Source organism: Lepisma saccharinum, chromosome 30, assembly GCF_977018435.1.
Source record: "Lepisma saccharinum chromosome 30, izLepSacc3.1, whole genome shotgun sequence".
NCBI lineage: Eukaryota > Metazoa > Arthropoda > Insecta > Zygentoma > Lepismatidae > Lepisma > Lepisma saccharinum.
The window spans coordinates 21,366,480-21,494,565 of record NC_139258.1 but is presented as its reverse complement, the minus strand read 5'-3'; the positions used below and the strand labels follow the sequence as shown (position 1 = coordinate 21,494,565).

Below are 128,086 nucleotides of genomic sequence, written 5' to 3'. Positions count from 1 at the left end.
CAGGCTTATGGACAACAATCTCACAGATGTAGCTTTTGTAAGTGTAGGCAAATCAATCTGAGGGGGGTCATACTTTCACGGGAAATTCCCGAGGGCATTTTTACAAAAATCTTGGGTTAGACAGAGTACCACACTTGAGCAATAAGCTCATATGCACATCTTGAGCTAGTTTTAAGTGTAGCCAAATCTGCCTGAGGGGGGCTCATACTTTATCGAGATAGTAATAGGTACTTTTATACTACTAACAAAGGGTAATTTTTTTGTGAACATATTGTTAGGTAAATTATTCATAAGGAAAAATATGAATTTCAATATAAATACCATTTATTATGAACATGTATGGTATATTGTTGTAGTATACCGATGTGGAAAAATCAATCTAGCACATCAAATACTTTGAACAAGGCTTAAATACTTTTGCCTGAGTGTAAATCATGTTTACAGGGTTACATATGATCTACATAAAGACAACTTCGTATGTCTTCTGGAGGATCTTCACTGTCGATTGTTTCTGTGGATTTTAGTTTTTGGTAAACACCATGAAAAACTGGAGGAATATAAGGCATTATTGCCATGAGATCTTTTAACTTCAAGGCTGATATTAAATCTAGCACCGGTTACTGCAACACAACCTCTGCCACTCCTATTGCAGGCACCATCAGTAAGTGGCATAGCTCCTTCTCTCACTCAAAATGCTGATGAGGACGTATTCAAGAACTCAGAAACTCTGCTGCAGAACAAGCGGGAGCTATGCCACATGGTTGTAGTTCACATGATAGATGACAGATGGTAGGAGAAGACTGAAAATGGCAAAAAATAAAATTTTCAAGATTTGTGGTATAGCTCCCTCTCTCACTAGACCCCTTAATTGGCTGTTCACATGATGCAAAAAAAAAAAGTGAAACTATAGTGACAGTGTTTGCGTAGATGACATTTGATTTTTCTTCTTTATTTTACTTCGCTTTTTGTGCCACTTTTGGCTAATTTGCGAAGAAGGGAATGGGTGAAAATGTGATGAAATTGATGAATGGACACTCACAAACATCCAGGCCAAGTTTCGAACCCGGGACCCCTGGCGTCGTAGCGCGATGTGTTAACCACTCCGTCACTAGATGACATTTGAAAGCCAGTCTTCAATTATCAATTTTGAGGGAGCAAGTAGGTTTAAGTCAATAACACACACACACACACACAGGGTGTCATTTCAATGGTGCCCATGGACCACAGAAGCGTATAGAGAGGACAACAAAACAAACAACTTTTCTCAGTAACATTTTTCTCGTTGGTGCGTACAGTGCTTACATGACACAATAAAACAAAATTATGAAAAAATAAAAATTTAGTATTTCTCATTATTATGTTCTCACATATTGAAAACTTACGCCATGATCTTAATAGCTAATAGAATGAACCTTTTGCTGAGTATTAAGTTTGTCTATGCGAATATTATTTAAGCATTAAACAAGAAAATCATGCTCTACATGAACATTCGCTGTGCGGAAAAAGTTACTAAGGTGTAAAAACTTTTTGTACGAAGTAAAAACAAATATGGATAAAATACAGCTGTGGAGTCACTTGTAATAATTTTCGATGTGCATCGATTGTTTTTGTGGGTATTAATCGAGTTGAAAAAGAACGATATGCCCATTTTATGCATTAGAGACGATTTATACGGTTAATTATGGCATATTCATAAAATAGGTATGTTTTTCGAAATTACGAGGTTCACTGGCAACATTGGTCGTGTCAGAGGGCAGTATCAAGTGTCCCTGACATCTGGATATGCTATTCAATGATTTCCCATATGAAACAAAAGAGTTGAAATTTATCGTACAAAAAAAATAGGTAGGTTAGACCTGTGAGGCAACAAGCCATTGAAAAATTACTATGCATTATCTGTGGAAACGAGATTTTATAAAATTATTTTTGTCATTGTCTTCAATTGTTTTTTCTGGGTAACAGTATGGTATAGTGAAAACACATTTCACTCCTTTATTTCCTAATTATTTACATTTGTACTTACCTCTTATGCATAGCGGAACATTTTTGAACATGGGATTATGCTTTTTTTCACTGAAAAAAGCGTAATTTTTCACATTACAAGTATTTATTGTTCGTTGCTAATTCGCTTTCGTTACACACAATATGGCGGGCAAATCTTGACTCACGTTGTCTATCGTCAGCTGATATGCAGTGTTTCCAAACTTATGAACCGAAAAATGCTGCACTAACTATTCACAGAAGGTTTTTAAGCGAAAGTTGATTCACAAACCATTCACGGAAGGTTAGGTTAGGTTCAGTTAGGTTAGGCAAACATAGAAAATTAAATTTGAAAAAAAAAAAAAACGCTCACATCTTGTAAAACTACCGAGTGGTTGCTACACTAATAGGTGGTTACATAATTGAACGCACGGAACATTTGATTCACGTAGTCGACGGTAATGGTGGCAATAGCTATCGTGCATCGGAGATACATTAATGTCGAAAAATACATGATTTACCGGCCGAATAAGTTGAACGAAGGGAGAAAACACTTCCACGAGCTTCCAAAAGTCTACAGAAACTCAGTTCCGTAAGTAATTTCTCCTGTAAATTTGAAGAAATGTGTTTTCACTATACCATACTGTTACCCTTTTCTGTTGTCTCAGATTACATTTAGACTATAATACAGAGAAAACACATCAATATCAGACTTCTTTCAAGTTTCTAATATACAGTATATCTTCCGTTGGAAAGAAAATCATTATCTTCGTTACAGCTAATCGCTCGTCTATTATTTCTTATGCCGTACACACTGCCACCTCTTGGTAAAAGGTGAACTTGTTAAATTTTTATTTGGTCGTGAACCGGGTGCAATTTCAGACCTTTCAAGATCTCCAATATGAACTCTGTTCAACGACTTTCAATTGTCGATTTTGTTGAGTCGTGAATGCTCTCGTTCAATGACAATTTGATCGTGTACAGAGTGCTTGAAACATGTCCTTTTGTACTTCATTAAAAGACTGTTTAAAACAAAACTGGTTTCTTTGTTTATTTTTGTTTTGAATTGCCAACCCTGCTTTAGAAACATCAAGAAAATAATATCAATCTAATCTAATTGATCTAATCAAACTCTAAAAGGTCAAATTCTTTTCCTCTCAGTATCTGACATACCTGCTTCCTGTGTCTGTTGCCTTTCCCTCCCGTGAATGCGGCAAACAATTGTTCGTATTCCCTTCTCAAACGGAAGTGGGAGAGCTATGGCTGGTAGAGCCCGCGTGGCTGAGTGGCTTGCACAGCGCGCTACGACGCCAGTGGTCCAGGGTTCGAATCCCGGCCTGGGCATGGATGTTTGTGAGTGTCCATTCACCAATTTCAGCATATCTTCGCAAATTTGCCAAAACTGGCACAAAAAGCGAAGTAAAATAAAGGAAGTTAATCAATCAATCTGGCTGGTATAGAACAAAGAACATGCTGTCTCCAGCTGTCTCTTGTCAGTGGTTGAAAGCACTCACGTGATGGTTGACAAGATCTTCAAGCAGACGACACGCCACCGAGTGGCGGGAGCGGTACCACGATAAACCATCTGAGGTATAGTTGAAGTCCTGATTCGAACGCCAGTTCGGTATCTTTGACATAGCTCGAGATGAAGACGACCGGACGCGTATGTGGTTTCGAGCCAGCACCTGTTTTTCTGAGAAGTGCTGTTACCACTTTTACCTGCAGTGTCTAGACACCCAACACGAACTGCGACGGCCTAACACTACCAAGGTCTTCACATTATACAGGGTGGGGCAAAATAATGTTACCACTTATATGGCGTTTCCTGTTTCCACTCATATGGTGTTTTCCTGTTTCTTTTCAGATAAAATATGGCCACACGATTAGGTATGGAGGAACGAAGGAAGATCGCAGCATGGATGGAAGTGTATCAATCACCCACAGTAGTGAGAAACAAGTTTAGAATGTGGTATAACAAAGACCCCCCCAGTAGATTAACCATTCGGCGAGTGTATGAAAAATTTGAGCAAACTGGTTCGGTGGCAAATAATTACAAAGGGAACAGTGGACGACCCAGAAGTGTGAGAAGTGAGCACAACGTCATAAATGTGCAAGAAGCCATGTTGAATAGCCCAAAAAAGTAACTTTCTCGGTTAAAATGTGAAACAGGAATTCCTCAACGATCTCTTCGACGAATCATGCACCATGAGTTGGGATTATAACCATATCACATGACGCCGATAACATCGCTCGTGTAAAAATGGCAGAACTGTTAGTGGAAATGACAAGAATCGATGCATCTGTGCTGTTTTTCTTCTCCGACGAGGCAACATTTCATGTGAGTGGTCGCGTTAACAAACACAACTGTGTGATTTGGGCTACCAAACATTCACATGTAATGAGGGAACACATACGGGACTCCCCGAAGATAAACGTATGGTGTGGTGTTTCAAAGTTGGGAATAGTGGGCCCCTATTTTTTTAACACTGCAACTGTCACTGGCGCCTCCTACTTGGCTATGTTAACTCATTACGTGGTAAAGAACCTTCCATTAGCCATACTTGCACGTGGCTACTTTCAACAAGACGGTGCGCCTGCACACTATCACGCGGATGTTCGTGGTTACCTCGACAGGACATTCGGTTAACGATGGATTGGTCGGCGTGGACCACTACCATGGGCGGCAAGATCACCAGACCTCAGCCCGTGCGATTTCTGGTTATGGGGGATGGTAAAGGAGCGTGTTTACGCAACAAAGACATACAAGACCTTAAACAAAGAATTTCGGCAGTGATACGCTCTATACCGCAAGACATGTGTTCAAGGGTCATAGACTCAATGATTGACACAATGCTCAAATGTATTCACATTTCTGGTTCGCAGGTTGAAGGGGTATATTAAATGTGTATGTTTCCCTTTCGGTGGTAACATTTTTTTGCCCCACCCTGTATAATAAAAATAGCACAACACAATAACACAACATAGCAAAGACAACAGCAATATCACGTTGCGAAATCTGTAAAGACACTGAATTGGCAATATCTCATTTAGTCCACGTGGACTTCCAAAAAACGCGCGCTATTGGTGGAAAAGGTTTGAGGGGAGGATATACTGGATTCCACGTGAACTGGCATACTGTTGTTAGAGTGAAACTGATTTTTCGAAACTTTCTTTGGAGTATAGTGGCGTTAGAATCAGGACTTGAACTATATAGGTTAGGCATTTACGTTCTGAGCCTCTCTAGAAATCATCTGTTGGTAAAATTACTCGAAATTTACCATACATAACTTACAATTCCGTTTTGGGAAAATTTTTCTTCTTCGTAAAACATTCTAACTCATATCTCCGTCAATAGTATACGTTTCTTCCCTCCAAAATAAATCTGATATCGTCCTTAAAACAGTTAATCTTTATGTGCATGCAACATTGCCAAGTTCTCAGCTTGTCAAAAATCTTACACTTGAGTGTACATCATCTTTACACCCACACTGATATTTGATTTGATTTGATTGCTTTAGTTTATTTTACTTCGCGTTTTGTGCCTCTTGGCTAATTTGTTAAGATGGGGATGAGTGATGAAATGATTAAATTGATGAATGGACATTCACAAACAACCAAGCCCGAGCGGGAACCCAGACAGAGACGTACGCACAAACACACACAAAGAGCGTGGTGTATTGAAGGTATATTTATCGAGCATGATCCTTAGGGTGAACTACACTATCGACCTCGCAAATTGCTATCAGAAAACAGAACCTCCCCGATGGCGTAGTGATAACGTTCGTGCCTTGTATCCAAGGGATCCCGGGTTCGATACCTGTTTGAGGCACATAGTGGTTCGGATCATACTTTAAACTGTACATTCATTTCGCATTAGCCTATGTGTGCAAAAAGTGGACTATTTTAAAAAAATTAAAACTTTAAGCTATCAGGAAGCAAATAACTTGAATTGTGAAGTATGTTCGATATATTTTGAGGATTATGTGCTATATTACTGATTGTTACAATTTTTGTTATGTGCAAAACGACAATTGTTTCCTAGTTTTAAAGTTTTTTTAGGTTCAAAGAATTCCATTATTGGCGTTTCTTGAAGTTGGTGGTAATTTTGGATTCTCATTCACAATACTACGACGGCAGGGTTCGAATCCTGGTTGGAGCATGGGTGTCCTTTGTGATTGTCCCTTCATCAATTGAATCATATTATCACCCATCATCATCTTCGTTATCAGCAAAAGTGGCAGAAGAGCAACGTAAAATAAACCAAATCAATCATTCACAATACAAGAATAGATATTGCCATATCACTGCTAATTCCATTATTGCGAAACCCTGGGGAAGACTGGGGGAATTCCCTCCACCAACAATCTTGGCCTCAAAAATCCTCACCACCGAAATTCTCCAGAGGAGAGTTTATGTAATAACAACAAAAGATTAACAATTTGTTTTTACTTCAAATATGCTTTACTAAGGATAAAATTGAAATAACACACTTCAAGAGATCTACACGAATAAAATATATGCACAGCAAAAGTTAAACAAGAATGCAAGACAAATAGAAGTAAGAAATCGAATTGCTTTATATTATTAGAAAGCAAAAACTAAACAAAAACTATTTCCAACAATTCAAACAAATTAATAGTTTTTGTATAGTTTTGCTGTCTATTTGTCTTGCATTCTTCTTTTACTTTTCTTGTGCATACCTACATAATAGATACAACTGTTTCAACCACTTTGTAATTTATTGACATCTTTAGTAATTTATTTTATATTTAATAACTATATATGTATGTAGATTATGATATTTCTCCCCCTCACCAGTCTTCAATGATTTCGCATACGTGAACGGTATGAAATTACCGTACACGTACGGTCAGGAGCTTACAGTTGGCAACGCTGTGTGTATGGGAGTTTTGGGGCTAAATTCAAGGGAATCACATAATATACTGGAACCGCTTGGAATTTGAGTTTTCGAATTAGAAAGGAAAATAATAAACATCTAGTTTGAATAAAATGTGTCTGCTGGTCTTGTCCGAAGAGGGCACTGCCACACTATTCAGCCAATTTCATTTGCTAACTAATTTCATTTACTAGCTAATCTATAGCTGCGAAAGTACAGCTTTAGATATATACACTACATAGCAAAAAGTCACCGGACACCCAAGTGAACGTGGCGGTAGTGACATGGTCTGCGGCTGTTTCTTTCCTGGTTTGGGTTCACGCAATTAGTTTTGTTCAATGGCAACATGTACAGTGATGTTTATGAGGACATTTTAGCCAATAGCTGACTACACTGTGACAACAGTTTGGAATGGGCCCTTTTATCTATCAGCACGATAATGCCCCTGTCCATTAATCAGCGTCCATTGCATCGTGGTTTGAGGACGATCAGCTGGATGTGATTAGCTGGCCTGCTCAAAGGCCCGACTTAAACCCCATAGAACATCTTTCGGGCGAACTGGAACGTTGGTTGCATGCCAGACCCACTCGACCGAAAACCACGCATGAACTATTCACGAGGCTACAGGACGAATGGAAAATAAATCCACCAGCAATATACCATAACCTAGTGGTAAGCTTGCCCCGAAGATTAAATGCTGTAATAATAGCGAAGGGAGGTCCGACATCTTATTAGTTACCTGGATGGTGTCATTGGAATAAACATCAATGGGTCAGGTGACTTTTGGCTATATACTGTACATAGAGGCAATATGGTCATTAAAATATTAACAATGAGGTCACAGGTAGACAGAACCTGCAACGACTTCAGTGAAAGAAACTTTAACGAGTCCTCATTTATCAAATACAGCTTGTTATCTATCTCCCTTCCCCTCTCTGCCTTGCTACAGAGATAAGGAGAAATATGCAAGCGTCATTGCGCATATAATGGCCGTGTTTAATCACATTTCGTCACCAAGGAAGTAGATAAGATAAGGTGAGTACATCGTATCATCAGTATCGACCTGCACATATGGAACCTAATGGAAAGCTTGTCGGCATAACAAGATTAGAAGAAAGTTCTAAGACCCAATTCAACGGAATTTGCAACTACAGTGGGTAGACATGGACTTCACAGGAGCTTGGCTAAGAAGTTGTGAGTAGTCGTTAAAATGTCCAACTAGTATTGTGTGCTAAGTAGTCGTTCAGAGTTAAGTTTTAGCACTGTATCTGAGTTATTGTATGAGTCAACTTTCTATGTACTTGATTCATACACACATAAACTCTTGCAACAACTTAGAACAAAGTGTGCGAAGTAAATATGTTTTTCTTGTGTAGACCAGATTCAACAGTATCGTCAGCTATTATTTGCATGTTTTGACAAATAGAAGATTGGTTTATAAGCGTGAGTAGCTGAGTAGTTGTGAGAAGTGTAAATGTATTTATTTATTGAAATTCTCAGTACAGCGGAAGCGATTTTAAACCGGAAAGGAATGATGGTAAAACAGTAGACTAGTGTTAAAAAGACAATACAAAAAAACAAAGGTAAACCGAGATCAGCTTCACAATAATATTACCCAGGGGCATCAAGCCTAGAAGGTGAAATACAGAAGGAAAAAATCGATTATTTTTATTCACAATTGGGAATAAACTTACTTATTTCAATAAGACGATACGGCGATTCTGAAGTTGGGAATCTGAATTGTTAGGAGTTGGCAACCTGAATTCTTAGGAGTTGGCTGCCTTGAAGACGTCAAGAGGGAGCACATTTGATGTGTCTAACCAATTATATCGGTGAGTTTAGGCGACCTTGTTCTCCCTTCCTCCATAGCATAGGACCGCGTGTCATAGTGAGGTAGTCCAGGTGTTGGATTTACTATACGCCACTGTTACCTATGTACAATTCTTCCTACGTTGGCGATAAAACACGAATTTGAACTGAATATATCCACTTTGTTTGAGATGTTGTTGACCTGATTCGGTAGTCTAAGGAGTAAAGAACGTTGAACGGTTGAGAGACTAGGGGTTGCAGGGTGTTGCAATGTCCAACTAATTGCATGCTAAGACTTGTTTACACTAGATATGACTTATTTTATGAGCCAACTATGCGCTTAATCTAGAGATTCACAAACACTTGCAATAGCTTAAATCAAAGCGTGCGAGATAAAAATGTACTTCTGTATAGACCATGAGTCAACAGTACTTCGTTAGTTAGTATTTTTATGATTAGTTAAATAGAAGATTGGCTTATAAGTGTCCGAGTACTTTTGGATCACCCTCGCATACTGACATACACGAAATGAAAATTTAGTGTAAAAATCTTAGTTATTGAAATTAGGGTTTTATAAATCAACTGCAATACATTGTGTGGAGTCAAAAATCCTGGCCTGAGATTGCGTTAAGAACTGGAAGAAAATTCTGGAGCGCCAAGTTTGATTAAGTCCACGTTATGCTCAAATAGGTTGATCGGGACTGGACCTACAGTTTAAAGCAAAGGTAACACCACAACTATGTAATGCGTATCCACTAGAACGAGTCCCCCTTGCCCATCGCGCTTGTACAGTCACGGACACTTCTGGGTTGTAACAACCTAATTGACTTTTAATGGGGTCATTACAACCCAGAAGTGTCCGTGACTGTAGTAGCATTACCAGTTGCTCAATATTATTGTAGGTAAATTGTGAGTTCACAAAAATGAAAATGATAAGAATATGAATTGTTAGTGCAATCAATTTTGATATTTAGTGGAATTGGGCTGCCATATTGAATTGCATGTTGAATACTTCATTTTCTCTTCTCCGATTTTTATGGCTTAATCAAAAATATTATATCTTGTAAATCCGTTACACAAGAAATAAAACTTCTATTAAGGTTAATATTTTACTTTAACTTTTAGTACAATGTGAGAAAGCTCATTGCAGTGTATCCAAGTTTCTTGATGACTGTTAGAGTAGCAAAGGATAATTCCTTTCAGTGGTGTGGAGGTAATGTATGGTTGGTTGGTTGATTTGGTGTTTTAAGTCCACTTTATGCACAGTAAAGCTAATCGGGACTGGACCTACAGTTTAAAGTGGGATCCGAACCACTATGTGCCTCCACCGGGTATCGAATCCGGGTCCCGTTCATTACAATGTGACGACGCTATGGAGATAATATATACAGGGTGTATCATAAGTAATAACGCAAACTGACACAGCTGAAAGTACACGATAATAGAAGCAAAAAAGTCTGAGTAAAGGGTCCGCAAACGAACCGTTTTCGAGATAATTGCGAATGTGTGATTACAAGGCGCCACTGACTTCATATATTATATATACACACACACACACACACACACACACACACACACACACACACATATATATATATATATATATATATATATATATATATATATATATACACATACATATATATACACATACATATATATACACATACATACATATATAGTCCGTCACAAGAAATAGCACCACTGCGTTTGTGCTCCGCTATGAATTATGTAATCTTCTGGCAACAGGACGATATAGAAAATAATTTCTTTTGTTCCGAGTCTCTGAACCGGACATAAGCAAGGGTGGGCCATGGTCGCATACAGGATGGATAAAAATCACGAATTCAATCAAGCTAAACATGCAAGTTTTAAGTGGGTCAATTTTCTTGTGACTGACTGTATGTATGTATGTGTGTGTGTGTGTGTGTGTGTGTGTGTATATATATATATGTATGTATATATATATATATATATATATATATATATATATATATATATATATATAAGTAGTTTGTCATTCTTGCTCCTCTAAAGATATATGAAGTCGTCACTATTGCCATAAACAATATATATCTTTTAAGAAACAAAAAAAAAGGCTGTAAACTAAAGCCTTTTTGGTTGTTTTTTCTTTACAAATATAGCCTCATTTGCAACTCGGTAAAGTGCAGCTTTAGACTTCTTAGAAGCAGAGGAGTGGGTATGAAAAACACAAACAATATACACACGTGAGAGATTATGCAGAATATAAATTGAACTTGTTTCGTGTCTGTCTTTCAGGGTGACAAATAATGAATATCCACGCTGTCATCTGCCTTGCTTACGTTATCAACGGTAAGTAGTGACTTAATTCTTGTTTCATGATTTGGCTTTGTCTATATTCTTGGACAAGGTGCAGCAAATGCCGGTCTTCCACTTAACCCCATCAAAGAAAAAAATATATAGGACAGTGCATGATTGTGCAGAAAACTATAAAACACTACATGAATGAAAATAACAAAAACGTTTATAAAATAACTGTTAAACAAAGAAATAACAAAAGAAAATGGATAAAATATATTCAGTGTGTGTGGGGGGGGATGTACAAATGAATGACAAAAATAATAATTATTAATCCTTAATCCCAGTACAGTTGAAGTTAAGATAGTTACACAAAAGCTTCCAGCTTTCGTCGAATGTAGTCTCTGATCATCAATCAGAGAGTCATACAGGGTGATTCAGAATTCCTATTACACACTTCTAGGGGTTGTAGAGGGGACTTAGTAGAACAAGTTTTGATAAGGAACCCATGTCCGAAAACGTACAGTTTTTGTACTACACAGATGACAAGATCACATAATTTCACATCTCCCGCTTTATCCGCGTCAGTACAAGAGCGGCTCGATGTGGCGACGCTGAAGTTCGTTGCACACAGTGTACCTCCGAAGGATGTTTGCGTACACACGCTCAAAAACACCTGGTGTGTGCTGAATCGTGTCTGCTGCAGCCAGAACTCTTGCAACAAGGTCTTTCTCCGACACTACAGGAGTCTCATAAACAAGACTCTTCATGTGGCCCCATACGAAAAAGTCAAGAGGAGTTAGATCCGGCGATTGTGGCGGCCAACGAGTTGGTCCACCGAGACCTATCCACCTGTCCCCGTATGTTTGATTGAGATGTTGTCGGACGTCATGGGAAAAGTGTGCTGGTGCACCATCATGTTGGAACCACATGTGATTGCGAATGTTCAGCGGCACATCTTCCAAGAATTGCGAATACTTCTTGCAGGAAGGTCAAGTACCTCGGACCCGTTAGGCGGCCCGGAAGAACGTACGGCCCAATCAGACGACCATCGATGATACCAGTCCATACATTGATCCCAAACCGTTGCTGAAATCCATGAGAATGTATGGCACAAGGATTTTCGTCATCCCAAATGTGGCTGTTACGACTGTTGAAAACACTTTCCCTGGTGAAATGCGCTTCATCCGTAAATAGAACAAGCCGAGGAAACTCGGGAACTTTCACAGAACAGTGTAGAAACCATGCACAGTAATTGACACATGGTACAAAATCTGCCTGTACCCTCTGGAGGTGGTATGGCTGAAGCTGCTGGTCATGAAGAATACGCCAGACGCTGCTCTGAGACACATTCATGTGACATGCAATGGTGCGAGTACTTGTCGACGGCTTCTCGTCAGTTCGATGAAGGACCTCCTCTTCAATGTCGAGAGCGCGGCATGTCCGTGGAGCACCACAGTCGCCCCTGTTAACTTTGAAGTTACCTGTTTCTCGCAGCTGTTGCTCTAATCGGGCAAAAATGGTATGTGATGTAGTGACATGATGCGGAAAACTCTCTGCAAACAGACGTTGCGCAGCTCTACCATTACGTCCAGCTTCGCCGTAAATTAACAACATGTCGGTGTTCTCTGCAAACGTGTATTCAACCACACTGTACTGTCTTCCGCAACGACTGAATAGCAACTGACGCGAAGGTCCAAGCACACCGGATTGTAAACAGAGGACGTTGGAAGGAGCACACATGGCATCAGGTGACTGAAGACTTTGCCATCCGTCAATGTGGGTTGCCTACCGTGAAGCGGGAGATGTTAAATTATATGATCTTGTCATCTGTGTAGTACCAAAACGGTACGTTTCCGGACATGGGTTCCTTATAAAAACTTGATCTACTAAGTCCCCTCTACAACGCCTAGAAGTGTGTAATAGGAATTCTGAATCACCCTGTATAATGCTAAAGCGTTGTACAGTCACCGGCAATAAAATAGGACACCTAGACCCTGAAATGCTCACTTCTCTGCTAGGCGTTGTGTGTGTTGCCTAACTCTAAGGCGATGAGTGGATCTTGGGGTGTAAAGAGTGACCTTCCACGTAGTACACCCAATTGTCAACCTCACTTCCACGTAGTACACCCTGGACTGCATTTTGCAGACGAGCGAGGCTCTAGCGACTGGTACTATGGCCAGTTTAATTGTGTGTGTTGTCCTGTGTTTTGTCCTTATGTGTGCTGAGTGCCTCTTAACAGCCTCAGCTTTTAACCGGTCATATTTAATATTTTAGTTACGACACGACATTACAGTTATGTTACTTTAGTTCTGATAAGGGGCTGGACCCCGTATAAAGTGATGGGTGTAAAATAGCCTACGTACTGACGCACCCAAAATTTTAAATTCAAATAATAAGTGGATCTTAATAGCATGTTTTTCATTGGCAACTTCTATCACTGCCTTAGACTTAGGCAACAAACATAACAGAGAAGTGAGCCTTTCAGTATCAAGGTGTCTCACTTTTATTGCCCGTGACTGTACTTCTGTAATTCTACTTCATTTGTAAATCCATTCCAAGTTTTGGGTTCCATGCAAATAAACGAAGATTGGCGAGCAGAGGTTCTGCAATGAAGTAGCTTTTTAATATTAGCACCATTTCTGGTGCAGTACAGGTGCGCTTCACACATAGCTTTAAGCTTAGCAGTGAAATACTACGGTTGTTTTTATTTATTACATTATAGACAGTGCAGGTGCTGTGCAGTTACCTCCATCTTACCATGTTAAGAATTTATCGTAACATAGTACTTTTTCATCGCATTTCCGTAAAATGGATGAAAAGCCCAATCATCTCGCCATGTGGGATCGAACCGGGTGATGTAGCTCACTGATCATTCATCCTTGAGTATGGAGCGACTCGCTACTCATGGTGAGCTTGATGGTAAGGTGAGAGAGGTAACATTCATACACTTAAATGGCAAAACACAACACTTGAGTTTAAACCCCTACAGACTGGATCAGCATGGTGACTGAAAATACCTTTTTTTCACTGTGTGGAAAGGTTCCCTCGAGGTGTCGAACCACGGAGTAGTTAATAAACAAGGTGTCTTTTGTAGTGCAAGCCCAGACTTCACTCCCCTTCTCCTAGACTTCTAGCTCGTACTTCTGCACCCTCCGACTTCTCGTTTAGAACTGACCACTGACCTCTCTCTCTCCTCAGATATTTATTCAGATCGATTTTACTAAAGAACTGCAGGAGTTAGACCTGTAGTCTCTTCCATGATTGGAGGGCTTCCCTGGTGGAGCAATGCCTTGTAATCAAGGGGTCCCGGGTTCGATACTTGGTGGAGGCACATAGTGGTTCGGATCCCACTTTAAACTGTAGTTCCAGTCCCGATTAGCCTTACTGTGCATAAAGTGGGCTTAAGACACCAAATCAATCCAATCCAATCTTCCATGATTGCGATTTCTTTACGCCTGTTTACAACAATGGCGATCAAAGAAGCCTGGCAATGTCCGACAAGACATTCCTTAAATGTTTCCTGTCTGGAAAGGTGGTGGAGAAATGTTTGGGATTTGGAGTTCGTTGTATTTTACATTTCAAAGATTCTACAGATTGTTACGTTATGATGATTAAGTACAGGTAGAACGTGTTTCATGTGGGTATTACAGTGACGTCTTGTCCGGCTGCTTTTCCATATGACTTTCCTCATGGGGAAAATTACTGAACCTTGCTTTCATTACACATCACGCCACTATATCTTTCTTAAGGACACAGGGTTTCGATTTTCACTCTCCGCCCCTCGATAAACTTTTCTATTGGAGACTACACTCTGTCTTGCTTATCTCTGGAGCAAAGGAAAGAAAACAAGTCTCTGCGCAAGTAGTGACGCGAGACGGCTCCACCAATGAAAGGGGGAAGGAGATTGCGTGGAGGGGAAAAGCTACTGGAGCCTATCCAGCAGCGTGTACTGCCTCGCTCCAGAGATATGTGGGACAGGGTATATTATTGTATTCCTCGTCCTCATTGGCAGGTATCCTGGCTGTGTCGCCCTCTGAAGAGGATGAGCTGGCCAAGCTGTCGACGCACTTACCAGAACACCTGGAGGAATGCTACAAGGAGCAAATGCTCTTCCTGGGGCAAGAACCCAGGCTACCGATCTCCATGGCAACGCTCGTAGAACTCCTGAGGAAAGTGGAAGACTACGATCAGAGGAACCTGGACATCTCTACCTTCACAACAATGATTCTTCAAAGGTAGGAAGGTGACTTTTGTTTTACATCCTTAAAAAGGCTTATCTGTAAATAATTCGGTCCAACCCAAGACGCTATAGACTAATCTACATCCACTGTAGAAACGAAGTTAATGTAAACAAAACCACGTGACTTTGAGAAATGTGTAGATTCTGGTGTTATGAATATATTGGCTGCACAGACCTCGGATTTTTAGGTTCTAAAATGTGTGCTTTCAAGTTCCTAAAATGGGCTCTAAAAAGTGTGCTTTCAAGTTCCTAAAATGGGCTCTAAAAAAGTGTGCTTTCAAGTTCCTAAAATGGGCTCTAAAAAGTGTGCTTTCAAGTTCCTAAAATGGGCTCTAAAAAGTGTGCTTTCAAGTTCCTAAAATGGGCTCTAAAAAGTGTGCTTTCAAGTTCCTAAAACGGGTTCTAAAAAGTGTGCTTTCAAGTTCCTAAAACGGGCTCTAAAAAGTGTGCTTTCAAGTTCCTAAAATGGGTTCTAAAAAGTGTGCTTTCAAGTTCCTAAAACGGGTTCTAAAAAGTGTGCTTTCAAGTTCCTAAAATGGGTTCTAAAAAGTGTGCTTTCAAGTTCCTAAAATGGGCTCTAAAAAGTGTGCTTTCAAGTTCCTAAAATGGGCTCTAAAAAGTGTGCTTTCAAGTTCCTAAAATGGGCTCTAAAAAGTGTGCTTTCAAGTTCCTAAAATGGGCTCTAAAAAGTGTGCTTTCAAGTTCCTAAAATGGGCTCTAAAAATCCTAAAATAGGTTCTAGAAATCTCAAATTAGGCTGAAGAATTCCTGAAGTAAAATATGTTCCAAAAATCTTTAAAATGGTTCAAAATACCTGAAAAATGTTGATTAGGTACAATCGGTAAAAACAAAATTTCAATGGAAACGTAAGGAATTTTAAAACATCTGCTGGCACCCTTGAATTTTTGGAAAGTTCCTTTTGAAAACCGGGAATTATACTTGAATTTTATCACGTTTCTAAAGTGGTCACCCTGAATACATAGCAATCTTTTTCATGTTATCCACAAACTCCGCCTTTTGTCTCTGAGGATCATCTTATATGCAGAAAATGATCTTTCAACAGAAACATAATCAGTGGTGCAAATTTGAATGCTGAAACGTTACTTCGCAAGGCGTGAATGCCACAAAGCACCGAACTGACGCAAGTGAGCGAGACCACACGGATCAGAAGTTTGTACTTTTGACCGTGCAGGTAAAAGTGGCGCTAAACATTTTTGCTTAGTTTAGAGCTTTGAAAGAGCATCATGGACTTGAAGGGAGGGAAATAGACAGAAAGTATGCTTCAAACACGTTAGTCATTGAATTTTTTCGGTACTAAACCGAGCAAGTACTTCTGTGTGATATAAAAATCCTGAAAAACCTTAATCTATATATATAAAATGGATGTATGTGTGTGTGAGGGTGTGGGTGTGTATATTTGTTTGTGCCTGCATAACTCTCGAACGCCTGGAGCAATTTTAACCAAACTTGGTACGCGTATCACTTGCAATCTGGAAATAAATACTGTGGGAGTAAGACACCCCTGGCACCTATAGGAGTGGGGTGGGAAGGGTTGACATGTAAAAATAATCGAGAACCACCGATATTAAATTCCGCACAAACAGACATCCGTGACTCTATGCAATCCGCACAACGATAGTGTTTATCGGGTTGTCTAACATTCAGGCTGTGTTGCGAATGGAATCCATAGTTATCGTGACACTCCTAATGCGGTTCAACTCCAAGTTCATCACCTATCGGCATGGGGGGGGGAGGGGGGGTGAAAGGGGGTGAAAAATAAAAATACCACAAATGACCTAGATTAGTGTCGAATCCATAGCTAATTGGTGAAATTCGCAATCACATTTAAAATTAGTTACATTTTACACTATAGTTAGAATTCATTATTTCCCTGTCTAATACAAGATTGGGATAAATAAATACCCGGGCAACGGCGGGTAATCAGCAAGTTTATATATATAAGATCTAAAAAAGGCACATAAACCTAAAATATGTTCTAACAAGCAGAATAGGTTATTTTAGGTACTATAAATCTCCATTAGTTGCATTTTTAATGAAACTCTGACGTAACATGTTATTTCTTATTTACCTACAAAAGAAAAATAGGTTAAAAAACTAAAATCCGAGGCCTACTTATAACATATGATCCCACAACCTGAATATAGCAGACACGTTGAGTGGTTATCATATGCACTATATTCTTATGCACAGCTGCCATTGGAACAACCAATAGGATTTCTTACAAGCCACGTGTAGTTGTTTACATTTACTACATGCTTGCAGCTGACAGAGAATAGATAATTTGTTTAATCGTTATGTTGATTCTTGTGGTTGAGGTCGAGGTCGAATAATTTTTTTGTCGCTTTCGGGACCTAGATAATTATAGATTCAGATCCGATTAGCCTATTTGCATATTTATTAGCCTTGCTTAATTGTGTTGTGTTTTTATTATATGATAGAATTAATTATTTTTATTATATTATATTTTCTTGGTCACGATAAAATGATGGACAGTGAGACATATTCACAGCCATGCCCTACCCAGGATTCAAACCCAGGGCCTCTGGCTTCAAGGGCGCCGACTTTCCAAAATTTCTGTGGGTGCATATCAATGGCGGATAGATCTGTAATTATCAAGTATTGTATACTTTAAACAACTTACATGCACAATGATTGCAAGAGGCAATGATATTATCAACACGTTCCTAAAAGAAAATACCACATTCATACAAATTAAAATGAAGAAATCTGCATAAATGCAAATAATTTTAATTGTATTGCAGAATGAACTATGCAAGGATTTTGTTGTGAACAGAAACTACAAAATGACTAACTTTATGTACCAAATAATAATAATAATAATAATAATAATAATAATCATGGCATGTTAACTTTCAATATAAAACACATTCCTTCTTACGTCATTTGCACTTCTGAATTTGTTTGCAATTTTGGTAATGTCAATATTTTTAGTCATTTCTTTATGAACATGCAAAATTGCCAAATCATTCAATCTTTTTTGGGTCATTGTTGACGCAAAAAAGTTTTCAATCGTCTAAGTGCTGAAAATGACCGCTCAGAGGTACAAGAAGTAACAGGTATAGTTAAAATCACCCGTACAAACTTCACAAATTCTGTGATCATTTCACGCATGGGACCACTGTTTTCTCTACTTGAAATATTTGTAATGTCTGACAAGTTGGCCACTTTTTCTTTGTTCGTTCTGCACACATCTAGAAACATGTCCCTGTCCAATGTTAGCTTGTCTTTATCAAAGTCTGTCCCATCTCAATGTTTTAATTGCTTATTATTTTTTGATAATGGCAAGTGAGAAATATTTATTTTATTTTGTTTTTATCAAACTAAAAATCTTGTGGGTGCGCCGCACCCACAAGATTATTTATGTGGGTGCTTGAGCCCCGGAGCACCCACGTAGTCGGCGCGCATGTCTGGCTTCATAAGTTAAATTTACGGGTCTTGAAAGAGTCACTTAACTGCTGTTTACAGCTTTGTGACGAACAAAACTTAATTCTTTGTCGAGCAGCACTCATTCCCGGCAAGCCCAGACACTTATCACCCTTTCGATCAGAATGAGAAAGTTTCTCCTTTCCCCATTTTCCTCTAGTTGCGCGGGACAGTTCTAACCATTGAACTATATATAAAACATAGTTTAATGGTTATAACTAATCGATTCTCTATCCTAGCTATAGGCTACAATAATAAACAAAATAAATATGCATCGACAATATTCAAACTAAACAAAGTATTTCAGTTTAAGTTACTGGTTCATAAATAACATTAGAATATAACTATGTACGTCCACTTTTTTACCTTTACAATAAATTTTCAGATTTCGATTCGACGGCATTCGAAAAGACCCTAATATTGTCCCATCAGAAGGCACGCTTCCGTATCTGCCATCTGGTGAGCAGTACGCGAAATACAGTGTCATAGCCGACATGCTACTTCCGGAGGAACCTATCCCATTTCCGGAAGACAGCTTAACTCTACAAGAAAGGGTGAGTACTTTAACCCTTAGTGTCTCCTAAAAATTATGGGGAAAACGAAGCAAAACCATTCTAAATATTAGTGGATAATGCAAGATGTGTTTGTTTTCTTGTAAGATTTGTTTAATTAAATGTAAATAAAATCGCATTAATATTCTTTCGTGAATACTTCCTATGAGGATATTCACGTATAAATCCGATTCCAGCACATTTTTTACGAGTAGCTACATATGGTTTTGGACATACGGTAAGCTATATATAATTTTATACTGAGTTAATACCACTAGAAGTAGAGTAATGTTAGTACATTACCAGTGGCGGCGATTGGGTTCCAAAACCGGGGGCGGGCAAGGTGCCAAAAATGGGGGCAAAGACAGAATATTTTCCTTTGTAGATAAGGTTTATCATAGTTCGGGGGCAAGAGTGGCGAAAAGTGGGGGGGGGGGGGAACTGACCCCCTCGCCCCCCTAATCGCCGTCACTGTACATTACACTTTTGTTGTTCTTTAGACATATCTGCCAATCCTCCTACCCCAAAATCTCACCTATCTCTACGTATACTGTAAATAAAGCAAAGTCCAGATAATGTATTTATGCGCACATTAATATTAGTAAACTCAGGAGGAGAGTTTAATTAGAGGGTAATGACGCCAAGAAAATTTCAGAAAAGCAGTATCAAAAGTGGATTGAATGGCAGAAGCACAAATTATTTCTCAGAATTCCAAAGTTAATACATAATTGTAAGTAATTTTTTAAAAAGAAAAAAATAGGAGAGCGAGGGTAAGGACAGCCGTTTTTATGAACTGGGTGTAGCAAACCTGGGCCCCTCTTGGTGCCGACATTACTTAGTTGAAAGTGTTTCTTCCACAATTGTTCACAGTATCTACCAAAACATCATTGTACAGCCAACGGTAGGCAAAATGTCCATCATGATACTCAATCAATCTGTTTTCCGAAATTTAAGATTGAAGAAGTGAAACAAAAGTTAAAATAAGTAGAGAGTTTGAGATTCAGGAGTCGAAACAAAATCACCAATTGGCAGAGAATTAGAGATTCAGGAGTCGAAACAAAAGCACCAATTGGCAGAGAATTAGAGATTCAGGAGTCGAAACAAAATCACCAATTGGCAGAGAATTAGAGATTCAGGAGTCGAAACAAAAGCACCAATTGGCAGAGAATTAGAGATTCAGGAGTCGAAACAAAAGCACCAATTGGCAGAGAATTAGAGATTCAGGAGTCGAAACAAAAGCACCAATTGGCAGGGAATTAGAGATTCAGGAGTCGAAACAAAAGCACCAATTGGCAGGGAATTAGAGATTCAAGAAGCAAAACAAAAGCACCCATTGGCAGAGAATTAGAGATTCAGGAGTCGAAACAAAAGCACCAATTGGCAGGGAATTAGAGATTCAAGAAGCAAAACAAAAGCACCAATTGGCAGAGAATTAGATATTCAGGAGTCGAAACAAAAGCACCAATTGGCAGGGAATTAGAGATTCAAGAAGCAAAACAAAAGCACCAATTGGCAGAGAATTAGAGATTCAGGAGTCGAAACAAAAGCACCAATTGGCAGGGAATTAGAGATTCAAGAAGCAAAACAAAAGCACCAATTGGCAGAGAATTAGAGATTCAGGAGTCGAAACAAAAGCACCAATTGGTAGGGAATTAGAGATTCAGGAGTCGAAACAAAAGCACCAATTGGCAGAGAATTAGAGATTCAAGAAGCAAAACAAAAGCACCAATTGGCAGAGAATTAGAGATTCAGGAGTCGAAACAAAAGCACCAATTGGCAGGGAATTAGAGATTCAGGAGTCGAAACAAAAGCACCAATTGGCAGAAAATTAGAGATTCAGGAGTCGAAACAAAAGCACCAATTGGCAGGGAATTAGAGATTCAGGAGTCGAAACAAAAGCACCAATTGGCAGGGAATTAGAGATTCAAGAAGCAAAACAAAAGCACCAATTGGCAGAGGATTAGAGATTCAGGAGTCGAAACAAAAGCACCAATTGGCAGGGAATTAGAGATTCAAGAAGCAAAACAAAAGCACCAATTGGCAGAGAATTAGAGATTCAGGAGTCGAAACAAAAGCACCAATTGGCAGAGAATTAGAGATTCAGGAGTCGAAACAAAAGCACCAATTGGCAGAGAATTAGAGATTCAGGAGTCGAAACAAAAGCACCAATTGGCAGGGAATTAGAGATTCAGGAGTCGAAACAATAGCACCAATTGGCAGGGAATTAGAGATTCAAGAAGCAAAACAAAAGCCCCAATTGGCAGAGAATTAGATATTCAGGAGTCGAAACAAAAGCACCAATTGGCAGGGAATTAGAGATTCAAGAAGCAAAACAAAAGCACCAATTGGCAGAGAATTAGAGATTCAGGAGTCGAAACAAAAGCACCAATTGGCAGGGAATTAGAGATTCAAGAAGCAAAACAAAAGCACCAATTGGCAGGGAATTAGAGATTCAGGAGTCGAAACAAAAGCAGCAATTGGCAGGGAATTAGAGATTCAAGAATCAAAACAAAAGCACCAATTGGCAGAGAATTAGAGATTCAGGAGTCGAAACAAAAGCAGCAATTGGCAGAGAATTAGAGATTCAGGAGTCGAAACAAAAGCACCAATTGGCAGAGAATTAGAGATTCAGGAGTCGAGACAAAAGCACCAATTGGCAGGGAATTAGAGATTCAAGAAGCAAAACAAAAGCACCAATTGGCAGAGAATTAGAGATTCATGAGTCGAAACAAAAGCACCAATTGGCAGAGAATTAGAGATTCAGGAGTCGAGACAAAAGCACCAATTGGCAGAGAATTAGAGATTCAGGAGTCGAAACAAAAGCACCAATTGGCAGGGAATTAGAGATTCAAGAAGCAAAACAAAAGCACCAATTGGCAGAGAATTAGATATTCAGGAGTCGAAACAAAAGCACCAATTGGCAGGGAATTAGAGATTCAAGAAGCAAAACAAAAGCACCAATTGGCAGAGAATTAGAGATTCAGGAGTCGAAACAAAAGCACCAATTGGCAGAGAATTAGAGATTCAGGAGTCGAAACAAAAGCACCAATTGGCAGGGAATTAGAGATTCAGGAGTCGAAACAAAAGCACCAATTGGCAGAGAATTAGAGATTCAGGAGTCGAAACAAAAGCACCAATTGGCAGGGAATTAGAGATTCAGGAGTCGAAACAAAAGCACCAATTGGCAGAGAATTATAGATTCAAGAAGTATAAGAAAAAAACACCAATGGGTAATGAATTGGAGATTCAAGAAGTAAGACATAAGCACCAATAAACAGACAGATTCAAGAAGTATAACAAAAGCATCAATAAGCAGACATATTCAAGTGGTGAAACAAAAGCACCGATAAGCAAATTATTTGAGATTCGAGAGGTGAAGGAAATGCACCAACAAGAAGAGAATTTAAAAATTCAAGAAGTGATACAAAGCACCGATAAGCAGAGCATTTGAGGTTCAAGGGGTGAAATCAAAGCACCCTGGTGGGAATCACATGAATTATAACAGCATGTACTTTTCGACTTACATTCAATCAATATTCTTATAGCACTTTACATTACATTTGTAAAATGTACATTAAGAATGCCCATTAGCACGGCTAATATATAGTATTACCTAGTTTAGAAACCTATTAGAAAATCATATTTTAACAATAATTTCCCTTTCTTGTACAGTGTACCATGCACTTCATGTTATCAAGCTCTATATACGAGGCCAGTCTCCATGATGTGGAAATCATTTGCAACGCAAACAACTCAACAGGAGAAAGCAAGCAAGTATAATAAACATTCCTCCACAATCAATCCTAATAAATGACTAAAATTGATATAAATATTTATGGTTTTCAGATTTGTCATGGCATGTTATGTTAGCATTAAAAGTGACTATATTGTTTTATTCTATCCACGATTAGATGACATTTGTTGTTTCAGTTTTTAGAACAAAATCATTATCATTCAATATACGCAGTTAAATAACCAAATATATAGTGTAGAATCTGGACATATTGCATAAAATTGTTGATGTTTAAATTAAAATCGTTGTTATGGAAAAAAATATGATTATATTTTCGTGTTAATTCTCTATTTGGTCCGTAAATGCAGAATAGTTATATATATTTCATCTTTCTCTTACTCTCTCTCATATATCTTTTTTCACTATCTCTTTCTTTTGCTATCTCTCTGTCAATGAAAATATACTATGTGGGCGTCCCCAATGGCATTGCGGTAGCGTCCTAACCTTGTAATCAAAGGGTCCCGGGTTCGATACCCGGTGGAATGTGGTTCGGATCCCACTTTGAACTGTAGGTTCAGTCCCGATTAACTTTAATTTGCATCAAGTGGACTTAAAACACTAATTCTATCAATCAATGAAAAAATATGCGGCCAAAATCTATCATTAAGCCATCACTAAAAAGGTGACTACTAGATGGTGCAGTACTCGTATACCTAATAAAAGAAGCAACATGTCTCCATACTTGATGAAGCTTGAGTACAACTTATGTGTCGCATTAATAGCAAATGCAGTGTGGAACTATACCATATTACAATAAAAGTAATTCTATATTTATGTTACACCACAGCTTTACAACATACTTGACATTCCGTACATGTTTTCTCTCTGTATGTTCTTATCTGAATATCCATCCTACACCCGGTTGGGTGTAATTCCTCGAGAGGTCTAGGCAAGTACGAGGGACGTTCATAAAGTAATAATTATTGCCAAGAAAGAATACGATAAAGCACAGGAGTGTTTGTCAACGAATCAGTCTTTCTTCACACAAACTCCACCAAGAATAACAAAGTTCTCTTATGGATGTACCAACTTCGGGATGCCGTTCTTGTAGAAGTCCTGTGTCTGACTGTCCAGGAAGTCAATCACCGCAGAAATGACGTCACCATCATCATGGAAATGCCTCGGTCACAGGGGCTTCTTCATTTCTGAGAAGAGAAAGAAATCGCTGGGTGTGAGGTCCGGGAATTAAAGAGGGTGAAGGAGAATATCGAAACACAAAATGTCTGCATGAGTCACCGTCTCCTGAGCAGAATGGGCGCGGCCATTGTGTGCACTCCTTCTGTCCTTATCATGTTATGTATTATGTTAAATACTGACTCCTATCTAATGTTCGCCTCCATTACGATGGCTGCAATGGTAATATGACGTCTGCGAGCACGAGGGACTCCACTTTCTTCACAATTTCGGCTTCCTCCGAGAGATAAGGCCGCCCGCTGCATTCGTCATCTTGCAGACTTGTCGCACCACACTGAAACCCTCTACGCCACCTTACCACTGTGTCATATGATGGAGCATTCCCTGCGTACACCGCAACAAGTTCATTGTAGATTTCTTTTGCAATTCTTCCTTTCAAAAACAAAAAGCGAATCACACCTCGAACTTCAGTTGGCTCCACGGGCTGCGCCATCTTGGTTTTCTGGTCCTCTAGCGGTGTTACGCAGAATTACTACGTGCGGAATGTGTACCAATCCGATAGCTTAAGGACCAAATGCTTCCCCACAGAGCAAATTCATGAAACAAGCTTGCAAGTAAAAGGCAAAAATTATCACTTTATGAACGTCCCTCGTAGATCGTAGGATGCTATTGACAAGGGGGGTAGGGCCGGACCCTGTGGCCGAGTGGTTAGCACATCGCGCTGCGACGCCAGGGGTCCCGGGTTCGAATCCCGCTTGGGCTTGGTTGTTTGTGAATGTCCAGTCATCAATTTCATCATTTCATCACTCATCCCCATCCTCGCAAATTAGCCAAGAGGCACAAAACGCGAAGTAAAATAAACTAAATCAATCAACAAGGGGGTAGGGGGCGAGGGATGTTGTGGCCTCCCGGCAGGGTGCTCCTTCAGGGTTGCCTATCTGAGGGAAGTAGACGAGCTTCTGATTTGACAAAAACACAGTTGAAAAAGTGCCAATCTAAAGATAAATACTTGAAGAAAGAAATAGGAATAATATACTGATACATTTTCTCTCTGCAGAAGTGACGGCTGCCTCGTAGAAACCGGGGTCGTTTCGAGCAGCTGGGGCCCCATCGCCGCAGGGACCCTTCTGGCAGGGATTCTCGCCGGGTCCCAATCAGACAGAGTCCCATTGGATGAGGCCAGCCCGCTCTTCGGCTACGTCTCGAACAGCTCCCATCAAGAAATCATCAACTTGTGGGCAGCCACTATTGCAGGTACCAGATCTCTTCATTTTTGTCGGTCTCCGTGGCTAACAAAGTTAATGAACTATTCATCTTAAGAGGAAGGCTGCAAACGAACTACGCCTACATAAATATGTGTAATAATCAACACGGATAGTGGAAAATAATTAATTTCTGTCATTTGTATTTTTACGCATAAAAAACTGTTTACAAAGCAGGAAATGTTGGGGCTTATTTTATGCTTTTGCTTAAATAACAGGATCATCACGCACAAGAGTAAAAATATCCTCCTTTACATGCAACATTTGTAAAAGAAATTAATAAAGTTGCACAGATATCCGCAACTAGGGGTGCAGTCCACTAGCGCACAAAAATGTGAAATTGTGCGCTCGTGGTATATGAAAGGTGACATGAGCGCACAACATCCAATGCTGCGTTGCCACATTTTGTTTGTAAGTACTTAAGTACTCGTGAAACGATGGAAATTCTGGGATGTGGCGAATAAAACTGGTTAGGTTAGGTTAGGCAAAAACAGTTGACACAACGTAGCAACATCAACATGGATTTTGTGTGCTTGTGGTATACATTTTTAACCACAAGCGCACGCAGCCTTTTGTTTGTGTGCTCCCGGCCTACGGCCACAAGTGGCCTTATACAGTCAAAATATTATTGTTGAAGACACTGTACCACAGGATTTACAAATCCATTAAATCTTGGCCCAAACCCAAAGGACCGATTTCGTACTGTAATATTCTTATATACAAGGGATATACCTGGTCAGAAAGTACAGTAGTAATATTCTACAGACCCAAAAGACGCCTGGTTTTTTCAACTTTGATTTTGGACGCCATTGTGGATAAATTGTTCTATTCTGAATCAGTGGTGGCAAGGGGGGCCGTTGCCCCCTAAATTTTCGCCACTTTTGCCCCCGCACTATTCTAAACCTTACATACAAAGGGAAATATACTGTCTTTGACCCCCCCCCCCAGTTTTGAACTTTGCCCCCCGGTTTTGGAACCCAATCGTCGCCACTGTTCTGAATTTTAAAAATAGTCGCCAGAAATTCGAAGAATGAACTGATACCTTTCTGCGACAGGAAAGGACTCCGAATTTTGAAAACGATGCGCTTATGTCATGGCAGGAGATCGAAGCTGTTCACGGTGGAATCGTGACCATGGCAGACGGCGAGAAGTTATGTGTGACAATCAGGGTTGGCATGTTTAAAACAACTTGTTTTAAACGTTTATAACACATGTCCGTGTGTTTTTTACAAATGTTTAAAACGTTTCAAACAAAGTGTTTAAAACATGTTTTTTTTAGACTTCTTTAAAACAAATTTTGATACTTGATGTTTGATAGTCTGTGGTTATTTGCGGGTTTATTTGTCTTAAAATTCATTCCGTTTACTGTGCACAGAAATCTGTTCAGTGGCTGAAAATATATATTCAATTAACAAAGAAACATATAGTGATGAATACCCGTGGTCCGCTATAAAACGCCTGGCTATGTTTTTTATACAAGTGTTTCAAACATTTTTAAAATGGAATACTGTATGGATGAAACCGTTTTTGTTCCTTACTTAATACACTACACATAGTTGTTAATCTCAATATTTGAGGACTAAAAGTGGAAAACTTTGTAAGTGCCAAAAGCGAAAGTGCTGGGAAATCGCATCGTTCTGCACATCAGCTTGTAAGAACGTGCACACTAGTGACCTCTTTACACGCCTTTGAACTACTTAGAGGGCTACCAGCCACATTTCACGTTTACCACATTATAAAGCAGTTTAACGTGGAAAACGGTGTTTGAATTATTGTGGCACTTACAGCGTTTACCAATTTTAGTCTTCATTTTGTTGCATTCACGAGAAAATGTCGTATTTCGAAAAACACAGTAGCCATGTGAGAGTAGCTACCACGTGGACTGAGTGGGGACTGGCAACTGTGCATTTGTTGACGCTTCTTGAACAGCCTACTTGCCACAGACAAGAGGATGCGGGATTTAGAATTAAGAAATACAAGTATTTTAAGAAGTTAGTTAAGCTTTAACTTCATAACTAGGAACATAGTTTTTCCTTGGATTTAACAGATTCCTTATTAATCATTATTCTTAGAAAATAGTCTTCTCGGCATTATGTTTTAAACATTTTATTTGTTTAAAACATGTTTCTTTAAGTTGTTGTTTAAAACACTATTTAAAACATTTAAAGCACGTTTAAAACAAAAAAAATGTTTTGTTTTTTCGAAAGAAAAACAAATTTTGCCAACCCTGGTGACAATAATAGTGTATGTAAATTTGTTTGTGAACCACAAGAAATTATTCTGGATACCAAAGATATTAAATGTAATGCTTATATGCTCAGAGTAGACTTGTCGTTAAATAACTGTAGCATCAGTACCAACCACATCGCCGTATCTTATTCATTGTTGTATCACTTTTCTCTTCAATCCTTCGGGATTACAAATTTTTAATTATCGTCCATCCGCAGCAAGCATGAAGTGGATGTAAACAGATCCACATAGCTCGAGAAAAATTCTGTTATTTATTTTCGATGGCATGTTCCAAAGCATAAGAATGTGGAGCGCTTGAGAAAGGAATGCCATTTCCATAAGCTTTTATACTGAAGGAGGGTGGTGGTCATTTCATGCGCCTTATCTAAAAATGTGTCGGCGTCGGAATGATGGAAATATATGCAAAATATATTCACATTAAGCTCAGATATGCACTAACGCCTGAACTCGTATGTATTTATATGTACGTACTATAAAACTTTGCCAGTGTTTTCCCAATCAAGTGAAATGAATGAATCCGTTGAAAGCATATGAATTTTCCCCAAGGGGAAAAACATGCAAATATTCAAAAATCCGCCCCCTAGTGATTAAACAGAACTAAAAATTGAGATATAGGAAGAGATGCTAAATTTATGGAACAAACTTTTAAAAGAAATCGTTGTATTGACAATGTGTTCATGTTGTATATGCAGGGTGGCTACTCTGGGATCTTGATAATATTTAAGTATAATTCCCGGTTTTCAAGGGGAACATTACAAAAATTCAACGGTACAAGAAGATGTTTTCTCTATTTCAATATTACGTATTACCGCCTCTCACCACCCATACATAGATATACATAAATATATTAACAATATAAAAGGTCTGCGTGATTCCAATTTATCCAAAAATTCTAATTTAAATAAATTAAACGGGATATATACATTTGCCTTTTCCAATACTCAGACTCGAAATAAATCTGCAAACACAAGTCACAAATGTTGAGGGAAAAATACTAATCTACGACTGTATAAGAATTTCAAACTGGAAATTTACCTAATCAACTTTCAAGATATCTTGCACTAATCTTCTGTCTGTCATAGATTGTTCTGAAAAGAACACTAACAAAGCAAATGGATTGACAGAATTCTGTTTCATTTTCCACGAAGCTTTCTTTTCCTTTCCTTTCTCAATAAAATAAAAGCTAAACTGTCAAAGCCTTGGCTCAGGGCATTAATAAATATGTATAAATTCAATGGGATTTGGATTAATAAAATTTGCCATTTTTCACGTCTACGGAGAAAAATTGACGTAAATTTCACGCATAATTCCCGGAGCCAATCATTCACGCATAATTCCCGGAATTCAAGGAATTCCCGTTGAGTAGCCATCCTGATATGACAATAGTAACATTGTATTGCTCTGAGTGTTCATAAGGCTTTAATAAACTTTGAGCATTAGGTAGACATTACGATTACTTTTTCATTACTTCCTGAGGAGACTCAGTGCAACCATAACTTTAGGAGAGTCTAATACTATAACTAGGGATGTGCCGAAGCCGATTACAGATGTATGAAAATCGGCCGAAATTGACATATCGGCATCGGTATCGGAATCGGCAAAGATCCGATATTTAAACCGGTACAGATTATACTAGAGTTTTTACCTTCTAATAAGTTTTATATTCTAGTTTTGTAAGATTTATTGAAAATTTGGTTATGATTCGTCATTATTGTAGAGTTTTTGTAATAAAATTATTGCAAACTCATTCAGAGGATCAACTTAACTATAAATCGGAAATAAAACAGTACATTGCTGAAACAGGATCTGCTGTTGTATTGGAGATTCAAAAATGAATATTCAAACCTGAAGCAAGTGCTGAGAAGATACTTGGGCATACCTGCTGCATCAGTATTCAGTGATTGAGTGTTCAGTGTTGCTGAACAGATTTGAGATAAGAGAAGAAGTAGGTTACTTCCTGAAGTGTTTCCAAATCTCGTGTTTCTGAAGTTGAATCTGGCAGAACAGGAATTCATTTTGCATTTCAAAGAACTGCTTGTGTACTAATGTTTAATCTCTTGAGAATCCATGTTCTTCTTAAAGGTTCACATAACATTTTGTAGATGCAAATGTACATTCGCATCTCTTGATAATATATATCTATATACATATGAAATGCAATAGAAATGTACATAGCAAATTTATTTTTGTCTTGCAAAAAATAACATCCTATTTCTCTTTAATAATCTTATGTATCGGAATGGGTTAAATATCGGCATCGGTATCGGTTCCAAAAATTATCGGTGAGTACATCGGCATCGGTAAATTTTCAGCTTCGTCACATCCCTAACTATAACCTACCGAGAGAAAGGCAAGTTATCGTCACGCAGTAATCTTCATTCAGAAAGGAACGTGACAAGTTAGAGTATAGGTATAAAATGTAAAATGCTTCAGTTGACGGGTTTCTTTTTCCTTCTATTTGCAGGTGACCTGGCGGAGGTGGTTTTGAAACAAGCGCCAATCAAGCCTCCACCTCTGCAGGTTGGCACCAGAGGGCACTGGAGTGGCGGACATGTTCCCCGCGTGTACGTCATCAACGAGAGTCGGAGAACGGAAATGACCGAAGGAGAATTGCTAGGAGGGCTCGATGGTAAGGCCTTCTACAAACGTAAGAATTGGCTATTTCGCTTCATATGCTTTTCCCCTTTGCGGTTTTAACTCCACTTTATGCTCAGTTAAGCTGAATGCGGGAGTGTGATCAGCGGTGAGATTAGGCACTTTTCTTGATAGACTTATGAAAGGTTATTCTCTTTATATTTCACTACTTACACAAATATATACACAGTGTCTATTAAGTTTTAGGACTGCAATCAAAACTTTTATTGTTTATTCTTCAGTATACATCCCTCCTAAGTGGGCACACGTGTTTGCAAGGTGGTACAATCTCTGGATGCCGTGGTATAAGTCACTTTCGGGAATCGAGTGTAAAACACGCGTCACGCCCTTCTGAATTTCACAGAGTCGAAAACAAGACCTTTCAATGGGGATTTTAATTTCAGGAACAGCAAATAGTCCGCAGGCGCTAAGTCCGGCGAGTAAGGGGTGTGTGGTCCAACAAAGTCACATTTGTTTTGGCCAAATACTGCCTGACAGTAATGGCGTTGTGCGCGGGGGCATTGTCGTGCAGCAGGAACCAGTCATTGGAGGCAGACTTGGCCGGTGGGACACGGCGAATACTTTGAAGAATCCTTTCCATTACGCCTTTGTAGGACTGTTGATTCACAATTTGACCTTCCGGGACAAATTCCTTGAGGATAACGCCCTTCCAGTCAAAGAAACCGACGAGATCGTCTGGGATCGTCTGCAATGCCGTCTCGTCAGTCACGAAAGCGTCCATACCATCGGACACATTCGACCGGGATAATACTTGATCCCCGTAAGCTGCATTTATCATCTGAAGGGTTTCTGTCGCCGTCTTACCGGCTTTGAAACAGAATTTAATCGCTATTCGTTGCTCCTCACTCGCATTCGTGACGGAACAAACACTGCCTGCAATGACTTGACACCTATTGCTAACTGCTTCCGTAGTTGGCCGGTAGATAGCTCGCATGACAGTTGCACAGCGCCAACTGTCTTAAAACTTAGTAGACGCACTGTGTATAAACTAGCTGATTACCCGGCGTTGCCCAGGTATTTATTTATCCCAATCTTGTATTAGGCAGAAAAATAATGAATTCTAATTATAGTGTAAAATGTAACTAATTTTAAATGTGATCGTGAATGTCACCAATTAGCTTAGCGACTCCGAAAAATATGGATTCGACACTAATCTAGGTCATTTGTGGCATTTTATTTTTCACCCTCTCTCACCCCCCATGCCGATAGGTGATGAAGTTGAACCGCATTGGGAGTGTCACGAAAACTATGGATTCCATTCGCAACACAGCCTGAATGTTAGACAACCCGAGAAACACTATCGTTGTGCGGGTTGCATAGAGTCACGGATGTCTGTCTGTGCGGAATTTAATATCGGTCGTTTTCGATTATTGTTACATGTCACCCCTTCCCACCCCACCCCTAGGGGTGCCAGGGGTGTCTTACCCCCAAAGTATTCTTTCCAGATTGCAAGTGATACGTGTACCAAGTTTGGTTGAAATTGCTCCAGGCGTTCGAGAGTTATGCCGGAACAAACACCCACACACACACACCCACACACATACATACATTTTATATACGTATATAGAAGATAGATTCCGTGTGTCTTTTGCGAAAAATTACTTTATTCGTTTGAGAATTTGGACTCATTGTCACTATTCACACAAGACTGTAATCAACATCCTAATATATCCAATCCAAGTATAAGAAAATATAGACCATAGTTGTGTTTCTTGATTTCAGGCTGGTTCACTAGATGTCACTTCTGTTATATGTTGATATTCTTTGTTATTTGTTTACATAATGGCGTTGACACTAATACTCTGCAAGGTCTAAGCCTCCCCGATGGCGCAGGTGTAGCTTCGTCGGCTTGTAATCAAAGTGTCCCGGGTTCGATACCCGGTGGAGGCACATAGTGGTTCGGATCCCATTTTAAACGTAGGTCCAGTCCCGATTAGCCTTACTGTGCATAAACTGGACTTAAAACACAAACTCAATCAATCAAAAACTCTGCAAGGTCTAGAAGTAAGATTTGATATTTCTTTCATTATAAAGCATGGCGTGAAATCCTTTGAGTGCAACAATTTTGTCCTAAAAATCGCTCCACCAAACACTTTCAGCGGAGGAGAGTTTTTGTCATAATGACAAATTTTAACAATTAGTTTTGACTTCAAATATACTCTACTACGGATAATGTCGAAAACAAAGGATAATATCCAATAACAATATATACACAATGAGTGTAACAATAGTGCAATACAAATTTAAGTATGAAATTTAATTTGATTTAAGAGAAAGCAAAAACTTGGAGGCCTACATATTAAAAACAATGCAACTATTTGTGATTTATTGACATATTTAACCAGTCGGTAAAGGAATTACTTTGATACTTTATAAATATCTGATAAAAGTAACAAATGAATTCCTTTATATGTATACGTAATAACATAATAAATATGTATATCACGCAATACACACGCACATACACAAACACATATATTTGCGTGTGTGTATGTGTGTAAATTCAGATCTTCCTTCCCTACCAGTCTTCAATGATTTTACATTTATTGGGTTTCTGTTATATACGTATCGTAACATGCATTATTACGCATGGTGAACTGGCAGATATGCCCAATTGTAATAGTCTGTGCATAGCAACTATTATGGACTTTGTTTTTACCTTTATGTGTTAAAAATGGAAATTGTATATTTTACGAAGTTGCACTCTTGGCATGTGCATTTCTGTTTATGTCATGGAGATTAAGGCAACAGTTTCTCCTTTCCCAGGACTGTTCATTGGTAGCAATATCGTTCTGTGGACCACTCAGTTCCCCAATCTCCGGTTGTCGCAGTTGCTGGACATGTACTATTCACAGAAGGGAGTGGCCTCACACATGAACTTCAGGGCCTGCGAGAGAAGCGGGAAGATCCCTTGGATAGCGCCATTCAACAGGACTCTACAACAGGTGAGTAATTGACCGCAATGATGGGTGTTCAGTGGCAGTGACATCAGCAGAGAACTTGGTGTGGTAGCCCCGTCTAGTTCGCTTCACCTTTTGACTCTGGTTACACGATGACACACCGACTCGTCTACTTCGTTGATTTGGTGTCTGTACCGTTTGCAGTAAGTTCTGGAGTGGTGTATGATCACATGGGGCGTGTTGTTTAATCAAATTAACGTTTAAAGCAGCAGACAGGCATTTGTTCAATCTTCTGAACTTGAACACCGCTATTCGTATACTTGGTTGAACGTCATTTTCTTGCACAGCCTGACATCGGAATACATCTGCACTACACCTGGTGTCAAAATGTGCATCGAACTGGACGGGGCTAATAAAATATTTCGTAAAACCTTCGTTTTAAAAGTTTCTCGAAGAAAAAAGTGGTATTCGTGAGATCATTTTAAGGGAGCAGTGCATTTACCACTGCTATTTTTCAAGTTCCTTATTGCTTTCATTTAAAAATTTGAATTATTTTCAGAATTTTGGAGGGGGCTGTAGCCCCTTCAGCACCCTACCTACGCCAGTGGTTTCGGAGGCCATGGCTTCTAAGATTATAAAGTTTTTACCAGGGTTGTTAAAGATACAAGAACTCATAAATTCTAATGGGTTCTATTGGGTTCCGAAACAGGACCGGAACCTTTTTTCTTGCACAATTGAAATTCGGTCCAAGTTTCGTATGGTTTCATTGCAAAGAGGTTCGTGGACCGAATTTAAATTGATCCTGAAAAAAGGTTCCGGACCGAATTGAAATACTTTAAACTTAAAATGTTCTTTACGGTCTTTAAGCGGCCCAAATACTAATGTGCAAATACGTGACTTAAATCCGCTGCGTATTTAAGCAAGTACATTACGCCAGATAGCCGAGACGCACACTGCGACGTACATTCTCGTCCGTACAGCCTTCCCTCGGAGCCCAGACCTTCCAAGTACAAGCTCAGGTAGTCCCGTACTACCTGCTTTCTACAAAGTGGGTCCCCAGGGAACGACCTTTCAGCGGTGGTACCTCACGGATTATCGTTGTTCACAATGGAGACCATTAGTGGTGACGTCACAAGCAGACGACAAGCTGGAACTGAGTCTACACAACGAGAGAACATGTTTTCTTCCTATGCAATTCAATGCTCTTTTCCTTCGGAAGGGGTAGATTTAATTATTGCGACAGCAGTTATGAAACAAAATTATGATACGTATCGTACATCAGTGTAAATATGAGATTTCGGAGAATACGACTATATATCACACATAAAGAATAACCGCAGTAAGAAAATCATGCATTTTCATAACATTCCAGTTCCGAGCACAACCGAAGGCGACCGGAAGCTAATCCGATCTGAAGTCGACCACGCTGCCGCTATGGATGATGGGAAACCAGCAGCCTCAGGCGATTGAACCGACGACGCCCATTGGCTGAGATTTCTTTTGGAGCATTCACTTTACTAGATTTCCTACTCCATTTATTCTTTACATTCTCATGTGTAAGGTATATGCTATATATAGACGTATTCTCCGAAATCTTATCTTTACATTGATGTACGATGCACATCACAATTTTGTTTCGTAACTGCTGCCACAATAATTAAAGCTATCCCTTCTGAAGGAAAATAGCATTGAGCTGGATAGGAAGAAAAGCACGCGTTTATTTGTTTAGACTCAGTCCCAGCTCGTCGTCTGCTATAACGTCACGCTATTGGACTCCATAGTAAGGTCTTGGCGAGGGAATATCAGGGCAATTATCTCCGCTGGTTTCTTCCAGTCCAAACCTGCCCTTTCATCCCCAGCCGTCTTTACGTATACATATACGCAGAAAAGTTAAGACCTCCTGAACTTTTGGGCCGTATGGAAATTACGGTGCGTACCATCCGCAGGTCCCCAAATACTGTCGGATTTCTACGTTGCGTGCAAAATTTAATGACTACGACGTGTTTTTACGGCTGATGCCCGCTTGCTGATTTTCTCTCCCGTACGGGAATTGAATTTATTTACAATTCCTGAAACTCGAACGCAACCTGGGATTGTTAGAGATCCAGGAACTAACGGGTTCTACTGGGTTCCACAACAGGACTGGAACATTTTTCCACGCACAATTTAAATTCATTTCAAGTTGCGTATTGTTTCATCTCAATACGGAACTTGGACCCTATATAAACTGATCCAGAAAAAAGGTTCCTGTACCGTATTTCAATTTAGCCGGAAAAAGGTTTGAAGACCTTATTTAAATTCAGCCGGAAAAAAAGGTTCTTGGACAGAATTGAAATACTTTACAGATAAAAAAGGTTGTTTACGGTCCAGAACCCTTACGCTTGCTGATGTTCTCTCCTGGACCGGAATTGAATTTATTTAAAATACCTGGACTTTTAACAACACTGGTTTTTACCCTCTACATATCCTTTTCTTTATATCTATTTTGTCTTCCTCTATTTGTATCTCTTTCCTTGCTGTTTCGCTTTCTTTTTCAGATCATCTCTTTTTTATTCCACTACTTCTGTTTTTCTATCTTGGTTGCTATATAACTTTCTTCCGTTGCTCCTCCATCTCTTTATGTCTTTCATTCATCCTCTGCTCTCTAGTCCTTTCTATCCTCCTTTCATTCCCTGTTTCTCTGTTTCTATTATTCTCCCTCTATCCCTCTAACCGTATCTTGGAGTGGCAACTCGCCCTAGGCCCCGCGATAGAGTTACGAGTTTATAAGACACTGATCCTTTCAATTAAGTAACTAATGTGATATAGCATTAATTATTTTCGCGTTACTAAACATATCCAAAATTACTGAAAATCATATTCTGAACAAAGTACATGAAAATCGTGTTCAAATATTTGTATAAAAATATTTAATATGTATTGTTAGTTTATTTTTAGAATGACATCGTGATGTGAAAATATTAGTTTACATGAAACAATATAAATTCACTACAGCGTTAAATTCCCATGAAAAGTAAAGAAAACACTATTATGTTATTACGTATGATTAAATATTGCAACTTTTATTGTTATAGTAACAGTTTGATATTGAACTCACCCAGTTTTGTAATTAAATATAATAAACGTCGCACCAGGAGTGCACCAGAATTGAAACGAAACAATAATTTTGAAACTCTTATTAGCCTCACATAAGTCTGTTTTAACCCTCAACATGTTCTGCTTATTGATCTTATATTTTAACTAGCTGATTGCCCGGGTATTTATCTATCCCAATCTTCTATTAGACAGGAATATAATGAATTGTAACTATAGTGTAAAATGAACTTGGAGTTGAATGGCATTGGGAGTGTCACTATTCATCTTAGCGACCCCGAAAACTATGGATTCCACACTAATATAGATCGTTTTACTTGCCACCCACCCCCAACCTAGGGGTGCCAGGGGTGTCTTACCCCCACAGTATTTCTTTCCAGATTGCAAGTCATACGCGTACCAAGTTTGGTTGAAATCGCTCCAGGCGTTCGAGAGTTATGCCGGAACACACACACAAATCCATTTTTATATATATAGAAGATACAAAATATATAAATTAAATATAATAATGTTTATATTATGATCATAAAGGACACCTGTACTTAAGACTGGCAAAATTAGGATTAATTTTGATTATAAGCCCCCCGAATATTGTATGCCCCAGGCACCCACATAGGGCCGGCCCTGATAGATGCGTTTTAGTGCAAATGTCTTATGTATTTACACCTCTGCTTCAGTCACGGTTTTCTTTTCACTTTTTTGTAGTAATTAGTGCATTTATCTTTTCCTAGGTTGAAGTTTTCGCCCATATTCTCTACGACAGCATAATGTCTCCTGTAATGAACAGCTCAGCTTTTGCAAGTTACGCAGAGAGGGCGGTAGAGGCCATGGATATGTATATCGGTATGTAGTTTCAACAATTCTCAACCTCTGAACTCAAAATTTCAACATTTATTAGTTTTTATACAAAGTTGGCTTCTAACTTTGAATATACATAATTATGTGCAATACTTCATTCTGTTCTTTCATTTGCGTGAATATTTTATCTTGGTAACTAACATTGATTTTGTTTCCTTCCTCTTTTATTAGTGTGCGAGACGCTAAGAAACTAATTACTTAAACGCTCACGCCGATTTTTACCTCTACTGGCGCCAGCAGCGAGCTGTTTAAAGCGGGAAATTTAAAATTCTGCAAGGTTTTCAATTAAATGTTAGTTCTCGGCAAATGATAGTTACAAATTTTACTTTGTCTTCTTCAGTACAGGTTAGACTCAAGGACTCATTTAAGGGGGGTCCAGGGGATCCGGATCTCCCTCCCGAAAGATTTACCAAGTACTAAACTTAAATAATCAACATCCATATAATTGTTTAGCATTTACTATGTAATCGATGGTAATTTACTTCCGCTAAAGTTATTGGAAGGCACATTGGCTCATACGGCTTTTAAGGAGAATTTCAATGATTTATCCACACTACTACTTATGATAAATATGTATAAAATATTAATCAGCAACTTTGCTTTTCGTCAATTGTAATAGGCAAATTGAAAGTGATCACTGTACAATTATTTTTGCCTATTACAATTGGATATAACTCCCTTTTGGAATTCAATAAATATTCAATTCTTTATCTATTTGGCAATAATTTCCTTGCCAGGGCAGTTGTTCTTGCAAAAATGTTGGCGATCTGAACTACACGTAAGCTAGATAAGGAATACATACTGTTATATATCTGTTCTTTTACCTCTTTTGACTTACTCATGTAATAATATCAATACAATATTAACTAATTTACATATTTAATTAATATTATTTTAATTATATTTAATATAATTATTCTATTTATAATATTATTATTATTAGACACTTGGTTAGACTCCAGCAGGAAATGTATTTCTACATACGTGCCTGGCTAGACTATAAGCCTATGGGCGAAAGACTATTTTCATAAGAAGCCGAAAGAAAAAAAAGTTTTTATATTATAACGAAATTTGAACTTCACCGGCCCCCCACGTAGGCAGCGCCGGGACGTGAGGATTCAAAACAGTACCTGCATATTGCCTAATGTGTGTTTCATTCTCGTGGCAAGAATTACGCACTTGCTGCTAATACTTTTGGAGAAAAAATATATTTTCTAAAGTAAAAGGAGTGCTAGTTTTCGGCGGGAAATTTAAAATTCCGAAAGTTTTCAATAAAATTTCAAATCTCTGAAACTACGAATGCTGGAGTTATAAATGTTACCTATTTTGTTCAGTACAGATTAGACTAAAAGCTTATGGTCGAAAGAATTCAATTTTCATTTATCAAGTATAAGAAAATAAGTAAAAAAATCTTATTTTTTGTACGAAATGTGAACTTCGTCGAGCCCCCATGTAGGCAACGCTGGAACGCGAGGTTCAAAACAATACCTACATATTGTCTGATGCGTATTATATTTTCGTGATTAAGATTGCGCTCTTGCTGCGGATACTTTTGGAGATAAAACTTATTTTTCTTCTAAAGTCAGGTCCTTGTATTATAATAAATTTTATCACAAGAAAGTTTTGTAATATACTGCATCTCTCTAAAATAAAGGTAATCTTATTGGAATAACTTCTTACATTTTGAGTGTTCAAAATCACATTCTGTTACTTCAGTTGCATTATGGGCCTCTGATGGGTAACAGCCTACGGGAACTTACTTTTTGTACACCCCTCGTATAAATCTAAGGACATGAAATATAAAATACTTTAGAGAAGTTCTAGAACAAATTTCAATTCTTGAAGTTGAAACACTGCAATTTTGCTGAATAAGCAATACAGCAATTATTCAGTTTCTCCGAGAAAGTATATTGGGTCCCTAGCACTTAATTTTTATTTACAGGGTTGTCCAAAAGTATGTAAACACCCGAATAAAAGTTTAATGACATACTTTTCCGCAAGGAAAACACAGTAGGCTTGTAATAGGGGTGGGGGAAATGTTGTGGGGCGTATGACGATGACGGGCGCCATCTTCAAACCCGCCATCTTGAATTCAACTTCAATATTTTAAATTCAACTTTTACTCAGGTGTCTCCATACTTTTGGACCACTCGTGTACTTTTATACGGAAGGTATAAATTCTTTATTTCTGTGTCGCTTTGCAACAAACGATCCTATTTTAAAATTTCTTCCACGTTCCTGATTCTTCTGCAGCCTACAACCTGAATCGTTACGAATGCATCTACGTTGCTCGTCGCTACCCTCCGAAAGTTGAGCTCTTTGTTGTCGTAGACGGAAGTTGGAGCCCTACGGAAGCCATCAACTTAGTCACGTAAGTTTGCACATAAGTGTTTTAAAGTCCTGATATGTACAGGGTGTCTCACTTTAAAATTCCTGTTTTCATTCATAACTACTACTGTACATGTGATTTTCTTTAAATAATGAATCATTAAATGAGAGTGGCTCACACACACACAATCTGGAATGCTGGCGTGCTAGATTAAAACACATAATGAGCAAAATAAATAAGCAAAATATGAAATATCACTATGTACTGAATAGTATGTTTGTAATCAGATTTCATGATTAACCGTTTTATTGAGTTGTGTTTGTAGTTGCTCATTTTGAAGAATAACTATTAATGTTACGACGCGTATGGTTGTAAAACAAACCAGGCTGTCACGATATCAGCAGGGCGTCGCCACCGCCAAATAGTTCCAACCCCTCCAACCTGCGCACTCAAATGTCCCACATGTGAACTATCCAGAATTATTTATAGTAGACTTAGAATCACGCACAACAACAATAATAATAATAATAATAATAATAATAATAGATAGAGAGAGAGAGAGAGAGAGAGAGAGAGAGAGAGACAGAGGGAAGTAGAAAGCACGATATAGGGGAGCGGAGGAAGAAAGAAAGGGATTAAAAATTGAGAAAAGTACTAAAGATAGAAAGAGGTGAAACAAAATTGAAAGACAACGAATCATGCACAGAGAGAGAGAGAGAGAGAGAAAGAAAGGGAGAGGGAAATGGAGAGAAAACTAGGGATACAGTTTGAGGAAGAGAGAAGGACAAGGAAACACAGAGGGAGGGGAGAACAGAGAAAGAAACGAATATAGAAAGACAGAAAAGAAAGAAAGGTTGAACAAGATACATGGAAAAGATAGGAAAGAAGAACGAAAAAGAGTATAATAGAGAGAATCTTAATAGCATAACCCTCAAAGCACAGCCTACGTCCGCCCTTGAACCTACCGCCCCCAAAAACCCACTATCTATCAGCCTTGCTTATAATAGTTGCAAATACTCAAAAACAACAGCAGCCACAACGCTATTCATGGGTAAGTAAACATGTCTTGCCTTTTTCTCAGGGACTTGTCAACAGAGGTGGACATATCGCAGTTCGGAAGTTCCTTTGCCGTCATAAATGGCGACGATGGCTCCTGGGTGGTAGAAGAGGCCAGCAGCTGGGCGGAATCAGTACAGAATCTCACATTCGGCCGGTTTATTAATTGTAAGTAAATAAAAAGGTGAATAGGTCAATGCTAAAGCTATGAAATTCCTACTGGATTGTTAATTATTTCGAACTGAAATTCCTAGAGGTTCCAATAGGTTCACATGATATCTGCAGGTCCGGATTCATACATGTGGAGTCCCAGATTAACATCATGAGGCTTCACTACACACAATTTCGGTAAAAAATATATCCAACCCAGCACCCTTTGCTTACAAGGCGACAGGCCATATGTTTCTGCAGTGTCATCCAGAGAGAACAACGTTTTGAACGTACGCAATTCTTGGTCAAAGACGTATGAACAAATAGTTGAGATATTTTTTGGTAATGTCGACTACTGCATTCACTGCATCACTATGAAATATGGTGCTTAACTCTGATAAAATTGTTCAGAGGTATGGATGCACTTAATGATAATTTGGATCAAGTATGTAATTATGGGTACTTCCAGAACACCCAACAGTTGGAATGTATTTGAGTAACGAATGTACTGAATGCAATGTTATCCAGTCATTGAAAGCAAAGCGAATCTTTCTTAACTATATTGACAAGCTCCCACTTGGTAAGGAATTCAACTGTTTCTAAAATTATGCTGCAGACGATATGCAGAATAAACGATACCAAATTAAAACACAAAATATCAATATATCATAGGAACAGAAAAATCTATAATTCTGAAAAGTGACAATGGAGAATATAATAATAATAAATAAAAATATCTTGAGAAAAGTTGTGCCGCTGTAGCTCAGTCGTTAGGGCGTCTGATTACCATGCGAGCAACCGGGTTCGATCCCCGGCGGGGGAGAACCGGCATTTTTCCACCTTTTCAAGCGGCTCCGGTGCCCCCCCAGCGTCGTTTCCTGGAGGAAACTCTGGGGGTACAGGCGGTCAGGGGCGCTGATCACCCCCACCTTCGGCCGTGATCAAGAAAGTGTAAGGACCTAACTCTACAAAGCACAGGGGAACACATTACTTTCTTGAGAAAAGTTAATAGCAATATGAAAGACAATAAAACAGTACTAGACAACTTTGGCTAGAAATCGCTAGAAGGCGGTGTGAGCCAATAAAAGAAGAAGCAGCAGGAGCTCCGCTTATTCGTGAAAGTTGTCAGGAATTTCGAATCAAGAGTTGCCTAATTCTGGATGCAGCTAAGGTATAAGTATGATAAGTTGTACATATTTTGGAAAGCAAAAAGCTTTGCAATACTTATGTTCACCGCGAAAATAGGAAATGACGAAATGTAACCCTACCCGGAAGAGAATCTGTGATCTCTTGATTATAATCATTGTATCATACCATAGTTTCCTTTATATTTTGCGCTGGCTTGTGAGCATAATTTACAAAGAATTTCGTTCTTTCATGCTTTTTTATTCATATGAACTAACACCAAGTATGAAATTAAATCAAACAAAGAAGTAACAATTTAGTTGAATGTGATTCTAGTGTCTTGTGGTTTCCAGGGCCGACAAAACTCAACTTGCCCGCAGTCCTTGACACCCTGAAGGCATTCTTTGACGAGCGACAGTACAAGGAGCGCGTGGACTCCACTGCTGGTGGAAGCGGCATTGTCGTGTTGCTGCTTGTCGCTGACGTCAACATTGTTGGGGAGACGCTACTGAACGCGGAGCAACAAACTGCTATCATCAGGAAGGAGAATCCAGGTAAGTATCGAGGTACATAAGAATAAGACTACAAGATTTATCCTCGTACATTTCCCGCCACTGAGCGGCCTGCTGTTGCTAAACTAATTTATCGCGCAAACATGACGACTGACCGTGTTATTGCACGAATCCTTCAAAGAACTAGCAAAAAATATAAATAAGAGCAGGCACGAATCTAGAAATATATTTCGGACGATGGAGTCCGACCAAGAGTCTCAATAATAATAATAATAATAATAATAGAAAAAATATATTAAATTAAATTAAAATATAAATGAATTAATATTGTATTATTATTACATGAATAGGAAAAAAATGGTAAAAGAATAGAGACACAACAGCACGTGTTCATTATTTACCTTATGTGTAGTTAAGATCGACAAAATTTGTGTAAAAACAACGGCCCTGCAAGGAACTTAATGTCAAATAGATAAATAATTGAACATGTATTGATCCAATTGACGAAAAGTAAAGTTCCTGATTAATATTTTGCGCATACTTATTGTGCATAAGTCTGAAACTGTCCTTTAAAGCCATTTGATCCAAATTCCTTGCCTCCCAATAAGTTCGACGGAAATATTAGGTTTTTCAAGAGGAGAGCAAAATTTGAGAATAGCTCTCCTGGTGCAGGTCCAACCGAGTCTTAAGTTCCAGTCCTGCTCACTTTTTCATCTATTTATCATCTATTCTTACTGAAGAAATACCGTAGAAGTGAGAGTGGAAATGCGCAACTAAGTATTGTCCTTTAATCCATTTTCAGATGTGAAATTTGTATACCTCGTTGAAGGAGTGGCGTTTGATTTCAAGAACTTGGTCGAGAACCCAAACAGAGACCTCATCATCTACTCAATTGAAGAGAATCGAATCCAGACTGCGGTGGTGGATGTCACAAAAAGGCTCCTGGACAGTAAGTACAAACATGAAGGTAGTAGGTAATGATGGAGATTGCACTGCCTAAAATCATCTTGAATCTATTTCTGTACCAGTTGTCACATTTTCAGTGTTGCCTTATCCATTACCACGGCCGTTACAAAACTCCCATTTGGAATGGGCAAATATTGTCACCTGCTTCCCCGCGCCCGCTTTTTTGGCACACAAAAAAAGAGTCTGATTATTTTCTGAACATCTCCAGCTGACTGAGCGAGCCTGCATATAGCATTGATCGTGAGCAATAGGATTAGCCATTGGTGTTGGATTGAGATGACGTCAGTGACTCGCTGTGGATTGGATGCTTCGGGAGTGATGACTCGCTTCCAAGCTGCTAATGCATAACGGTTACGTCAATAACCTCGCTGTGACCCTATTCCGTCTTCCTTTATGCATCTTTTCTAGTTTTCGATCTTCTGTTCTTAGTTTTAGAATTTCTCCTCTTGATCGTTTCTTTATTTATGTTTCCCTCACGTTTTCTGTTTCATGCTCGTCTTTATTTTTCTTTCTCATTAGTTTTTGTTCCGTCTTTCTCTCTCTCTTTCTCTCTATTGAACGTCTATACTTATTTTTCCTTCCTTTTCTCTGTCTCACTTCTATATTTCTCATCTCTTGCCTCCCCATCGCCTTTTATATTTCTCTTTCTTTCTTCGTTTAACTCTCTTCTTCTCTGTCTCTCCCCCATTTTCATTCTCTTTATCTCCCTCGAATCTTTATTTTTCTTTTGTTTCCACCCTCTTTCCCTTTCTGTCGCACTTGCATGTTTCTCTTCCTTTCCTTCTTTATCTCTCTCTCTCTGTCTTTGTCTATCTCGTTTCTCAGTTTGTCCTTTCTCGCCATCACTTATTTTCTTCTCTTTTCCCCTTCTCTCTCTATATATCTCTGTCGTGCTTCTATATTTCTCTTCCTCTTTCCCTGTTTCGGTTCTTTCTCTTATCTTACCTTTATCTCTCACTCTGTACCTGTGCCTTCCTGTCTGCCGCATCTTTCACACGATATGCCTTCTATCAAGCGTTTCTTTCTTACGATGACACGTCATGACGTCATTTCATTATATATTCAACAATTTTTACCCTCTCCTCTCCGATATTTTCCCTTTCATACTTTTAAATACGTATTGAAAGTCTTGTAACTAATTTAACCTAACCTACTCGACAAATCATTCTAATAGGTCTCTTCCCCAAGTTCCAGGGAGGATAATCAACCCTAACTGCGGCAACGTAACGAAGCGAACCCCCTTCCAGAGCAGGTTCGAAGGGTTTACCAACCTTGGGCAGCCGTCGTACTACAGAATACACCCGTTTTACTTTTTCCTCAGTAAAAGGGTAAGAATTAAGGTGAGTTTGAATCAAATTTTCCTTTTCTCCTGAAAACTTTATATTTTGCACTGTAATTCGGAGATAGTTTCACGGAAAAATAATTGTTGTTTCAATGTAAATTCTAGACATAGTTCTTGGAGAAATTTCAAGTATGTAGTCAGGGGCTTCAAGACAAACAACTCCACACAATGTATCAAAAAAGCCAAGCTGCCTTACGTTGTTAACAATATCGGTATCCCTGCAGATTACACTGCCATCTATGTTGTCAGCTGATTCGGAAACCACAAACCTGCCTAGACCGCCAAAATATCTAGCCACAGGGCTGGTTACAGTAGTTCTAACATTGTATTCATTATGCATTTTCGGCTTAGTTCTTTCGTCAGGGTATGAATTCGTTAATCGCCAAGATATTGTAACACGTTAACTCACGCCCGGGGCCTCGTGAAGCGTATTTAACTCACACGTCTCTCTACCTTGGGAGCCTCGTGGTGCACAGGCAACTCATTCTATAGTGGAACCACAAGGAAAAAGAAACTGCGCAGAACCTCAAAGCGCTGGCGGGTGGGGGAAAGGACAGGGGGAAGGAACCTTCAACGCAGCTAACGTCAGTGTTGCCACACCTATTGATTTCTCGGGAGAATTCCTTAATAAACTATTGCTATGGAACCTCCAACGGCCTGCTCAAAAATACGTTTCCTGCGCATCTTACTTGAACATGGAGGGGAGATGTAGAGTGGAACTCCACTCAGCCATGAAAAGTGCTGTTTGAACTGTGAAATTATGCCAAATGATACTCAATTGTGCTAGGATATTATTATTATTTTGTTACTATTACTACATTACTATTTTTAGATGGTTGTATTTTATCCCACCCGAAAATATATTTCTATTTTAGTTATTTACGTCGCTTTTGTGCCTCAACGGGTAAGTACGACAATATGGATGAATGAAAAACTGATGAAATGGATGAAGTGACACAAACACAGTGAAACGTCCTTGCCTTACTAGGTAGGAACACTGACTTCATAGCGTGGGCAAATTATTTTATACATGTATGTATATATGTGTGTGTGTGTGTCTGGGTGTTGTGTGTGTGTGTGTGTATTTCTAGCAGATGGGGAAGATAGGTGGCACCCTAGCATAAGCGTTGCTATCTTGAATTATTGAGGAAGACATGCTGTCTAATTCACAAAATATATTTCACATACGTACTGCATTATGGTTCTCATTATGGTGCAGGACGCGTGCCCACCCCTAACGATAGCTGTACGCCGAACACCAGCAGAAGGCAAATTAATTTCTTTTTGTTACCATTCGACTTGAAATATTGTGGAAAATGAATGTTGACATAAAGGTACCTATTATTTCAGACGTATGAGTTGATTTCAGTCACAGTAATTTACATCCATTATTATAATAGGGATGTAGGAACGTGATAATTTCAAACTCAAGTGGTGTTTTCTGAGAGGGCAACATTATTACGGGGTAATATGCCTCGTTTACCCGCCTGATAAAAATACATTGTTTCCCCCTCGCTGGAAAAAATCTGTGGACGTCCCCTTGCCCCCCAGTGCGCACGCCTATGCCACCACCGAGAACGTCGTTCATCCGCTACTATTATATCATCGGATTTTGTAGCAGATCTTCTGGATTACCAAGGAACAATCTCCCGATTTTTTCAGGTATGACCTGGCAACACTGGCCCGAGCACCGATCGGCAGGGAAGATGCGCGAACGCTTTTGACGGAAGGTTTGTTTCCTTGTGGTCGAGCTATACCATGCTATAGCATAGATGTTACGACAATACTGACCCCGTGGACAAAATTTGGAAGATGGTTTGTGAAAATGTTATTTAATGATGCTATTATTGGGCCTGTCCATGGAAAGTGGTCCCCAGTGAGCTTATTTTTAACTAATGCAAAGTATAACATATCATATATCATTTTAAAGGTGGAAGTCTAATCTTTAAGAATATAACAACTTTTTATAGGTTTACTCTATGAGGAAATGCCCAAAGTAATGTAAAATTCGTAGATTTGAATAACAAATTAAAAAATAAAATTGTGCAATTGGCAACATTGCATTATTTCATTAGTCTCTTGTTCTCCACGCGTGCAACTACTGTAATTGCTTCCTGTAACCCAACTGTGCATGTATAAGTGAAGATACCAAGAATTTGAAGTTTCAGTAGGTGAGTACAACAAATTATATCTTTTAAGTTCTTACTGTAGCATCCGGCACCGAATAATTATTAAAGTTTTAACAACTCTTAGCATAATTTTTCAATGATGATGAATTCTTGTATGCAAAGCAGATTCATGATGGTTAAGTCCATGGTGAAGTTAGATGTAGTCTGCTAATTATTTCTTGTGGTAGTTCTGGTAGTGCTGGATGCTACATTCCAAAGGTGCCGGATGCTACAAATGTAACCCGTAGCATCCGGCACCTTGCTACAAATACAACTAATAAGCTTCTGCACCTTTTTTGTAAATTGATAGGCCTACTTTGCAATGTTTCTGTTTCAAGTAGTCCTATTGAATTGTTTTTTTTTAATTTAGGTAGGCCTACATTGTTTGAAAATTATTTCCATGAAAAATATAAAACGTTTCACTTGCATTACTTATGTAGGGCTAGATCTTTATTTGAACATGGGTAAGCTAGTTTTGAAATATAACAGTAGGCCTAATGAATACTTTAAAATTTAACAAATCTTGGCCTACACAAAATAAAATGAACTCTCTTAAGTAACCTAACATAATACACTCAAAACTTGGAAGTGATTTCATATAAATATGACATAGGCTAAATTACTCTGGTGCCAGAATTGACTTTGTAAATCAGTTTTTCATTTCAGATTGCTATATTACATCATTTGTTTAGGCCTAAGTATCAATTTGTGCAATTTTGGGTAAATTACACTTCTTTCACTACTTCTAAATGACATGCCACAGTTTCTGAGACGTGTATTCATTAAGAGAACACAAAGCAAAGCATTTGAACGTTTTAAAAAAGAAAGTGGCCATGGTTTAGTTGTTCAGGTACAGTTCTCTGAAAACTATACTGCACAATATCAAAATGAGATTTAAAGTGCACATTGGAATCAAACCCAGATCACACTTTTTATTGTTGTGACCTGGTGTGGAAGCAAATCATCATCTTACTGCATTGTCAGTGACAATTTATACGTTCTTGTGCTACATATGTGAAGAAGTGATTAAATCTGTGCCAGATGTAGAAAACATAATATTTTTTTCAGATGGACCAGGATCACAGTAAATTTAACTTTCTCAATATATATATATATATATATATATATATATATATATATATATAACACTTTTGAAACAAAAAATTTCCCTCAATTTTTCATGGTATTTTTTTGCAACAAGCCCCGGTAAAGAACCTGTAGATGGGGTAGTGGTTTGATGAAAAGACAATTGTGGAATGCTGTTAAGGGTGGTATGGGTGAAGTAGATGTCAACTCAGCAGAAAAATTTGCACTTTTGGCATCAAAAGTTTGCCCTAATATTTCTTCCACTTTAGTAACTGAAAAAAACTATTGCGGGCAATAAAGTGCAGTTAGATGAATGTTACAGGGACATTTATACAGTACCAGTAAAACAATCTTATCATGTAATTGAAGCATTATCCAACAGCACTATCCTTCTGAAAACACATGATCAGATAAGTAATGGGGATAAGTGGTCACTCACACAGGGGAAAGCCATAGAAGCAGTTAGACATACATCACCAGAACTTAGTACACATTCTGAAGTGGAAAATTTACAAAATGGTGTGTTGCTGTAAAATATAAATTTAAAAATGCTGACAAGGTATTTATGGGCCATGTTATACAAGTGCTTGCAAATGGGAATGTGAAAGTAGAATTTCTGAGGAAAAAAAGTGGAAGAAATATCTACTTTGTGTTTCCTAGAACATATGACAGTGACATTGTTTCTAAACATATGATAATTCAAACACCCACTGAAATTAGAGGACAGTATTTTTTTGAAGACTTGCCTGAATGTTTGAATTTTCAGTAGCCTAAAACATTAGAAAGTGAGGCACCAAAATAATTAACATGTACATGTCACAAGAACACGGGTTTCTGTTTAAGTGTATATCTAACGCAAAATATGTAACCAAAATTAATTATTTGTTTTTCTATTTCTCAAGTATAGCTTGTATATTTTTATTTTACACTGTAGTCTATGCATATATGTGTACACACATTTAGTAACGTTTGAATTAATAAAGGTATTGCACAATGTAGCGTCCGGCACTTTTATGTTATTCCGGCACCGACATATAAGTGACAATATATAAAAAACAGAAATGCTTTAAAGCACAAAAACAGGTTGAAGAACTTGTATACCACTATGTTCATATTTCTGTACAGCAATTATGTTTCTTGCATAAAAAGATTCACAGAAAAACTGCTCAAAGTTTAAAAGTAAGAAAAAACAGAATTCTCTGTGTAGCATCCGGCACTAAAATAAAATGATCTGTTTTACGTTGTATATTTGCTCAAATTTTAAATTCTAATATTCCAAAATGTTGCATATTTTACCCTCTATTCAACCATATTACAATAAGGACAACTTTCAATATGGGTACTGATAATATACAAAAAAAACGAGACATACACACATGCAAATGTAGCGTCCAGCACCATGGACAGGCCCTATTGTTACAATTAATACGAACTATTTAAAAACTGTGGTTCAAATAAACAGATGTACATTAACTGTTATTCTATTTATTTTTGCCGTTAAGTTTCATTTATATCTGACAAGTAAAAAAAAAATCCCTCATGAACTGTTTTCAAGTTTTTCCGATTATGGCCAGCTCCTCGAACGATATCGATACAATACAAGCTGAGGAAAAAGTCCAGCATCATCCTTTTAATTTGAAAACGGCTTTATGGAGGACGATGAAACTTTTGATATGGGTAATGTGGATGGGGATGGGGCACACCAGTATGCATCATGGCAACCATCTGGAAAGCCGCCAATTTGGAATTACCACCGGATATTCAAATGGGAAGGGGGTCATGTGGCACATCATTTAAGATGTGCGTTTTCTCAGTTATGTTTCCCCTAACATTATTTGGTGCGGATATTTTTACCTGTAGCCTCACCCTGTAGTATACGGCAGTCATGTTGCAAATAACAAAAGACTCAATGCTCATAAAAAAACATCACAATGCTCAGAGAAAAAACAATAATAATGCTCAGAAGAAAAACAGTAACAATACTTAGAAAAGAATTAGATAATTTGAATGTGAATCAAACCAGAAAAGTCCAGTTTCGACCAAATCGACTTTTATAGAGTTGCTGCATTAATCCTAATGTCCCTTTATTTCCCATCTCTTCCCAGTTTGCCGGAATGGGGTACGGAGACTTCGTCGTCTGTTTCTCAAGGGTGATCGAGCAGCCCTTCAACTCCACGTGGGCCCCCACATCCTGCCAGCTGATCAGAGGGGTCGACGAGGTGGTCTTCGAGGAATACAGGCCCTGCCAGGACAAAAGCACGCCATCGGACTGCAATCCTTTCTACTTTTCTGTCGCCGCCAGCGAAAACAGAAGATCCTGCACAGGTAACTAGTTGGGTCACAAACCGAAAGTTTCGGTGTCATTATTTTGAAATTCAAATTCATTTGTTAATCTGCGTGGGCGAGATTAAATCTGAGGCTGTTCTGCCACCTACCCCGTATCATTGTATACATTTCTGATATGCGGTTACAATATTAATGCAGCATAATTAATGACCTTGATTTTCTGCAGACGTGATAACATCGATAAATTTTGTTATAGAAAAAAGTGTTTATGTATGTGTAGTGACATCTTGTGAACACGTTTTTCATGCATTTGAAATCGCAAAATAAAATGTGACCTTACCGCGAAATTCAACACATTTTGTGCTTGATAAACTAAAAATACCGTGAAAATCCAACATTTTTCTGTTTTAGGCTTTAAAAAAATAGAATGGACAATATTTGCGCATGTATAACGCGCACATCTTCCAAACTTTTATCCCACAAAACTGTGATGTGTGTTATAAATGGAATAATTCTGATAGCTGCAAGAAACCACGTGTAAATTGATGTTTACCACGATTCTTCAACTTTTATCGGAACGTTTTGCACGACCGAGGAAAGTGGTGTGGATCTGGCGGGAGATCGAACGCTCACCTACCGTCACAAGGGAACCGTAACATCGGTCTTTGTTTCGCGAGAAACTTTGAGGGGGGGGCTTACCAAACGAATTGGCGGGATTCTGACACAAGTCTTAGATGTGCACACTGCACACCTACCTACATGCACACCAAAATAAACCAATCAAGGTTTAATTTCAGGAATACAGTTGAACCTGAGTTATACGTTTGTCAAGGTGAAGAGAAAATAATACGTGTATAAATTAGATTTAAATACCATGTCATATCATTATTAAAATACTGTAATAGTATCTATTATGAGGAACAAGATAAATATAATACAGGTTATTTCTGTCATAAAGTGATAAATTAACGAATCTAAAAGTTTGATTCTTAAATGCATTACATTTGTCACTATTAGTGAACATTTTGATACTGAAATAAGTACTACTATAGTTTTTGTGAGCTAGAATTTTTCATACTGAACTTAAGCATCTTTTCACTTTTAATGTTAATATGGAATCTCACATATTATTATTGTCACTAAGAAAATTCTCAAATTTTTCATGTTCAAACGCAACTCAAGAAATGATTCAGTAGGCCTACATAGGTAAAGGAAACTTTCAAGAGAAAGACACATTTTGAACTAGACACGGGTTTAAAGAAATTAGACATTTTTGTTTGTTTTCTGGCAACTCTAGATATCGCCATGCCCACCTATCCTGTTTCGTATTTGATTGATTGATTGATTACTTTATTTTACATCACTTTTGTGCCACTCATGCCTAATTGGGATGATGGGGATGAGTGATGATGTGATAAAATTGATGAATCGACATTCACAAACATCCATACCCAGGCCGGGATTCGAACCCGCATTTTGTGTTTGTAAGTACAAGAAATGTATTCTTCTGTGACATTCTTGTAGCTTTATTCCGAAGAAATCAACTGTATTTTATGAAAATTAGTATAAATGCATTACGTACAAATAAGGTTTATACAGTAATTTACGTATAAAACAGAATTACGCAGAACTGAGTTACGTATAAAGCATGCCTTGCTCTATTTCTCTTCTAGGGAGAGTAACCTGTCTTGGCTCGACCTGTTACTTGTCTTCGTTACTTCCACAGGCAAAATAATTAGCACAACACTTCAAAAAGTAACAAAAACGATTCAATCGAATTATAAGACATAGAATAACTACCAAATTCTTAACCATGGATATTAGGAAAAAACTCAGTTCTGTGATTTCAATAATACGCAGACGTTCAGTTTAAAAATACAGAGCATTCCCTGACATTCGCTAAGAGACTCGGCGGCAAGCGGCCCGGCATCATCGCTTGTCTTTCCCGGTGAACGGGGTCCGCGACAGTCGCACGCTACAGTCTGTTTTATTCGCTCTCCCTGCCTTCGCTCTCTTTCCCTTTCTGTTGACGTTGCAGACTGACGCCAGTATAATCTTCCCTCGGAAGTTGTGTTGTGTCGTGTCCGTGTGTTGAAGATTGTGGCTTAATATGGCACCAAAAAACATTACAACAAAGGATTTATCTTGTCGAGTGTTACTTCGGGAAGAGGAATTGTGGAGAAGTGCGACGATGTTTTGCAACGAAATTTCCTGGTGTTCCTGTTCCACATAGGACCACTATATTAAACCTCGTAAAAAGTTTAGAGTAACAGGGTCAGTTCTGAATAAAAGTGGAAAGAAAAATGGGGAAATCTAAAAAATAAAGTATACAAAGAAAATCCGCACTTATCGGGGTCCGAATTAACAGGGTTTTACTGTATATGGATAAAATCATGAAAACAAAAATGGTGTAGAGACAAACACAAAAAAAGTAAAATAAATACAAGTTACGTCATAGTGTTTGAACACCAATCTCTTATTTGATTTTTGATTTTGGTGTTTTAAGTCCACGTTATGCACAGTAAGGCTAATTGGGACTGGACTTACAGTTTAAAGTGGGATCCAAACATCAATCTCTGCTCTGCTCAAATAAAATTATTTACTTCATTTTGAAAGTACAGTATTCTACGAGTATTTTAGATATATTTAACGAGGACTGAGAGGCCTGTGTATTGCAGTATGGGAGATAAAATTTGAAATTGGTTCTTGTGTGGTGGTTGTGCACTCTCGTGCGAGGGATCAACATATTAGCCAAATACGACGGCTTGCTAGATTTAATAATTTTTACATATAAGGTAAATATGTATGCAGTAATAACCTACGGTAAATGTTCAGGATATTCTTATTATTTACGAAAGGTAAAATATATTCACCTCTTGGGATGTAACATTTGTATCGCATTCACATGTTTTGGCATTTTTGAATTTGGTACTTGCAAAGTTGTATTTATTTATTAATGTATTTCTTCTTTTGGATGTAGAAGATAAGGCACAAGCCTTTTCTTCCACTTAACCATCTCTACTTCATATTTTACAAATTGAATATCCCCTACTGTAGTTAACAATTTGCGAAATACATGGCTCAGTACTGACAACCATGCTAAAGGTCCCGGGTTCGATCCCCGGCCGGTTCATCCGGGAACTTTTCTAACGTTGGAAGCGACCTCGGCGCCCACCCAGCGTCGAACGACATGGGTACCTGGGGGATAAAGGCGGTCAGGGGCGTGATGCTGATCACATCACCCCCACTCACGACCGGATCAAGAAAGTGTGGGGCGTTACCCCCACACCCTCTATACGCCTTCATGGCGTGGTGCTAAGCACAGGGGTACACTTTATCTTTTTTAAATAAAAAATTTAAAAATAAAACACCATAGGAAAGAAAAACACAGATACACTGTAAGGAAAGTAAAAAAAGTACACGTATAACAAACACACCCAACAAAAATAACGTCATTGCCTTGTAATCAAAGGGTCCCGGGTTCGATACCCGGAGGAGGCACAAGTTGTTCGGATCCCACTTTAAACTGTAGGTCCAGTCCCGATTAGCCTTACTGTGCATAAAGTGGACTTAAAACAGCAACTCAAAAACCAACAAAAATACTTAAATTACAGAAAAGTCAGTGGGTGTTGGTCCTACAAGTTTACAAGAAGGATTTCATTTTATTGTATTTCCCTGTTTTCAGTACTGGTAACTTGACTCTAGAAGATGATTTCTTAATTTTGATTTGAATTGGCCGAGAGAAGAAGAGTTTCTTATGTCATTAGGGAGGTCGTTCCACGCTCTGGTAGCAGTGACCATGAAGAAATTTCCGTAAAACGTTGTCTCGTGGGAGGGGATGGTCAGCAGAGAGTTGTCTCGCAAACGGGTGACAAAGGTGTGTGATGCGCTTAGGGTTCGAAATCGAGAAAGTAGGTAGAAAGGCTCTCGTGAGTTTATTATTTTACTTATTCTACCAGAGTACACTACGTCAGAATAGTCTAGAAATGGATAGATGAGTGTTTCAACAAATCGCTGCTTGATTTCTGATAGCAACGTTCTCCTAATATGATCTGCAGTTTCTTTCCTTTTTGGCTTAAAATTCCCTGCAAAAGGGAAATTTCCCTTCATATGGCAACACTGCCTAACGGATTTCTACTTGAATTTCAGAATTTCATATGGCAACTCTGTCTGAAACGGATTTCTACTTGTATTTCAGAAGAGCAGTGTCGTTACCCAGACCAAGTGAAGTTCTTCGTCTCCCAGGAAGGGACCACGTGCTACAGTGACGCGAAAGTGAACAGGGGAACCCCCAACACACAAGAACTCTCTAGCACGCTCGTGTCCACATCCATACTCATCATCATCACAAGGCTCATCATCTGAAGGATGCATCGTGACTGAAGTAATTGTGTCTTGCACTAGACGTTCTCTCTAGCAGTGTTTGTTAAAACGATTCATGTGAAATCGAAAACTCTTAACTGTGATAAATGTATATAAAGAAGACGCATGTAATTAAAATTTCATCTCACTTCAAGTTTTCTCTATTTAGTGATGCAGTGTTCGGAGTTACAGTAACCGAGTTAAAGCTACTTTGTTCAAAATATAACTGCGTTACAGTTATACATTTTAACCAGTAATTCAGTTACAATTACTGGTGCCCACAGGGGAGATTCATGACGAGCCCGCGTCATGGAAATTTTTTGGGGGGAAAAATGTTATAGTTTAGCTACCAATTCTATATATCTTCACTCAAAAATGGGGAGATCGTTTCGTTTGATGGACTAGTTATTGATTTTTAGATATGGTTATTATGTATAGTTTTTCTATCTGCCTGTGGGTGATTGCGGCGATGGGGATGAAATGAACTACCACCTCAGTATCGGTTTGGAAGAAGGGGGCGTGATGTTCGCATTAATACAAAGTTAGTGAAGCAGACAAGCTGTTAAGGGTCCCGTGTTCGATACCCGGTAGAGGCACATAGTGGTTCGGAAACCACTTTAAACTGTAGGTCCAGTCCCGATTAGCCTTACTGTGCATAAAGTGGACTTAAAACACAAACTCAATCAATCAGAAACTGTTAAGAAAAAGGTTCAGCACACTAACAACTTTAAAAGTGGTGCAAAATGAGGAAATTAATATACGCATATCAATAAGTTTGCAACGTTAAAAGTTATCATTTATGTAAAATGCTATTTCAATCAATGTCAAAGTAATATACATGTAAATGTCTATATTGTAAACAATACCTAAAGTAAACATATATTGCTTAAATATGTCTGTATTATATTGTTCCGCAAATTTTGGCTGACCGAAATAATTTGAGTAAATAATGCAGCATGGGGGGGGGGGATGTTCTACCTTTCGGGAAAATGCGTCATAGGCATTGGAGGGGGGGGGGATGGGCACCCCTGCTTTAAAAGTAACTCGAAGTGTGATACCCGGCTGAGGCACATAGTGGTTCGGATCCCACTTTAAACTGCTTGTTCAGTCCTCACTACCATAATTGTGCACAAAGTAAATTTAAGTTTTAAAAAATTCGTAACTGTAAATTACCTTTACAGTTAATTTCTTCTGCAAATTTTTGTAAAGAAATTACACACAATCAGTAATGTTAATATAATAAATACATGAAGACTTTCTTCTGGTGCATAATATAAGTCTTCGTATATTTATATTATTACTCAACATAATAAAATGAGGGGTGTACTCGTATTGTTGGATGTTCTAAATGTAGCACACCTTAGGAGATTCCACGAAAGTGCTTTAACTTTAGCATCCAGAGAAGACACATATACCTATCGTTTATGTCAATTTTGTCCACCCACTACAAAATCCTTTGAAGTTGGCGCTACTGCAAAGTCGACGTCACTTTGCATCGTATATTTTAAAAGGTGCACAATTGTCCTTAATTTTGCAAAATATCTGCTACAAAAACAACCTGCATCTCTCCTTTGTTCGTGACTCCCGCTGATTTTAAAGAAATGAATTTCCTTACCACAACCCGAACCCGGATATTTCGCTATATTTCTACTACATAATGTTAGGACGTTTTTTTAATCAGTAATTATTGTGAAAGAAATAGAAAGCTGCGTGTAAATATTTATTATTATTTGTTCTTAAATTGTGGGCTCGGCACCACACTGATATTTCGCTCCCGTGAAATAATACAGGGAAAGTCCCTTAATAAACACAAAAAGATGGATGAATCAAGGGTGTGCCTAGAGAGCGGGTTCGAACCCCTTATATCCCTCACTCGGCACGCCATTGATTCATGCACCATTTTTGTGTTTATTAAGGGACTTTCCTTGTATTATTTGATGGGATTAATTTAGCAATGGGGTGACGAGCTCATAATTTTAAAAAATACATACTAAGATAGACTTAGCTTTTCTTCCACTTTTGGCTAATGTAGAAGATAAGAATTAATGATGATGAATGAAATGGACGAAGGGACAATCATAAACATATAGGGACGACACAATACAAGTACCACAGACGATTGTAGGGCCTCTAAGAGTACGCAGCTTGATATTTGAAGGTTGGCAACATTGCAGGACGCTGTCATTTAGTCATCACCATCAGAAAGCTCCACAAGTTGACTGTGTACACGTCGTATCTGGTGGATATTGTGGTGTTTGCCGTGAAGTTATTGTAAATTTCTGTTTTTTCGTCTGTTCACTGTAATATTGAACTCTCACATTTTAAGGGTTATGATCTAATGGTAATAACTTGTATGGTAATAAGTAGGGAACGGAACTTTATGTGCTAAAAAAACTCAGAAATATTTTTTTTTATGTGTCATAAATGTTGAAAATATGTGATAAAAACAGGAAAATATGTGTCAAAAATAAAAACCATTTGGTAAAGAAAACAAAATATTACATACATTTTTAACACCTGAAATCAGTTTCTAAATGCTTACCTCTTAGTGAGCTATTTTTTAGAAAAGTTGCAGTGGATCACCATAGTTTCTTTCCCCAAATTCTCCATTGTAAATCTGTGACGATTACTCTAAAAAGCATCTTATATTGTGAGAAAGATCGCTCCACGTCACAAGAAACAATTCTTGCATATTTGAAGCACGAATGCCACTAACGCTGAAGTTTTCCAAAGCTTCCTCTTCCTCTACTTCACCTTCCAAAACACGTTCAATTTGGCACAAAGTTTGAAAACCATGGTTTTTCCCCAAAAATTTCTGTACATTTAGACATTGGCACTTGTGCGTTAGATCCAGTGGGGGTAATATTTTCCCCCAAATAGGATCGTAGGCGAGGCGCCAAAGTTTGCCAGCGAGCGTATTCAAAGACAAAGCAAACCTACTACTCTCGATATGAAAGAGGTGCGGATAATAAATATTTTTCCTTCGAGGATTTCGAGGTAGCTGAAGTCAATAAGCGATTTCGTGTATTTAAAATGAAAATTCGCAAAATATGTATTTACATACGGAAAACTGGAAAATATGTGTTTTTATGTAAAATAAAATTTGCTGTGTTGACATATAAGGTTATGATCAAAATTTTAACAAAAATTAGGGTCTCTATCTTATCGCAGAAGAAACATTTATTTACCTAAAGTTCGTTCCCTAGTAATAAGTGTTAGTATACACCACAACGTCGAACATCAGGCATGTGTGAGAACGACCTGCATAGTGCTAGTCTGCTACTCCTGGCCGGTGAATTCTGAACCTTGTCTTGCTCCTTTAAGTTAAGAGTACGCAGTGAATGGAGAAGTCAGAAAATCAGAAGTTCTCACATCTTCACAGCACAAAAACTCACTTCTGGCTTCAACTTCCGCGACTTTGAAAAAACGGAAAGACCCAGTGCCTTCAATGAAAATTGTGCAATCCCCTGATGATGCAACTCTATCAACGTCCGCACATGAAAGTTTCTTCTGCCCTGGGTGTGATGAACAGTGTGGAACGCATAACTAAAGACTGGGTTCAGTGTGTAGGTTGTGTTGAATGGTGGCACGAAGCATGCTCCTCTTATGAAGGCATGGGTAAATAAATGTGACACCCGTTAATGCGTACTCTTAGAGGAACTGTCCTCTAAGAGTGCGCAATGACATTTTTTCAGAAACGTTTAAATAATACAAGTATATTATTACCTGGATCCTTGTTCATATGTATTCATAAGTCAATGTATCGATATGTGTTTCAGTGCAAACTGCTTGTCGTTATAACTATTTCTTTAGCTTCTGAGACGTTGCAAAGTTAAGTGCGTACTCTTAGAGCATTTCCCCCCTGAGTTCAGACCCCAGAGCCTCTCGGTAGTCTGCAGTCCAGGGTGTACTTCGTGGAAGGGAGGTTAGGTGTCTTTACAAAGGGTCATCACCTTATCGCCATTCAATCTTATCTTCGAGATTAGCCAACAGTGAAAGAAAAGCGAAATAAAATAATTTTTGAAGAATCGAACAACGGAAATACCTGGACTCATTCTAATTCGAACTCCAAGAGGACACGAAACACATTCGAATTATCCAAAATTCGAATGAACAAAAACATCACGTCATCAAAAGTGGTTTCAAGTGGAATAGTGGCTAGTATTTGAATTAAAGAGAATGCACTGTACTAATAATGCATGAAAAATTAATTACTTACAACTATAACATCTCGAAATAAATCGTGTGTGTCATAATGAAAGCAGATGTAAACTAACATAACTTGAAACTGATCTTCACAAGCCACACACCGGTCTTACTCTCAGTGGCGTCGCGTGCGGTTCGCATACGAGTGTTCACAATAATATTTTCAACGATTTCCCCCAAAATTCACGCTATATTTGAAGTAATACAATAAGGACCTAGGGGAAATTGTCCCTCTCCCCCTTAAAATCCCCTAGGTTTAGCGAATTCTCTCTAAAGTTTGCAACTATGTAGCACAGACATTTTTGAGTCCCCATAGACATGCATTGTATATGCTGAAATCTGGTGCCTAATGTAAGAAATATTGCCGCTTGCATCAGTTTTCGCACAGCGAAGTGAACATTTTCTGGGTATAGTGGCCAACAACCCCTTAGCTGTCAGCTCTATGCAACACGCACAGCAATTGTGTTCAACGCCCTCCATGGATCACCGTGGGAGTCAGTGTTACCAACTATCTAGAAAAGTTATCCCTCCATGGAACACCGTGGGAGTCAGTGTTACTAACTATCTAGAAAAGTTATCAGACGTCAGATAAGTCGTGTCAGAGTAAATTGTGTGTATATACTCGTACACCAAACACAGTATTTTTTCGAATAAATATACGTATGTGTGTGTGCATTTAATATGTACGTAGTTTAAGACATATACATGAGTGTTCTTGTGCTCATGAGAACATTATCAGACGACGCGCCTGCTTACTCTATGAACGATGTTGGTTATGTTAGGTTAAAATTGAAGTGTGGCGAAGTTAGTGAAAATTAGTTTCTATTGTAGTTAAGTCAGTTAAAAGTAGTTTTAATTATAAGCCTGATTTATTTCTTCCACTAGCAAAAACTACATTTCACAAGCACTCGTGAAATTTAGTTGAAGTTACTTTTACCTACAGGCATTTGTAAACTAGTTTTCACTACTCGCAACTAGTTTGAACTACATAAATTCAGATTCGAACAGTCACACCCTCAAGTACTGTTTATAACCTTGTCAAAACTGCTACAGAATCGCACGTATAGAGTAGATCGCATTGCGAGCGAAACGAGAAAGATAATTTTTAAATTTATTTATTTGCAAATTACATTAATAACGTATACTTTCTGTCGTAACTCATTTTTCGAATTCGCCTTCCCGCAAGGTTCACTATTTTACCGGTAGAGTGCGCAGATAATTAAAATTTGTATGGCAAATGTTTTCACTATGGAAAGACAGCTGTACCATCCACGAAGGACGTAATATATATACAGAAATTAAATTTATTTATTAATTAGCAATTTACAGAGAAAAATTTCTCCAATCACAGTGGCAATGGTATGATACAAGTGAAAAGTTACCCTGAAATATGGCATGAAAACCGAGATATAGTATATACATTTCGCCTAGCGTTATAAGTAAAGGTTTATTTATTCAGTTTGAGTAAAACTTAATTGTGTAAGCTGATGTAGATGTTACCATTATTTAAGGAACGCATGTTCGATTCTCGTGTAATTTTTCCTTTGCTCTTCTTGGAATATAGTAGAAAATAAAGTGCATTTTTTTGACAACATTTTGCAGGTGAATCTTCAATTTAGCCTATTCTTCCTTAATTATATGGAAATACAGTGACTTCAGTATTGTACCGCTTGAACGCGGTCCGTGTTGCGACTCGAACCACACTGCTTGCCAGCGAAATCGGATGCATGTGTTCCCTCAAGCGCACATCGCATTTCGTAACTTTCTAGGCCGAGGCTTCAAGTTCTCTTCGGTAAGCATAGAGCTAACACTGATTGTTGATACATCTAAGTTCACGGACAGTAAACAAAATGAACAACTCTTTCTATACAGTGCTCGCCTCAAAGAATTTCCAGTTCAATTTGTCACCGTTGAGTCAACAGTGCATTTGGAAGGTGCACTTCACTGCCTGCCTGTCGTGAATGTCAGCATTTGCTTTCATACGGTCGGATTTCTCGTGTTGGAGAAAGATTTGCATTCTCTTCTGTGTAATCTGCTAAAGCGATAAGTGGTAAACCGATTAGTCTTGTGTGTGAAAGTAAACTTTCTCAAAAGATGTGAAAAATGTGCGGCAGTATAAGAACAATACAATATTACCAACATCTTCTGTCAGAAAGATGCGTAGTTACCTTACTTGTTCAGGGTGGCCACACACAATAAAGTTGCCGTATTCAGAGCCTTCTGGAGCCCTCTCGAAGCAATAGGTTGCGCTGAAACGTGGTATAGCGGCTATAGAGACCATGGGGAAGCGAACGCCGATGAAAAAAACCTTCAAATTTTCACCACCAGGTGTAAATATGGCGCTGAAGTAGACAACAACCAGTTATCTGAGTCTATGTCGCCACAGCAGTGTTCAATATGCACTCTGTTAACGTGAATGGCCCTTTCAAAGCGTAAGGCAGTGTAATCAATGGTTTTCCGGTTGATGTTCACTGTTCACGAGATTTCAGAGTCACGTTTTCACCTGGTGGTGAAAATTTGAACTACGTTTTTCGTCAGTATTCGCTTCCCCATGGTCTCCATGGATTCTATACCAAGTATCAGAGCAGTCCGTTGCTTCTAAAGGGCTCCAGAGGGCTCTTTATTTGTGGCCACCTGGTAACATTGAAATATCTTGATTAAAATAAATATATGCGCTTGAGTGGTACGCACATATGATTTCTCTGCCCACTGGTACGATATCATTCGCTACACGGGCCGCGTACAAGTGGCACAATAATCAAATGAATGCACTGTATTGTTAACGATATTCAACTAATCACCTAGTTGAAATAGGGAATTATAATAATCGAAATGAAAAGGGGGATAAAGAAAGAGAAGAAAGAGACAGAATGGAAAAGAGGAAAATAATGATACATAGAGAGAAGGAATTAAAGTACAAGAAAGAGATAAAGAAAGACAAAGATAAAAAGAAACAGAGAATGGAAGAAGTAAAGAGAATGCCACTTTTGTCTAATCGCGAAGACGAAGATGGTGAGATGAGTGAAGAGACAATTCCTAACATATAGGGACGACACAACACGAGTCGCTATACTGATCGCATTTCCAACTGGCCGCTGGGAGACAACGAATCACAGATCAGTTGAATTATCTTCGACTGACATTGGGGATTTTCGAGTCACCAGGCACCGGAAGTTCCTTGCGAGACGAAACAAATGAGCGTCGGATACACCGCATGTTACCAAACGTACTGTAAAACGGGGGAGAGGGGGAGTTGATCAGCGCCCTTACTGGATAAAAGTTGTACAATAGTACACAAAGCACGGGAAAATAGTACACAAAACACCCAAGCACTGTGCAAACAAGCTAATCAAAACAACTGACCAAAATGGACGTACGCTTGGCAACGTTGTAACGGGAGAGCGATGTTACCCCTACAGCTTTTACTTCGTGACTGAGGTTGTTGACACTCATCGAGCGACACACCCCCAAAGACGATTGGTTGACAGATAGAGAGAGCTATCTCTCTCTCTCTCACAAAGGAAAGAAAGAAGGAAGGAAGGAAAGAAGAAGAGAGAAAGAAAGAATGAAGGAAAGAAAGAAGGAAGGAAAGAGAGAAAGAAAGATAGAACTATAAAAAGAAAGAAGGAAGGAAGGAAGGAAGGAAGAAGGAAGGAAGAAGGAAGGAAAGAAAGAAGGAAGGAAGAAAAAGAAAGAAGGAAGAAGGAAAGAAAGAAAGAAATAAAGAAAGAAAGAAGGAAGGAAAGAAAGAAGGAATGAAAGAGAGAAAGAAAGATAGAACTATAAAAAGAAAGAAAGAAGGAAGGAAGGAAGAAGGAAGGAAAGAAAGAAGGAAGGAAGAAAAAGGAAGAAGGAAAGAAAGAAAGAAAGAAGGAAAGAAAGAAGGAAAAATAAAGTAGGAAAGAAAGAAAGAACGAAAAAGAAAGAAGGAAAGAAAGAAAGAAGGAAAAAGGAAAGAAAGAAACAAACAAAGAAGGGAAGAAAATCCTTCTTTCTTTCCTTCTTTCTTTCCTTCTTTCTTCCTTTCCTTTTTCTATCCTTCTTTCTTTCTTTCTATGTAGGTTAGCCGCCAGTTGGACTTACGATCAGTATAGACCAGTAGCGGCTCGTGCCTAAAATAACACGTGAAGAAGTATATTTATAGGCAATGAAAACAAATAGTAAGTGCCAGTGCCCCCCCCCCCCAATTTAAAACGCCTTTTTTGTCTTCATCCGTCCATCTGGAAAATGGTGTCTGCAACAAATTACACACTAAGTCATTTACTGGGTTCATTGTAGAAACCACAGCTCAACACATGAACACAACACACGATAGGAAACGCGAAACACACACGCGGAACAAGATCTCGCGAGAACGCGAAGATTTTGCCACAAGCACTGGATGCGATGTTTTCTCCGACGAGAGAACTGATTCACGTAGAGGGCGACACCATGTTCAAGGCCAACGCTAGGTGACGTCACCGTTGCCATGACAACCGGCTAAGTCTTCCGCAACCTAGCGGTGTTTGCTCTTGGGTTGGGACGAACTCAATACGTGCGTAGCGCCGAGCGGCGTGTTATTTGAGTATTATCGTGTGCGTTCTGCTGGGAAATAGTTTAATTTAATAAGCAAATGAAAAATGTCAATATTAATTTGAAAATTAGGTGAAAACATCTGCACTTGTTGCACTTGGCCAGCCGCCACTGAAGACTGCAAAATGCAAAGGTGTACTACATGGAAGGAAGGTTTACATTTGGGTATTATGACAAAGGGTCACCCTTACACCCAGTAGGATTGATTGATTTGGTGTTTTAAGTCCACCTTATGCAGAGTAAGGCTAATCGGGACTGGACCTACAGTTTAAAGTAGGATCCGAACCACTATGTGCTTCCACCGGGTATAGAACCCGAGACCCCTTGGAGTCACCCCCAGTAAGAGAGAAGGAGTGAAAGAAAACGAGACATAATGATAAGAGAAAGAGTGATATGAATTAAAAGTAGAAAGAAAGATAATGGAAGATAAAGAATGAAAGAAAGGGAGAATATAAGAAATAAATAGATGTAAAGAGGAAGCAGGATAGATTGAAAGGGACAAGGAACGAGAGAAAGAATCAAGGAAAGACATAAGGAGAAAAGTAGGAGAGAAAGAAAAGTTGAGAAAAGCTTTACTTTTATAAACAAATACGTATTAGTACAGTCACGGACACTTCTGGGTTGTAGCAACGCTATTGACTTCAACAGGATCATTACAACCCAGAAGTGACCGTTACTGTACATGCACGCTATCAACAAACTGTCACGAATCCCATGTTGCATCGGTAAGTGCGCTTTACATCGTGACGTGACAACCCCCGACCAACTATGATAACTCTCTTCATAGTGTAACAGATTGTTGAGATGTCCGAAAAGAATTACGAAAAGAACACCCCTCCTGAAAGTGGACTATGTCTCGCGGGAAACAGAAGTGTCAGTTACTTCTGGCGGTAAGAGCAGTAGTGAGCGAGCGTGGGAAGTTTTCGGTAGGCCGTGTTAAGTCGGAAAATGTAGTCTTGTCGACTGATCACGTTAAGAAGAAATCAAAACTCTGAATCGGTGACTGTCCATTGTTAGTTTTCGATATCCACGTAAACTGGAGGGTCTAAGTTGGTCAGCCCGGAAGCTGCAGTGAGAAGATGGAAACGTGTGCACAGAAGCATTGGTCTGAGCTGATGACGTAATCATCTCGAAGGGATTTTGTCAGCTGTTCCAGAGAGTTTTCTAACTTTGGATCCGAGTTCGCAGAAAGGAAAGTGAAGTGAAAAACTCAGTGTTTACTAAAGGTTATTCTTTAATAAATGTAATTTTTATTGGATACGCAACTTCAGAGTATTAATAAAACCTGAAAATTAATTGTTTCCCTCTGAACGAAGTTAGAAACAACGCAAAATCCAGCTTTATCTTTACAATAGGTAATGATTTTAGATAAGGGGATTTTCTCCCGTAGACATTGAAGGGTGTAAAATGATCATGTGCACACCCAAAACAATTTAATTAATTAATTCAACTCCGTTCATGCCACGACCAACTGAACATCCCAGCGTCAATGGTTTAAGTGGGCAAGCAGTGCTCAACGGAGTCGCCATCTATAGCCCTGACGTCCACACACACAAAATTTATCTGCCGAACCTTATCGAAAGCCAACAAAGTCGACGCTGATAAAATACCGCACCTCACAATCTCTAAACAGAACAGCAGATACGAGTTCAATAAAAACCTCTGCATATTTCTCTACGCGTGAGGCAAGTTCAGACAGGAATCGCAAGCCTGAACGCACGGTAAGTTGAATTGGAATTTATTTATTCATTCGCGAGTTCAGTCTTTGGCTACTCTACTACTTATTACGCCTGCCTATATCTTTAGAGTGACTAGATTCAGTTTAACATAAACACGTGCACTTTATGCATAGATAGACTAACCAGGATCGGACCCACAGTTTAAAGTAGGACCCGAACCGCATGTGCCTCTACCGGGTATCGAACTGGGGTCCCTTGATTACAAGGTTATGATACCACTGTTCATCGGGACGGCCCTACGCGTTTACATTGAGGTTAGTACCTTGTGGTTTGTGCTAATCTACGACGCGAAAATATGGAGTAAAAACTTGTTTCTATACCGAAACAGTACAACAGCACATACAAATTTATCGAAAAGACAAATGTTTCCATTTTATTATGTACTTGGACATGATAAACGCTAACCGTATGTTCAAGTGAAAGACAAGTTTGTGATTTTATTTCTGTACAACGCTAGTTTTGATAATTTTTTTAAAATTTCAAATGGATTTTTCATAAAATCTCGAAGATTGTGTCAACCCCAAGGCTTTCAATTATGGGTGATTATCACAGCATGCTACGACACCAAGTGCCCCCGCTTCGAATCCCAACCTCCGCATGGATGTTCTCTGCGAGTATCGTTTCATCACCAAATCATCGTCGCAATTAGCCTGAAGTGGCGGAAATGCGACGTAAAATAAACGAAGTCAACCAATCAATCAGTAAAATTGTGAGAACCCTCCCTCTCCCCGCCGAAAGTTATTTCTGCATAGGGACATGGTTAGTAAAAATCACTAAAAATCACTAGCACCATTAAATCTAACTCTCCTAACCGAAATCAAATCGATCATATCTGAGAGAAAGTATGCATTTTCTATTGTGTTTCTGCGGCGTGCAATGTTGTGTGTTTGATGTTTGATGGTATTTTTTTTTTTTTTTTTTTGTTTTTTTTTTTTGGTAACAGTTAGTTATATCGGAGATACATTACAATCGGTTATTTTGTGCTTCTCATGCTTCGTACTTACGAATTGTGTATTGCGGAACATAGTTGAAGGTGCCATTATGTTTTTTTACACGAAAATAACATCGATTTTTCACATTACGAGTAATTCTTTTGGTTCCTTTCTTCCGTTGCGGAACATACAATATGGCGCGCACAGCTGTGGATCATCGCGCGTTGTGCTTGAGTTTTGTCAATTTGGAGTGGGTATGCATTGTATCAACTTTTTTAACCGAAAAATACCAACTTTTGTGTTCATTATGTCATCACAAACCATTGACGGATAGCCCCAAAAACCATTCACGTTAGCCCCACAAACCATTGACGGATAGTCCCAAAAATTATTCACGATAGCCCCACGAACCATTGACGGATAGCCCCAAAAACCTTTCACGATAGCCCCAAAAACCATTCACGATAGCCCCAAAATCCATTCACGATAGCCCCACGAACCATTGACGGATAGCCCCACGAACCATTTACTGATAGCCCCAAAAACCATTCACGATAGCCCTAAAAACCCTACACGATAGCCCCACAAACCATTGACGGATAGCCCTAAAAAACATTCACGATAGCCCCAAAAACCATTCAAGATAGCCCCACGAACCATTTCCGGCAAGGTTAGGTTAGGTGAGCATAGTTAAAAAAAATCTAGTAAAAAAAGGCACGTTTGGAAACACTGGCGAGACCGCGTGACTTTCGACGCTCGCGCCATCTGCAGGTACATAATGGAAACAACGGCATAATGTTGTCGCTTTACAGAAAATGCAAGTTCCTTACATAAAAAGTTATTATTTCTTGTTCTGCAGCATTCTATGGTGAAGTTTTCAGTTTCCGCGAAAGAAAATACCTCCAAGAACTTCGACAATGCTACAGAAACTGATTTCAGTAAGTGGTTTCTCCTATAAATTTGAAGAAAAGTGTCTCCGATATAACGAACAGTTACCGTTTTTTTAAAGTCCACTTTATTCACACTAAGGCTAATCGGGACTGGACCTACAGCTTAAAGTGGGATCCGAACCACTATGTGCCTCCACCGGGTATCGAACCCGGGACCCCTTGATTACAAAACAACGACGCCACCACTGCGCCAGCAGCGTGAAATGTGACAGGTGGCACACGAATAACCCTTTAAGTTCGTCAAAACAGGTTTGTATGCACAAGCACTAGAAAAACGATGTTTTATGTAACGTAAACTTTGTCTCAGCGCGCAGGAATTACAAATAACCGAGATATTTGATCGCAATAGTATCATATAAATCCACACGTTTCTTCACTGTAACACATCTTCGCAAGCTAAAACCAACAACATAACATTGTACAGAGCAAGGGTATTGATAACTGATTTAGATATAAACATTTCTTATACAGCTAAAATTTTAGCTCGTAATGAATACTGAAGATTAAATATGCATATTTATTAATAAATATAATAGAAGGATTGTACTTACCAAACAGAAAACAAATCGTCCAACTTGAAGACGTAGACAGGTGTAACGAAGCATAGTCACACACACACGAGAACATATCATTTAAAGTATAATTCCAACCACGAATATCATTTCACACTAGCAATTTGCACTCACACTAGTAATTAGCACTGGTGTATCTCTTCCTCTTCTCACTGGCATTCGAACGTCACTGTTAGCACTTCAAAACCAGATTTTCGACAACCGAAAAATCCCAGGCAGATAAAATTTGCAGCAACGTTTCAAACGTCGAGACCAAACACACGCACAGGAAATAGTTCCGCTGAGACCGGTGTCATTCCGACACAACTTGCAACATTCCGGTTACTTAATTTGTAACGTATAGAAAAAAATACGCATGCACTAACACGACCTAGATCGGTTACAATCACTCACCGAGCAGGCGAACCTGGAACCTTAGATTCGCCAACTGGCCAATCAGTAGGGAGACAAATTTATGGTAAATAAAAACTGAGGAGAGCGGTAAATAAAATGTTAGATCAGCGGTATATACCAGCGGTGGAAAAAAAAAATTGGCACACACCTTTTCATCATGAGAGGAAACAACATACAAAAGAGCTATAAATTGATAAACTACTTCATTTTTATATACTATACACATACACAAGTACTTAGCTGTCCAACCAAAAAGAAAACATCAACACAAAATCACTTCATTTCTAAATTGCTTATCTCAAGTGATTTATTCATTGTATGTATTTAAAGGATATCCTTGCTGTCCAACAAATAAAATAATCACTGCTGCACATACACAAACACATGTTGAAAATCACATGATGATAAACAACATCCATTCATGACTGAACACAAATGACACCATTGTTTCCCTTGATGTGCGGGAACAGACCAATCTTATCGCTGCTACAGCTAGCAAGTTCAATGAAACTGGAAGTTGAGTAGACATTCGGGGGAACAAAGGAATGCAGCTTGACAGGGAGCGAAGGTTTCGAACTGAGATTATGTGCATGGGAAATCCTAATTTGCAGCGTCTTCCTGATGTGATCGAAGATAAAACGTTCTTCAGCTGCACACTTTAGGCAAACGTTTCGTTACAAATCGATAGTTTGCGCGCAAAACCTCGATTGCCGGTTTTTGCGTGTTTTCTACTTAATTTTATGATATTTCACGGTTATTTCGCGAAAAAGCGTTCATTTAGTGGAAAAGCACACATTTCGCATTGCTTCGCGAATAAAACTCATGCATATTTCATCATTGGGGGTGTAGTTACGTGCAGAATGTTCAAAATTGCATCTTTTTTTTTCACATTTCGCGATTTCGCGCATCGCGAAAATTCAATGTCCCTACCAATCAGGTACGCAGAAGCAGCACGGAAATCTCAGAGCGAGTGGAACTTTGTAGCGGGCGAAATTGAACACAACACTTCAGTGCACATGGTTTTGGTTCCTGCTAGTGTTGCTAACCGTACTGTCTTAACCCTATATGATGTGGTAATTACATGGACGTAATCTAAGCATGGGAGGAGGTTTCTAAATGGATTAAAAAGATTCCCGATGATGTGTCAACAATATAATTTCCAAGTTTATGAACCTCAAAATATGTCAAGAATGGAATTGTTTTTCTACAAGCAACTAAATTTACTACAAGTACTTGAATAGAAGCTGTGAAACAACATCAGTTGCTACCCAGAAACAAATTTTAACACTCGGCCACACAACAAGCACACTTACACACATCAGAGTGGTACCTAAGGAGTTCTACGATCAGCGCAATCACTGGTGTACGCAGGATTTTTTTCGGGGGGGGGGGGTGAACTTGTAGAATTGGATGGTGCATAGCTGTGTTGAGTGGGGCAGGAACGTTTTTAATTTGGCGGGTAGAAACATGAACCTCCATATATATGTGTGTGTGTCTGTTCTATATCTTTCCTGTATCTTAATGGGAAGTTTACATAAATATAACGGTTGTCCCACTCGAAGGTAGACCTGCAAAACATCACGTCATTGCGTAAATATTTGACCGCTTGCGATGAAATTTTGAGAAAATGTAATTTATTCCATGAGAAAGGTGACGCGGCAACACTGCACACCGTAGCCGTTGAGGAAGGGCAGCACCAAACAAGTTTCGCGAGTCGTCGTTGTTGGCACCGTGTTTTCAGTGAACTGTTTCGAGAGTTCGTGAATCAGTTGGATGATCAGGAATTGACACTCGGTTGGTACCAACAAGATGGAGCAACATGCCACACTTCTCGAGTGAGCATGGCTGAGGTGGAATCCTTTTTCCCTGACAGTCATTTCAAGAGGATTGTGGCCTCCCAGGTCACCGGATTTGAAATTTCCTACATGTGGTTTTTCTTCTCAATTTTAAATAAAATTCTACATTCTGTAAAAAAGATCAAGATATTAACTGATTTCTACCAAAGTAAAACATTCAGAAACAATAAAGAAAAATGATAGAATAATACTCATATGTCAAGAGCCATCTATTGTTCACCATAGCAAACCATATCCCAACATAGTAGCGATTTTTTTTAAACCTATTTTATTTCAAATTATTCAATAAGAAGTTAAAATCAGATAATATTGTAAAAAACTATTCAAATTTGTTAATATAAAACTTTGTAGAAATTATGTCAACTTGTATTCGATTCTGGAAAGAAAAAATATCAATAAAGAATGAGGTGAAAAAATTATCATCAGCACTACTGAAATAAGATGGCTGAAGCCGAAATCGAAAAATTGTAAGTAGTTTCTTATTTCTTTATCCCAGGTTGCGTTTGTGTTTTACTGAAGCAATGAGACGTGTAATATTCGTATATTTCGCATCAAGTGCTTGAAAAACGTCAGACTGTATATCGTACTTATATAATGTTGCAGTGAGTTCAGTTGAATTAAGCTTACAGACCCACAGCTACATACAAAAAATTCTTCGCAGTTTATGCTGACTGTGTACGTACAGTGGCGCCACCTTATATGATCCGGCGAGTCCACTAAATAATTTGTCGTGCTACTATTATTATATTTCTTATCGTGATTCGTGGTGGAGTGATTACTGAAATCAGTAAATAACAGAACAAAAGAAGTTAGGATCCATTGTTATAGTGGATTAAAATCAAATACATATGAGGGAAGATTAGTGCTTAAGCACACCTAATGTTTTTAAAATGTTGGCACCCCTAGCTGCCTCTCTTTTACATGCCATATATTCGGTATTTTCTAAGACTTCTGGTGTTTCACAAATACTTTTCTATCGAATAATAAAACTGGGCTATGGTTTTGACGTATGTTGGGTTGCTTCATCGTTTAACCCTGTTCGAGCGTTTGTTGAGATCTGTATTATATTAAAAAATAAGTAAAGATGGTTCACGGACTACTTATGAGAGGTCCAAGTTTTAAGGATTGGTGAAACATTGACAAAGTAGTTATTTATAATGGATTTTTTTGCTATACTTTACTATGCAGTACAAGTACTGGAAGTACTATCATTGTATATGCAAAACCGAAATTGGCATTGCTATTGTTGAAACATTGAAAACGATTGATTCACCGTGTAGGAAGAGGCTAGTTCAGGGGTTAGAGCAAAAGTACAGCGCCTTGAATAACGTAGTGTGGAAAACGGCACTGTTCTGGGCTCTCTGGCTGGTTCCACTCGAATATGATACCGCTAGAGGCGCTGATGTTGGTCTCGGTGCATTCTATTCGTCTGCTTATAATGGAAGTAAATGGAGTTTTCGCTGCAACGTCTGATTCTTTTACATGAAGCATTTCTATGAATGTGATAATTGATGTGATATTTAGTACAGTGGTCGCGAAGATATTAACGAGCATTCTATACAGTCGATCACGTTATGTTATCGTTATACTTTCATTAATAATACGGGAGAAAAAATACGCGTGGAATGCTCTTGGTAAGTAAATTTTTTTGTATGAATTAGGTTCATAATTATTATCATCATCATCATCATTTCTTTTAAAGATATACACACTGAAGCATTTATATTTTTTTATATTTACTGTCTCTTTTCTTCCGCTTTAAACTAATCGTGGCAATGATGATAATGATGATTGCATGAAACGACAAGGGGAAACCCACAAAACGTCCTTAATGCCACCGACATGAGTGTAAGTATACTTTCAGACCAATGGGACAAGCGACGCGGGATGTTTACACTGATGTGACTAGTGACACAGACATTTCCAGACTGTAAAATAGCATTCATTGCGCATGAGGGTCGAAACAGCAAACGACACGTTCATATGTCGTATTCGCATGCTACTTGTTACTTCGGTCGGAAAGCTCCTTAAAGGGAGGGTGCTCAGACCGAAGCGACGCGCTACAGGGGAAGTTCCCAACTAAGTGACAAGCGGCAGCCTTGAAGCGGCACTTCAGTCTATTAGCAAGCGTTTGCTGCTAATTGTGCGAACAATTGATCTAGGCGACACGATAAGCCACACGTGTCGCTTTGTCGCTCAAACTGGGCCATTTCCTCAATAGCTTCCAACGTATTGCCGTGGTTTGTTGTTCGCGCATCCGCGATGCAATGAGTGTCTTGCTTTAGGGATATTGCGCACCAAAGCGACACGCGACACTTATCGCTTGAGGATTTCACCAACCGAACGCTGGCCTGTCCTGCCCGTCATGCCTTTACAATGCGAAATGTTGCTCTTGATTGGCTCGTTTCCAAGCGACATGTGTCGCGTCTCGCTTCGGTATGAAAGTTGCCTTAGACCGAAGAACTCGTGTCGCTTGGGTGTGAAATCCTCATATCGTTTGTCGCATGTCGCTTTGGTCTAAAATCTCCTTGAGGAAACGGTGCAGTCAGAGATTGTGTCCCTACGGTTCGAAAGACTTGGGTCTCTTTTCGCATGTAGTTCTATAAAATGCACATACATGGAAAGTAGGTTATTAGATGATTGATATTTAGATAATTAGATATTTAGATAATTGTGACCGTGTGTTTTATGGTGACATGCCAGGTGAACTTTAATGTAAGAAAAAGCATGTGTGCATCAGTAGTTAAAGATTTTCACATCTACAAAGAAAATTCAAAACACATTTCCACCTCACTCAAACATTATGTTATTTCAAACAAAATTGTACCCATATCTACAGCTGGATTTGAACGCGGGTTGAGGGACAGGAATCTAACCTTACCTGATCGTAGTGAGATTGATTTGCTTGGATAATAGAATACATCCCCGTAAATCAATTCCGGTGATACTCCGTAGTTGTTTTTCCTTTTTGCATGAGCCCCAATTACCATTTTAAACGTTCGTTTTTTAAAGTTATTGAAAGACAAAAATGAATATCGGGGTAATTTTAAGGGGTGGCTTTCCCGTCTTCTTTTCTGCTTTCATTTGAATTTTTTTATTTTCCAAAAATTTCGGGGGGGTTCTAGCCCATTCAGTCGCCTCTCTGCGTACGCCAGTGAGCGCAAGAATAGAATCTCTCCACTCTCTCCCACACACCCACACTGAATTGGGTGCACCCCTGCGTGATGTATGGAAATGGTGTAATTCTCGACTTTAATTATTCGCACATTCAAACTCGTGTAGACAAAAGAACACCAATTTTGCGTCAAATACGTGCAAGTGTCTATAACAAAACTCCCCTCTTGTAAAAACTGAACCAAAGTTCGCTTCTTAAGACAAAACTGTCTCATGACAAGGAAAGTACACATTTGTCCTTATTTATCTCTATACTGTTGGGACAATGTACGAGTACATTGCTTTTCTATGGGGTACAGTAAGTATAGTTATTACAACATACTGAGAATCGTTAACAACATAGCATTTTCTACTGCAGCGCCGCCCCTAGATGGGTTCGAGTCCTGGGATATACATGAGACCAATATCCAACATTTTTCAGATATACCACTGGCGCGACGTTCATTATATTTAATTACAAAACTGAGTGTGTTCAATATCAAACATGGGCGTCGCCAGAAATTTTCGCAAGGGGGGGGGGGTCGGGCAAATAATAAAAGTTGAATAGTAGAAAAATAATAACTATTATTACCACGGTTATAAATGTTATTATACAATAATAAATATTGTAAGTTAACAAAATAAATTTTATTCGAAATAATAATATTATTATTATTATTATTATTATTATGTAAATGGGCAGACTCGATCCACCAAACGATTCAATACTAGCACAGCTATCTTCCATTATTTCTTTTGCATTTTATGTAGTTATGTATCTTAAATGCATTTTGATATTAATCTTTGCATGTCTCGTTCAAGAAAAGGCTTTAAATGTTAAGGGGGGGGGTCTTTTTTTAAAGTGTGTTGTGTCACCTCTCACCTACAACTGTAATTATTTGAATTTTCAAAGCTGTGGAACGATTTGTTCTTTGGATAAAATGGTAGAATATAACTTTGTTCCTGTAGTTTTCACTCAATGTTTTCCATGCAATGCATTTTTACTTTGATTATTCTGTTCGAATACTAACTAAATGAACTTTATTTCTGTTCTTAACAATAAGAGTAACAACCTTTCGGCTTTCTTGAATCCTTAAATGAACTATGTCAATTTCCAGGGGGGATCCATCGACCCGTTCGACCCGCCTGCCGACGCCCATGAGAACAAACTATTATCTTACGTTTCAAAGTAGCAATTTTTAATCGTATCCAATATCAATCCCTTTCATAATTCTCTTTTGTGCCGGTCGCCTGGTGGAGTGGTTAGCACATCGCGCTGTGACGCCAGGGGAACCGGGTTCGAATCCCGACCTGGCCATGGATGTTTGTGAGTGTCCACACATCAATTTCATCATGTCATCACTCATCCCCATCTTCGCAAATTATCCAAAAGTGGCACAAAAAGCGAAGTAAAAAAGCAAAGCAATCAATCAAAAAACCCTCTTTCACTCCATTGTTCCTCTTCCATAGTTATGGCTCTGACACAGACATGCTTACGTTTCGAATATTTTTTTTTTGCGTTTAAATGAAACTTTTATGAAAGCAAGAAAGTAGCTTAGTTGCATTTTGATTATTGTGATGTGGTGTACGGCACGAATTTATAACGTAAAATATCGAACAGAATACAAAAAAATATAGAATTACTGCATTTGTTACGTTCTCACGATCAGGAGAAACGAGCAAATGTCACCCTTGCTCAATACACACAAAATTCTTAAGACGACGTCTTCTGTATCAATATTCTTTAGTATATAAGATATTAAAGTTACAAACACCTAGTTATCTCCACGAGAAGCTGACATTTAGAAATTCAATACATTCATACAATACGAGCGGTCGGCAAAAAATCGACATTCCACTCCATTCTGCTGTCAGTTTCGAAGGCTCCTTCAGCCTCTGGTCTGCAAAGGTTTGGAATGCTCTTCCCGAATACGTTTCATCTACTATCTCATCCAAAAGCTTCAAAGAACGAGTTTTATTATTTTTATTGCAAAAACAACAACTGAGCATTAGCTCGTACAACTAAACAACAAAGGCCTCCCCCGATGGCGCAGTGGTAGCGTCGTCGCCTTGTAAAAAAAAGAGTCTTAGTCTCCACACAAGAATTTCCGCAACAGTCTAAGACAATAGTAGTACACAAGAACTGGATACCCCCTCAATTTAATGTTCAATCCCCCTCTAACTAAAATACCAGCCATAATGTAAGACCTAGAGTTGGATACCGCTCCCCTTGTTTAATTCAGAATCCCCCCAGAACCCTCGTGTCAATTAAGGCCTAATATGTAAGAGTTGGATATTTCTCTCCCCCCCCCCTTCGATAATACCCTCAAACACTTCCTTGTTAATCTTTATCTGTATTTCTTTTCTCTTTCCATATTCTCTAATTTTGTTTCTCTTTCTTTTTCTTTTTTCTTTACCATTTCCTTCTGCTTTTCCTCTTTATCTCTTCTTCAATTTGGCAACATCGCTTTCCTTGTTTGCTTCTACTTCAAGAGAAAACCGCCCGCTTGGGTGTTTCTTTTAACAAAGAGTACCGCTCCCTTTGTTAACCGCTGGGGATATAATGAACGCGCGGACTTTTAATCAAAGGGTCCCGGGTTCGATACCCGGTGCAGGCACATAGTGGTTCGGATCCCATTTTAAACTGTAGGTCCAGTCCCGATTAGCCTTACTGTACATAAAGTGGACTTGAAACACCAAATCAACCAACTAAACAAGAACCAAGTAAAACTCTGACATAAAGAAATATTTCAAACTGTTTGCATGTTACTTTAGTCTTGATTTGGAAATTGCGTATGTACACGTGCGCGCGCGCGTGTGTCTGTATTAATGTATCTGTCATTGTATTCTCATAAAAGTTTATTATTATTTTTTCATATATGTCAAATTCATTCATGTTAGACCTATATATTTGATTTTAGTATTATATATATATGTATTGTAACTTTTAATAACCGAAGTTAGGTGGTACAGCCCAATGCTGAATCTCGCTTAGTAGTAAATAAAAATACTTTTCTATTCTATCCAAATGAAGCTTGTCAGGTTGGAAACACTGTCGATTTTGTCAGCCGTCGCGAATGAAGCCTTCTCTCACTTACTTACGCCAAGTCACCGTGGATGAAAAGCGGAGGCAGCAAACGTGTGGTTACGGTTTGACTTTTTATTCAATAAAAGCAAACGATAATTGATTAGAAATAATTAATAATATTTAAACACCACGAGCTTTACTGCATTTGCAACAGATATCAAAGTAAACGTTTAATATTGAGAATTCTGCAGCTGCCATTTAGGCCAGCCCCTTAGAAGACGTATTTTTCTACAATGACACTAATTTATTAAACGAATGATTCTTCAATGAAAGTCTTTACGAACATATTGTAAAGCATTTTCAAGCATTGTCTCACCTTTATGTATCATATCATCATTGAAACAAACCACATTTAAGCAGTGGTGTAGCACCATATCGCGAGGTCTTGGGCGAGATTAGAATTCGTGCTTTAAATATGAAATCTCTTTCGCCTGCCCCCATGGCTTAATGGTTAGCACATCGCGCTACGACGCTAGGGGTCCCGGGTTCAAATCCCGCCCTGGACATGGACGTTTGCGAGTGTCCAGTCATCAATTTCATCATGTCACCACTCATCCCCTGGGTATGGATGTTTGTGAGTGTCCAGTCATCAATTTCATCATGTCGTCATTAAGAATATCTGCTTTTGAGTGATACGAAGTATGAACTTGATGCCGCTCGTGTTGTACGAGATTTGAATCCTATGGATGGTGCTCTCATAAATCATTGAAATACCATTCATCCAGAGATACAAATATAGGTAGTTCGAGTTTACTGAGAAGTATCGAGTACAAAATATTTTCTACAAATGTATTTGTATTGACTCTAGTATCGTCAAAGTATATCGTTTTGTACTGTGTTTTAAGTATGTGTAATATTGGACTGTGCTTAAGTAAGTGTAGTGTTATGTATTTGCTTGTACGTGTGTAAGGGCAAAAATATGTATGTGTGTGTGTGAGTGTGTGTGCCCGTATCTATAGGTTAGATTACCTTTCTTATAATATGTAATTTTTCTTTGTATTTTTTATTTCTCTGTAATTTTTATATTTTTTTCTTTGTTTTTTCAATATTTTAATTATTTCATATTCAATTTTTTGTAAACATGGTCAAGTGGAAGAAAAGGCTCCACAGCCATAACTTCGCCATGTAAAAGAAGACGAAATAAATAAAATAAATAAATAAATATTTCTTTGTCTCTATTTTCCAGGTAATTCCAGAACTCTAAATGAATACACAACTTTGGGCTATCTTATTGTGTCTCTTATTAATCATCAATGGTAAGAAAAAATACCGAACATTTAATACTAGGAAGCAATATTCTTTATGATTATGTATCACTATTTGTCCTAACGCTTCATATCATGGATTTACGTTGCACCCTCTACCCAAATATAGAGATACCGTACTATAAGTAGATGTTTTCTGTCAGATTTCTTTGATTTATGATTTATCTAATGAATTCTTGGAAGTATTGCTTACATAGAAGAGTTAATTTGGTTTGTGAATTATTATTTTTGTTGTTTTCTTCCATCTTTTAAAGCGAAAATACAAAACAATTATTTCATAACTGTCTGCTTCTTGGATTTAAGTCATTTCTGTAACAGCGAAAACAAAAATTGAACTTCTGTGCTGCCATCTATGAACGAAAAATACATGCTTGATATTTTTCAGGGTGTCTTCCGCATTCCCTTTTCAAAACTTATATTCAAGCGAAAACACTAACTCGTACATGACGTCGTCCTATTGAGTGCCGAATGTTAGGTATTGAAGTGTTATTATAGTACCGGGTGTCCCAGAAGTCTTTCCCTGATTACGAACTTTATTCATATCCGCTATATGCAATGTAGAGATGTGAAAGTGGTGCCAAAATGTTGGAAAACTAAGTTTATTTGTTGCAGGTTTCAGTAATGTGGCTGTAGTGTAGCAGTGTCAGTGCCAAGGAATCCGGAATTAATGCTCTTGACATCGGGTAACATCTTTCCATACAATGTTTCTTGGACTTGACAGGATTTGGGAATGAAGATAAATTCCATTTTTTAAATACCAACTAATTGATGGCAGATATTCTAGACGAAAGAATTCTGTACATTTGAAAGTTCCTCTGGACTGTTATTGGTGACCGGGTCTCGTGATACCAGAGGACATGCTGAGCTTTTTCCTGATTTGTGAACATTTCCGGTTTTCTGGGCACTGACACTGCTACACTGCAGCCACGTTACTCAAACCTGCAACAAATAAACTTGGTTAGTTTTCCAACATTTTGGCACCACTTTCACATCTCTACCTTGCATATAGCGGATATGAATAAAGTTTGTAATCAGGGAAAGATTTCTGGGACACCCGGTATATTGGATACAATAGGCAAACATTTATCCCATACTCTGAAAGGGAAGCCGCATGTGGCCTTTGTCTTTCTTTGGTCGCCATTGTTGTTAAGAATTGGTTCTTCATCTGTTTTTACGATAATTGCCTATAACTCAGAGTGAGTTCCATTTTTTTGGGGGGGTGGGAGCATTCTTGACAAACGGTTTTATTTTCCGCCTAGATGTTCGTCCTCTTTTCTCCAAGTCGCACTGACACAATAATATCAGCTGCTTTCAAGATATCATCAGGTCGTGCACGCGAAATCATTTAACGCGAGTTGTATCCACGGCTCCCCTGGAAGATGGATGTCACTCTAAATTTATGTATTTCACACATTTCAGTTACAGTAATTTATGTTAATTATTTTAATAGCGTTGCATATAGTGGTTCGGGTTCCACTTTAAAATTGTAGTACCAGTCCCGATTTGCCCATCTATGAATATACAGGGCGTACAACTGAGAAAAACAAACTTCTGGGACTTGAGAAGCAAAATAATAGAGAGTAAAGAGTATTTCTTTCGCCGTTGGGTGATGAAATCTTATAGCAATTTATAACATTATAGCATTTAGATGCCCCCGAGGCATATTTCACAGATAGAATCCACCATAAGTGTAACTTAGCGAGTTGCAGGGGGCTTTACTCCCATCCCAGGAACATTCAGCCTTGTAAATATTTAGGGTGTTTTTAATAACCTCCTGGGAGCCGAGGTGTAAAATTTAACAGTTAAAAGGTTTTGATTCCGCCCCCCATCACAAAGTTAAGCATCAAGCTCCTCTCTAAAATTTGGCCGCAGAGTTACGTCCATGCTTATCCCTGCATTATACTGGATAGGTACCGTGCTGAAACGGCCAATCAAGTCTTAAGGGAACATAACGTGTAGGTAATCCTTGTTCCTCCCGCAGCGACTCTTCAAATCGAGAGGACTTCGAGGAGAACTATTATACCAGATGAAATCCTTCAGTGCTACCACAACAAGACGCTGCGAGACAGGACCAACTGGCCTCCGATGACAATGGCCACCTTCGTCTCCATAATCGAGAAGGTGCAGACGGATGGAAGGTTTCCTGCCGACATGCGAATATTGGTGACGTCACTGCTACACAGGTGAGAGTATACAAGTCCATCTGCCTTAGTCGAAACCATGGACAGAAGTGCCCATGCGCCAACTGGATTTGTTCAATGTCAAAATAGGGGTGACGGCAGAAATCACAGACTGAAAACGATGAGCTTTTGTTTGAAGCCGTGCATATTCCTGGGTCTTACTTTTCGCACAACATTTGAGCAACAATGTGCTCTGACGTCACGGGAGAAAGTTTTTTAGGATAAATGCCCACGTTGTTAGGTTAAACTAGCTAGGTTTAGTTCTCTTAGGCTAAATAATAATTTTTCATTGATTTATGCTAATGGAACCTAACCTAACCTCGTAGGATATTCTCATATGACGTCAGAACACAAGGTTGCAGAAGTGAAGTGAAGTAAGGCAGACCCGCATAATCCTGGGGCTAGAAATATGGCTAGAGCTTGTTAAGATTTCATTTTAGTGAAGAAATAATTTGTACTCACTTGTGGAGTGTAATATGTAGAGTTATATACTTCTTAGCAAACTTAAAAATTACAATATTTTGTGATGCAATGACTCACAATCTTCAAAATAGTTGTTACAAGTAGAAATATGAAGATTTACTCGCCTCTACAAAATTGTTGGCTTAAAGTTGACCCATAAAAAAAGGCTCACGTTTCCGGTCTGGTACCTGGAGGTCTGTGGCAGCAATGGCATTTTGGGAAGGCAAGGGTTCCGTGAGAACCGTTTGCTGTGGAAACATCAATGAAATAAGCAGAGATATGTTTCACATTATGGAAGGGTTCAGAATGAAAATAAGAACAAGCAAATCTATGGAAACGAAATATCACAGCGTAGTTTGGCTGGTGCTTCTACCTGCTCCCCCTCTCGCGTTTGGAATAGACCTTTCCAGCTAGTTTTGTCTTTCCTAGCTGGACTGTAACCACGTTTGTTACAACCTGTAACGTTTCCCGCGCTAGAGATCGCTCGACAGTTTCTGTACCAATGTTAAACGAGGAAAAGGTCGTCTGCTGGGCAGTGTTGCCACATGAAGGGAAATTCGGACCGAAATTTTAGACAAAAGGGAAATTCGGACGAAAATTTTAGCCGAAAGGGAAAAGGGAATTTCGATTAAAAATACTACAATTTCAGGGACATTTTAAGACATCTGACAACTTTATTACAGTTTATGTTAAGTTCTAGTTTCATATCCACATTTTCATTTTTCCTGTTCTTTTTCCTGGTCCCTTGAATATAGCCTGTATAAATTTATATTTCTGTTAAGTACATCGCTTTTCTGCACCTTCGGATAATAGTGACGATGAGGATTAACGATTATATAGATTCCTGACCAGGATCCAAACCTGCGACATCTGGTCAGGAAAGAATGAAACTGACATGTATGTGAAAAATTTAACATTTTTTATTCACACTGACATGGACTAACGGGAATGCTACTACTACTGCTTCCACCACCACTAATAATAATAATAATTACAGCTACTGCTACTACTACTACTAATACTTATTATTATTAATATTGTATGATTTGCTTAAGTGAAGGGAAAAATTGGTCCAAAAAGGGAAATTTTACCCCTTGGAAAGGGAAATTGTGCCCTCATATTGTGGCAACACTGCTGCTGGGCAGCGAGGAGCGAATGGAAGCCAGCAGAGAAGCGCTTACGTAAGCGCTGTTGCCACATTGGAGTCTAACTCGGATGTATTTTCTTTGTGTCTGCAAGAAGCTTGGTTTGTAAGCGTCGTGCTGATTAGTGGGATGTTGAATTCTTGCATTCCCACGTATCTTATGCGCAACTTGACCTCGGCTTCCCCCGGTTCACTCTGTCGACGGGGCAACGCCGCGTGGTTTCTGATAGAAATGCCAACGATCGGCAAGAGCGGGAAACGTGGCAGGATGCTCCAAACGTGGTATAGTTAGGGAAGTGGGGGTTCAGGTGTCGCCCAACGATATTCATACCGTTGCAACACTGTCAACCATACTTCGCATGTTTTCTTGTGTGTAGCTGAACGTTCATTCGTTATCTTTGTTCTAAGCTCAGATGTGTTGTTTGTTCTCTTGCACTTCTTAGCCACGTAATATTATAAAGTTACGTCAATCGCATGCTTTGGGTAATAAATACATAACAAGAGAAATATCAAAGCGAGAAAGACAGATCAAAAAGCAGACTCATATGCTATACTGCTCGCACTTCCAGCTGGCGGCTGGGAAACAACGAATCAGCGATCAGTTGAATTTTCTTCGACTGACATCGGGCATTTTCGTGTCACAAGGCACCGAAAGTTTCTGGCGGGATGAAACAAATGCAAGAAGCTTAAGCATCTTAAGAATAGCGAGGAATGCAAACAAGAAAAAGGAAAACAGAAGAGGAAGAGGAAGGGATTATCTACGAAGTGAAATGTAAAGAATGTCAGAGTGTGTACATAGGAGAAACGAAAAAGAGGCTGAAAGACAGGTTGAAACAACATAGGGATGATGTACGACTTACGAGAAAGAGAAATGCGATATTTAAACACACGAGAGAAACAGGACATGACATAGAGTGGGATGAGGCTAAGCAGATAGGAAGGGAGAAGAGAATACTAGTGAGAAAATGGAAGGAGGCCAAGGAAATAGAGAAGAAAGGTGAAGAAGACACAATGAACTGGAATGGGGGACTCAAGATAAACAAAGAATGGAAGAAAGTGTTAGAAAGAGGGGAAAGGACAAGAGAGAAAGAGGAGAGGAGAAGGAAGAAGAATGAAGGAAAAAGAGCGTGAGATAAAGAGTCCAACCACATTCTAGATGGAAGTAAATATGTTTAGCCTTTTAGGTGAAAGTACAGTTGACAAGGGAAAGCCACCTGCTAGAATGTTCCAGAACAACTTTCTAATAGTCTGGAGGGGAGTAATGTTTGTGTACATATATCGTCCTGTTCTTGTACCTCGTTACATTTGTACTTGGTACAGAGTCTGAAGAAGACCTTGCTAGAAGGTTGAAACGTTACGCTTAGTTTATGTTTTATAATAAAATAAATCACTGCCTTGGTCAGCATATGGAGTTTTTTCATATCATGAAACAAGGCTTAATGGTGTTGTAACAAATGAGCGTCTGATACACCGCATGTTGCCAAACCTAGTATAAAAGAGGAGAGACGGAGAGTTTGATCAGCGCAGTTACTGAATAAAAGTTGTACAATAGTACACAAAGCACGGAAAATTAGTACACAAATACCCAAACGCTGTACAAACAAGCTAATAGAAACAACAGACATAAACAGACGTATGCTTGGCAACGTTGTAGCGGGAGAGCGATGTTATCCCTGCAGCTTTTATTTTGCAACTGAGGTTGTTGACACTCATCAAGGCACACAACCCTGAAGACCATTGGAGTCGTGATCAGTAGTGACGCAAGTGAACATAAAAGTGACCACGTGACCGAAAGTGAACACGGCACTGCTTCGGTTGTTATGGATTTATGTGCGTCGGGAACAACTGTCTACCAGGCATGCGACTGACGTTACCTTTATAATATTACACCATTTACAGAGTGCAGCAGAAAATTGCAGCTGATCTTAGAAGAAAGACAAAGAAATGATGTTCAGAATACATGGGCTGCTTAATTCATGATGTATTTCATACCTTGAAAATATATAAAGGATTTGGGTAGAGGTGTACCTCACGCGCTTATACGTGTCACCTGCTACATCGATATTAACGACCACTTGGAAGTTACAAGTTTCGAGTCACGACAATTCTTTTAATATTATTTTACACGTTTTATTGCTTATTGATTTGCTTTATTTTACTTCGCTTTTTGTGCCACTTTTGGCAAATTTGCGAATATGGCGATAATATGATGAAATTGATGAATGGACACTCACAAACATCCATGCCCAGGCCGGGATTCGAACCCGGAATCCCTAGTGTCGTAGCGCGATGTGCTAACCACTCCACCACGGGGGGCGGCTTTTCTCACGTTTCAACAGCAATGACCACAGTTATAACTTGCTGAATGAAATATAAATAAAATGTCAATTTTAATGTGTAATTGTATTCGTTACATTTGTAACTTAATCTTTTAATTATAAAGCTTCACTTTGAATATTGTTGGACTGTTAAAAAGCAACAGATATAAACAACTTTCAAGTTCAGATTTTAATATTTTAGCATGCCTAAATATGGAATGGTTATGAATTGCAGTTGTGTGCACAATAAATATATTATAAAGAAGAAGAATTAAAATTGCATTAATAAGATGGAAATATGCAACAGTCGTTAACACTTAAAAAACAGTCACGGTCATTTTCTTACTGTATTTAAATGTCAAAACCGTTATTTCGCCATTGTAGAGACAGGTACGTAGCCACGTGGAGGGCTCAGGGGGATGAAACCCCCGAAATCCTACAAATATCTAATTTAAATTGGTGATTAAGTTTGCTTCCTTAGTAGGATAGAACATCTTGTATAATAAGTTGTAATATACTGAGAAATTCATCTCCAAGGCTTGAACCCTCACTTTTTTGCTTTAGTATGGCGGCTGCTGATAGGGGATGAGCCCCTATAGCCTCTGATGCACAATGTAATTACACCATTGACTCTTTGCCTTAGATTCCGCCTGGATGGGATAGTGAGGGACAAGAATATCCAGGAGACTGAAACAGTTATACCGTACGAAGTGGCAGGATTTCAGTACGATAAATTCAGGATTCTTATGGAGAAGCTCATACCAGGACGTGAGGAACAGTTCCCGGCGGAACTGCTCACAACGGAAGAACAGGTAATGAAATGATCAGTTCTCTTCACACTGTCTAATTTCAAAGAATCTAAAGATTAAAATCGGTGTTTGAGAGTAACTGGTTACTTGTAACGTACGTACAAGTAAAAGTTACTATTTTAGGTATTCTCACTGTAACTTTCAAAAGCAAGTACTGTAAAACCTCGTTAATCCGGACTAATGGGGGGGATAAGTTGACCGGTTTAATGAAAGTCCGGATTAACTGAAATAACCTAAAAGAACAGTAGAAAGTGCATTAAGACTCCGTTTATAGCAACAAAACACGTTCATTATGGCGTATTTAAAGAGCATAGGCCCAAATACACTATCCAGTACAGTACAAAGTCTGCGGGAAACAGAATTTCATCAGTGGTTGACTGCCTTTTCTTTGAGAAGCTTCTTATTGACTTCTAGCCACATTTAAAACCTTTTTTCTTATTTTTTTTCTTTTGGCTGTCCGGATTAAGCAGTCTGGCTTAACGAGGTTTTACTGTAGTTGCATTCTTTTTTGCAATAGAAGTAATATTATGAACAGTTACTTTACGACTCTTAAATTGAAGCGGTCACGCGAACGACCAAATGCCACAGAAACAGCAAAACAATTACTCACGTGGCTTTCTCTTTCACGTTTCTCCTCAAACAGGAAGTTCCACGGTGCAGAAAACTCTTACACATGTTCATAAAACATGTACCTACTACATTCTAGAAGCCAAAAACAATTTTGCTCCAGTTTAATGTCTTGGTTTGTTGTTTACAATGTCGTTCGTGTGGCCGATTCAATTGTTAACTTCAAAATTTGTAACGTGGAGGAAGCTCTAAATTTCTCGGCTCTCCAACTGCCTTCTCTGGATGCTAAGGTGAAAGAATTGTCGGAAGATCGCGTGAGGAAATTATGTTTTGTTGCTAAATTTCGAATTAAGATCATTCAAGCAAAGAAGACTCCTTAATACATCATTTTTTAATTGCAGTGATATTATGAATATGTGAAGACTAATGTTCCAGAATCATAAATCTAACACACGTAAGCCTTCATATATTTATTTTATTACAGTTAATGATCACTGATTGTATTTAATTTATTCGCAGGAATTCTAGAAGAAAGTAACTGCAAGTTACAAATACCAGTTACTGTAACTGTGTTAGTTTTTACAATGAGTAATTGTAACTCAGTTTCTTTATTTATCATTATTCTTTCTTTTTCTATTTCTTCATATTTACTTCTCATTTGTATTTCTCATTTTCTTTTTACTTATTTCTACACATATCTTTACTTTCCTAATTTACTTTCTTCTCTTTTCCTCTTTCTTCCTCTCTCTTTCCTTATTTCTACATATTTCTTTCTTTTTCTATTTCTTCCCCCTTCCTTTCATTTCTATTTCTTACTTCCACTTTCTCCCTCTCTGTTCTCTCAAAATATTTTCTTTCGTCTTTCTATTTCTTCCTTTTCCTTTCATATCTATTTATTTCTTCTTTTCTCTCTCTATTTTTCTACACAATTCTTTCCTTACCTAATTTACATTCTTCCTTTTCCTCTTTCTTCCTCTGTATTTCCTTATATCTACATATTTCTTTCTATTTCTTCCTCTTTCCTTTCATTTCGATTCTTACTTCCACTTTCTCTCTCTGTGTTCTCTTCAAATATTTTCTTTCTATTTCTTCCTCTTCTTTTAATTTCTATTTATTTCTTCCTTTCTCTCTCTATTTTTCTACACATTTCTTTCCTTTCCTAATTTACTTACTTCCCTTTTCCTCTTTCTTCCTCTCTATTTACTTATTTCTACATATTTCATTTTATTTCTATTTCTTCCTCTTTCCTTTCATTTCTATTTCTTACTTCCACTTTCTCCCTCTTTGCTCTCTCCAAATATTTTCTTTCTTCTTTCTGTTTCTTCCTTTTCCTTTCATTTCTATTTTTTTCTTCTTTTCTCTCTCTATTTTTCTACACATTTTTTTATTTTCTCTTTCCCTCTCTTCCTTCCTATTCTTCTGTCAGTTCTATTTCTTTCATCCTCTTCCCCGCTCACTCATTCTTTATTTCTACATATTTCTCTCTTTTCTGTTTACCTCTCTTTCTGCTTTCTTCTCCTGGCTGTTTTCATTTCTTCTCACACTTATTTCTGTAGCTCTCCTCTTGTTATACCTCTGCATGAGTGTGTGATGGAACTGTTGCGTATGCTGTCGCCTTTGGCTTCCCCGATGACGCAATGGTAACGTCATCGTCTTGTAATCAAGGGGTCCCGTGTTCGATACCCGGTGGAGGCAATATTGGTTCGGTTTCCACTTGAAACTGTAGGTCCAGGCCCGATTAGCCTATCTGTGCATAAAGTGGGCTAAAAACAAAGCATAAAAAAACTCATTGCTGTCGCCTTTGGTGAAAGTGGTTTCGGGTTCGTTTCCCGGCGAGAGCTCAATAATTATCGGTATTTACCAAGCACTGTGAGGATAATTAGGTAGATACTTAAAAGCCAACTTGAGGGGTTCCGAAAACCAGAAAACAGCGGCGATGGGATGCGAAGCACTGACCACGCATAACCAATGAAAAGACACTTTGCAGGGCTTAATCGTCAGTTTGCACCCGTTTGCGTGTATGTATGCGTGCGTTGTGCCCCTTTTGGAATTTGCGGAGATGGGGATGAGTAATGACATGATAAACTTGATGAATGGACATCACAACATCCATGCCCAGGCCGAGATTCGAACCCGGACGCCTGGCGTCGTAGCGCGATGTGCTAACCACTCCGCCACATGCCCCTATTAGGAATGAAGCTTCATTCACACACGCCTGTAGGTGTGTACAGGGTGTTTCAATAAATTGGTAACTGAACATGGTGTGTTTTGGATGCTTTCAGTTATGTTTTTATTGAAACACCCTGTACAATGACGTCATTTTTCTTTCAAGTGTATACTGCACTTCATGCTGTCCGCTTCGATAGAAGAGTGGGTAGGTCTGAGGAAGGAGGACATACCAAGCTGCAAGTACGTGTCTATGACGAAAGAAGAAGCAGAATCGTACGGAACAGCCGGGTTTCCTATTACAAACATGTGGGAAACGTAAGTAAATGTTACACAGGGTGTGCTGGAAAAGATTTGTCCGTCCTTACAAAAAGAGTCCATTCCAACACCAGAACGAACATGGTGGAGATTTCTTCCTTTATATGAGGAAGGGAAACAATTAAAATACAACTCTATGAACTTTTGACATATATAAATTAACTGAAACTAGCACCGTCATAATTTAGTATTTTAAAAGCAAATTTTCTGGTTTCGGTTTGGAGGAACATTTCGCATGTTACAAATATATGTCACTTTACAACTTAAAATTATTAAACTTGCTCACAAGATTAATGTTACTATTTAAAGTAAGTAGATAGCCAAAATTTGTTTGCAGCAAAGTGATATTTCACAATTATGTTAGCGTAGTGATATGAATTTAGATATCTTGTTTATTGTTTATCAGCAAGGTGAAAATCTTCTGTATACATGAGTATTATAGTTACATAAAATATCAAAGTGTATGACACATTGGTATGTAGAACTTTTTCTAGATGTATATAGGGTGATTCATAATTATCTCCGGGGTTTTCTAACGTTTATAGTACAAGAACTATAGCACGTACATCAAAAAGATGCATATCAGTACATGACACATCTCTCCAAGTTTGTTACGTACCTTACAGGTACTCGATATACACGTATGTGCACTCATGGTGACGCAGCAGGCATCAATCTAAGGGCTACTGGCAAATGTATCTCGTACAAGGTTTACCGTTTTACATCGTACAGGTAGCTAGTCTCCTTGAACTTGTCGTACCACGTACGAAACAATAAATGTGATGAACTTCTCCAAGTCATGGTACATATGTTCTCTTTCATTCTTTAAATATACTTAAACCAAACTTCTCAATACTTTACTATGCGACTTGTTCAGACTAATAGTAATTGCGTTATACTGCCACCTAGCGGCTAAATCTACGAATCCGTGGGCCTATTACGAGTGCAAACTTGGGGGGGGGGGGGCTTGATGGTGTCCCTAATTATCTCGAAATAATGGCCTTTTTTGTAAATGCATTTCAGTGGGCGAGTGCGAGCGGAGAGTTGCCCCGTAGAAGATGGCGTTGTGTACACGAGGTGGGGGACAGTCGCCCTCGGTACGCTGCTGGCCGGTATTGCAGCCGGACTTCAACCTCAGCAGGTGACAGTGGACCAAATCATCGGAGAACGAGTGTCGGGAGGTTCCAGAAAAGTTGACGCATCCTGGGCAGCCACAATTTCAGGTAAGCAAGAAATCCTGAAATGTTTCAAAGTTCAACATAGCTACAGAGTGTCCACATGAAACTTCCCTGATTTCAAATTATAATTTTGAGAAAACTATTCGACATAGCGCCTTGCGGTTTGCGGCATCATGTAAAGGTGCTGAGTAACTAGCAACGATGACGACAGAACGAGAGACAACGCAGTGTGGTATGGTATGACGAAATTAAATCGCCAATTCAGTCCAAAGTCATTTCAGACGTGCGTTTGAACAGGGGCCACAAGACGTAACGAGAATTAAGGCTTGGCATGACAACTTGGTATCAACTCCATCACCCCTGACATTCTAGTGCGAACATGGGTCGAGATCTATTATCGGCTAGACATTTCGAGGGTTACGAAAGGAGCGCACCTAAAATAAAACAAAAAAAAATCACCATTGTGAGTTGGTTTAGCCGATGCCGCAAACCCTTAAATTATAATTTGAAATCAGGGAGGTTTTATGTGGACACTGTATTTCCACTGTCATGTTTTCTACGAGGTGAGTCTACATAGAAACTCTCAACAACATATAGATAAATGCGAATATATGGTGAGCGTCATTTTGTTTCAAGTGTTACTGATGTGTCATTACCAGTAGCGTGCAACTGCCTTCCCTCAGCCTTTTCCTGCGACTCTGCGTCTTCATTTTTTCTCGTTGTCAGTGCTGAGTGTGTGTAAAAAATCGCAATCCTATGTGAAGGTGTTCACATTTTACAACTAAAAATAAATAAACGAATAAAATGTATCTGCGATGTAATCATGAAACATTTATTCGTATGGCAAAGGTAAAGTTTCCCATGAGCCATAATGGGGATGTGGGCGTAGCGACCCACGCATTCTGTCAATCTCAGGGGTCCCGGGTTCGAATCCCGGCATGGGCATGGATGTTTGCGAGTGTCTATTCATCAATTTCACCATGTCATCACTTATCCCCATCTTTGCAAATTAGCCAAAAGTGGCCCAAGAAGCGAAGTAAAGTAAAGCAAATCAATCAATCAACCAACACTGTTGGAGGTGATGTGATCATCACCACACTCCGGTCGCATTTATCCATCAGGGTGTGCCCCAGGTACGCATTTAATTGAGGCTGGGTGAGCTACAGGGCCGCTTCATGCGGGGACAAGGCCGGAAAAATTCTGTCGTTAGATCACCCACCCCAGGAACGAAACCCGGGTCTCTCGCGTGGCAGTCAGACACCTTGCCGACTTTTTTTTTAAGGAAGACCCACACGTCATACTGATATCAATTAATCTCAAATCTCTTTTTCACTGAGGACAGACGAGCACATATCCTACGGCTATAAGTGGATCTTAGTAGCAAATTTCCAATGGCAACTTCCAACATCGCCGTAGAGATAGGCAACACACATAACACCTTACAGGGAAGCGAGTATTTCAGGATTTATGTGCCCCATTATTATTGCCGCTGACTGTACATATCTCTACCCGGAAACTCTTAGTTGCAAGGTTGCAACCTATGCCACTACGGTGTCGGGAAGACCGATCCTGTTGTGCAATTATCTCTTGGCATTTTACCGTTATGTAGGTTGTCTACCAATACGGGGTAGCGTTCACAATTGTTTCCAACGATTCCAAAACAACGCAACCCTGAATTTCTCATGACTAGTGCTAGGATTTTCATGACTTAGCATATTTTTTTTGGAAGGATGATGTGTTCCCTAAACATACAAAAATTCATATTATGAAGAAAGTGCATATTTTAGCATATTTGGTCATTTTTGCGTAATAGATCATATTTTGATGTATTTTCAGTCATATTCAGCATATTTTCGCTTTTTCAAGAAATGTACAGTAATTTCAGAAGTGTATTTGTTCTTACTCCAATGTTCACTCCAGGTTTTTTTTTTTTTGGACTGCAGCAAAATCTTTTACATTTTTATTTGAAAATGTACAGAAAGTATTCATTGTGCATTGAAACTCGGAGCCCATAAAGTGGACAAAAAATAGTACGTATGTGAAAATATCTCAGCATTAAGATATTGATGTCTGAAACAGTCCAGTTATGAGGACATATTTTTCATATTATAGTCAGGTCATAAAGATCCTAGCCCTACTCATGACTATAAAGTCTTGTTATAAGTATATAATTTTTATATATACTTGTTATATAATCAGTTTCCAAATTCAAGTATTTAGGAGTAATGCTAACACATGAAAATGATATTAAAGAGGAAATGAAAAGCAGACTTAATGCAGGAAATGCGTGTTATTTTTCCTTTCATAAACTTTTATCTTCTCGTATAATATCTAAGAAACTAAAGTTAAAATATACAAAACAGTAATTTTGCCTGTACTGTATTATATGGATGTGAAGCTTGGTCCCTTACATTGAAAGGGGAACACACATTAAGAGTATTTGAAAATAAAATCCTTAAAATAATATCTCTACCTAAAAGAGATGAGGAGACAGGTGAGTGGAGAAGATTACATAATTTAGAACTGCATCGTGTCCAGATATTATTAGAATGATTAAATCAAGAAGACTTAGATGTTCAGGCCATGTGGCACAAATGGGAGAGGAAAGAGGAGTTTACAGGATTCTTGTTGGGAAACCTGATGGTAAGAGACCTGTAGAAAGGCCAAGATAAAGATGGACGGATAACGTTGAGATGAACCTAAAGGAAAACGGTAAGGATAGAAAACATTGGATTGATCTTACCCAGGATAGGGACAGATGGAAGGCTTGTGTTGCTGGAGACATAAACCTTCGGGTTTGAGAAGGGTAGGGAGTAAGTAAGTAAGTATACATATGACTCTTACTTGACTTAATCTTGGCTTCTTGTCATAACTACTTTCTAAATTGTCTTAAAAACGCAAGTGACAAACTTATGTACTTAAGAAACAATGTTCCTGTATTTCAGGAGACTTGGCCGAGGTAGCTTTGCTGCAAGCAGTGAGAACTAAATATAACCTTTTCATTGCAAGAGACGGGCATTGGAACGACACGTCATACCCCCAATGGTACTTCCTCATTCCAGATGCAAGACACGAGATGACAAAGGCTGAATTTCTTGGAGGAATTGACGGTGAGCAAAACTAGAATAAAGTAAAATTATGGACTGTAGTGGTAAGAACAATTGTGCAATTACGAGAGTCACTATTTATATTTTGAGCCTAACAATGAAAAAAACAGGAATTTGGCATTGAAAACTGCTTTATTGTTTTTCGAAGTATTCTCCTTCATGGTCAATACACTTTTGCATTCGTTCGAACCATTTGTCAAAGCAGTTTTTCCAATCTTCTTGAGACACCTCCATAATATGGTTTTTGAACGCATCGACGGCGTCTTCCGCCGACGAAAATCGTTGTGCGCGCAATTTATTCTTGACATTCGGGAACAAGAAGAAGTCATTGGGTGCCAAATCAGGACTGTACGGCGGATGACCCATCAATTCGATTTTTTGACTGTTCATAAAGTCGGTTGTTAGACGAGATGTGTGACAGCTGGCATTGTCTTGATGAAGAATGATCCGACGGCGTTTGTTTGTTTTCCGTATTTGACCGAAGACCTCTGGCAAACAAATTGTTGTGTACCATTCAGAGTTGACCGTTCTACGTTCCTCTAAAGGCACAGTTGCCACATGACCAGTTTTCCCGAAAAAACAGGCGACCATTTGTTTCGATGTGCTTCGAGCGCGAACAACTTTTGTTGGATTGGGTTCATCTTGAAACACCCATACAGTCGACTGCTGTTTACGTTCCTGCTCATATGCATATATCCATGATTCGTCACCTGTTACAATCTTATATACGTCTTTCGAAGCACCACGATTGTATTTATTGAGCATTTGTTTGCACCAATTGACGCGAGCGTCTTTTTGAGTTTTTTTCAAATTGTGTGGGATCCAACGAGAACATACCTTTCTCACAGCTAAATGATCATGTAATATTTTATATATGCTGGTGGAACTAATGCCTATGGTTGCCTCAATTTCACAGTATGTCACATGATGATCTTGCAGTATTAGGTTTTGCACAGCATCAATGTTTTCTTGAACAACAACTGATTTTGGACGACCTTCGCGAATCTCGTCAGTGAACGAATGGCGGCCACGATTAAATTCGTTATACCAGCGTTTCACAGTGGCAAAGAATGGGGCTTCATCGTCAAATGTGGAAGTAAGTTGATCGATGCACTCTTGTCTTGATAATCCACGTCGAAAATCGTAAAAAATCATCGCACGAAAATGTTCACGAGTTAATTCCATTTTATTGATGTCACGCAATCTCCAAGGCAACATAAACAAGACAAATGAAGCTATTGACAAAACATTTGAAGTATGTTATGGTCAATAATGCCAGACGATTCCGTGCAAACGTCAAATCGCGCCTAACTTCAATCAGTGTTGCCAAGGCTCAAAATATAAATAGTGGCCCTCGTACGCGTAAAGAAAGGTTTTCTACATGACACGTAAATTACGCATAAAAACGCGTACAATACGTATAAAACGTAAATTACGTAACAAAACTAGAATCAAACTTAAAAATGAAAAGGAAACATGTTTTTTGCGATGGTTATTGTCATGTATGGTAGTTGGCAGTGGCAGAAAACAAAAAAGACTTTTAAAAAACTTTCCTTCCGAATTTGTGTGTTCTTACATAGGAATTTTACAAACAAAAAATAAGTGGTTGAATGTTCTGTTCATTATATTATTATACTAGTAGACGTTCATTTCTAATTGTTCCATGAACAAGAAATTTTAGCACTTTTTCCAGGGAATTTGAAGGTGTTACTAAATCCAATCCAAATAAATTCTAGTTAATCGTTATGTTGTGTTATAAATAAGTACTAGTGAATGACGTACAAGTTGTATATATGAACAGTTTCTCACTTCTTAAAAAATATGTGAAAAAACATTTCTATTTTAAAATATCCGTTAGTGAGGGTGAGGGCGTGAGGTGGCTGTGTGAACAATATTCAGAAAATAATGATTTTGTGCTAAAATATGTGAGAAAATTAAAGTTTAAAATGTAATATTATTAAAGTAGTTTCTATATTACTAATTTGCGAAAGAAAATTAGTTTTTTACATCGTAAAAACTGGTTTTCTACGTGAAGTAAATTACGCTTGATTGATTAATTGATTTGCTTTATTTTAGTTCGCTTTTTGTGCCACTTTTGGCTAATTTGGGAAGATGGGGATGAGTGATGAAATGATGAAATTGATTATTTTTTGTTTTTAAGTCCACTTTATGCACAGTAAGGCTAATCGGGACTGGACCTACAGTTTAAAATGGGATCCGAACCACTATGTACCTCCACCGGGAATCGAACCCGGGACCCCTTGATTACAAGGCAACGATGCTAAGCCAAAGGGGAGTCCTATGATGAAATTGATGAATGGACAGTCACAAACATCCATGCCCAGTTCGAGATTCGAACCCAGGACCCCTGGTGTCTTAGTGCGATGTGGTAACCACTCCACCACCGAGGCCGGTAGTAAATTACGCGTAACTTACGTAACAAACGTAACGAGTAAATTACCTTCTTGCCAGTCCTGTGTAAGAGGCATAATTCTACCGGTTTCCCGCCACTCCGTGCTGAGACAAGTGGATGCTGTTGCCGACTCGTTTTTGATTGGTTGATTGATATTTACAGCATGGCCACATCAGCACATATCCTAGTTTTGCCCGTAACGCAATACTGGAATAATTCCCTTCACTAAGATAAAATTCAGGTCGGGTTACTTTATCATCCAGAACTTATAATGCATCAAATCTCGGTTCATGTATTTTTCATACATCACTTGACACAGTTAAGCGTGTAATTTTGGAATGCCTGAAATTGTAGTGTTTGATCTTCTCAATTAATGCATTTTTAGTGCATCAAACGGAACAACAGCAGATGATAAAAGTATCCTTGTGTGCACAAAAAATGCATAATTGTTACTTTATACATTTTAATGTGTCACTAGAGTCAATATTTCTGTTTGTGAATATGTAAATATTGGGTTGATGCATAAGCTCGTAGCGGTTTTTTTCACCGTGGCAAAAGTATTTTTAATTGATACTAATTTGAGACGAACAAAAGACATAAATTAATCAGTAATCAATTTTCCACAATTGACTCAGGCCCGTAGCCAGGCAGGGACCAGCGGAGGCTCAGCCCCCCCCCCCCCTGGAACTGCTGTCAGCCCCCCTTGACATTAGGTAAACTATTTTGCATAATTTGTTTGCATTGAAGAGTGAAAATGTAGACAGCTCACAACTTTAAGGATAAATCGACAGAATATGAACAGCATCTATTATTCGCTCATTTTGTTTATGAGCAGAAGTAGCTGCAAGTATTTAGAATATTCTCTAGACTTCAGAAAGTTCTTTCATAGGGGAGCTTCTGTATCTGTACCTTCACTGTGTGTCCCTGTTGCAACCTCCCGTTTAGACAGAAATCTGTGACTTTGATGTCATCATGCAAATTCCCTCCGCATCTGCGTCAAAGGTCAACAGCTCCCAAGTTTTGGGAAGGAAGGGGAGTTTCATTGCCTCTGCCGGGGAATACACTGTAGGCACTGTGATCGAATAGTGTGCATTTTTTGGGTGTGATATAAATATCTGTATCTTCTAAAGTAGTATGGAGTGTAAAAGGGATGATTCCAGTATCAGTCAATTAACACTTCAAGAGATGTTTTAACACGTTGACTGCCAAGGCCACATCGTGGGGTCAAGTAAAAAAATGAGTTGGTATCATTAGATCTGTGAAGCACAAGAAATTTCAAAACAATCCAAAAAACCGTTGAAAATTCAATTTAAATTTGAGACCCAGTTTTGGGTATCGTGGCCTGAAGAAGAGAATGAATTTTGATCAGAGAACCATGAGACCCATTTCTGTGTCTCACTATTTTTTTTTTGTAAATGACTTTGCTTCTTCAAATAACGAACTTCAATCACTTGAACTATCAAGCTCGTCCAGTGTTGGACGCATATTTTCTGTTTCTTGTTCATACATCGTCAACAGAACATACAACAACAGAAGTGCTTCTTCCATAAAATATTGCACGAAATGCAATCTACACGTTCAATCACACTGAATATAATCTTAATTTCTTCTTCTTCCTTTACTTTTCTCCTTCTTTGTTTAATTCTTGCCTGAAATACAACAAATGTCAAACAATGATGCATTAAAAAACGCATCGATTGTTGTATTGAAAATCAACAAAATAAAGTCATCATAAATAATCACAGAGCACTAGGTTTATTACTACAATGTTACGGCCATTTGTACGCCATTGTTGTAATCGCCTGTTGCCATCTAGGTTACGAGTATAGCGTAACATTCTGGAGCCAAAACAATATCTTTGATCATGTTAGGAAATGACAAGTGTAACCCACATAGGGGTATCGCGGCCTGAAGCAATTGCTGAGGTGAGACACACGAGTGGATATCACGGCTTCATGAATGACGATACTTGAGACCTACTTTGGGTCTCATGGCAGTAGACAACGTGAAGGATGTAGAAAAATGTAGTATTTGTGTAGTATATGATATTTATAAATATAATTTAAACATAATTTACCTTAATTTAATACTGTTAATGTTTGAAAAATGGACTTGGTTTACAAAGCCCCCCTGATAACCCATGAGTCCCCCCTGCAGATTAATTCTAGCTACGGGCCTGCATTGACTATGACTGTATTCCAACGCCGGGGCAGTTTTTCAATTCAACGCATGAATAAATCAGCTGATTCGGGAGTTAAAAGCGTCATCAAGCCAAGTTTGAATAGCATTTCGTCACCAAAGGAGCTTCCTTGAAGATTGATGGATTGAGAGCTGAAAAGGTAGCAATACGAGGGCGCAAGATCGGGGGAGTAAGGAGGATGTGGAATAACTATCCAACCAAGCTCCTGGATAGCAGATTTTGTCATGTTAGCGGAGCTATAGATCGAGACCTATTTGACCTAGAGTGCGCAAATTGGTGTCATTCTCTTCTGCTTTTAATGAGATTTAATTTGAAATACAACATGACTCTACTTTTTTAATTTTTTAATTTTTTAAAAACTCAATTATCTTTGAAAATCTCAAAAACAATCCTTTCAATTTTTTTTCAATTTATATTTTAAAGGCATCAATTAACTGTTTGTGTGCAAAATTTCATAATGCAACGGCAATAGGTTCCTATGATTTCTCGTGGATTGTAATGCGTGCGAAATTTGCTATTTTTTTTTTACTTCCATGGTAAAACCCATAACTATAAGTTGTTGGATTACAATTATTTAAATAACATGAAAATACATAAAATTATTTATCATTTTTAATATCAGGTAGCCAAATTGTGAAATGCATATTTGTGTTTACATTTTAGAATAGGATTTTAGAATATAACTTATTAAAAGCAGAAGAGAATGACACCAATTTGAGCTATTTAGGTCAAATAGTTTTGAATCTACAGCTGTTTAAAGATTTCAAAATGTTATCAAATTTTGGGATTTGTCCTCTTTTAAAAGCCAATAAATGAGTAACCGAGAGCCCAAAAAATCTGATATTTGGTAGTTTTCGTCAACTTTATTGGTACTACAATTGTACGAAAAATTATTAATTTCTGATATGTCAAAGTTCATGAAATGACCCTTAAGAAACAATGGATTATTAACTTGAAAACGGAACAAATACTTTAAGTTCTGTGTCTTTGCCATCATCATAACTAAAAAATAATCTTCCTGCAGGTCTCCTGATAGCCAATCAGATTGGAGGCTGGAGGGAGAAGAACGGAGAGCTACGACTCTCGCAGCTTCTAGACATGTATTACTCGGAAAGAGGAGTGTGGCTCGACATATACTATCCCGAAGGGCAACCGAACTTCGAAAGGACGTACAAAGCCAGCAGAAGATACGAAAAATTCCAGAAATTCTTAGACAAGAATCGCCTTCTCCAAGAGGTGAGTAGCTTTCATCAAATAATCCTACCCATACGGATTGTATTATTACTAGAATAATTAAATCAAGGAGACTTAAGTGGGTAGGCCATGTGGCACGAATGGGAGAGGAAAGAAGAGTTTACAGGATTCTTGTTGAAAAACCTGATGGTAAGAGAACTGTAGGAAGGTCAAGACGAAGATGGATGATAATAAGGTTGAGATGGACCTAAAGGAAATAGGTAAAATGGAAAAAATAGATTGATCCTACCCGGGTTAAGGACAGATGGAAGGGTTGTGTTGTTGCAGTCATAAACCTTAGGGTTTAAGAAGGCTTGCGTTGCTGCATCCATAAACCTTAGGGTTTAAGTAGGCTTGTGTTGCTGCATCCATAATCCTTAGGGTTTAAGTAGGCTTGTGTTGCTGCATCCAAACCTTAGGGTTTAAGTAGGCTTGTGTTGCTGCATCCATAAACCTTAGGGTTTAAGAAGACTTGTGTTGCTGCATCCATAAACCTTAGGGTTTAAGTAGGCTTGTGTTGCTGTATCCATAATCCTTAGGGTTTAAGAAGGCTTGTGTTGCTGCATCCATAAAGCTTTGGATTTAAGAAGGCTTGTGTTGGTGCAGCCATAAACCTTAGGGTTTAAGAAGGCTTGTGTTGGTGCAACCATAAACCTTAGGGTTTAAGAAGGCTTGTGTTGGTGCAGCCATAAACCTTAGGGTTTAAGAAGGCTTGTGTTGGTGCAACCATAAACCTTAGGGTTTATGAAGGCTTGTGTTGGTGCAACCATAAACCTTAGGGTTTAAGAAGGCTTGTGTTGGTGCAGCCATAAACCTTAGGGTTTATGAAGGCTTGTGTTGGTGCAGCCATAAACCTTAGGGTTTAAGAAGGCTTGTGTTGGTGCAACCATAAACCTTAGGGTTTATGAAGGCTTGTGTTGGTGCAGCCATAAACCTTAGGGTTTAAGAAGGCTTGTGTTGGTGCAGCCGTAAACCTTAGGGTTTAAGAAGGCTAGACAGTTAGTTAGTTAGAAATTGTACTAAGACCAAGACGGATTTGCAAAAGAAGACACGAGAACGAGGCTACACGTTAACGGGTGTGGTACGATGCACATCCAACTTCCACTAAAACTAATTACTAAAAGCTCTAAACCTGGCCCTCCTAAGATAATAATGCCTAACCTACAATTCCGCTTATGTCTAATAATGCATGTATGTTTAGGTTAGGAGAAGGTTTCAAGGTATTAGCAATTAGTTTTAGCGTTTAGTAGAAGCTGGATGTGTCACGCACCAGACTCACAGGTGAAAGCGATCAAGACGATACTTGTCCTTGAACGAGAGTACGTTTTCAAAATCGAGATGAAACAGATTTACTGCTGGAAACTATTTCAATTTTCAAACTTTGAGTAAAGCTTTTTCCCACGGTTTATCTCTCTTATCAATTTGCCATTTATCTCATCGCGATTATCCCAACAAGTACAGAGACACGGAAAATAACCGAAATAGCTTCGATCATGACAGACAAATACTTATTGGCTTATGCTGTGCTTCTATCTACGATTTCAGATTTTTTTTTTAAAGAAGTGGTTAACTATGAGTGGGTTCATATGCTACTGCCTTTGCACTATGTACGAAATATATGTTTTCTCTTTCATTTCAGACAACTGCATTTTCCCTCCTACTTTACAGAGAATTCACAAGCGCTCCTGTTATAGAAGAAGACGCCATATTCAATCTATCCGCAAGAGCTGTAGAAACTTTTGCAAATATTACAGGTAAGGCCTGTAGAAACTTAAGAAGATACCGAAATAATGTTCATGTGGTGCTTCTTTAGGATACCACTTTGAACGGATACCCATACCAACACCCGGTACTCTTACCGATTCCCACCGATACTCTTACCGATTCGCACCAATACTCTTAACAATTCCCACTGATACTCTTATCGATTCGCACCGATACTCTTACCGATTCCCACCGATACTCTTACCGATTCGCACCAATACTCTTAACAATTCCCACTGATACTCTTACCGATTCCCACCGATACGCTTACCGAATCGCACCGATACTCTTACCGATTCCCAACGATACTCTTATCGATTCCCATCGATACTCTTACCTTTTCCCACCGATACCCTTACCGATTCCCACCGATACTCCTACCGATTCGCACCAATACTCTTAACAATTCCCACTGATACTCTTATCGATTCGCACCGATACTCTTACCGATTCCCACCGATACTCTTACCGATTCCCACCAATACTCTTAACAATTCCCACTGATACCCTTCCGATTCCCACCGATACTCTTACCGATTCCCACCGATACCCTTACCGATTCCCACTGATACCCTTCCGATTCCCACCGATACTCTTACCGATTCCCACAGATACCCTTACCGATTTGCAACGATACTCTTGACGATTCCCACCGATACCCTTACTGATTCCCACCGATACCCTTACCGATTCCCACAGATACCCTTACCTATTCCCAACAATAGATTTTACGATTCCCACCGATACCCTTACCGATTCTCACCGACCCTTACCGATTCGCACCGATATTCTTACCGATTCCCACAGATACTCTTACCGATTCCCACCGATACTCTTAGCGATTCCCACCGATACCCTTACCGATTCTCACCGATACTCTTACCGATTCCCACCGATACCCTTACCGATTCCCACCGATACCCTTACCGATTCCCACCGATACCCTTACCGATTCCCACAGATACCCTTACCTATTCCCGACAATACATTTACCGATTCCCACCGATACCCTTACCGATTCCCACCGATACTCTTAGCGATTCCCACCGATACTCTTACCGATTCCCACCGAAACCTTTACCGATTCCCACCGATACTCTTAGCGATTCCCACCGATACTCTTACCGATACCAAGGAAAGACCTGGCACTGGGCAAAAAACAATGAATGAATGAAGCCTCCACTGTCTACTATAGGGCAGGGGTTCCCAAACGTTTTCGTTTCTCGGCGCCTTTAGCATTTCAAGATTTTTCTGCGGCGCCCAAGTCAGAATGTAGGCCTATCTAAAGCTTCTAGCGCTCAGTTAGTGTGGTTAGGTTGGCACATTTCAAATTCAGGAACATTTTATGTGTAAAAAGTTCTAAATAAGCCCATATTTGGAACAATGATATCTAGAACCACGCGTAGACTAACAAGTAAGTGTCATTTCAGTGAAAATATTGGAACAATTCGCGGCGCCCCTGTAAACCAGACATACTTTTGGATCCACTGCTTTAAGATGACCAGTAACCTGATTTTCGCAGGATAGTTCTCTTTTAGGATCATATCCTGCGGTTTGCAATGCTACTCCAAAAAAACAAATATGTCCTATTTTTTCAACAGCGTCCTGCGAAATGTCCTGCAAAACATCCAGACGAATTGTTTATCTCTGTTAAACTGTTAGTACATTTTAAATTAATAGTACTGTTAGTTTGCAAGGAGATACTTGTAGATCTAAAAAGTTTCGCAATCGCTTCGCTCGCGACCTTCCTTTTACTGTGAAACTTACGTATATTGATTGCTTAGAAGCAAATATTGCATGCAGTCTGTTCATGATATGATATGCAAGGTAAGGTAACGAGTGATTACTAAAAGTATATGCAGGGGTGCTTTGAAAATTGAAAATAGCTCAATTCTGGGGATTTGCATGATTCATGCACTTATGAGATGATTACTACTGTTGCGGCAAGAGACAAATATATTCTAAATATTGGTTAATGTTATTTCACAATGTATGGATGTTTTATGGTAAGAAAGTAAGAAAACAAAATAATGAGAGGGAGAGAGAGATGAAGGTTTATCTGTAAATTAAATAGACAAGCAAAAGGAGGAACGACAAGGGGGGGTGGAAAGGGAAATATATCAGAAGGTAGGAATGTGCCGAAGCCGATTACAGATGTATGACAATCGGCCGAAATTGACACATCGGCATCGGTATCGGAATCGGCAAAAATCCGATATTTAAACCGGTACAGATTATACTAGAGTTTTACCTTCTAATAAGTTTTATATTCTAGTTTTGTAAGATTTATTGAAAATTTGGTTATGATTCGTCATTACTGTAGAGTTTTTGTAATAAAATCATTGCAAACTCATTCAGAGGATCAACCTAACTATAAATCGGAAATAAAACAGTACATTGCTGAACCAGGATCTGCTGTTGTATTGGAAATTCAAAAATGAATATTCAAACCTGAAGCAAGTCCTGAGAAAATACTTGGGCACACCTGCTGCATCAGTATTCAGTGTTGCTGAACAGATTTGAGATAAGAGAAGAAGTCGGTTACTTCCTGAAGTGCTTCCAAATCTCGTGTTTCTGAAGTTGAATCTGGCAGAACAGGAATTCATTTTGCATTTCAAAGAACTGCTTGTGTACTAATGTTTAATCTCTTGAGAATCCATGTTCTTCTTAAAGGTTCACATAACATTTTGTAGATGCAAATGTACATTCGCATCTCTTGAGAATATATATATATATATACATATGATATGCAATCGAAATGTACATAGCAAATTTATTTTTGACATGCTGAAAATAACATCCCATTTCTGTTTAATAATCTTATGTATCGGAATCGGTTAAATATCGGCATCGGTATCGGTTCCAAAAATTATCGGTGAGTGCATCGGCATCGGTATATTTTCAGCTTCGTCACATCCCTATCAGAAGGGAAGACTCCGTGGAGGGGTGGATGGACCCTAGGACGCCAGGGGTCTCACAAGTGAGAAAATGGAAAGAGGCCAAGGAAATAGAGAAGAAAGGTGAAGAAGAAACAATGAACTCGAATGGGGGGACTGATGATAAACAAAGAATGAGGAAGGTGTTAGAAAGAGTGGAAAGGACAAGAGAGAAAGAGGAGAGAAGAAGGAAGAAGAATGAAGGAAATAGAGCGTGAGATAAAGAGTCCAACTACATTCTCTTTCAGGTGAAAGTACAGTTGGCAATGGAAAGCCACCTGCTAGATTGTTCCAGAACTACTTTATAATAGTCTGGGGGGGGGGAGTATTTTTGTTTATATATTTCGTCCTGTTCTTGTACCTTGTTACATTTGTACTTGGTGCAGAGTCTGAAGAAGACCTTGCTAAAGTCGTTTTCACGTTCAGAAGACACAACGGCGCTTATGGAGAAACCGCACAGTGTTGCCAATACAGCGCTAGCTCATGTCGCCGGGAAATGATGACCTTCCTTCACAATGAAGGTGTTACGTATTTTGTATATATAATGATAATTATATGTCAATATTAATATTATACTGTGAACGTTACAGTTATCCTTTTTACTATGATCCATTGCGATCACTACACACGCGAGTGTAATGCACGAATATGACACTTCAGAAATCACTTAAAAAAGTAAAAATCACTGAGCGCTCACACAACTGAAAACACTTTTTCGAGAGAGGAAAAAAGTCTAAACAGACCAAAGCAGATCTCTCACTCAAGTAAGGGGAACCTGGCACATGGGTTAGATTCAAGTTGCAACCCAAACAAACAAATGAGTTATGGCCCACGTGAACTGATAAGACGTGAATGACTCAAGCAAGGCATGTCATATTTCTATCTTGAAGCCCCATATTTTGTCACGTGTTGAAAAGCCTTTCAAAGGTTAATATGGTGTCTATGAATTTATGTGTACGTTGGAAACTGAAAGGTGATCTTCATTTCAGTATTAATGTCGACAGTAATGTAAACAAAAACAACGTGTATTTGCGACAGCACTAATGTTGCTCACAACAGCAGCATTGGAAATAATTGTCAATTATTAAATTTAAGTAATTTCAATTCTATTATAACAAACTGCATGAAGTTCATATTTTTACTGAATGGAAATAAAATAACAACTCGAAAACTTAGTTGTGATTATCCGGAATGCTGCGGTGAGCCAGCTCAAGATGGCCAGACAACGTCTCCTTACTTCGAGCGTGGTTCGGGTTAAAAAGAAACTCCAAATGCATGGAAGCAATATTTCTGGGAACCTTTGAGTGGTTATAAAAAATAATTTCATTATTTTCTCCACAACTTTGTCGCTGGAAGTTTTTACTTGGAATTACAGAACAAAAAATGGCCAGCGACGACATTTTCTACTGCACGAATATAAAAAATCTCCACATACTTTATTTGAATATTTTTTAATGCAAATATGCTTTAAAGTATTGATAAATTCTGAGTACCACCGTCACCTGTAACAATTAAAAAACAGTGTCAATTTTTTTAATAATGAATGCTTCAATTTTACGGCATGTTTCAACGTTAGGAATGAAAACAATGTAAAAATTGTGTTTTCACAGAAAATTTGCGTTTTTAATTTATCTAAAATTATGTACGCAAGTTACCAGTTTTTTGTGTTCACCATCGTATTCTCTACAAAATTTCCTGCAAAACTGCAGGTACCGATTTTACTTAAGCTAAATTTGTAAATCCAGAAATTTCACAACAGCGCGCTCGTATTTCCCATAAGAAAAGCATTGCCCATAAGAGCCCATTGTGTCTTCTGAACGTGAAAACGACTTTAGAAGGTTGAAACGTTACGTTTAGTTTATATTTTTTATAATAAAATAAATTTCTGCCTTGGTCAGCATATTGATTTTTTTCTAGTCACCCTAGTATACTACGACGTGCAAGGGTGCTTTTACTTATATACTCGTAGATTATTCAGCGACAATATGTGTTTGTAGTATGTAGTGAATGCAAGCACAACTCTACCCTGATTGTTTGGAAATATTTTGTGTATTTGCAGCAGTGAAGAAGAACTTCCACGCGAGAAGCGAGACTTGGGACTCGCCGCCACAGATTGACCTGCACTTGGTAATAGACGGGACCTGGCCTAGAACTCTGATCATGGAGCTGGTGTCGTAAGTACACGCTCGCCTATAGTCAGTTACAAAATTTAAGCCCCTAAGGTATCCTTTGTTTTTGGCCATGCCGATATTATTGTCAATAATAATAGTTTAGTTATTATGGTACTTCACTTCCACTAATCGCATGCTCTGTTTTAATAACAATTGTAAACTTTAAAATATAGACACACTAGATTAGAAATTATTCATTTAAGTTAGATACACCTACATTTAACAAGAGAACACTCCCCTAAAACTGTATCCTTCTGGCTTTCATGGCAGCAGAGACCAAAAGAAAAATTGACACTGCATTACGATAGCCACAATGGCCGAGAAAGAAAGATGTTGATTTCAACCGTCAATATCCCTCCACTTGACTTTCAATTGTTCTTTAAGGAACAATTGAGGGGTCTAGTGAGAGAGGGAGCTATGCCACTTTGACAAGAAATGGAAATAAACTGAGTTTTCTAAAGCATTGCGTTGAGTCATAATTTGTATAACAAAGGGTATTTTTTTTGCTGAACATATTGTTAGGTAAATTATTCAAAAGGAAAAATATGAATTTCTATATAAATACCATTTATTTTGAACATGTATGGTATATTGTTGTAGTATGCCCATGTGAAAAAATCAATCTAGCACATCAAATACTTTGAACAAGGCTTAAATACTTTTGCCTGAGTATAAATCATGTTCACAGGGTTACATATGATCTACATAAAGACAACTTCATATGTCTTCTGGAGGATCTTCACTGTCCATTGTTTCTGTGGATTTTAGTTTTTGGTAAACACCATGAAAAACTGGAGGAATATAAGGCATTATTGCCATGAGATCTTTTAAGTTCAGGACTGATATTAAATCTAGCACAGGTTACTGCAACACAACCTCTGCCACTCCTATTGCAGACACCATCAGTAAGTGGCATAGCTCCTTCTCTCACTCAAAATGCTGATGAGGACGTATTCAAGAACTCAGAAACTCTGCTGCAGAACAAGCGGGAGCTATGCCACATGGTTGTAGTTCACATGATAGATGACAGATGGTAGGAGAAAACTGAAAATAGCAAAAAATAAAATTTTCAAGATTTGTGGCATAGCTCCCTCTCTCACTAGACCCCTCAATTGTTTATATTCGAGCACTCTTGCGTGACCTCACTCAGCTTCGATTGCAGTGTGCCATACAGACTCCTGTTAAAATACGGTATTGTAAATAGGGTTATGATGTAAGAAGTTATTTCAACGCTAGAATCTCCCTCCTGCTACCATCCTTTAAGCAAGTGAAGACTTGACATGTTATTTTGCATTTGTAAAAAACTCGTTAATCCGGATTAATGGGGGATAAGTTGACCGGTTTAATGAAAGTCCGGATTAACTGAAATAACCTAAAAGAACAGTAGAAACTGCATTAAAACTCCGTTTATAGCAACAAAACACGTTTATTATGGTGTATTTCAAGGGCATAAGCCTAAATACACTATACAGTACAGTACAAAGTCTGCGGGAAACAGAATTTCATCAGTGGTTGACTGCCTTTTCTTTGAGAAGTTCTCTTGTTGACTTCTAGTAGCATTTAAAACCTTGCATTCTGCTTTTCTTTCCCCTTTTGCCTGTCCGGATTAAGCGAAGTCTGGCTTATCGAGTTCCGGATTAACGAGGTTTTACTGTATTATTTTATTAATCGATGATCTTTGTTACTTCTGCTCCTTCAGCGTCTCACTTTTGTGAGGCCTCCTTGGTCTTGCGGCCCCTAGGCTTTAGCTTAGAATAGCCTAGGTCCAAATTCCCCCGGTCTGTAGTTCCACTACACCCTATCCCGGCTATCTTTGGAGTAGGCGAACGAAAACCTCCGCAAGTAGTGAAGCGAGACGGCTCCACAAATGAAGACGTGAGAGGGAACGGGATTGCATGGAGGAGGAAAGCGACTGCAGTTACCAGCCCTCGAAGCAGCGTATACTGCTTCGCTTTGCCGACTCGATTTATCCCCCTTGTCTGCCGATATGCGCGGCCTTGCTCCACAGTTAGCTGGAACAGGGTATAGAAGATGTGGGTACGAAATAGTACATACCATTGCTCTATATGTTACGATCCTTGTCGAGTACAGTTACCTCACACTCCTGATGTTGGGAGAATTATGACTTCAATCGGACTATACTGAAATCTTCTCACGGTATAGGGCTGTAAACTTCGAACCAATCCGTTTGAAAACAGTTTAGTTTCCTTCGTACATAGTTGCGACAGAGTAATTACAGTACAAAATATTTGGTACGGTCAATAAATACGGTATACGCCAAAGAGTGAACGCGACAGCAAGGAGTGAGCAAGATCTCGCCCATTGCAACAATGCGCTCCAGGAAACCGTCAAAAAGTGTATCACGGATAGTTGAGTCTCCTTTGTGGCACCTGACACTGAATGACTGACTGGCGCCTTAGAGGTACATTACACATACACAACCTCCCTTCCCTGCCAGTGCTGCCACCTAGCGACGCGGTCTGGAACTCGTCTCGCAGACATCTGGCGTACCCCAGCCTGGCCTACATATCCCGTAAGTTTCATCACTTTATTTCGCTTTTTCACGGCATTAATCTGGTCATTTATTGACCGTACCAAATATGATTGATTGATTTACTAATTTTGATATTATGGTCATATCAGCACATAGGCAATTTTACCCGTCACACATACGGATAAGCCTCTTACCTGAAACAAAATGGAGGACAAGACCCTAGCACGAGAATAAAACTAATTTTTTAAAACTAATACATTAATTTACAAAAACTAAACCTATTCTGTTTCCAAGGATAAAATCTACTTACCCATTAATAGCTGTGGCTGCAAAGAGGCACTCAGCATATCCGAGGACAAACACAGGATAACACAACTCCACAGAGGATTATCCTGGCCTTGAATCCAGGCGCAGCGCCCCGTTGACCTGCAAGAAACATAAAATATGAGTAGGCCTACAACAACATATTCATGATTTTTTCCCTTCCGACCATTTAATCTCTGATCCCTCTCATTTATCACGATAACACAAAGAAGTATATATTAAAATCATTCCAGTATACGACAGACAAACATGATAAAATGTTAAAATCACACTAATTCATCATTAACAAACCTTCGTACAAAAGAAAATTTATTGTCAGTGAACCACGTACAGGAGAGCACATCAAGATCTTTATACTATTATTATGATCATAGGCGTGGGAACGGGGGGGGGGGGGGGGTGGCAGTTGCGTCTCCTAATACTTTCACTTAGAAATTCTGTTTTACATGGGAAAAATTAAGTATTTTCAAGCTAATGAAAGTACTAAGCAAACACCACATCTCTACCAAACTTTTTCTTATTACCAATCCCATGCCAGAATAAAACTTTAATCTAAATAAGATGGATTATATTCAACTAAATTTTAATTAGAAATAACATCACGAAAATTTCACCCCTAATAATCTATCACATTCCCCCATATTATATAGAACACATTTTTCTCCCGAAATTAATATTGAAACATAGCTTTAAGATGGCGCACGGGACAACTAAATTGCGACCATCAACATCAGATACCCGTTTCAATTATTTGCTGCGTTACGTTGAGCAAATTTATTTCTGCGCAGGTTTTGTGTCATTGCGATAGTGGAAATGTTTGAAACTATTGTACTAAGAACACTACCATTGCAGTGTAGGATATTTCCGTAAGACCGCAGTTCATTCTAATGTTGGACGTGCAGTGTTTACGCTATCCAATATTTGTAAAGCCTTTAATTTGCTAACGCGTGTGTGTAGTGAAAGTTTTAGTTAAGAAGAGCCGTGAATTTTGTTTATATTCGGTTTTCTTTGGTAAGTACATTTGAGCTACATTTCTACATTACGGATATAATCATATTCATCCTTCGCCGCTTCCTGCCTCTGGCTGGGTCGGCATACAAGTCAAGCCTCTCCACTTCTTCCTGGTCTTCCACCACTCCTCTCTTTCCACCGACATCTTGGTCTCCCACTTGGCCTTATTCGCACTTCTTGAGCATTGTAAGCTCTTACTGGTAGTCTTTCTGCATCCATCCTCTTCATGTGTCCGAACCATCTCATCTGTGCCTGATCTATCCTGTCATGAAGCTTCACCACACCCACTGCCTGTCGGATCTCATCATTCCTTACTCTATCCATTCTAGTCTTCCCCAATATACTCCTTAAAAATTTCATCTCCACTGCCTGCATCTTTACTTTGTCTCTCTCTGTCATTGTCCAAGTCTCTGCTCCGTACGTAATTATTGGCACATAGTATGTGCTATATATTACCTTCTTCCATTTCATAGGTACATCCCTCTTCCATATTAATCTTCGAACGCTTTGATATAGTCCACCACCCATTTGTCCTCTTCTGTTTACCTCATCTATTCTTCCACTTCTCTCAATTATGCTTCCTTGATATTTGAAGCTCTCTACTACCCTCAACTCTTCTGTGTCCATCTTTATTCTTTGTACATTTCTGGCTCTGTTTCTTGTTGTTATTATCACCTTACTCTTTTCTGAGCTGAATTTCATTCCTGCTCTTCTGACTTCCTCATTCCAACTATCAAGCTGTCTCTGTACTTCATCTTCCCAGTTTCCCCATATTACTAAGTCATCGGCAATATTAGGGACATAAGTTACGTCTAAATGACCTAATGGGACACTTCGAGTGTGCAGACACACTCTACATATATACGCCCCTGTTTGGTGCATATTAATACAATAAATGAGTGTTTTGAAATTAGATTTATTCTTTTCCCGAAACTTGAATCATGGTTTTTTCCCCTACACCCTCACCCTAATCAGAGGGTCTGCGCACGTCTATAATTATGATGTCATCAGACATGAAAATTCCATGATGTTTAAAATCTACAAAGGCTAAAAATAGTACATGGGCGTAAGATACATAAGGCCGCGAATAACATCATACTCTTTTAGATCGTGCTGTTTCAGTTCTTGAGATACACATGGGCGTATCCTGAATTTTCATGAGGAGTATGCCTCATAATGTCAAATTTGTAAAAAAAATATGTATTTGTGAGTGAGCACTGAAATTAGAGATATATGTATTTAATAATTGTTGCTAATATTATTTAGCATAAAAAATTACCAACTTCATTAAACATGTAGAGCATGTGCGTGCATTCCAGTACAGCAAGGCCTACAGTATTTCAGTTGCAAAATACTTTATTTCTTTGTTTATTTTTTACATAATTATTCTCTATTATCTCAAAGGAATTAACTTGTAGTCCTCCCAGTCAGCTCGTTTTCGAAATGGCAACTCTTAGCACCATCTAGTGCTTCGCCCAACACTCCGGGCCCATGGCAAGCAAGAAATGAAAACGGGACTCTGTGACCTTGAACCATCCAATAACAGGCCAGCTCTTATGCACAATACCTGTATCCTCAATCAGCAGGGTCTCAGTACCATCAGTAAGGTCTCTACCGTAGTGTTGCAAACTGTACGGTTAAATAGCCACGCACAGGAATTTTATTGTACCAATGCCATTGCCAGCGTTGAGGCAGATCAGCATTTTTTTAAAATAATAATTAAAATCTTAGGAGCACAGCAGAGACGCAATAATTAGTATTTTTGACAGAAGAATAACACATAATGCATGATCGTTTGAAAAATCTTTTGCAAACGATCCTAAAACATATGTATTAAACATATGTATTTTCAATTAAATTCCACTCGCCTTTGCAGCTACCTGTGCGATGAGGTCGACATTTCCACACATGGCAGCAGCATGGGGATTATTAATGGTCAAGATGGCAACACTGTGATTACCAACACTCATAATCCCAGTTACCTCCTGAAGAAATTTCGTACCAGCTTTAATTGTAAGTAGCAAAATGGTAAAGAAAATGTGATTGGATGATTTTGAAGTAGATGTTCTTAGCCGCCCTAAAAATGGTTAAGCATGAGTGGTATACCAAGTCAGTGTTGGTACTGTGAAGTGGCGTGTCTAGCTTTTTTTGAGAGGGGTGGGTCACGTATATTATTTTTAGTAGTCAATCCTCATTTTGCCATCTTTGCCTGCCTTTGATGTTCTTTTTTTTTTTAGGAATAATGGGCCAAAGTAGAGGGTTATGACCCTCACAAACCCTCCCCCTTGGGCACGCCACTGGTACTGTGTGGTATATTTGTATGGAAAGACGTAGGTACATACTAAATGATATCGCCTCTTTGAAAATAATATTATTCCTCAACTTTTTCGCAACAACAGCACAAAGGAGCCATACCACTTGTCTACCCAGTTATAATAAGAGTAGTTTCTCATCAGGGCAATTTATCTTTTTGATTTACTTTATACACCCTTATTCGTAGCTTTGTTTAGCGTCGCTTTTCTGCCACTTTCGGCTAATCACGACGATGGAAATAATTGATTGATCGATTGATTTCGCTTATTTTACTTTGCTTTCCTGCCACTTGAATTGACGTTTTAAGTCCATTTTATGCACAGATAGGCTAATCAGAACTGGACCTACAGTTATAAGCGGGATTCGAGCCACTTTACAATGTGCCTCCACGAAGGTATCGAACCCGAGACCCTTGATTACAAGGCGATGACGTTACCACCACGCAATCGGGGAGGACCTCATTTCTGACACTATTGGCTAATCGCGAAGATGAGGATGAATAATGATATAATGAAATTGATGAAGGCAGACTAACAAAGAACACCCAGTGCGGCGATCTAAAGGGGCGAAGGAATGCAGTTGACTCTTTTCTCATTTGCCTGTTTTTTTAGTAAACTGTCTTTACCCCCAGTTTTAGCACCCAACTGAGAACAACAATGCAAAGACTGGGATTCGAACCCGGAACTTCGGTAGCAATATTGGACCGCTAACGCACTATCTTACAAGTGCGTACGATGTTTTACTTCAGTCGAGAAGCAACCACTTTTGTTATTAGAAAACTATTGACTGCACTCATTATTAGTAGAAGATGAATTTTTCGAACATCAAGCAGCGTTTCATTTCGTACTATTTATACATCCATGCTATTTGCATAGAACACGGGTTCCTGTTAGCTAGGGCGCGCCGCGGGGCACACTTTGGGAACCACTCGCCTAGAAACAAAATGACTGATATACACGATTTGTCCCGTCAATGTTCAACGGTAGAGAAGGGGAGAAAGCGAGTGGGCCGAGCAAAGAAATCTGGTAGCTGCATTTGCATCGTCCCTCCATGCAATTCTCTTCCCTCTCACGCGTTCATTGGTCAAGCCCCTCGAGTCATTACTTTCGCAGAGGACTTGTTTTTGTTCGCTTGCCCCACAGACTACTGAAACAGAGCGTAGTCATAAGTACTACTGGGACATAGCGTAGTCATAAGTACTACTGGGACAGAGCGTAGTCATAAGTACTACTGGGACAGAGCGTAGTCATATGTACTACTTTGACAGAGCGTAGTCATAAGTACTACTGGGACAGAGCGTAGTCATAAGTACTACTGAGACAGAGCGTAGTCATAAGTACTACTGCGACAGAGCGTAGTTATAAGTACTACTGGGACAGAGCGTAGTCATAAGTACTAGTGGGACAGAGCGTAGTCATAAGTACTACTGGGACAGAGCGTAGTTATAAGTATTACTGGGACAGAGCGTAGTAATAAGTACTACTGGGACAGAACGTGGTCATAAGTACTACTGAGACAGCGTAGTCATAAGTACTACTGGGACAGAGCGTAGTCATAAGTACTACTGGGAGAAAGCGTAGTCGTAAGTACTACTGCGACAGAGCGTAGTCATAAGTACTACTGGGACAGAGCGTAGTCATAAGTACTACTGGGACAGAGCGTAGTCATAAGTACTACTGAGACAGAGCGTAGTCATACGTACTACTGGGACAGAGCGTAGTCATATGTACTACTTTGACAGAGCGTAGTCATAAGTACTACTGGGACAGAACGTAGTCATAAGTACTACTGAGACAGAGCGTAGTCATAAGTACTACTGCGACAGAGCGTAGTCATAAGTACTAATGGGACAGAGCGTAGTCATAAGTAGTACTGCGACAGAGCGTAGTTATAAGTACTAATGGGACAGAGCGTAGTCATAAGTACTACTGCGACAGAGCGTAGTCATAAGTACTACTGGGACAGAGAGTAGTCATAAGTACTACTGAGACAGAGCGTAGTAATAAGTACTACTGGGACAGAACGTGGTCATAAGTACTACTGGGACAGAACGTGGTCATATGTAATACTGAGACAGAACGTGGATATAAGTACTAGTAGGACAGAGCGTAGTAATAAGTACTACTGCGACAGAGCGTAGTCATAAGTATTACTGGGACAGAGCGTAGTCATAAGTACTACTGGGACAGAGCGTAGTCATAAGTATTACTGGGACAGAGCGTAGTCATAAGTACTACTGCGACAGAGCGTAGTTATAAGTACTACTGGGACAGAGCGTAGTCATAAGTACTAGTGGGACAGAGCGTAGTCATATGTACTACTGGGACAGAGCGTAGTTATAAGTATTACTGGGACAGAGCGTAGTAATAAGTACTACTGGGACAGAACGTGGTCATAAGTACTACTGGGACAGAACGTGGTCATAAGTACTACTGAGACAGCGTAGTCATAAGTACTACTGGGACAGAGCGTAGTCATAAGTACTACTGAGAGAAAGCGTAGTAGTAAGTACTACTGCGACAGAGCGTAGTCATAAGTACTACTGGGACAGAGCGTAGTCATAAGTACTACTGGGACAGAGCATAGTCATAAGTACTACTGACACAGAGCGTAGTCATAAGTACTACTGAGACAGACCGTAGTCATACGTACTACTGGGACAGAGCGTAGTCATATGTACTACTTTGACAGAGCGTAGTCATAAGTACTACTGGGACAGAACGTAGTCATAAGTACTACTGAGACAGAGCGTAGTCATAAGTACTACTGCGACAGAGCGTAGTTATAAGTACTAATGGGACAGAGCGTAGTCATAAGTACTACTGCGACAGAGCGTAGTCATAAGTACTACTGGGACAGAGCGTAGTCATAAGTACTACTGAGACAGAGCGTAGTAATAAGTACTACTGGGACAGAACGTGGTCATAAGTACTACTGGGACAGAACGTGGTCATATGTAATACTGAGACAGAACGTGGATATAAGTACTAGTAGGACAGAGCGTAGTAATAAGTACTACTGCGACAGAGCGTAGTCATAAGTATTACTGGGACAGAGCGTAGTCATAAGTACTACTGGGACAGAGCATAGTCATAAGTACTACTGACACAGAGCGTAGTCATAAGTACTACTGAGACAGAGCGTGGTCATACGTACTACTGGGACAGAGCGTAGTAATAAGTACTACTGGGACAGAGCGTAGTCATAAGTACTACTGCGAGAGAGCGTAGTCATATGTACTACTTTGACAGAGCGTAGTCATAAGTACTACTGGGACAGAACGTAGTCAAAAGTACTACTGAGACAGACCGTAGTCATAAGTACTACTGCGACAGAGCGTAGTTATAAGTACTACAGGGACAGAGCGTAGTAATAAGTACTACTGGGACAGAGTGTAGTAATAAGTACTACTGAGACAGAACGTGGTCATATGTAATACTCAGACAGAACGTGAACATAAGTACTAGTGGGACAGAGCGTAGTAATAAGTACTACTGCGACAGAGCGTAGTCATAAGTATTACTGGGACAGAGCGTAGTCATAAGTACTACTGGGACAGAGCGTAGTCATAAGTACTACTGGGACAGAGCATAGTCATAAGTACTACTGAGACAGAGCGTATTCATACGTACTACTGGGACAGAGCATAGTCATAAGTACTACTGTGACAGAGCGTAGTCATAAGTACTACTGAGACAGAGCGTAGTCATAAGTACTACTGCGACAGAGCGTAGTTATAAGTACTACTGCGACAGAGCGTAGTCATAAGTACTACTGGGACAGAGCGTATTGATATGTACTACTTTGACAGAGCGTAGTCATAAGTACTACTGGGACAGAGCGTAGTCATAAGTACTACTTTGACAGAGCGTAGTCATAAGTACTACTGAGACAGAGCGTAGTTATAAGTACTACTGGGACAGAGCGTAGTCATAAATACTACTGCGACAGAGCGTAGTCATAAGTACTACTGGGACAGAGCGTAGTCATAAGTACTACTGCGACAGAGCATAGTTATAAGTACTACTGGGACAGAGCGTAGTCATAAGTACTACTGCGACAGAGCGTAGTTATAAGTACTACTGGGACAGAGCGTAGTCATAAGTACTAGTGGGACAGAGCGTAGTCATAAGTACTACTGGGACAGAGCGTAGTAATAAGTACTACTGGGACAGAACGTGGTCATAAGTACTACTGGGACAGAACGTGGTCATATGTAATACTGAGACAGAACGTGGACATAAGTACTAGTGGGACAGAGCGTAGTAATAAGTACTACTGCGGCAGAGCGTAGTCATAAGTTATTACTGGGACAGAGCGTAGTCATAAGTACTACTGGGACAGAGCGTAGTCATAAGTACTACTGGGACAGAGCATAGTCATAAGTACTACTGACACAGAGCGTAGTCATAAGTACTACTGAGACAGAGCGTAGCCATACGTACTACTGGGACAGAGCATAGTCATAAGTACTACTGTGACAGAGCGTAGTCATAAGTACTACTGGGACAGAGCGTAGTCATAAGTACTACTGCGACAGAGCGTAGTTATAAGTACTACTGCGACAGAGCGTAGTCATAAGTACTACTGGGACAGAGCGTAGTCATAAGTACTACTGGGACAGAGCGTAGTAATAAGTACTACTGGGACAGAACGTGGTCATAAGTACTACTGGGACAGAACGTGGTCATATGTAATACTGAGACAGAACGTGGACATAAGTACTAGTGGGACAGAGCCTAGTAATAAGTACTACTGCGACAGAGCGTAGTCATAAGTATTACTGGGACAGAGCGTAGTCATAAGTACTACTGGGACAGAGCGTAGTTATAAGTGGGGCTCGGAAGTTGAAAAGTTGTTTTTTTCCTGGGCTTTGAAGACAATGGTAAACCTGATAGCAGTCCGTTTCCCTTCAGTTAGAAAAAAATATACAGGGTGTCCGAATTGAAACGGCCTAACTTCAACAGTCTGTAACTCCATACATATTTGATGCATCTAATTGAATTATAAATTAGTGAATATGCATAGTCTTAAAGTTTCTGTGAACAAAGTAGTAATTAGGTTATTTAAAATATTTTGTGCATTTTTAGTACATTTAGTACATTTCTACATGCCCCTGACATTACCCCCTTTCGATTTCTTTCCTGTGGGGGTATGTCAAGGACATGGTGTATTCAAACAGAGTGACAACTCTGTACCGCTTCGTGAAAGGGTTACAGTTGCCAATGGGACACATGCTACAGACAACTTGGCGGAAAATTGAGTTTCGGCTGGACATCCTCCGTGCGACTCTTTGGCGCATGTAGTAGTGTACTAAAATGTGCTAAATAATTACTATTTTGTTCACAGAAACTTTAGTACTATGTATATTCATTAATTTACAATTCGTTTGGATGCATCAAATACATGTAGAGTTACAGACAGTTGAAATTAGGGTGTTTCAATTCGGATACCCTGTGTATATATATATATATATATATATTGCAATATTTTCATTTTCCGGCTCTTTTTTTTTGGCCTTTAGGTCATTTTAAAATATTTTTGGCAGTTTTGTTGCAATTTTAATCACTTTCTAGGTTTTTTGCTCTTCCCCTGCTGTTGAGTGAGTTTTTAAATCCATTTACTAGAATAATTTATATATTTAAATTTACTAATATAGTATTTTTAGCAAGTATGCCAATGATTGAAAATATTGTCAATAGTAGAGATGATGACCGACTACTGAATCGTGCAAGACACGCTCTGAAAGAAGATGAATGACTAATATAGAAAAACCTTGCTGTGTATTATATGTAACCTTGAATTAAAAATAAAGAAAATTATATTAGCACTTAATTGCAACGGGTTATATCAAATGCTTAAGCTACTTGTAATTTATGAAAAGAATGAAGCTTTCATTTTAAGAGCGAAAAATATGTTTTAAGTCTTTTTTAATTTTTGCGTTATCTATCTTCTATACCTATATATAGAAATGATGTATGTGTGTATGTTTGTTCCGGCATAACTCTCGAACGCCTGGAACAATTTCAACCAAACTTTGTACACATATGACTTATAATATGGAAAGAAATATTGTGGGGGTAAGACACCCCTGGCACCCCTAGAGGTGGGGTGGTGGTGGGAAGCGGGTGACATGTAAAAATAATCGAAAACGACCGATATTAGTGTGGAATCCATAGTTTTCGGGGTCGCTAGGATGAATTGTAACACTCCCAATGCCGATCAATTTATTTATTCTTGCTCCTGGAGGTGAAACTAAAAATGTTGTTTATAATCAAGTGTTGAGTTACATTAATATTATAGTGAATCTGTAAATAAAATTAGTTACATTTTACACTATAGTTAGAATTCATTATTTTCCTGTCTAATAGAAGATTGGGATAAACAAATACCCAGGCAACGCCGGGCATTCAGTTAGTTTATTAATAACTTTAAGGCCATTTTTTAAGATTTTTTAGATCACCAACTTCCGGGTTCTAGTCATACAAGGTTTAATACACAGTAACAATATCCTTGTTGCAAACAACCAATGTGTAGATTTTTCACTTCCAGATGACAGATATGAAAGAATTATAAGTTCAGTGCTATAGAATACGAAACTCTGACCATTTATAGTGTGCAATACTTATGAATTACTTCTTGCCTAAATGCATGTAGATAAGTGCATTTATGTTGTCATGTGTTACGTGCATATGTGTGTGTGCGTGAATGAATATGTGTTTGTGTATTCCATGTAATTTCTATTGTATTAACGCCTTCTGTTGAATTGAATTGTTGCTTTAAGTCCACTTTATGAACAGAAAGGCTAATCGTAACTCTACGCCTTATTTAATTGGAGGTTCTATTCTCTGTAGAAGTGCAAAACATAAATATTTTCAGTGATAAGATTCAGAGCTTTGAAATACTAATATTACCTCTTGTTCTTCCTTCTCCAGGGACGGCTGAGTTGGATTTTCCAAGGGTTTTCGAAACTCTGAGGCATAAGTTCGAGTCCCGGCAGGAGGGCAAAACCTGGTTAAGACCAACAATCTATCTGTTCTTAGTGTATGACGCCATATTTGGGAACCATGATCGACAGCTCGTAAAGAAGCAGGTGGACTACTTCAGATCTCATATCCCAGGTATTCACGTTATATATGGGCTCAAATCAGTGTTGCCACAACCGGTGAGCAAAATTTCCCTTAACTTTGTGAAACAATCCCATTCTTACAAGAATTTTCCCTTCGACTCAGTTATTATTATTTCCATCTGTTCAAAGAAAATATCGATGTACAAAAATACTAAGGTTTATTGTATTTCGCTTTCCTGCTATTTTGGCTAACCGAAAAGGTGAGTGATTAAATTGATAGAGGGATACTTCCAAAGGACACTCATGCTCAGGTCGGAATTCAAACCCGGGAGCCCTGGCGTCGTAGCGGACTATGCTATCCACTCCTCCACGGAAGTCAGAGACTGGCAATGGATGAAATTAAGGAAATCATAACAGAAAGTACATAAAACTAATGGTATCTAAACAATTTGTGAAAATATATTAAATTTTACGAAAAAAAATCATGGCAAAAGTCAACATTAGGATAACATTGGCTGTTTATTGCAATAATTGTAACAGTTAGATAATGAAGATGTATTGTTTGGATAGAAAAAACGTGTTCCACAGTTCAATAAAACTTGAATACAATATATAATTCGAGTATCTTCAAATTTCCCTACAATTTTGATATTTTTCATAAATTCCCCCTCCGTTCATTAAACTGCATTTCTGCAGGCTAACGAGGCTCTGGTGTCAGGACTTACAGCCAGTATAACTCTTTGTAGGGTTGTGTGTTGTCATGTGTCTTGCCCTTATATGTGCTGAGCGCCCCTATACACCCTCAGCTTTTAACCTAGGTAATGAGGTTTTAGTCCAAGGAGACATGTGTTGATTTCAGTTAAATTAAGAGGCCTTTTATTGAGCATAGTGTTGGCCTGTCCATACGAACAGCTAGCGACAGCCCTAGTTACTTGGAAAATACAAGCTAACAGCACCAAACGTGACCTGCCTGCAGAAATAAGCCTGTAAATAGGTTAGGGACGCTAAATTACGTTAGGAAGGTCGTCCTTTCAGCATGTATTTCCAAGTAACTAACGCAGTCGCTAGCCGCTCGTCCTCTACACTTTAATTAAAAAATGTGACGTCACCGGTAGTACATTATGGTTTGAATTCAGGAGCCAAACCCGCTTAACTAATGAATCTTCCTTCAAAATAACGTTGTCTGTGACCTATATATATATGTATAATAACCCATGGCGCGACAGTCCTCGAAGGTCCTTGGCCTAATCTCTCAACTGCCAGTCTCCCTCCCACAATCCTACCTAGAGGTGTGAAGTTCTTCAACCGGTAATGATGGGGTGACGGGTGGTCGGCACGTCGAACCCCCAGCCGTTATAGGAGATATCCGCGACCGGGTTACGCTACTCACTCGTAGCTCCTTAATTTCCTCACGATGGGGGTTTGCCACCGGCACTATACACAGGACGAGAGTCCAGAAACTGAACCCAGATGGACTCGAACCCATGCCGTCCCGCAGTCGGAGCCCAAAGCACAGCGCCTTAGACCACAAGGCCACGGAGGAGGACACACACACACACACACATATATATATATATATATATATATATATATATATATATATATATATATTGGTTTTAGCCTTTTATCTATTCACCAGTTACATTTGTTTTTACATTTCATATTTTTATAATTTCATAATTGTATAATATAATATTTTCTCTTCTAATATAATTGGCAAGTATATATATTATTTTCATAGTCGGATTCCTCAAAAGTGTTGACAAGGTATATGCCCCGTTACATCCTGCTTCTTTTAGTTCTCTTAAGAGATAATCACTCGTAGTACTGTTGAGACGGCATTCAAATATAATATGATCAGGTGTTCCTTCAGTTGCACCACACTGACAGATTGCAATTCCCAAGAAATTTGTCTTTGGTGCAAGGGTGTAATTTAGAAGACATCTAAAAAGGCTTGTTAAAACATATCTCGAAGGTTTAATATTTCGATACCAAGGTTCTTTAGGTACGTACATGTGATTGAATTGAATAGTATTTTTTCCCATAAGTCTTCCCTGTATTTGACCATTGTTTCTGCCAACTTTCCAATAATTCGGTTTTAGCATATGACTCTAGCGATTTTGGATAAAATATAATACTACTCGATCTGTGTATTGATTCTTCAGCTGCATATTTAGCTAATGCAGAAGCAATAAACGCTGAAGTAACTTATAACAAGATTATTATTCACTAGACTGCATTGTTGGTAGCCTCGATAGGTAGAGATGTTCCGAAAATAATGACTTCACTAATTTAACTTTTCGAAGGCAAGTGTTATATTTTTTTTTTTTACTTTCATTTCGGATTACTACCTACTTTTAGCAGTTTTCCCATATCTATGTACTGTACATAAACTTACATATTTCTTTTTTAATAAGAAACACTATTAATATATTTTTTTTTTTTACTAAATTGTTAAGCCACATTTTCTAAAAAAAATATGATAATATGTATCCAACTGTAAGGTTAGGTTCACAAATCAAAGATTCCAAACACTGTGGAAGAGAAATTGCACAGTTTATAAGTGTTTTGTAGAATGTCTCTCTTTCTTGTGTGTATCTATTATACTCGAATATAATATGGTGTATATCTTCCTCATTACCACATGTACAGTTTGGGTTTTTAACAATCGAATCTTTTGTACGTAAATGACTTTTAGTAGTTGTATGTCCTGACCTCATACGATTTAGCAATACTATCATATTCATTCCTTGTACCTTGAACTTTTGTAAGCCAGAGCCTGATTCTATTGAAATTAGCTATCGTCTGATAAAAACTGTCCGCAGTTTGGAATTCGCTTTTGCACCATTCCTTCCAGTTTCCCTTCAACGTTCTCTTCACCCTCGGTATAAGGTCTGTGTACCATGTTTTCAGCTCCAGGACACATTGAATTTCCCTAGCTTGTTTTCCATACAAATCTGCCATTTCATTTCCTAAATTTTGATAATGTGCTTTTACCCAGGTTATATGAATTATCATTCCTCTGTTCCTTAAATTCTGTAAAGTTTTTCCACAGTTTATAATGTATGGGGAGCATTTAAACAGTAAATCGTAATTGGACTGAATTGAATGTAATACACTTGGAATCCGTTAATATTAATATATTTTATCTTGCAATTTATATGTATAAATTAGTGGTTGGTAATTCACATAAGCCTCAGCAGTAAAAATAGAAATATCTTCCGGTAAATGTATCATAATTGATTCATTCTTCTGTACATCATAAACAACATATCCTACATTTTGATTACTTTTTGAACCATCTATGTAAATAAAATAATAATCATTCCATCTTTCCATGCAATTATATTTTGTATATTGTTCAGGAAAATAAACATTTGTATAAGTGTTATATTAAGAGAAGCTTCTTACCGTGTTTTCTTCTTTACGCTCTGTTCTCTGTTGCAGAATTGAAGTTCATTTACTTCACTTGCGGCTCAAGAGAGGTGTTCGAAGGACTAGTTGACGACGATCGACGCGACATCTTCTGGTTGATTCGAGGCAAAAATCTTCAACGTACAGCAAGGCAGCTCGTGAACAGACTGAAATACAGTAAGCTATATTTATTAGCAGAAAACGGATTTGTGTGTATATACCAAGAAAGTGTTGGATATGCAAATGCAGTGGCGGTGATTAGGGGGGGCGAGGGAGGCAGTTGCTCCCAGTTTTCGCCACTTTTGCCCCCGCAATATGCTAAATCTTATCTACAAATGGAAATATACTGTCTTTGCCCCCTTATTTTTGGCACCTTGCCCCCCCCCCCGGTTTTTGGACCCAATCGCCGCCACTGACACTTAGTTATTTTAATCAAAATATGGAATTAAATATGGACTTGCAATTGTGAAAAATGGAAGTTTTCATAAAGCAAGAGGCTCACCTAGCTAAATAAAATGAATTAAGCTTATTTTAATTAAAAATTCAAACACAAAATGTGCATTGTTATTTATTGCCGAAACAATGGATAACAAAATTAGGCTTATTGACATTAATTGTAATGCAAAATTCAAATACAAAATATCCTATTTTATTTCTTGGTACTGATACAATGCATTGACAAAATTTCTTCTATTTTTTGGTAGTGAAACAATGCATTGACAAAATTTATTCTATTTTTTTGGTACTGGAACAATGCATTGACAAAATTTATTCTATTTTTGGTACTGAAACAATGCATTGACAAGATTTATTCTATTTTTTTGGTATTGAAAAAATTCATTGAGAAAAATTTCTTCTATTTTTTTGTACTGAAACAATGAATTGACAAAATTTATTCTATTTTTTGGTACTGAAACAATGCATTGACAAAATTTATTCTATTTTTTGGTACTGAAACAATGCATTGACAAAATTTATTCTATTTTTTTGGTACTGAAACAATGCATTGACAAAATTTATTCTATTTTTTTGGTACTGAAACAATGAATTGACAAAATTTATTCTATTTTTTTGGTACTGAAACAATGCATTGACAAAATGTATTCTATTTTTTGGTTCTGAAACAATGCACTGACAAAATTTATTCTAAGAATATGGAATATATCTCAGAAAATGTATGAAAATATGGAAATTATATGTAAAAATAAATGTGTTCTAAAAGCTAGTGTAGTTAAAAATACTGAAAATAAAAATAGCACTTTCCGTATTTACATACCACAATTTCCAAAGACAATTCAAAATAATATTTACTTTACCACAATATGAAGATATGTTTATTATTACGAAAAAGCTCTTTTCTCCTTTGAACGAAATATTTTTACTATATCGTTCCGATCATCATCTTTGATATTCTGTGTACACAAAGTCACTTTTCTTTGTTCCAGTTCCTGCGAATATTGTAAATCCACGCTGTGCAGCCACGCAGAACGCAGATAATTACAACGGCACTGGCAACATTGAATTTTACGTCACACCCGGCCAGACGACGTACTTACGCCTTCATCCTAGATATTTCTTCAGTTCGACGAATGTCAAGTTTAAGGTAAATATGTCTTAGAAGTTCACATGAGATTAAATCTAGGATGCACTAATATATAAGACGATGACTTCGGATGGTGTTGAAACGAGACGAGACGAGACTTGGAAGTTGGTATCGTCTTAAATTTCAAAATACATTGACTACATGGTCATTCATAGTGCGGAAACAGCCGTCTCAATCAAATAAGGGCAGGGAAACACGAATGAAACCTCCCGATACATGGCGTAGGATAAGAAAGGAAAAACAGTTTGGGATATATATTCAACATGGCGGTCATCTTCAAATCCGCCATCTTGGAACAAATTTAATTTTCTTAAATGGAAAGGTATTGATGTGGCATGTCAAAATAGACTAGAATTTCACGAGAAAAAACGTTAGTATGCATAACTTCAAAGAAATTTTGAACCCTAAATGTTATTTATTACAGGTTTGGTTTTGCGCTGATGTTAGCCAAAGATAAACTGATAGAAATATTTCTGATCCTATCGTGGCGGCGATTAGGGGGGCGATGCGGGGGCAAGTGCCCCTCCCCACTTTTCGCGAGTTTTGCCCCCGCACTATGCTAAACCTTATCTACGAAGGGAAATATACTGTTTTTGCCCCCCCTTTAGTTTTGGATCCCAATCTCCGCCACCGTATCGTGTCATTATATAAAATTTCAACGAACGTCACTCAGACAGATTAATAAGTTTGTGAAGAAATTTCGATTGATTGATTTGGCTTATTTTATTTGACTTTTCTGCCACTTTTGGCTAATCGCGGAGATGAAGATGAGTAATAAAACTGATGAAGGGACACACAAAGACAACCATGGTCAGACTGGTATTCGAAACAGGGACCCGTGTCTTCAAAGCGCGTTCTGCTAACCACTATGCCACGGAGGTCGGCTCGAACTCGCGAAAAACGAAATTTTATTCTCAGTGTATACAATACGCTGCACTGTTTTCACTAATGGATTAACTTTGCATTTCTGATAAACAAAATATATTATACAGGGTAATTATAAATGATTCATCGGGTTTTAAAGTGAATCCAAAACTATTAATATAATCTATAAGTAATCAAGTAGATATCTGCTTTGTCCGTATGAAGAATTTGCACATTAAAGTAGATCTGGTGTAGGTAATTTTTTAAAATATCATACAAAAGTGCTGGACGAGTCTAAGATTATCAAAACAAGTCTCAGTCTTGTCTCGATTGTACAGTCACGGACACTTCTGAGTTGTAACGAGTCCATCACTCTCAGTGGGACGATTACAACCCAGAAATGTTTGTGACTGTACACATATTTGTTTCATTCTTGTCTCGACAAAATCTCTTCTTATTTCGAGTCGAGACAGAGTCAATCAATTTTTATTTAAGTTTTATTTATAACATGTGGTTTTCTCATATGAATTAATTCAACCATCTTTCCCTTGCACTTTATACGCAGTTCAAACCGAGCGTTATGGGATCCGTGAAGACATGTTTCTCCAGGAACTTCCATAATTCCAGCGTGGCAACCTTCCTGGACGATGTCGAATGTCATTCGTTTGCTGGCGAGAACGGTCTGGAGTATTCAGTTTCATCGCCCTGCGACGGAAAAGGATACGTCAGCCAGTGTAAACCCATCTTTATTCTTACGAACGCCAGTCACAATGCCATCCTATGCACAGGTATGTCGTTTCTCAAGTATCCCTTTTTCTCTCTACCATTCCCTCTTCTTATTTCTTCCTCTTCTTCCTTCTTTCTTTCTGGTTATTTGTCTTCCCCCTTTTCTTTATTACCTTCTGCTTCTATCTACATATTTCTCTCCATTTTAATTTTTCTCTCTTTTTCATCTCTACTTTCTTTCCTACTTTTCCTTTCTACATCTCTCTTTCTCCGTTTCTTTCTATATTTCTCTACTTTTTCTTCTCACACACACACTTTCTTTCTTCTTATCTTCTCCTCTTTATCTCTCTTTCTCTCACCGTTTCTATCTATATTTCTCTATCTTTTCATCTCTGACACACACTTTTTCTTATCTTCTCCTTTTTATCTCTTTCTCTCTCCGTTTCTTTCTGTATTCTCTATCTTTTCTTCTCTCACACACACTTTCTTTCTTCTTATCTTCTCCTCTTTATCTCTCTTTCTCTCACCGTTTCTTTTTATATTTCTCTATCTTTCCTTCTCTCACACACACTTTCTTTCTTCTTCTCTCCTCCTCTTTATCTGTTTCTCTCTCCCCCTTCACATGGCCTCTTTCTCTCCTTTTCTCATCCTTTATCCCTTTCTCTACCGTAACGTTTCCAATAACATAATCAGAATTTTGTTTTGACACATTTTGCTTCCTCTCTTCTTTCCACAACTCGAGACGAGACACTATCTAAGACTGAGTTTTTTCATTCTCATTCTCCTAACTAACTAACTCTCTAACCTTCTTAAACCCGAAGGTTCATGGCTGCAGCAACACAGGCCTTCCATTTGTCCATATCCTGAGCAAGATCTATCCACTCATTTGCATCCCAACCGATTTCCTTTAGGTCCATCTCAACGCTCTCTCGCCAACAAAGAGTTTTTGAGTTTTTAAGTCCACTTTATGCACAGAAAGGCTAATCGGGATTGGACCTACAGTTTAATGTGGGATCCGAACCACAAACTGCCTTCACCAGGTATCGAACCCGTGACTCGTTGAGCCAACAAAGACAAGAGGCAAAATGTTTACTGCTTATGCTTTATTAAAACCAGTCTTGTGATCAAGAACTGCACTAACAAAGCACATGTACCGGATCCGAAAACTAGGCTAAAACTCGCATTGCTGACCAAAGCTAAGGCTGCATAAAGTAATTTCTTACAAATTCAGACAACACTACAAGAACACGTGTACACGAAAACAATTTCCAAATTCTCACTAATGTCTTTATTTATGTTACTATATGTACGGTATTATATAAAAAGCCTATAAATCGCTGATATGTACATTTTATTGCAGATCTGAAATGTCGTTATCCCGATCAGGTGCAAGTGTTGCTAACTCTGGAAGGTTTGACATGCGACGGTTGCGGGGATAGACTAGGGCGTCACGTGTTAGCATTAAATGTTGCACTTATCATCGTGGGATGGTTCTTTTATATGTAATAGCTAATAAGTTTTAATACATGTCAATTTTTTGTATATGTGCGTGTGTATTATTTATTGTTTACTGTTTTCCCCATGTCTCCAAAATTTGAACAGAAATATGAAAAAAATATTTTTTCTTTTACAGTTTAAAATGAACTACTCGGATCCTGAAAAGTTATTTTTCACGAAACCGAATTTTCGTCCTCGATTTCCAAAACAGTTTCCGTTTTTGTTTAGATATAAAAAATTGGTTTACTTTAAAACAAAAAAAACCGTAAGTGTTTAATAATTTCAGTAGGAATCGTAAAGTTTACTCGGTAAGAGAATTCGCAATGTTTTCTTTTCAGTTCAGGAATGTGTTTTTGTGTTTATAGCATTATTCAACTGAGTGACGAAGGACTTAAGTGTAACTTGGAGTCTAATTTGAAAGGGGTGGACATAAACTTCAGATCCCAGGTGAAAATTGGAGGTGTACATTATCCGCCTGTGTGTAATTTGTTCCATGAATTATTCTGAAAATAATAACATTTGAGTTGCATTCAAAAAGTATTGAATACTTCAATTTATTCATCAAGATAAGAAGCAATAGTGCAGTCAGTTTCGACTCCTCATGTAGGCTATTTGGGCGGGATAAGACTATTTCAAGGTGAGCTTTAGCCCTTGCAACGTGCCACCACATGGAGCCACGAAACGGCAACACTCTGGTTCTTGCTCCGGCTGGTCAGTTGGATGCAAGAGTTCTCACTCAGGGATCGGGATTAAGACGATCCATCCATTCCCTGGAAGGTAACCTCCGACATGTGACGAGTCATCGTAAATAAAACTAAAACCAAGTATTTTAAGTTTAAAATGTTCAAAAAACTTGAATACCGACTCGCGCGCGTTGCATACTTATTCGCACAGTTCAAATAAATAATATGTTGAGTCCTGTTCGCTCGAGGGCAGTGATTAGTAAAATTTTGTCACGACAGAAACCGCGCACTGCCTCTAGCGTAGATAACAAGACCTCAACTGCTTCCCCAAGCGCGAGGCGCAGCACAACACATTGTTCTTTTTACAATGCTAGCAACTCATAACATATCACAAGAAGAACTGATAATTTATATAACACATCAATGTTAATTAGCGATAGTAAGCTAAAGTTCAGGTTGGCAACAATTAAAAATGCCAACGTGAAAGTTTTTACATCGCCAAAAACACGTAGCGTGGTTCCCCCACTCCTAAAATTAATAGCCAATAGGAAAACGATATATTATTGAAAGTAAGATAGTGAATTATATGCTTACATGTTACAATATTAAACTAGGACAACAAATAACGAAACTGACTTTATAAAGCAATTCATATTTGCCCTTGCACATAAAATGAATAAAGAAAGATTTAGTATATGAATTTATAACGAAGATTAAAATACTTTGATCTTTTCTATTGTTGAACAAAGATTGATATTAAGAAGGAATATATTTAATATGCGTTTAAACAACAACATTTGTGTTAAAGTTGGAAATAATCCTAGCCATCTTGGAATTAATGAAAACGTTGCATATACATTAATTAGGATGAATTAATGTTGCAAAAATAGGCAAATAATATAATAGCGAAAGATAAAACATAATTATATACATGAGTTATGAAAACAATTAAGTATAAATAATATAATGAAAATTATTAACTTAAAAGTATACGAATAAGATATTTTCCAATATACGAGTGCAATTTGGCTAACGAGGCGGTCGTTACACCCTCCCTCGCCCAAGCGTAGCGACGCTCCTATCTACAGTAGCAGGTAAAAAAGCAGAGTGTTGGAAGTCCCCCTCTCTCCTTTTACCTACTGTAGAATGTGAACAGAAATCGCCTCCTCAGAAAATGTACACAAGATTGACTTGTACCCGACTGCACAATGTTGAGATTGTGAAAAGAAATATTACCTCAAATGTTTATTTCCTAGTTGCATAACGGGAAAAAATTGCGTCTCTGCACATAATGTGCATGTCATCCTCCCCCCCCCCCTTATTTACTATTTACACCTTTCGGCAGTGCAACTCGTGTCCTTGTACGCTGCTGCGAAGTTTCCGGAGTGGAAAAACAAAAGAACAACACATTTCTCTGAGAGCAGAAACTACGCATTTACCGTTTCAGTCACACCTTCAGAAAACTTGCACATGTTGGGTAAGGTCATGGAATGTAAGCGTGACTTCCACACGTGACGCTCGGCAAATGGAGGAGTGTCCTTGACGTCAAAACATAGTCTGATTGTAGATGTAGAGATACGCGTACTTAGACTTTGCCTATGGAGATACAGACACTATTTTCAGAACGTGTGTTTCAAATCAGAAAATCACTTGAAGCTTCAGTGGGTGCAATGGCACCCACAATAAGAGAACAGGATAGATTGAAGCAGTTAACTAACGCAAAATTTCACATTATGCAACAACATAATCGATACTAACCTTCTGTCAAATGTTTTCGCCAATTGCCATGAAGACAAAATTGAAGCCAATTGTTATCACTTGATGAAATCTGATTTTATAGAAAT

The 128,086-nt window shown here is 38.6% G+C and overlaps 2 protein-coding genes across 4 annotated transcripts; both read left to right on the top strand.

Moving 5' to 3' along the window:
• The first annotated feature begins 7,939 nt into the window (after window positions 1–7,939).
• LOC145981676 (uncharacterized) lies at window positions 7,940–55,363 on the top strand. 2 transcript variants are annotated; one of them, XM_083115059.1, is made up of 16 exons: window positions 7,940–8,071; window positions 10,967–11,020; window positions 14,982–15,204; window positions 19,060–19,228; window positions 22,898–22,995; window positions 25,210–25,406; window positions 30,129–30,293; window positions 33,086–33,264; window positions 37,044–37,155; window positions 39,424–39,541; window positions 40,581–40,723; window positions 42,184–42,384; window positions 43,145–43,291; window positions 44,497–44,648; window positions 50,010–50,229; window positions 54,389–55,363. In XM_083115059.1, exons 2-16 carry the CDS (start codon window positions 10,978–10,980, stop codon window positions 54,553–54,555), a joined length of 2,334 nt encoding a protein of 777 aa, XP_082971185.1. In that variant the 5' UTR covers window positions 7,940–8,071; window positions 10,967–10,977; the 3' UTR covers window positions 54,556–55,363. The 2 variants fall into 2 exon arrangements, with proteins under 2 accessions (XP_082971185.1, XP_082971186.1); XM_083115060.1 differs by lacking the exons at window positions 50,010–50,229; window positions 54,389–55,363 and adding an exon at window positions 46,313–46,450.
• Window positions 55,364–64,960: 9,597 nt separating this feature from the next.
• On the top strand, window positions 64,961–125,578 carry LOC145981785 (uncharacterized). 2 transcript variants are annotated; one of them, XM_083115203.1, is made up of 16 exons: window positions 64,961–65,051; window positions 77,200–77,269; window positions 79,260–79,461; window positions 84,026–84,194; window positions 87,091–87,242; window positions 88,266–88,465; window positions 91,366–91,530; window positions 97,165–97,376; window positions 99,013–99,127; window positions 104,136–104,247; window positions 109,950–110,086; window positions 117,322–117,507; window positions 120,903–121,046; window positions 122,315–122,472; window positions 123,902–124,124; window positions 125,423–125,578. In XM_083115203.1, exons 2-16 carry the CDS (start codon window positions 77,218–77,220, stop codon window positions 125,566–125,568), a joined length of 2,373 nt encoding a protein of 790 aa, XP_082971329.1. In that variant the 5' UTR covers window positions 64,961–65,051; window positions 77,200–77,217; the 3' UTR covers window positions 125,569–125,578. The 2 variants fall into 2 exon arrangements, with proteins under 2 accessions (XP_082971329.1, XP_082971328.1); XM_083115202.1 differs by having other exon boundaries at window positions 104,133–104,247.
• Window positions 125,579–128,086: the final 2,508 nt, after the last annotated feature.

Excerpts from the sequence above, each read along its gene's own strand:
- LOC145981785 (XM_083115202.1), top strand. The coding sequence starts at position 77,218 with ATGAATACACAACTTTGGGCTATCTTATTGTGTCTCTTATTAATCATC. Across the intron at positions 77,270-79,259 it reads TCTCTTATTAATCATCAATG|CGACTCTTCAAATCGAGAGG; the intron begins GTAAGAAAAAAT and ends TTCCTCCCGCAG. Across the intron at positions 121,047-122,314 it reads CGTGAACAGACTGAAATACA|TTCCTGCGAATATTGTAAAT; the intron begins GTAAGCTATATT and ends TCTTTGTTCCAG.
- LOC145981676 (XM_083115059.1), top strand. The coding sequence starts at position 10,978 with ATGAATATCCACGCTGTCATCTGCCTTGCTTACGTTATCAACG. Across the intron at positions 40,724-42,183 it reads ATTCGGCCGGTTTATTAATT|GGCCGACAAAACTCAACTTG; the intron begins GTAAGTAAATAA and ends TGTGGTTTCCAG. Across the intron at positions 50,230-54,388 it reads AAACAGAAGATCCTGCACAG|AAGAGCAGTGTCGTTACCCA; the intron begins GTAACTAGTTGG and ends CTTGTATTTCAG.